A 144,179-nucleotide genomic window follows, 5' to 3' on the forward strand; every position below is an offset into this window, starting at 1 on the left:
TACGAACATTGAGAACCTATTGCAAACAACTCTTATATCGAGGCAGAATCAGTTCAGTGAATTGGAATTGGAAAAGGAAGAAAAATATGGAGAGGTTCGTCCCGACTTAGTCAGAACTGGCTACTCCAAATATAATACAATTCAGTGCATAGGTTTTCTGTTAGATGTGTCGAAGTTCCGGCTTTCCGGCTTTCAGTGTGTCCCAGTAACTTCCTCTACTATAATGTAAGCCGTAATGTAATATGAGATATTGGAAACGAAGAACTAGAATACGCAAGACATCACGGGACGCATCGTGTATATAGTGCTGTTTGCTATTGCCAATGTACATCGTCTAATCACTCCAGCTTTCTACGCTAACTAAGAGGACGCTCTCCAGCAAACAAGATGAGCTTTCAATGAGTTTGTTTGTTTGTTCCCTACGCATTTTTTGTTTTTCGGAACACAGCTTACCTACAATAAATGAGTGCTGAATATTGACGCACAGCAGAAAACCGGCAAAATAACCGCTGTCCTTCTTCTCTTTCTAAGCAACTTTGTTGCGAAGATGCATTCGTTCACCTAACTGACTCCCGCACTTCAAAAAGCGCCTCAAGGACGCTGGTTGTTAACATCTGCCGTAAGAGCCCAGTGAGAATTCTCCCATCCACCAATGCACCCTTTAATTCGTCGCCCCTAAACCTCAAAATGTATCACGCCAATGATGAGGACAATGCTCCGAACAAGAACAGACTCTGTTCGAAATATCGGCGTCCTCGTGCTGACCCAAGGAACACAACATCGCGGCCAAACATTGGCTGGACATTGGACCAGTATTGCCGATACTCACCCAATATTTGGCCAATATATTACGCTACCTTTTATTTAAAAAAAACGGACCGTGTATTTCGAGTAGTATTTTTTTTATTTTCTTTTACAGGGTTCCTTCATCAAACTGAAGATGTGATGGTCAGCTCAGTCCTGGTTAAAAAGTGGGGTAGGAGAACTGACGTCATTGTTGGTATGCTGAACGGTGATGTGTTAATCAACCTTGCTGACGCGGACACATGAGCAAGTTGGACTCGGATCAATCTCACTTGGGACACAGGTACCCCTAGTAAATCCCACGGCCGTGCAAACTTCGTGACAGTGCTTGTCGCCAAGAGTTCCTAAGTCACAACTGTACTTGGATCCGTCGAATGCTTCCGCTCCTGGTGTGACATGTTGAGATATAAGCAATGGAGGATTAGCACAGTAAAACACACCTCTCTCAGGTTGTTCTCAAAGAAGAAGTGACGCCCTCCTCGATAATTTATTCCTTTATTGGCTCGTTGCGTATTGCGTTGGGTGTATTGCACAACAAACAGCACGTGCTCTTGCACAAGAACGGCTCTGATAGCTGACCTGTAGCGAACGCGAGAGGGCTTCGATGTGCGCACCCTTTAGAGACCCCCGACGTTCTCAGACAGCCCGAGCGGTGCTGACTTCGGCCCACGACGTGGAGAATATCACACGCAGCAAGCGAATGCTCGGTGAGAAATAAGGCCTCGCGGCTGCTCCCACCACTAGTGCTATATAGTGCTATTTATTACAACGACCTGATTGCGTCACGCCAGGACATCGGGTCGGGTCCTCAAGGTGGTGCCGCATCGCTTAGGGTTGTTTTCTCTAGGCATTTTCCTAAATTTATTTGCGCGAGTGATAAGATATAGTGCAGCGAAAATATTGTACATGCTGCCTACCACAAAAGGTCGGTTCCGAGCAGTGCTAGACGTGACTTCCTTGCTGGTGTAGGGAACCCCAAGCATTGTTTGTTCTTTTGTTCTTTTGATTTCCCTGTGGGCCACACCAGTTAGTACGCATGGCCGAGCAAAGCGCTGTGATCAAAATGGAGATCTAGGTCGACTTGCCTGCCCATCCCGTATCTGCCTGCAGCTGTCTACTTCAGTTGAGGCACAGGCATTCACCTGCACGATTGTATTCTAAAACGATCCTCCACTCGACGCCTCCCTCCGCCTTGAGAGTCGTGAGCGGCGGAGGAGCCATTTAATGGAAGGGAACACCAGCACCGCCGTGTAATACTCAACGAAAGCGCGGAAGGGGTTCCTTTGATCGGGCGTGGGCTTCAATCGGCTCTAGGTCGACGTATGAAGTGCCAGCGCCGGCGCCAGGTACCGGCGTCGGGGCAGCAGATCCAGTCAACGGTCATTTAAAAATCGCCAGTTAGTGTACTGCACTGTTTCAACCTCGCGTAGCCAACTGTAGCCAACCGGTTCGCGTAGTGATAGAGCTGTCTTTGCTGGCAATCCTCATCATTTTTAGACAACTCCAAAGGACGGTGTACGTAGGTGATGGTACATCGTTATATCGTTTGACATGCCCTTACCAGGTTTTACATTATGTTGGGACTACATTATCTAAGCGAAACTTATGTATTCCACTATATTGACATCACCACCTCAGCTGACACTCAGGCTTATGCATGCTATCCCCCGACGCCCTAATTTTTCGCAATCGTTATTGATTCTCTCAGAAACACCCAAATTGAATAATTCTCTTCACGGCGTGCAATGTTGAGTCATGGCTGCAATGTGGCTACAATTTTATGACGTATTCGGATCAAGCATAGTACTTCACAGTCCCAGATCATTAAAAAAAAACGGTTTTGGGTATAATGGGCGTAAACTAAGGGCACGCAACGCCGACAGACATCAGCGATTATCAGGAGGACACTTTGACATTGCCTAGAATGTGCGCGTTATATCCGAAGCTTAGCGCCTACCGGGCAATAACATCAACTAGAAACTCACCTGTCGCTGCTACCAAAGCTGAAAAACAAAATGAAAACCTAATATACCTATATTAGAAGAACGCTGTACCTAACGCCTTGTTTTCATAGCAACTCAGGAATCGTTAATCATAATTAATTCAGTAATCTAAAAAATGTGTTGAAGCGTGAAAAACGTGCCTACTTACCTACGACGGAAACCAAAAGCATCATATTCCTTCTCATTGTCGTTAATTACGCCGAGTAAGGAACCCCTGCCAGGAAGTGGAGGAAGCGAACGCCACATTATGCTATTTATGCGCTGGAATGCATAATCGATGTTTACAGACCGTAGGTCTCTGACAGCCATAACGCCTTTGAAAGTGTCGCGTGCGACAACGACAGGCGGCTGTCGCGTGATGTGACATTCTCAGAATTTGTGTCCCCATATATTATGCGCTACATTGTTTGCAGGGTGAGCTTTAAGCAGCTTGATGTCGTATCCACACAGGCACCACGCAAATGTAATACAGTCGAACCTCGTTAATATGACACTGGTTAATGCGACATTCCGTCGCTTTATGGCCGTTTTTCTCGGGAACCGTTTCCTCTTAATGACCCCCGCATGTAACATTTCTTCGTTAATACAACACTCCCTAATACGGCATCCCTGCTTTATGACCGTTTTTCTCTGGAACCGTTTCCTCCCAGTGGTCCCCACATGTAACACTTGTTCGTTAATACGACATCCTCGCTTTATGACCGTTCTTCTCAGGAACCGTTTCCTCCCAATCGTCCCCACATGTAACACTTGTTCGTTAATACGAAATTTCGTTTCTACAACAATGACCGGTATTTTCCGCACATCTAGGGCTGTACTTTACCCTCGGTACTACGACCGTTGGTCACTGAACCGGTGGGTCTCCTGACCTATAGTGGCCAAAACGCGGACCCGCTTTCAGTGTAACTCACGATGGCCCTGTCTGACGTGCTTAAAAGAGCAGTGTCCTTGATCATATGGTCATAGTGACCTGCTGTAGTCGAACGACATTCGACCATTACCTTGGGAGTACCTTGGGAGTCTTCGACCATTTCCTTGGGAAGGAGCGCAGACGAACAGAGCTGACTGCCGGAAGGAAGAAGCGTGTATGCGTCAGCTTCAATGGGCGACCAAGCATACATACATTAAATCCATACATTATTTTAAACAATGCTTCATTATTCGTATTCTGTTACCAGCTGAAGCAATTTTCTACCTTTCGAAGCTTACGTAAACGCTATAGTGCGACCCGTATAACACGTGCATGGTGTTCGTTAATATTGTAATTCGCTTTATGATAAAAAAATCCTCGGGAACGGCCGTGGTCATATTAACGAGTTTCCTCTGCATATATGTATTTATTTTGTGTCGGTTGTAACCATATTCTATACCCCTAATAAAACCACAGTATACGCCAATTAAGTAATAATAATAGTAATAATAACATTTTTTATTACATGCCCAAAAACGACCTCGAGGGCCTTGTCGTGGGCGCACGCTCAAAAAATTGTACATAGTGCTGAAAACGACAGAGGAGATATACGAGTACATTACACGCACAGTTTTCATAATACGCACATAATCCACGGAGCCGATATACAATAATATCGTTGGATAGATTGCTTATATCTAACATTCTATGCACGACTCGCATAACGTATTGCACATTACAGATACGTGAAACTGTAGGAGTAACTATATGAGTAAAAGAGAGCAGAAATTATATGCAATACATCGGAGACACTTCGGAATATAAAATAAAAAAAAATGGCACAATGAAAATGGATGAAATTCACAAATGGAAAACTTTCGATACGACCTCTTTGCGTAAAACGGGAATAGATTAAAAAAAATCACATGACAGCGAGTTTATGACTGTCTTGCCTCGCGAGGTAGGGTTTCCTTTACATACATTTCGGTAAAAAAATGTGGGGTGCTTTCGTAAGAACACACCAGGAACAGCAAAATGCAGAGATCCTAGTAACTTTGGGCAGTCAATTTGAGAATAAATGCATTTGTACAAGAAAATGGCATCAGTAATGTCGCTAACATGGTGGAGTAGATGTCCGTAATTGTACGACTGGAGTCCCGGGGACTGACCGAAATACAGACAGTGCAAGTTCTTGGGCAGCTTCTAGGCGGTGAGACTTAGTGTTACTTAGACAGTTCCATATTAATGATACGTAGACGAGACGAGGCTGAACATAGACCTGATGTAGGCTAGCAAAAACATCACGATTTGGGAACATCTTGCACTTGTATGTGAGCAATCCTAGAGTGCGCAATGCGGAAGAGTGTACAAGAGCATACATGTTCACTGAAGCATAATCTCGAATCGAATGTGGCACCGAGATACTATTATCACGTGGAGTATGCTACGTCGGGCAAATTGCGCGATGTGTTCTGGAGCGCTTTAGAGAACATTCCTTAGCTGTTAAGAATTGTGATAGAACGTCGGAAAACGTCAGGCATGTGCGAGGGCTTCGAAATTGTGCTCTCTTGTTCAACGAAACTGAGTGCGTATATCAGATAAAAGATACACGTGTCATCATGGAAGCGGCATACTTGGCCCGCATACTGGAAAGCGCTACTAACCCCTCTACCGATCTAAAACCTTCTCACCTTAAGGTTCTTTCCCTTTGATGCGCTTGTATTGCGAAAATTAAAGCTTCGTTGCTGGTTCTGAGTTAGTGGAGTTACGGCTGTCCCTTTGGTCCTCCTCAAACTCGAGGTAAGATCCCTCAGTCCCTGTCATACCAGATAGCTTGCCTCATTCTCCTTTCAACTCTATAATTTTATGACAAAAGCGCACGAACATAACAATGAGGAATGGCGGAAAGCTGTCCTCCTATTTTCTAGGACCGTAGCGCTCTCAAGCATAGAGGGAAGCAACGGTCTCGAGGATCTAGATGTTTTGCAACTGAGACAACATTTTTGTTCCTTCCACAAGAAGAATGGCCCTGTGTTGTCAATTGTGTTGCCCACTAGGCCAACTTAGTCGCTTGGTGCTTTCGTTGCCTATCCACGCCGGCTCGAGCACACTGCCGCGCCGGGGACCGCTTCCAGTAGGCACGGACTGCTCAAGACAGAAGCGACACTTCCGCCATTTGCCTTAAGTAACTGCTCACCCCAGATAAGTAAACCACACTGAGTCTCCCGTCGCTGCTTTCGTCATCGGAATGAGGCATTCTACAGTTGTGCACAAAGTTGCAAAGCGGTTCAGGAAAGTGCAGACAGGTTCACCTTTCGTGCCTAACATGGACACTTGCTGGTGAACCCATTGTTTTGAAATATCTAACAGAAGCAAAAAGGCACGCCAATGCGTTCTGCCACGAAGCCAATAGGGCGAAAATAAGTCTCCCAGAAAAGAAAAAAAGTGAAAAAGAAAGCGCATCGATTCTACTTGTACACAATCAAGAGACTTCTTATACAGCCCTACTGAAAAATCCTATATGTAGATCCTCATATGATGTTATTGGATATAGGACCTATAAGTGGTGTAGGTTCCACAGGAGTTATAGGTTTTATAGGAGCAATATAGGTATTATAGGAGATGTAGGACCTGCGTCTCCTATATGATCTGTACACTGCGTGTATGGGGACACGGTATGAAATTTGGCTGTGGCGATACATGCATACACATGCAATGAACAAAAATAATAAGAGAGGAGTACAATAAAATACCATCTACTTCCCTTTATTTATTAATACCATTCACAATTTTTTACATTCAAGGACACAGCTGTAAAAGCTTGCACTGCCGTGGAGCAGATGACGGAGTTGCATGGGTGAGGCGTATGCCTCATCTGTTTCACAGTAAACACAAATCAGTGAAGAGCTCTGCAACGTACTTTGACGCGACTTACTTGATGTCTTTCAACATTTCCGTGACGTATCTGTTCATTTTCCCACGTCGTGTGTGTGCTGGCTCATCTGCGTTGTTCACGAAAATCGATCCGTGAAAAACATCTGAAATTCACAAATTCGTCGTAAGTAGCGGGGCCACTGGAGCATCACATGTGACATCTTAACCCTGATAAGCGTTGGAGGTTTACCAATAGGGACACTGAGCTAACAGATAGAAATAAGGTAATAGGAATCACAAGGGTAATATTCACACTGAGAGCATAAAGTAGGAGGAACCCACATGCTGCAAAGGATACCGAACAAAAAGCACGAAACATGACACTACTGGCACGCAACTAACCTTTACTTCACCAAATCGAAGGGCTTCTGGACGTATCTTCCAACACGCACACAAGAAAGCACGTCCAGGCATCACCTGTAGAGCAGAATAACACATCCACAGCAGTTCGGTGCACCAGATGGGCCCAGAGCCACAACGAAACGCGAAAATCCGGATGCGAGAACAAACGCGTCCGACCTCAACGAACTTTGCAAGCGAAATGAACGCCAGAGCGCCAGAGCCCCGCCTGGTGGCGGCGGTGGAAGGGAAGGAAGATGCACGCTGTTCAGGCGCTCCTCGCACTATGGCAAGAGAACGGAAAGTCGCGCGAGGACGGGACTAATACTATCGGAAAGAGGACGCTTTCCCCGTCAAAAAGAGACCTCAATCGCGTTTCTACGCCTACAAAAACCCGATATCGAGAAAAATGCCCCGGTCCTATGTATAAGAGGGCCGCCGTTGCCACGGTGTCCTAACTCGGGAACGGAGAGAGATAGAAAGGTGCCGCAAGTTTCTACGCGTTGCCTATATCGAGTGCGTTTATCCATTAAAAGGAAATTCGCATCCGCCGCGGGATTGAAACCTGAAAACGGAGACAAAGTCAGGAAATGGTGGTCGGTGTCAGGAATTTCGAGAATGACGCCTTAACCGCTGGAAATGGACGGATGGTTTGAATGAGAAAGTTGTAGATCAGAGAACAGAGCACATGCTCACAAAATTTCAACTGAATCGGACGTCGGGTATGCGAGTTAAGACTCCGAACAGTGGGAAGCGTTTCAGAGTTGCGTTAGCCAGACTGGTCGCCTCGTCATACTCTCAAGCCGATATCGCGAGAACGGAACGTCGCGCGTCTACGGGATCAACGCTGTTCGAAAGAGCACATCGAGACTGTCACAACGAAGGGAAACACGACAATGTCGCAACAAGGGGAACGTTTTGGGGGGGAAAAGCCGTCGGTCCCATGTACTGGGAGGCCAGTAAACGCGGAAACCTGTAACTCGAGAACCGCTAAAGTTGGAAAAGTGTGGTAAATTTTACCACGTGCACCGCGTCGATAACAGTATGCTCTCCAAAGATACATCATGTCCGACTCGAGCTTATTTCCGAAAAAGGGCCCCGAAGTTCGAAAAAACGGCGTTTCTAACGCGTCTCCTCGTACAACTTCTAAACCACGAGATCAGCTGCTAGTGTGATTTGAGCGATCGTAGAACTATTCCAGACCTGTTCGGACCTAAATTTTGGTCTCGATCCGATAAACGGGGCGAGAGGTACGGGACTTTGGAGGTGTCGGAAGCACTGGCGGCGGCCTTGAATTTCCAAATATCTCGGCAACTGTCAGGATTTCTCACAAGCCACGAGCATGCAAGCGAAGGGGGAAGAAACGGGAATTCGTCACAAAAAACCGCGTCCCGATATGACAGCTGCAGGCCGAGATATTAGACCCGGAAACCCATCGAGCGACAAAGCAATATCGCTGGATGGGGTTCAACAACCACTGGACGGTTGAAAAACGCCAAGTACTGTAATGTGCCAAATGTGTGCATGGAACGCACGCATCATTTTATGTTTGATCTTTGGTCGATCAGTAATTGACTTGTATGTATGTTCCAAAAATGAATCGAACACATCATGAAATGAAACACATATCAGCCCTCCTAAAATCAATATAAAATTTTTACATGTAAATATTTTATATTGATTTTAGGAGGGCTGGTATGTGTTCCTGCACGTTCTTACTTGTTTCAGGGTTTCAGGGACTTATAACTGGCCGGCAAAGAATGACTCCTATGTGGCCGTATGTGACCCTGTATGACTCCTGCATGGTCTACATATAGGACCCGTGTAACTCCTACATCCTCAGTGTAGGAACTTATGGGTCCTGCATGGTCCTACATGACTCCTGCATGGGCTCGTTTAGGATCCCATAATGGCCTACACAGGAGTTATATAGGACCTTATGGCTCCTACATGACTCCGGCATGGACTCGTACAGGATCCCATAATGACCTACACAGGAGTTATATAGGTTCCTAAATAACCCATAAGGATCCTGTAGCATCCTATATAATTTTACACAGGACCTATATGAATTACTTATGGGTTTTTTCAATAGGGAGGGTGTCCCAGAACTTGTCATTGACTTATAATAAAAAAACTACGCCACCTAGAATCATGCGGTCAACGGCATTTGTTCTTATTAGGTTTTTGCCACCTTGTAAAGTTAATGTCATGTACCCCAAGTTTAATGATGCAAATACTTGCGAACTGAACTCAGAAATTTGCCAAGGGAAGGTCACTTTTTTACCTCACCAATATGAAGAGCGTGCCGAATTCACTCAAATTTATGATAATTGACAGTGATATTCATGAGCTATCCCATCGGAAAAAATCGCCTAATATCATGCTTTTCGGAGCACCGGACCATAACGCGCGATGTCTTTCTGATTGCAATCGCTCGCAGTCTGACGAAAGGAGGTTCCGAAGCCAGCCCACAGAGTGATAGTAGAAAAAAGTAACAGTTCCTAAAATTGGGAGAGGGAAACCATTATCCCAGCGAAAGTCGGACGTGATAAGCAATGCCTGCGTTATCTCTTTCTGTGATGCAGAGGTGGGCTGGGTTTCCAACCTCCTTTCGTCGGACTGACACAGATTGTGCTGGAAAATTCATCGTGCGCTATTCTGTGCGACCTCCGTAGAGCACGATGTTCGGCTATTTTTTTCCGATGGGATAGCTCCTGAATATCCCTGTCAATTATCATTAATTTGAGTAAATTATACACGCTCTTCACATTGGTGGGGTAAAAAAGTGACCTTTGCTAGGCAAATTTCCGACTTAAGCTCGCAAAAATTTACATAATTAAACTTACGTTACACGACATTCACATGAGGAGGTGGCAAAAACCCAGTAAGAACAAATACCGTTGACCCCATGACTCTAGGTGGTGTGGTTTTTTTATTATAATTCAATGACACGTTTTCTGAGACACCCTGTATACACACTTAAGTGTGTAAGCTTCTTTCTAAAGCTCGAGGTCAACGGATATTCTAACAAAACCTTGTGGGCTGCATTGCTTCGCTTCAGGCCGGCGAGGAGGTGGTGTCCCAGGATGGGCATTAATATGTTTTTTGAGTATTTAAATATAAATGCGAAATACTTTGTTGAAAGAGGTATTTAAAGGGACTCTGACCAGAAGTTCGACAAATCTTTCGTTTGCATCTATTACGAAGGTATAATATGCCTCCAAGCCACACGCGAAATATTTTGGCTGTGCGCGGAGGCAAAGTTTGCCAAACGGGGAGCTGAAAACCGGCTTCGCTTTTCCCCCTCAACTCGCGCAATCGGAGCCGAAATCTAGCCTCTTTGCAGTGGACATCCGCCAATTTCCGTGTGCGTGACGAAATCACGAGGGCCACGTTTCATTGGGCGCCCGGACCGGAAGTTCTGTTGTTAGTGAGTTTGTGAGAGCGCCGGCATCCGTCCGGAGAGCGATCTTCAATATGGACGTCGAAGGAAGAAATGCGGAGACTTAGAGCCCGGAACTTGTTCCTGATCTTTCTGCGATTCCAGAAGAAAATTCTGCGTGCTGAACAGCTCGGTAGGCTTTCGAAACGTCGCCGATGCCGCGAATGCGAGACGAAGTTAGAGCTCTACGAACATCAGTCACAGATGAAGCAAACCGCATGAGTCGCCTGTCTTCAGGTAAGCGATGAGCTTTTTAACGCACACTGTGATCGAACATGTAAACGTTCTCAGAAATTTCGTGTTCTGATATCTAATGCGCACTTGCTGTTCATGGTGCCGGTGTGGCTGGTGTGTCATAATGCCGAAGGAGGTCGAATGCTTGTGCTGCAAGGAGCTCGAAAACACTGCCGAATGACTGCAGTATGAGTGCATTACAACCCACAAAGATTTCCAACTTCTATTCTTCAATATGACTGTCCTGAAGGTCGCATATTGAACTCCGTGGGCAGCGCTAACCTATGAGCGACTATATTCACAAGTAAGTCACATGTGTCCTTGTCGAACGATGTTAAAATTTGGGCGCCCAAAACTGGTTTGGTCCTGCAATAAAGTCGTTAAAAACTCCAGTACAGGGCGCAGCACATAAAAGGCTATACAGTACACGACTCTGAACTGGAGAAAACCAATATAGGCAATTTTGTAATTGTCAGTGTGCTGTGTCCTGAGTCACGTTTTTATGTATTGCCCTGTGCATAAGGTTTTAGCGTAGGTTTTTAGCGATATTGAGTGTTCTTGATTGTCGATTCGGTGAAAAGTAAAACAATGCTGGGTTCTAAAAGAACACAACATGTGTAGTAATGTACAAGGTGTGGGCATGTAAACTGCAGTTGCTCTCAGGTACATGTAGAAACGACATTGCACACACACTGTACTGTAACCGGTTACCTATTTGCCTAAACTATATTTTATGTACATCTGTGTAGACGATGCAGTGCGTATCGCCAGTTTCCAAGGTGAGTATGGCACAAGCTTGGGAAAAACAAGATCATGGTCATCCCAGCCTGTGCAGTGAAGAGGGTCTGGCAAGCCTTTCCCACAGAAAATGCCACAAGCTTCAAGTACCCAAGATCCTAACTGGGGGTACCTCTTCGCACAGCTCGTCCATCACATTTAAGATAATTCAGCATCTGTATTTAGGATGATCTATAGCTCTCAGGATGATGCATGGTTCATGAGTTCAACATGTTGTGTTGAAACACAACACTAGTCCTTTTTAATGAGTCTTGCGGGATGATAGATGAGCACTCCTTTCGTGACATTGTGTACCATTGCTACAGTGAACAATTTCTTCACCAAGACTGATGAACGAACAAAAAATAGAGTCTTGTCTTCCAAAAATGTATGTTCCTTGTAACTTCCGTATTTGTTAAGTGACCCATGTTGATGTCCCCCCTCATGTAATGCCTGCAGTGGTCTTTGAGATATATTCATAAATAAATAAATTTCAAAACCGGAAAAAGATGTAACACGTATCCTCTCTTTGTGTGAATGATACATAAACATTCTCAGAAGATTTGTACATAGTCACACTTTGCCTCATTTTGCATAAAGCCTAGTTCCACCTCTTACATCATCTCCACGTCTTCAATCTCCAAAGCAGTACAAGGCTAAAGTAATCAGCTACTACATAAAAAGAAGGGGGGGAGGAAAACAAACGCTGGCACAGAAGAAACCCTGGTACTTTCACAGGGCTACTCACGGCTCAGTGCTGGATCAGATCCCGATGGAAAACAGCTCCAGTGATAGATTCCATTGATTGCACTGACTGTGAGGCACAACTCATTGGCTTGGTGGCAAGTGGGCTTGCGTCTGATAGTAAGATTTGGAAGAAAGGGAGCAAGGAACATCTCTCTTTGGTCTTAAGAAGGATATCAACATTACCTGTCAAGGTACAGAATTTCATGTTGCTTTCAGTAGGTACAACACTCCTCATAGCAGTTACCATTCGTGTTGGGAAAGCATGCTGAAGTTAGCTCGGGCAGTGCATCCAGAACTGTGAATTGGGTTCATAGAGAGCACCTGGTGAGAGGGACAGCAACAGTGTCCAGTAAAGACTCTCCAGGAATTTTGTGCAGGTTTGGGGGACACAGCTTTTAATAGTGTTGATGGAAAGCAGGGTGTCTGAAACACTGACTTCTGGTAGATGAATTCTTGTTATTTATAACCAGGTACCCATGTTCTAGTAATCTAAAAAAAGCCTTGGCTCTCTTGGAGGAAATTGCTAATGAATCTGAGTGTCTTTTGTGGAAACAGGTTGTAACTGCCTTTTCTATCCACCCTTCTTAGTTGCCCTAGCAAAAGCAAATATGTAATGCTGTACACCATATCTGATGCTAGCACACTAATTGCTTTGAGTGTTCTCAGGCTTCTGAAATGGAGCTACCCCGTACATACGCTGTGCCATGTCGGCAAGAACATAAATCAGACTGCCTTTACTTTTTAAATTGGCCCTGCAGTGCTTCATGTGACTGCAAGAATGGCACCCCCAAAACAATAGGCAACAAGAATGATTTCTGCAATGTATTGAGCTTTGTAAAACAACAACTTTATTTGAAAATATATTCCAAAAGCCGGGTGACAACCTGATAATGTAGCGTCCTTTACTGCAAACACCGCTCAACACAACGAATAAAAACAGAGCGTAAACGTTTTGTCGCCTATCCGGGTGGCATCATCAGTACAACAGAGGCCAAAGATGAGCACATCAGCCTATCTAAGAGGGAATCTTACACATCCGATAGGGGGTCACGGTATGTATTACAGGCTGAAGCATCACACCTGATAAAGCAGGATTCTAAGAACTTTCTAGGGCCCCATCGCTAATCATGAGCAAAGGTTACTGCACCATCAAAATATATGTCCCTTAGGACAGCAGTGGTAGACTGATTCGGTCCTGTTTAGTTAAGCTAAGCATTAGTAGCCCTGGCAACTGGCTCTTTTAGTCTTGTCCCACGTCTTTTGTCTACCTCGCCAATGTAGGTTGCATCACATTCTATGCACTCAACTTGATATGCACAGTCAAAATGCCTGATGGGCACAGTGCCGCCCAAATAGCGTATGAAATAGGTTGGATGAAAGGAATGCGGACCACCGATTTGACTCCTTTGATGTTGTTTTTGATTGTTCTCTGTTGGAGGGATGATGCCACCTGGATAGGCAATGAAACGTTTACCCTCTTTATTCTTAATTGTTGTGTTAAGCCGGTGTTCTGAGTAAAGGATTTTACATTATGAACTTTGTTTGAATGATGATTAGTGGCGAGCTCATATACCCTGGGCCACTACTCTAACAACTGCTTGTGGTAGTGTGGTGAAATGGAATAACGAGCCTTGTAAGACAATTTACTTGGCAATATATTTATTTATCTCTCATAGGTTGAAGAACCCAGTGTGGTGTTACATAACGGAGGGGCATGTAATCATACAAGACCGATCACCAAAAGGCCTTGCTTTTGACTAGATTAAAATTTGAAGCGATTGTAACATAAGAAATGCTGCATGGTGGCGATACGATAGGTGCTCCTCACGAGTTGTCGCCACAGTTACGGTTAGTTGAGAAACTGCATATCCAGGTAGCAGGATCAAATTTTAATTAGGCTACTTTAGCCAACACGCGAGCATAGAGCACAGTGTCAAAAGCCCTTACAAAAGAAAAAGAATACTACATCTATGTGGACCCAGAAATCAAGACAGTTTGAAAGGCTGTGAACGAATTCCACTACGTTAGTTTTGCCTGAATACCCTTTTCTAAAGCCATGCTGGAATTTAAAAAAAGAAATCGACAGACTCAACTTGGTTGACAACGTGGTAGTACATGATGTGCTCCATTAGTTTACAGGGAACCCTAAAAAGTGGAGCTGGTTAATAGATAGAAGGAGCATAGTTGTCACCTCTTCTGAAGACAGGAATAAGCTTGAGACCTATGTCCTCGACTCGCATACATACTAAGAACCTTTGACACAGATTAACGTATCTTCATTCCAGCTCTTTCAGTTTCAGATGTTTATCTCTGTTGAGTGGTCTGTCATTCTTGTAATACAGATTGGAATTGAAATGCAGGTGCATAAGGGATGCTCTGAAAGAAAAGTGTTTGGTTTTAGTCCTCTTAATGTTTCTGAAAACGAAAACAAACTTCACGGTGACTATTCTTCTGAAATGAGCAATTCCAGGATGACAGCAAAAAAATATATCTCGCCATATCATTATATCCACCTGGCACATCAATTGAATAATGGCAGTTGAGGATGATTCAATTTAATGACACATAAGCAACTCGGGCTATAGTGCGCCAAAACCATGGTAAAACTGTGACTTGTTAAATATCAGACGATTATACTAAAATAATATACTTTGTTGGTTGGTAAATTGAGATATAGACAAAAACATGATATGATAAAAATAAGCAATTGAAGAAAAAGCAATTGTTGGCTTTGTGTGACTGATGTCGAGTTTGCCACACTACGTGTTGAATAATAATGTATGCTGATACGCTGTAGCATATAAAGTACAATCATACACACGCTCAATATGTGGTGGATATGTGAAACCAATATACACATACTTACATTTTAAACTTTCTTGAAAAAGGCAGTCCAAGTCTGTCGGATTTGCCAGACTCTATACAAAGCCAGTAAGCACAGTGTGGAATGACTGATTCATTTTTCGAAGGCAGAGGTGCAGCTACCACGACGCTTCGTCATCCCAATGCTTCGGAGCCGCATAGCCTAGTAAGAAGCCATCAGAAGGGTCTCATAAAGATAACTTGGTTGAAAAAGTGGAGGGTTCTGTGGGATATGTAAGAAAGCATACGCGTTACACAACAGCTACGAGAATGATCGACTGCACCTGCATGGTTTTCAGTACGTAGACTTGGAACTGAAAAATAAGTGTGCTAACCTTGTTGATACTACTTTTCCGTCAGGACCACACGAGAGCACATTTGGTTTCTTTAGTTGAAGGTATCATCAGGTCCCCATGCTCCTTTGAGATGCAGCAGAGAGAAGTTCGCTGAGGCGAGTGACTGCCGTTGCGGTTCGTCGCTTCGCAGCAGATCAAGAACAGTACACCGCAACGATAGGTGAAACGTTCAGAATATGGTGACCAACTCCAACACCAACCCAATGACCCGAACAAAGAGGATGAACCGGGAGTCACACAAGTTCGCAGTTCGCAAGCTCGGCATACGGCATCCATTACAGCTGACCGGATACGGAAGCATATATCGAACGCCGTGTACAGATTGAAAAGAAAATCGTAGAAACTGTTGCAGGTGATAAATGCAGGGTATATTTTTCTTTTTGAGGCTCTGTAACAAAAACATATTAACGTAGAAATGCCATTTCATGAAGGAAATTGACAGATATTGCGTGACCACGTGACGCGTTTGAGCCAATTGTGGAAGTTGCGAGTGGCCCCCGTGTTGACGTCATCTTGATGGTGGGCCGGGGTGGATATTCTATATAAACGTATGTTTTCTCGGTTTGACGCTAGGCGTGCTGCACTCGGATGAAGTCGAATGTTTAAAATTCGAATTTAGAGAAACCGTGGGGTTTTAATGCGTGAATTTTCGCATGGAGAGTCCTTGTTGGGTGCTTTATCGACTACAAGTACGAAAGAGCTCCCACAGTTTCTGGTCAGAGTCCCTTTAAATACTCTACATAAATACTTTTCAATATGATCATTTAAATACAAAGTAAAACACCCACATCTTCTGGATTTCCATCGTATAAATACAGTAGTTAAATATCATAACCACTACCATAAATACTATGAGGAAGATGTCATCTGGAATCGCAAAAATAATAAAGATCATAGCAACATATTAGCAAGGAAGAATAGCATTCATTCGTTACTTATCATGGCGATTTCTTTAGAAGTTTCTAGAAGACTGCGTCTTCTATATATATATTCTGTTCGGCCCTAGAATCACATTCACAAGTACGAATGTCGACACAGTTCCCCCTGAAGTCGGCCCAGGACACATACTAACCTCCTGTACCCCGCTCCTTCCTGTTGTCCTCTCTCCATCTGTCGACGTCTGTACGCCGCTCATAGCCATAGTTGCTTCGCGTCGCTAACACACACACAAAAAGACATTCGCAGGGGAAAACACCTGTCAACAGGTGCCGATGTAGAAAGGCTCGTATTAAATTTGGCGAAGATGGTTCGTACAACAATGTAGTCGGGTAGTCCAGACCGTTGTCCGCAGCAACAGTGAAAAACTGGCCGTAATGGTTTGTCGCATGTGCGTGCTTGCGAGAACACGTTATAAGCCTGTAACTGGGTGGCTCTCCAAAGTCTGCTGAGCTCTTCTTGCCGGAAGGTCAGATGCAAGTTAACTAAGATATGACTCAGTATCTTACGTATTTAGAAGTATTTAAAAGAATTTACAAAAATAAATATCGAAAAACAGGTATTTAAATGTAATTAAGAATACATATTTTAAGTCTGTATTTAAATACAAAATATCAATAGACATATTTATATTTTAAATACTATTTCAGTTACAATGTATTTAAATACTGCCCATCCCTGAGAGTGTCCCGCAATTCGGAATTGAATTTGATCAGCATACCTAATACTGTCGCCTCCTTAATTGTATTGTTTATGATGAGAACCTTCGAAGGTACTTACTGTATTTGACATGCTCGAGTACAATACAGCCATAGTTGCTTCGCGGCGCAAACGGGGAATTAAAAAAAAAACACCTACAATACATCCTCATAATGTGTTCTCGTCATTTCAAGTGACAAAGTTCGCGAACGCTTAAGTGAATTTTGCGCGAGTGTAATTTTATCGGCATTTGGATATCGCCACCTGGTGGCCTTCAATATTGACGAAAGCTGGTACAATTAGTTCGCGAGTGTGTTTCAATGCGTTCCATGTTGTGAGACAGACTCGGCCTTGGGTACGGTCTGTTCGTTCAGCAATATTTGCAGCGTTATTTTCCAAGTCTTATCAGCATCAATATTTCGGGATAGCGGTAATTTATCTCTCTATTCTATGGAGGGGTATAATTTCGAACGTTCCATTTTGTTCGACGGCACGAATGGATTTCATAATGGCAGCCCCACAAATATTTTCAACGTTGAATGCGCCTTAGCATGTTTATGATTCCAACCATGCAGCGTTCGAGCAACTGCGCACTTTAACCGTCGCAGAATGGAAAATGGCTGATGTACACCCTCAGACAAAGATATCACCACCTTCTGTCATTGTTCTCGCAAGTGAAAGTTCTGGAATACAAGACAGCAGTTACATAGCGCACAGCCTACGTGGCGAATCACTTTCAGTTTGAATCAGTTTGAAGTCAGGGCAAGCGACGTTGTTTAACTACAGAAAATCATGTCGTACCCTGTAACCAACACAAAAGAGCTCACCTACAAACAGATGGAAACGGTGACCAAGGCTCGCAACGAGAGCGGAATCCACATCATGTTCACAGTAAGTATTTAATTCTTGGAAGCTTTCTTTATGTGTTGTACATTATACGGGTGAGCATAGGGTTGCTCGTAGTCGACGATAATATTTTTGTAGGTCTGTGCGAACGTTCATCTTAAAGCCTTAGGTCAGATTTTCTCTTCAGGAGGTAAGAAAGCTTTGATTGGCTTCGAAATGGGATGATCAGTGATGGAACCAAAATAACAAGAAAAGTGAACTAACTGTCTCAGACGCCTTTGGTCGCGCGTTCGCTTACCCTGACTGACTGATAGAGTACTCTCCTCATCCAGAAAGATAAAAATGTGCCGTGCTCGAATCATACTTGTACGTATCTTGAGTACGTACTCAAAATACAGTATTTTAAATACTTTTTCCGGTATTTTGGTACTCTACTCAATACTTTTTGTGAGAAGTATTTTTAATGTATTTAAAATACTTTTTTCGGTATTTGCTACTCAGTACTCAAAATACTTCCCTTTCTCGTCAAGCCATATCCAGCACGCTTCCCGCCGTGCCGAGATTTTCAGCTCACTGGAATTTAACCCCCTTTTTCTTCTTTTTCTTTTTTTCGGGAATTCGCGAATCTGTCATTTATCCTCTTGTACAATAGGCTGGTCCCAAGCCTGGCCCTGCTTGTCAATAGCCAACTTCGTCCGAAACCCGTTCCTATTCATATTGCCAGGTGAATCACCAGGGGATTAGGTACAAGATAATCCCGGCATTTATTTCCTTGGTCATCAAAGCAATAAACACGTGCCAGAGGTTGAAAGACCCGAGCCGACATACAGGAGGGATTACGAAGTTTTGGGTCAGAACATATCAACAAAGTTTACTTGGGTTCACCAAAGTTCACCAAGCATTACTTGACACCATGACGTTGCAAATGAAAGATATGCATGACTGATGAAGTTAATTCCTTTCATTTGTAAGCCCACGTTCAGAATACGCGTTTCACTTACTGCTAATACTAAAGTACTTTAAAGAGTATCTTAAATACTTCTTAGAGTATTTAGTACTCTACTCAAATTACTTTCAGTTTTGAGTATTTTGTACTCTATTTTAAATACTTTTTCTGTGGAGTATTTAGTATCTTATTTTAAATACTTTTGCGCAGTATTTTGTACAAGTCTGGCTCGAATGACTAAAAGCATTCCAATTAAGGACGAGTCCTTTTCCAGCATGTGTCCACAGCGAGGTTTCTCCGATTATTAGCGAGTGTTAGTAGCAGTGCAGCTGATTTCCTGTGAAGGCAAATAGGCACATTCACTTATCTCCAGCTCAGCTCCAGCTCAGCTTCGACCTTCATCAGGAACAACAAAACCGTATTCATTTCGCGCGTGCTTGCTTTGAATCCCACATCCCACATCATCATAATTCATTCATCTATGTTGTTGTTGTTGCTTTGAATCATACTACGCACTGAGACCGCACACGGGTGCTTTAGGTGTAAAATCAGGTCGCGACACAGGTTCTGGATGTGGGTCGTACGACCCACATATAGAAAAGTTGGTTCTGCATGCACGGAAGTATACAGGGTGTCCCAGAAAACGTGTCATTGAATTATAATAAAAAACTACACCACCTAGAATCGTGCGGTCAACAGCATTTGTTCTTATTAGGTTTTTGCCACCTCCTAATGTGATGTCTTGTACTCCAAGTCGAATTATGTAGATATTTGCGAACTGAACTCGGAAATTTGCCAAGTAAATGTCACTTTTTTACCCCACCAATATGAAGAGCATGCCGAATTCACTCAAACTCATGATAATTCACAGTGATATTCACGAGCTATCCCATCGAAAAAAAAAAAAAAAAATAGCCGAATATCATGCTTTTCGGAGCACCGGACCATAGCGCGCGATGACTTTTTGAGCGCAATCGCTCTCAGTGCGACGAAAGGAGGTTCCGAAGCCAGCCCACAGAGTGATAGCAGAAAAAGTAACAGTTCCTAAAATTGGGGGAGGGAAAGCATTATCCCAGCGAAAGTCGGACGTGATAAGCCGTGCCTGTTTTATATCTTTTTGTGATGTCGGGGAGGGCTGGGTTTCCAACCTCCTTTCGTCGGGCTGACAAAGATTGCGCCGAAAAATTCATCGTGCACTATTCTGTGCGACCTCCGTAGAGCATGATGTTCGGCTATTTTTTCCGATGGGATAACTCCTGAATATCCCTGTCAATTATCATTAATTTGACTAAATTATACACGCTCTTCACATTGGTGGGGTAAAAAAGTGACCTTTGCTAGGCAAATTTCCGACTTAAGCTCGCAAAAATTTACATAATTAAACTTACGTTACACGACATTCACATAAGGAGGTGGCAAAAACCCAGGAAGAACAAACGTCATTGACCGCATGACTCTAGGCGGTGCAGTTTTTTTTAATTATAATTCAATGACACGCTTTCTGGGACACCCTGTATATCAGTTTCGAACAGGGTAATCGTCCTGTGAGCAGTGATACACAACCTAGGCACTTAGCCACCAGCATACAGGGTGGTCCACCAACCGTGATACAAACTCATAGTAAAAAACGTAAGCCCTGGAGAGACATGTGGTCAAGGGATTTTTTCTGCCAATAACTTTTGCCATATATTGGTGAGATTTTTAATTCATTTCAGTTGACGGAAAGTTAATTTCTTGAATTGAGCTCCGAAATTTTCCAAGGCAACCCACCGTTTTTGCGCAAATGGGCTCCCCGTGGTCATTTTACTCAGTACAGCACATAGTGCCACCCGTAATGCAATGGCAATTGCCGAAACAAATTCGTGGAAAATCCAAGGTATATACACGGTGTTTCAAAAAACGTGTCGTTCGGACTTTATAAAAAAAAAAAAAAAAAAACGGGGCGACGGAAAAATACGGGGTAAACGGCACTTGTGTGGCAACCGAATTTGCCATCTTGCAAAAATATTTTCATTTCATTTTAATTAAAAGAAGTTGAATTTCTTTAATTGAACTTCAAAATTTCCCAAGTCAGCCTCACGTTTTTTTTTACAGAATTAGAGAGCCTGTAGCGAACTTAGTCAGATCCACCAAGGAATCCGCTCGATATTGCAAAACGAACTGCCCAAAAAAAGTCCCGAAGTTGAGGCTTCAGAGTTTCGGGTATTCAACAGCGCACCAAATCAGTCGCAAAGATGCGCGGAGGGCAGGACATGCTCCTGCCCCCATGAAGCTAGAACAGTTTATCGCCGGACCGGCGTGCAGCACAAGACGCGCCGGTAACAAGGCGGGTGACATTCCACCATACGTTGATAAGCGGCAAACAAAAATGATTCCGCCTCTTTTTTTCCGCCCTGTTTTTTTTTTTTTTCGACCTTCTATCTTTCATGGGGGCAGGAGCATGTCTTCGTCTCCACTAATCTTTGCGCCTGATTTGGTGCGCCGTTGAATACCCGAAACTTTGAAGCCTCAATTTCGGGACTTTTTTTGGGCAGTTCCATTTGCAATATCGAGCGGATTCCTTGGTGGATCTGACTAAGTTCTCTACGGGCTCTCTAATTCTGTAAAGAAAACGTTAGGTTGACTTGGGAAATTTTAGGGTTCAATTAAAGAAATTCAATTTATTTTAATTAAAATCAAAGGAAAACATTTTTGCAAGATGGCAAATTCAGTTGCCACACAAGTGCCGTTAACCCCGTATTTTTCCGTCGCCCCGTTTTTTTATAAAGTCCGAACGACACGTTTTTTGAAACACCCTGTATAAACAGGTAGCGAAACTTCCATACGGCCCAGCGTCTTCCGATGGCGCCATGATAGAGACTGTCAGCGCCATCCATCCGTTGCGCGGACTACTACTCTTGTAAATAAATGACGCCACATATGACGTCAGCAGCATGAATAATAAGTAGTGCATAATTTGCATAATGGCACGTTTGCATTCGCGTACTTCGTTTGCGTTGTATGCTCATCCCCTTTTCCTTACTAGTCACCCAGGACAGCAATACCAGACGAGAACAGAGAAGAATAAATCACATCAGGTTCAATGACACATATCAGTTCGAAATACATAGAGTTATCACAGGTTTTGACGAAGGGCACGTGATAACCACAAATAAACCGGAAGTTTCACTTAATGTCCATTCCTAACCTAGACCTACACGTACACGTAGTGATTAGCTATTTGTATTTCTTCAACGAGTGGTCATTATGGGTCCGTTGCAAAAAACATGGCATCGTTCGTGCACAGCTGATACGCTAACACTCACGCTATCATTGCCGGTCCTGCCATGACGAAACCTTTTTTCGCGCGGCCAGCAACACGGGATGCATAGCACTCTGTTCTCACGGCCTACGTCTTTGCCTACAGCTTCGAAGTGTGAACGTCGCTTCCTATTTAGTCCAAAAAGTGTACGAACTCCGCATTAGAATGCACGGGTACACGGCGCGGATAAAATAATGCAAGGACAAACGAGCGTACTGCTACACATGCGCAGTGAAGCAGGATACGGAAACGTACTCAGGTGGTAGATGATTACGTACATGTGTACTACTGGTGCAGAGAGCTTTTCCTATACTTGAATTATGAATAAACTAGTAGTTTATACAAGATCCATGCGCGCGTCCTAAATATTCTTTGTTTACGACCGTACTTGTGCTACCAACACCCTGGATCGCTCGAGTAACGGAGATGACAGCGTTGCCGGGTCAGATTCGGTTTTTTCCCTCGCTTTCGCTACCTGGGTAAATTTACCTTGGAAAATCCGTGGAAATGAGCCCTCGGCTTCGCCTCTTTCTTGGCGGCTCGTAGTTTACGTTTATGTACGGTGGTAGTCGCGGGGGAATGATCTTAAGAAGATGATACCAAGGCTAGAGAGTTTTTTAGTGGCTGTCCCATTATAAGAGACGATTGGACGTCCGGGGTTCCCCGGTTTATGAATCTTTGGGAACATGTAGAATCTACCTGGCTTTGAGTTACGGGGAAGGAAGTATTCATATAACGCCGAATCGATCTTCATTGCGGACTTGAATGCCTTTAGATTTTTTGTGATATCTGAAACAATCTGTTCCGTGGGATCAGCATCTAAAGTTCTGTAAAACGTAGTACAAGCCAATGGACCATTTCCGACAACGCGTATGCGCATGCCCAGCCTTTGAGTCCCCCATCTTTGAGTGGAAGACATCGCTATGGACCCACATGCGGGAGACTGTCATGTTCATTGTAGGGAGATAATTGGTTTCAAGGTTAGGCGGACGTTTGACGTCTGGTATTGAGTACAATGCGCTTTCACTCTTACCGCATTCTTTTTCCAATCTTCTGTTGCAACTTTCCCACGCAACGTGCCAGTCCGAAAAGCGCGTCACCATTATTGGGGGGAAAGACACGACGTTCGACATTCCGTCGCCAGGGGCGACGCGAATATGGAAATGGTCCATTATCGCTGTCCCTGATAGATATAATCTTGCATATTCTTTACGACTATGGCACCACCTTTATCTGCCCTGTTGATAATTTGGTTTTTCGATTCTATAAAATGCGACAGGCTACTCGGCTTTTTGTTTTGCGGGAACAGGAATTGTATGATGTAATTATATCTCTATGTGACGGTTTGAGGATTTGCTTCTGGGAGAAGTGAAATGGCTTTCCCGAGGGAGGCAACTGTAACACGATACGACCCGCCTTGCGTTGCCAAGGGGGCCATGAGGACTCGTCCGGCAAACGTTCGGCCACATGTTTTCGGGTGTTCCCGGTGTCCGGTTTCAACACAGCGTCCACGAAGAGTGTCTGAAAATAAGGAGCAAAAAGAAAAGCCCGCGAAAACGAAGCGAGGAGGTAGTGGGCGGTTGGTTCGGACACGGAAAGGAAGCATAGAAAACGCTGCGACTGATCGCCAGAACCGAGGTTCAGCGGCCAGTAAGTTGCTGTGGTTTCCTCCTGCACCGGCCACCGCCCTATAATTCGAAAGACGTCACAACCCAGGACTGAGAATTCTTGGAGAAGCATCCCATTTTTTGTCGAGGCCGGGATCCTCGCTTCAGCTAGTCATCGGCCCCTACGCTTCGGACAGGAATCTCGCACCGAATCAAGGATTCATCGCTGTGTGACGAGAGACGACGCACTCGGTGACAGCACTGACTTTGTCACCGTGCCGGGGTCCTCTTTAGGTTAGGGAACGCAACAGTACATCTGTCTGAGCATTTCCATCGTCTACATCGTGTATCGCATTTGCCACATTAAATGTTTGTTGTTTCTTTTGTGCTGAGTCTCTCTGCCTCTGCGGGTGCCCACGTTAGCGTTTCCCATCCCATTGGGCCCCGTCTGCTCCAAACCCGGGAGGCGTCACATCTATCTATCTATCTATATATATATATATATATATTATATCTTATGTAATTTTATCTTTGTATATATATATATATACATACATATACGAGGGGCGTTCAAGTCAAACCGGGACTTTTAATTTTTCGCAAAAGTAAAATGAACTTACAGGCGAGAAATTAGTTTTATTTTTCAACGTAATCTCCAGCTGCACTAATGCACTTGTCCCAGCGTTTCACGAGGGCTTGGATGCCAGTAGCGTAGAAATCCTTACCGACGCGTAGCAGCCATGATCGGACCCCATTCTTGACATCGTCGTCGCAGCTAAAGTGGCGGCCCCCAAGGAACGCCTTCAGTGGCCCGAAGAGATGGAAATCGCTGGGGGCGAGGTCTGAACTGAAAGGGGGATGTGGCAGCAACTCCCAGCCAAGTTCCTGTAAGGTACGTGTCGTGAGACGCGCTCCGTCTAAGGTCCGTCTTTCGAGCCAGTTCGAGACATGTTATCCGTCGGTCCTTGAGGATCAGGCCCTCCAAAAGTTGGATGTTCTCAGGAACTCTGGCACTGGGCTCTGAGCCGCCCCGACCGGGATCGTCCTGCACTGATGTACGGCCGTCTCGGAGCCCTTTGCACTACACAAAACGCTTTGCTGCGGCTAAGTGCATCGTGGCCATACTGGGCCCGAAGTCTTCTGTGAATTTCAGATGACTTTACGCCTTCATTCACGAGAAACTTCGTGACAATTCAGTGTTCGATGTGCGCGCTCACCTCGTTGTCGGCCATCTTGTCTAGCACGTGTGTTCTGTTTTGCACAAACTTTGGACCACTACGTGGTGAACGCGGAGGCCTGTCGCGTGTGAAAATGATGAAAAAGAAGCAGCGCGAGTCATTTGTACACTCAGGAGACAGAAAATCCCGGTTTGACTTGAACGCCCCTCGTATATATATTATTGTCTGTTAAGGGAAAATTTATTATGAACGAAATACACAAGCGGTCCTCAGCACACAGTAATTTGATGGCTACACTAAAGGACTATCGGCACGCAAAACACAGGCAATATGTGCACACTATGCAACTATATAACTAGTATACAACTATGCACACTATATACATCTAAATTTCATCAGTTATACAGTCTGTAGGCTATAGCATGTCACAGTGTGAAAGTACAAAGAGAAAATTATACGACGTACACTATGTACAGTCAAGGTGGGGCTCCCACGATGAATACGTGGCCGTCCTGTGCACAAACTGAGGGGTGTACTCCCCATAGCCTGTCGAAACGTTCACGTCCGAGCACGAGTAGTTCCTGTTGCAGAAAGTTCGTCACATTCACGCGCAAGCGTCGCAGCAACAAGAACAATGGGGCGCGATTCCGACGTTGTGCCACTGCCTTACAGCGAGCTGTCCACAATACGTCGGCGCCACAAGCAGTCACGAGAATACTAAGGCGGTGAGACGGACGGCGACAGTCGAATGACACAGGGCAAACGACATCTGTGTGACGGCGAACAAAACACCAAAAGATCCTCGCCATGTGGCATTCGTAGAGCACATGACTGTTCGTCTCGACGTGTGCACAATAAGGACAAGTGTTTGTCGACACCAGGTTCCACAAGAGGAGATGGTCGCGTGCGGGCAGGATGTCCCAGGCAAACCACCACATCACATCACGCAGGGTTCCAGGGAGCCACGAGCCGACCAACACCGACCACGACATGCTTCTTGGGCGTCGCCCGCTATCGGACCCATTGCTGTCCTCTTCATGGCAAACCACTGCTTCCGACAGCACGCTAGGAGAAGAAGCCAGTAAATGACTTGGTAGAACAGAGATGGGCTTGCGGTGATAGGAGTGCACGGCTGTATGAAACTGTGGAGGTGACGCAGCCGATGGAGCCACTTGGTCATAGCCATGCGCAACAAGGTCCCGTCCGAGGCGGCCCATGCAGTAGAGCAATAAAATTTGAGTTGGCGACGGCTCGCTATTTAGAACACGAAGCACAGTTCTCATAGCGATTTCTCTGTTCATAAGGCCAATGTCAGGAAGTGACACCCCTCCACGCGAAGCAGGGAGAGACAGCAAGATCCGTACAATTGGCCTGCGACGCTCCCTCCAGAAGAACGAGAGCATCGCGGAGTGCAGCCTCGTTATTATCTGGTGTGGTGCGATTAACAAGTGGCTCAGGTGCCATACTCGCCCACAGAAAACAGTTCGCACTAAGTAGGCGCGCTCAAGGTACGAGAGGTCGAAGGGTTCCGCGGCTTGACACTTGGACTGGAACTCCTGGAGAGCCTGAAGCCAGTTGTCGTGCATGGGGCCGTTTCGGTCGAATAAAACGCCAAGAATCTTGAGAGATGTGGCACCACGCAGGGGCAGGCTTACATTAGAAGGGCTGCCGCCAAGCTGCATTAATTTTGTTTTATCTTGATTCAACATTCCGCCGGACAGTGTAGCATACTCATCATACACGTGTAGAGCCTCTGCTACTGACGCTATGTCACTGAGGAGCACGGTAACGTCATCCGCGTAGGCCGTTACTTTCCAAGCGCCGGACGCTGGAAGGGGTAAACCACGAACGCGAACGTTGTTCGTGGTGTCAATGTTCCACAATCGTGGGTCGATCGCCAAGACAAACAAGATTGGGGATAGAGGGCACCCCTGTCGGACGCCCCTGGCTACTGGGAACTGACGAGAAAACCTTTGCAGGAGATAGAGACAGCTGCGATGGTTGCTATAGAGGCGTCCGATGATGCAGAGTATCCCATCCGGAAACCCATACGCCCGAAGTACAAAAATGAGGTAAGAATGAGCGACCCTCTCAAACGCTTTTGCTTGGTCCCGTGATAACAGGTATCCACCTGGATGAGTAGATGACACAAAGCGGAGGATATCCCGTAGGCCGGACAACGTGTCGTACATGCTTCTACCTGGTACACTGGACGACTGCGAGGGATGAATGATTGACGGGAGCACATTCTGGATCTTTTGGCCCAGAGCAGACGTCAGGATTTTGTAGTCGGCGTTCAGAAGGGTGATTGGGCGCCAGTTTTCTGGTTCCGCAGGATCCCCGTTCTTTTTGGGAAGCAGCACGATATGTCCCAGGCCAAACGATTCGGGGAAAGCATTGCCGCTTATACATGCTTGCAAAACTTGAAAGAAGCAATGACGAATGACAGGCCAGAATGTCGCTAAAATTCGGGAGGAAGACAGTCTGGGCCGGGACTAGTGCCCGAAGCTGCTCTGCGCACAGCGCAGTCAAGCTCACGTATTGTTAACGGCCTGTCGAGGAATGCTTGATCGCCCTCAGACAGAACCGGCAATCCTGTGAAAAAATCACTTCCATGAGCACTGTTGACTGGAGTACATGCGTAAAGCCTGCGAAAGAAGTTCTCAAATCCGTTGACGACCTCATTTGGATCTTCTGTAGTAGAGGAATTCGGGAGACGGAAAGAGTGGGGTGTTTGTTGAGAGTTCTGGTTATGATGCACAGAGTGCAGAAAACTTGCAACACCATGGCCTGCAACTGACTGATCTCGGGTGTACTCTTTTCGAGCAGCACCGTGCGGCAAGTGTAGAAGTGTGCGGTGCCGGTCTTGTAGCCTTTCAAGGTACTCTTGCATAAGCGGCGTTAGCGGAGCGCCTCGTAGTACAATTCGTATTTTCGCCGCAAGCCGATTAAGCAAGGAGCTCGGGCACACTTACGGCCCAAGTTCTGGAAAAGGGATCGAGCCCAAACCTTGAAGTTTTCCCACTGTTCAGGCGATGGAGAACGACCATTGAGGTATTCTGCTATTTTAGTCCTGGCCTCTGCTACAACATCATCATCATAGAGCAGTGAAGTATCTAGCTTCCATCGCGTAGCCTGGCCAGTCAGAAACTGGCTGACGTCCAAGGTGAGCAAGACTGCGCAGTGATCGCTCACATGGACGGCAAGCTGATCAGTGGCGACAACTCTGCACGCCGAGAGTTGTGATGAGAGGTTCGCAGGAAGATAAAAACGGTCGAGCCGGCTGGATGAATCCGCACGCGACCAGGTAGCACAGTACAGATTCCCGTGTAATGCAGGCCAAGCGTCTACGAGGTTATGTTTTGCAACCAGGCGTCTAAGTTCCCAGCCATTCCATGTAGGCCTGCCACGACCGGGACCACACACGTCTCTATCAGAGTCCAACACAGAATTAAAGTCACCACTCAGTACTACATTGGATTGCAGCATAAGGCTTCTCATTAGGTTAGTGAAAAACGCGTTGGTCTCGCTGGCTGTTGCCGGAGCGTAGACGTTAACAAGCCGAAGTTCCTTTGCCCAACGAAGAAGTCGAAGCACACCACACGTCCGTCGGGATTATAGCGCGCAAAACTGTGTCGTAGCAAAAAACAACTCCTTCACCGCCCTGACGAGCGGAGCCGAAGCTAAAATATCCTCGAACGTTGTGTGTCTCTGAAAATCTTGCGACGTCCGCGTAGCGAGTGAAATGAGCCTCTTGCAGCAAAAGTACGTCGCAACTAAATCTCCGTGCGAGGCCGACCACTTCCAGTTGCTTAGCAGGTAAACGGAAGCCTTGCACGTTGAGTGTCATTATGCGTAAAGCCATTATCGAGAGAAGAAGTGCCGTAGTACGTGGGTTCACAGCCATTAGTGGTCCATCGGGTGAGAGACGTCTTGCGTACCGGAAGCAGTTCTTCTGGGCTCTTTCCGAGAAGGGCTCCTCCTGCTATGTGGACGGTCGCTGTCACGAGACGATGTCTGGTGGACATGCTTTCCGATATCCTCGAGACCGGTGTCACCGGACTCTGAACCTTGAAGAGAGTACAATGAGGTTGATGATTCACCTGAGGAAGTTGACATACTGCGATGCAACCTTATTTCACTTGATGATTGATATTTGCACCGACTACTTCCAGCCTCGTCATCGTCCACCACTTGACGAAGAGGGAAGACTGGGTTACTTTCTGACAAGTTACGGTCACATAAGTCCCCGTTTCCACTCTCCTTCTCTTGGGGAGCGACTACGCCGCCTGCAGAATGTCGAGCTTGAGAATGTAAAATGACTGACGCCACCGCCGAAGGAGACAAAGTATCCTCGTCGACATCACCGGGAGGGGCGGTCGCAGAACTGTCCGTGCCGGGCACATCACTTAGTTACATCGTTCCTGGGCCGAATGACATTTGGCACCATCGACACTGCTGGGGACAGGAAGCGCAGGAAATTCTGGGCCCGCTAGCGTGGAGGGGGCAGCAGTAGGCCCCAGTCCAGGTGCAGTAGTGGTTAGCAAGGCCTTCGTACTAGATTGTTCGCCTTTGGCCGCAGAAGAGTACGAGCGTCGCATGACGCAGTCGACTGTGGCATGATGGGAGCCACACCGAAGACAAGAGGCTTGGCATCCTTCAGTATGGTGACCGAACACGGCGCATCGCTCACAGCGAGGGGCTTTGCAATCGCTCCGAATGTGACCTTCAGAGCCGCATCTGCCGCAAACTTTTTTAATTCCCTTGTAATCGATCAAAGCTCTGTCGATGCCAACAGTGGGGAAAAATTCGGCACTGGTTTTTTCATTTCGAACTTGACGAGGCGAATGCCATTACGAATTGTTGGGCGATCCTTATAAACAGGAAAGGAGAATCCTTTCACATTTCCATACGGCGCAAGGGCGCGTACAAGCGCATCATCAAAGACGTACTCAGTGAGGCGCTTCACTGTGAAGTACAATGTTCTCGCAATGGAGACTGGTTCTAGGGGAACCTCGACGTCATGAAGTGACGCCTTGCCAGCCTCAAGAACTGAGTCTCGGGCACGTTGATTCTTCACTGTTACTTGGAAGGACAAACCACCCTGGTGTTGAATGGAATGTACATGGTCATAACCGACCAACTCACAGACGGCATCCAGGACGCTGTCTACGGAAACCCCGTCAGGGACAGTAAAGTTGAAGACGTGATCTTTAGGTGTCCTTACAGTGAGGAGCGATGTAGGCGGTGTGGCCGACATGGTGCAGAGCCCTGGGGCAGACCACACGATGGCAAGTCGAACCCCGGGAAAACTTCAGGCTTAAAAGAGCAGAAGAACACAGGTCCGTTCAGGAGCGCTTCGTCGTCTCCTTGTTTTCTTCTTCTTCTTCGTGTTTGTAAAATCGTGCACTCCCTGCCGAGGACAGCTGTTTCGCTCTACTTAGAGCTCTTCAGCCCGGCGTAGGGAAGTGATACGATCTTGGGTCGGCGCTGACAGTGTGCCTCGGCGAGGCATCTTCTCCTCCCACCAGGAGCGTGTTAGCCTCCTTCACAGCTTGGCTTGCTCAAGGGTCAACAGTGTGTGTCCTGTATTCATACGCGCATCGTCGTCATCATTTAGAAATCCAAAGTTGTTATTTGAAGAAATGTAATTGACAACAGTACAAACATGACAACAACAACCATAAATGATGACGATGAGAAGGGGTGTTTCACAGCGGTGATGCGGTACCCTACCCCTATAAACATGAGTTAGAAACATCATAATAGCATGTTCCGCCGAAAAAGACATCGTGTCGCCCATAAACTATCATACGGAACTGTCCCAGCGGGCAGATGGGCGTGGCCTCACGCGAGGACGGTGCCGGTAGAACTGGTTGCCAGGCGCAGTGGCGCGCGGCAGCAGAGGCACGTCGTGGTCATCGTCGAACATTACATACCTAAGCCTAACCATGATTTATTTTAACAGCGTTTATTTTAGAGCGTGTGTTTTCAGGGGATTTATTTCAGAAAATGTGTTTTAAGGGTGGAATTTCAAGCGTGAATTTTTAATGATTTATTTTAAAATATTAATTTCGGCGTACAGCCGAAATACTTCGGTGCCGGTGAGTTTCTCTCCCACTTCGTTGGATTGTATTTCACTGAGGCCTTGTTCTCTCTTCTTTGTGCATGCTTTCTTTCGTTGAAATGCCCAGCAGCCATGTGAGCGCTCGATCTGTCTGTGTTTCCTTTTCTTTTTTTCTCGTGCGTCTTTTTTTCTCGTGTTTAAGCTGTGCCATTCTTGTCCTGACCGGCCCAGACCTGTCGTCACCCGCTTTGGCATAGCCTTAGGAATTAGTTGAGTCTTTGTGCGTACGTTCCTTCGTTGACTTGTCTAGGTTATGTCGCGATAAGTGGTATTAATGTCCGCGATTTGAAGTGGTTAGGCCTTTTGTGATGCGCAGTGTTCATATCCATGGTTAGCAGCAGAAGTTCAGAAGTGTACGTGCACGATAAGCAGTGTGTGGTCATGTTGAAATTCCTGTGCATGCATGTTTCTCATTGGCGGGTGTTTTGCCCCCGCTAGCACATTTTTTTCGGTACTCCACGGAAGCCGCCATGATGACCAGGGGGCTGCCACTTGGTGTGTTGCATGATTTTTAATTTCTTCTCTACGGAACCGTAAGCCAAAAAAAAAAAAAAAAAAACGTCAGAAAAATGGCTATCAGTGTGCGAAGTTGGGAGCCCGATAAGCAGAGTCTTCAATTTCTACGATTCGATCGAATCGTGTGACGACTACTAGACTAACCCTGTACGAACCGTTCAGAGTGTAGTGTCGGATGATAAAAGCTACACCATTAAAGCTGCATGCAAGGCCTTGCAAGAAAAATGTCTCAGGAGGAGTATAGACGCTAAGACTATGAGACCTGAGATTGATATTGGCGCGAAAAGTGGTAAGTGCTCTTTTTCTCGACTGCCACTCTGTAACGTCGTATCATCGGCCCAATAACGAGGCCCTCTTTCTTTTTGCCGTCGTGCATGTATTTAGCGATGCCACGTCGACTGTCTGACACGGAGCAGTCCACAGGTAGCCTTGCTTCCGTTCCTAGCAGGTGCTTCTCGACAGCCAGTAAAAGTGGTGCGATGAACTGACACCACAACACGTCTGCACGAACTGGGAGGGTTCGCGACCGCTGCGCACACACTTGAAAAACATTTTTCTCTTGGAATACGCGCTCCCCAATGAAAATATTTTGTGTGACAGTTCTCCGATCGCAAGGATGTTTAAACAAGACAACAAAAAATAGTTGAGGCATACTCCACACCCTTTTAACGAACAGAAAGTTATTTAAAAAAGCGATGATAAATAGCATTTTAAACATACAAAAGCTACACTTTCGTGCGGTACGCCCCACTTCTTCGCAGCGGACTGCACGAAAGTCTAGTTTTTTTTTTAAAGTCTTAAATAGATGCTCTCAACACTCTTGTTTTTGTTTTTCTCTTCTGAAAGATTTGCTTTCGCATTTAAAAGTACCCATATGATCGCTATTTTTTTTCGATTAACACACCCGCCACTCTCTACATTATGATGCAAATGATCGTGTTTCCGCTCCTGCCCCTTTTTTTCAGAGCCCCTTCATATCTCAGCGGGGTAACGGAGAGGTCACTGTGTGCAAAGTAACCCGCACCATCACGGAAGGGACAAAAATAACAGTCGTTGCAAGCTGTCCTGAGCTAAACGATTCGTAAGTCAATTCGAAACACTACCTGTCGTATTTTATTTCAGTTCTCAAATGAACACGCTCTGAGAGCCCACTCGATGCCCTCATAAACACCATCTAAAAGTCTTGCAGCAGTCGCGTCGTCAGCTGCAATGAACCCGTCTGCTGCAGCAATGGTAATACAACATGCTTATCGCAGTGCTGGAGTCTCATATGAGCTTCTTCGAACCCTTCAGGGAGCAGGAGTTTAGTCCAGACCAACTTGACACAACGTGCACTGCAGCACGTGATGAGGTATAGCCAAACGTACCGATAAAAGCAGAATCGGTTTCGGTCCATCATCAAGAACCATATTATTTTCCTTGTCATTCGGTCCAATTCAATAATCAACAGCGGTATCCAAACGTACAGATAAACGACGAATCGCTTTTTGTCCATCATCGAGAGCCATATGTTAATTTGCGATTCCAGCCAATACAAGTATCAACAGCGGCATCCAAACGTAGAGATCAACGTACGACGGGCGTTCATGTTAAACCGGGACTTTTCATTTTTCGCAAAAGTAAAATGACCTTACGGGCGAGAAATTAGTTTTATTTTTCAACGTAAAGCACTGCACTAATGCACTTGTCCCAGCGTTTCACGAGAGCTTGGATGTCAGCAGCGTAGAAATCCTTACCGGCACGTAGCAGCCATGATAGGACCGCATTCTTGACCTCATCGTCGCAGCTGAAGTGGCGGCCCCCAAGGAACGCCTTCAGTGTCCCGAAGAGATGGAAATCGCTGGGGGCGAGTTCTGGACTGTAAGGGGGATGTGGCAGCAACTCCCAGCAATGTTCCTGTAAGGTGCGTGTCGTGAGATGAGCGGTATGCAGGCGTGCATTGTCCTGTAGGAGGAGGACTGCTTTGGTGATGAGGCCCGGCGGCTTTTGCTTCAGCGCCTTATGCGCATCCCTGAGAACCTGGCAGTAATATGCACTATTGATGGTGGTACCACTGGGCAGAAAATCAGGAACAACGCCAGCCTGGTCCCAGAAAACCGTGGCCATGACCTTACGCGTAGACGGGGTGCTTCGGAACTTCTTGGGAGCTGGCGAGCCCAGATGCTTCCGCTGTTTTGATGCGCGTTTAGACTCAGGAGTGAAATGGTGCACCCACGTTTCATCGCACGCGATGATCCAGTCCAGGAACGGCTGTCCTTCAGTGTCGAAACGGTACCTTAGCTCTTCGGAGATTTCCAGTCTTCTCTGCCGATCAAACACTGAGAGCTGCCTCGGGACCCAAAGGGCACTAACATTCCGAAACTGGAGGTGTTCATGAATGATAGTGTTCAACGTTGCCACAGAAAGGTCCGTCTTCCGAGCCAGTTCGAGATATGTTATTCGTTGGTCCTTGAGGATCAGGCGCTACACCAGTTGGATGTTCTCAGAAACTCTGACACTGGGCTCTGAGCAGCTCCGGCCGGGATCGTCCTGCACTGATGTACGGCCGTCTCGGAACCGTTTCCACCACTCAAACCCTTTGCTGCGGCTACGTGTATCGTGGCCATACTGAGCCTGAAGTCTTCTGTGAATTTCACGTGACTTTACGCCTTCATTCACGAGAAACTTCATGACAATTCGCTGTTCGATGTGCGCGCTCACCTCGTCGTCGGCCATCTTGTCCAGCATGTGTCTTCTGTTTTGCACAAACTTTGGACCACCACGTGGTGAACGCGGAGGCCTGTCGCGTGTGAAAATGTCGAAAAAGAAGTAGCGCGAGTCATTTGTGCAGTCAGGAAACAGGAAGTCCCGGTCTGACTTGAACACCCCTCGTAGAATCGATTTCGGTACATCAGGAGCCATACTGTTTCCATTTGCGGCTTAGTCCAATTCAAGCATCAACAGCGTTATGCAGACATACAGATTAACGTAGAATCACTTTTGGTCAATCATCACGAGCCATACTATTTTCATTTGCGGCTTAGCCCAATTCAAGTATCAACAGCGCCATACAAACATATAGACAAACGTAGAATCGCTTTTGCTTCATCAAGATGAGCCATATTATTTGCATTTGCGGCTTAGTCCAATTCAAGCAATAACAGCGACGTCCAAACGTACAGATAAACGTAGAACCGCTTTCGGTCCATAATCACGAGCCATACTATTTGCATTTACGGCTTAGTGCAATTCATGCATCAACAGCGATATGCAAACGTACTGCCGATAAACGTAGTATCGCTTTCAATCGATCATCACGAGCTATACTATTTTCATTTGCGGCTTAGTCCAATTCAAGCAATAACAGCGACGTCCAAACGTACAGATAAACGTAGAACCGCTTTCGGTCCATAATCACGAGCCATACTATTTGCATTTACGGCTTAGTGCAATTCATGCATCAACAGCGATATGCAAACGTACTGCCGATAAACGTAGTATCGCTTTCAATCGATCATCACGAGCCATACTATTTTCATTTGCGGCTTAGTGCAATTCATGCAATAACAGCGACGTCCAAACGTACAGATAAACGTAGAACCGCTTTCGGTCCATAATCACGAGCCATACTATTTGATTTACGGCTTAGTGCAATTCATGCATCAACAGCGATATGCAAACGTACTGCCGATAAACGTAGTATCGCTTTCAATCGATCATCACGAGCCATACTATTTTCATTTGCGGCTTAGTGCAATTCAAGCAATAACAGCGACGTCCAAACGTACAGATAAACGTAGAACCGCTTTCGGTCCATAATCACGAGCCATACTATTTGCATTTACGGCTTAGTGCAATTCATGCATCAACAGCGATATGCAAACGTACTGCCGATAAACGTAGTATCGCTTTCAATCGATCATCACGAGCCATACTATTTTCATTTGCGGCTTAGTGCAATTCAAGCAATAACAGCGACGTCCAAACGTACAGATAAACGTAGAACCGCTTTCGATCCATAATCACGAGCCATATATTTGCATTTACGGCTTAGTGCAATTCATGCATCAACAGCGATATGCAAACGTACTGCCGATAAACGTAGTATCGCTTTCAATCGATCATCACGAGCCATACTATTTTCATTTGCGGCTTAGTGCAATTCAAGCAATAACAGCGACGTCCAAACGTACAGATAAACGTAGAACCGCTTTCGGTCCATAATCACGAGCCATACTATTTGCATTTACGGCTTAGTGCAATTCATGCATCAACAGCGATATGCAAACGTACTGCCGATAAACGTAGTATCGCTTTCAATCGATCATCACGAGCCATACTATTTTCATTTGCGGCTTAGTGCAATTCAAGCAATAACAGCGACGTCCAAACGTACAGATAAACGTAGAACCGCTTTCGATCCATAATCACGAGCCATATATTTGCATTTACGGCTTAGTGCAATTCATGCATCAACAGCGATATGCAAACGTACTGCCGATAAACGTAGTATCGCTTTCAATCGATCATCACGAGCCATACTATTTTCATTTGCGGCTTAGTGCAATTCAAGCAATAACAGCGACGTCCAAACGTACAGATAAACGTAGAACCGCTTTCGGTCCATAATCACGAGCCATACTATTTGCATTTACGGCTTAGTGCAATTCATGCATCAACAGCGATATGCAAACGTACTGCCGATAAACGTAGTATCGCTTTCAATCGATCATCACGAGCCATACTATTTTCATTTGCGGCTTAGTGCAATTCAAGCAATAACAGCGACGTCCAAACGTACAGATAAACGTAGAACCGCTTTCGGTCCATAATCACGAGCCATACTATTTGCATTTACGGCTTAGTGCAATTCATGCATCAACAGCGATATGCAAACGTACTGCCGATAAACGTAGTATCGCTTTCAATCGATCATCACGAGCCATACTATTTTCATTTGCGGCTTAGTGCAATTCAAGCAATAACAGCGACGTCCAAACGTACAGATAAACGTAGAACCGCTTTCGGTCCATAATCACGAGCCATACTATTTGCATTTACGGCTTAGTGCAATTCATGCATCAACAGCGATATGCAAACGTACTGTCGATAAACGTAGTATCGCTTTCAATCGATCATCACGAGCCATACTATTTTCATTTGCGGCTTAGTGCAATTCAAGCAATAACAGCGACGTCCAAACGTACAGATCAACGTAGAACCGCTTTCGGTCCATAATCACGAGCCATACTATTTGCATTTACGGCTTAGTGCAATTCATGCATCAACAGCGATATGCAAACGTACTGCCGATAAACGTAGTATCGCTTTCAATCGATCATCACGAGCCATACTATTTTCATTTGCGGCTTAGTGCAATTCAAGCAATAACAGCGACGTCCAAACGTACAGATAAACGTAGAACCGCTTTCGGTCCATAATCACGAGCCATACTATTTGCATTTACGGCTTAGTGCAATTCATGCATCAACAGCGATATGCAAACGTACTGCCGATAAACGTAGTATCGCTTTCAATCGATCATCACGAGCCATACTATTTTCATTTGCGGCTTAGTGCAATTCAAGCAATAACAGCGACGTCCAAACGTACAGATCAACGTAGAACCGCTTTCGGTCCATAATCACGAGCCATACTATTTGCATTTACGGCTTAGTGCAATTCATGCATCAACAGCGATATGCAAACGTACTGCCGATAAACGTAGTATCGCTTTCAATCGATCATCACGAGCCATACTATTTTCATTTGCGGCTTAGTGCAATTCAAGCAATAACAGCGACGTCCAAACGTACAGATAAACGTAGAACCGCTTTCGGTCCATAATCACGAGCCATACTATTTGCATTTACGGCTTAGTGCAATTCATGCATCAACAGCGATATGCAAACGTACTGCCGATAAACGTAGTATCGCTTTCAATCGATCATCACGAGCCATACTATTTTCATTTGCGGCTTAGTGCAATTCAAGCAATAACAGCGACGTCCAAACGTACAGATCAACGTAGAACCGCTTTCGGTCCATAATCACGAGCCATACTATTTGCATTTACGGCTTAGTGCAATTCATGCATCAACAGCGATATGCAAACGTACTGCCGATAAACGTAGTATCGCTTTCAATCGATCATCACGAGCCATACTATTTTCATTTGCGGCTTAGTGCAATTCAAGCAATAACAGCGACGTCCAAACGTACAGATAAACGTAGAACCGCTTTCGGTCCATAATCACGAGCCATACTATTTGCATTTACGGCTTAGTGCAATTCATGCATCAACAGCGATATGCAAACGTACTGCCGATAAACGTAGTATCGCTTTCAATCGATCATCACGAGCCATACTATTTTCATTTGCGGCTTAGTGCAATTCAAGCAATAACAGCGACGTCCAAACGTACAGATAAACGTAGAACCGCTTTCGGTCCATAATCACGAGCCATACTATTTGCATTTACGGCTTAGTGCAATTCATGCATCAACAGCGATATGCAAACGTACTGCCGATAAACGTAGTATCGCTTTCAATCGATCATCACGAGCCATACTATTTTCATTTGCGGCTTAGTGCAATTCAAGCAATAACAGCGACGTCCAAACGTACAGATAAACGTAGAACCGCTTTCGGTCCATAATCACGAGCCATACTATTTGCATTTACGGCTTAGTGCAATTCATGCATCAACAGCGATATGCAAACGTACTGCCGATAAACGTAGTATCGCTTTCAATCGATCATCACGAGCCATACTATTTTCATTTGCGGCTTAGTGCAATTCAAGCAATAACAGCGACGTCCAAACGTACAGATAAACGTAGAACCGCTTTCGGTCCATAATCACGAGCCATACTATTTGCATTTACGGCTTAGTGCAATTCATGCATCAACAGCGATATGCAAACGTACTGCCGATAAACGTAGTATCGCTTTCAATCGATCATCACGAGCCATACTATTTTCATTTGCGGCTTAGTGCAATTCAAGCATCAACAGCGTTATACAAACGTACAGATAAACGTAGAATCGCTTTCGGTGCATCATCATGAGCCATGTTGCTCATGCGTTCACGAACCATGCATGCTCATTGTCATCTATACAGGGTATGTGACGTAAGACAGACTAAGTTTTGTTAAATCCGCGATTGACTTTTTTCCCGCAAAAGTCGTTGAATATATCTATTCCCGACGGGATCTACTCAATGGTGGTGGTGTATCAGTAAATAGCGCAGCCGTGAATTACTTTTCGTAATTAACCTTTATAATCAGTGAAAATACGTTGACTGCGTAATTGCAAAGATGTAGAGTACAACCCTGGAGGGCCTATCCGAAATACAAAATAATTGAGCACTGTGCGGGTTTTGCGGCCAATTTCACCTCTCCCTGTCTCGGTGTCACCCCTTTTCAGCTGACATCAGCTTGTTCCTGAAATCATGGAACAGCCCGCTTTGTCCCCAGAGGTAAGCGTGAGTGGAATTAATGACGGGAGAACTGATGTTCTGGGGGGTGGAACAACTTAGAAAGGACAAATAGATACAAGGCCTCAAATTGCTTAAGAAATTAACTATGAAAGATGGAAGTCACTGAAAAGGTTAGCCAGCTGTAGGACTCGATGCAGAAGACGTGGGCTCGAGTCCTACAGCTGGCTGACCCTTTCAGTGACTTCCATCTTTCATCGTTAATTAGTGACGCCGTTTCTCAGTCTACGTTACCATAAAACACGCCTATTTACTTTCCGTCATTATCTCGTTTGATCAGCTCAACACCTCCAAACGCAGTTCGCGATTTGACGTGCTACATGTCACGCAATAAAATAACCAATGTATTACCTCGAATATAACAAAAACAACGTCTCCATTTTTTTCTTTCAAAATCAATCAATCAATCAACAAAAACATAATCGCCTGGAAAAAGCGGCCGCAGAACTCGCGCAACACTCGACGATAGTGCATTTTCGCATATTTTTTAAAGGCACACTGTGTGCCTTTAAGGCGAAAAAGTGCTACTGTTTCGATTCCTGCTGACTAGACTTCTCAGGTGTGTGCTCTACAAATCTGGAATTGCGCGTTCAAATTGTTTTCAGGAATTCAGGAGGATTCAGTATAAAAGTAATCAACGGTTGCACTAATTAGTGATACGCCAACACCATTGAGTATAGGCCCCGTCTGGAATAGATATTTTCAACGACATTTTGGAAAGAAAACCAAACCGCGAATTTAATAAAATTCTGGTCAGTCTCAAGTGGCGCCCCCGGTACATATATACTAGTATAATACTCAATCTAGTTTCAGACATCGCAATACAGATCGTCATTTTTAGCTCGAAGCGCTGCGGATTACATACACCATATGAACAGATTATTACATGATTCATATATTTCAATCGTTTCGAGAATTGCACGACACACCCTCCTTAAGTTGACTTGACCGGTGTACACGCGCTGCCCCTCATTGAAGCTATGCATTTCATCTGGAATATACGTTGGCCCTGAACTTTAGAAAGACGTGTCAACCTTATGTAAACAACGAGATTTGGCCGAGGCAGACCACAATTATGGACGACACAAACAATTGCTTGGTTGAACCTTATGTACGTCTATGAGATGTCCCACGATTTTGTACAACTGTAATTGAAGCGCAAATGCGTCCATCTTTTCCTTTTTTTTTTTTTTTTTTTTTGCTGTGGTACTAATTTTCGCCGTTTCAAATGCATCGGCGTGCCTTTGTGCTTGTATTTCGAGATTTTTTTTTGCCCAGAAAGTGTCGTCCTCTTCGAAAGTGTTCACTTCAGGCATCAAAGGCTCACCTATCTTCTACGGTTCTTTTCGTGGAACTGTAGTATGCCCAAATTTTTATTTGTTTTTCTTCTTCTTCTGTTTATTTATTTATTTATTTTTTACATGACGACAGAAGCAACGGCTGCTGAGTGTGCGTTCCAAAATGTTCCGTCTTGATCCCTCCCGATCACAACATTCTGGGCTGGTTGTTGAGTGATGCAGATGTCGATTCTAGCTTTCATGTTCCCTCCCAAGCAGAACAATGTACTGAAAGTCGAGTGCAATAGGGGTGGGTGGTAGCTTCACGAGTCTGTTCAAGGCCTTCCACCTATACCCGCCCACCCCTAATGCACTCGACTTTTAGTACATTGTGCTGTTTGGGCTGGTTCGATCTGAGGGTCATGCCTTTCCTCTTTTTTATGAAGAGAGATTTGAGATTACGGCAAGGCAAGAGCGCCACAATTTTCTTCCTGGATGGCCTATTATTATGCACTATGACATAACACGGTTAGTATGTGAAAGGTAGACCAGTTTTCATTGCATCCGAACGTACGGCAACGTTATAGGAAGTCCCCGCTTTGCAGAATGCCAAGGTGTTAACATTGCAGAGCAACAGCAGAGAGGTCATCTTTAACCTCCATCTTGACAACAGCAAGGCGCGTGGGGTCAAAATTCCTGTTTTTCTTTTTAAATTTTATTTGTTCATCCTTAACAATGTGCTCTTGTTCGCACTCACAAGGCTTCCCATGGATTTTAATCAAACTGACATATCAAGTCATGGACGTCCCGAGACAGCGGATTAAGCATTACAGTGCTTCCGACGGGTCTTGTACTTGCATCCGTGTTTTTCTTTACCGCTTCTCGCATATTACAAAGTGTCTTCATATGGGACTGCGAAGACTGTCCAAGGACTGTCCCTGCTTGCTACTTGAAGTCTCCTATTTCACGTTATCAATGGCAAGCGCATAAAAGCAGTTTTAGCAGACCTTTTGTAAGGTTATCATGCTTGTCGGTGCCAATTTGCAGTTATGTAAGACTCACAATCGTATCCACTGATTGGTTCAGGCAAGCCACGTTATGAACGGTTTGCTTAAAATTTTCTATTAGCCCCATTTCACCTAAAGCAAATTAAACGCCCGGAAAATTACAGAAGAAATCTGCAGGAAACATCACGGACGTTTGCGCTCACCATATTTGCGCAGCTCTACACTTGGTGCGATGAAAGGAAACTTTGCTATGGCGCCCGTTGCTCCCTGCCATCTTATCACCACAGTTTGCGATTGCACCCTTCTTCCCTTTTCTCGGTTTCTCGGACTTCTTTGAGCAGTGTTTACCCAACACCTCCAAGAAAGGGAGAAGGCGCCGCGCCCTGCGTCACACAGGAAGGCCCGCTGTTACTATTGTGGATGCTGCGATGAAGTAAATGAGACAGCGAACGAGAAGAAAGTTTGAAGCAGATCGCAAAGCAGGACAGGCCTCCATAGGTGACGTAAGCACGCAGGCCCGACGCTATCTAGGGGGTGTTGGTTTACCAACCACTTTTTTTGTCGAACGTGACTCTGCTGCCACCTATAGATGTTCTGAAAATAAGCACTCTTCCGCTTGTTTTTATTTTTATTTTTTGAGGGGAGAGTGTCAGTAACCTACCAACCTTCTTGATGATGTCGGGAAGAGACTAACACACCAAATTTGGAATTCAGCGTTGAAATGTCCTCATGATAAGGCCAAGAACAAACCGAAGTGTACGACACAGTGATAGCGGAGTAACAAGGTGCAAGTAACAAAGTGGAGTGCAGTTACTGAATTTGTCTTGGTAGCTTATATAGTATATTTTTTCATCATAATGACGGGTAATTTCTTTGGTTTTGCTACGACGCTGTCACACATACACCGGCACAGTTCCCTTAGGAGTCGCCTCAGGACGCCCATTTCTCATCGTCGCCGGCATCCCCATTCCCCACCGAGAGAACCAAACAGGATATTGATCAGCCTTATGGGTTCCAGTCATCCCGTTCCGCAAGCTACGAGTAGCAACCCAGAACTAGCAGAATGCCCAGAATTAGCAGAATTAGCAGACGTTTCCTCACTTTCTGAACAGCGGTACAGCAAAGAAAAGTTTGGCAAAAGTTATCAGAGCTGATTCATCACGCTTTCATTCTGCCTTAGGCAATTGCTACTGAGAGCTAGGTTCCGCGCGCGATATCTGATGTACAAATTTCCTTTCTCCTTTCTATTTTACCAACCACCACCACCACCACCTTTCTCGTCTTCCCACGCCTCTTTCCATCTTCCTTCCTCCTCACCTGATACTTTTCTTTCAAGTTGGCTTTCTTACATGTTATTCTGCTATCAGGCAGAACCTGCACCAGAGGAGGTGTGCCTGAATTCTGGACATGTTATTTTTTTTTTAATTGAACTTTGAAAATTTGCAAGCGAACCTCACTTTTTTTACAAAAATATGAAGTCCTCCACCGATAACCACAGACCCAACAAAACTATGCACAGTATCGCAGCAGTCGAAAAAAAATTAGTGAAAATTACGTTTTAGTCCCGCCTGCTTAATTTTCGGAAAAACGTGCGCGCGACAAGTGCGCACAGAGGAGGCATTGTCCCCGCCTTCATTTGTTTTTCCTTCCTTGTGATGAGACGGATATTTTGTTTTCTTTGTGATACGTCGGTAGTCACCAGCATCAACGAAGGTCAGAGCGGGGGAACGAAAGTTAAAACAAGAGGCGGGGACACTTCCTCCTCTCCACGCACCTACAGCGCGCCCCTCTTTGCGAAAATCAAGCAGGCGGGGCTAAAAATGTAATTTTCACTATTTTTTTTCGACTATTTATCTTACGATACTGTGCATCGTTTTTGTTGGGTCTGTGGCAGACTTGTACACGTTACCGAAAAAAAGGAACTAAATACCGTTACTCGTTACCACGAAAAAAAAGGAACTAAATACGTTACCCGTTACCAAAGTAACAAAAGGAACGCGTTCCCGTTACTCGACAGTAACGAGTTACTTTTACGTTACCATGCTATTACAGAGCCACAACCATGTCAAAATTGACACGTGCTTTATTTGGTCCGACAATTTCCATGGAATTCACTTTGAAGAATAGTTGGTACGCGAAATGGCCATCGGTTATTTTTGGTGCGTTTGCTCGAGAGAGCCTGTGTGGCAAGACTGAAAAATTGCTGTGGAAATGCATGGTTGCATCAAATACAGCCACATTTGTTTGATGCATGTGTTGGATGCGCCTGACTAGTAGCGAGGCTGACTTTCCTTCTTTTGTTGTTCTGTGAATTCAAGGTCAACAGCTGCTTTTATTCCCTTATTTTGGCACCACGGTTAGGAGGCTACACGACGTCAGCGCGATATTGTGCGTTTATGATCAGATAAATATGTGATATATACGATATGTTCTGATAAAACTGATAAATGCTACAGCAACGTCTACAAGCCGTTGTATAAGCTGGTACTTTGCATGGCTAACCTTTCCTTTCGTTCAGTAACAACACCCCCCCCCCCCCTCCCTCCCGTTGTTAGCCACCAAATCAACAAAGGTTCTCTGGCCTCACAACACGGCATTGGCTCCACGAGGTATTCGATTGATTCATGGAAAGCAGTGCCTTTAACGTGTAATCCTCGATACGGTAACTGCTACAGCTAACTAAAATATTCAAGACGCTTACCTGAGCACGCTCCTCCAAATTCGAATACGACGAGTGGGATGCACTCGGCCATTTTAGTTTGGGAAGGCAAAGAAGACACTAAAATACTACATTCCCGTCACCTTTTGCCGCCTTCACCCTGAACGTCTCGTCCAACCCAGGCCACACTCACGTGATTATCGTCTGTGCCATCTTATAATCCAACGAGTGATCCTCAGTGGAGCCCACAAGTGTGGAGGTGGGAGCGAAAATACGGGGACTAAGGTTTCTTCCCGGGTTACGCTGCTAGGTCAATGACGCGCGTAAGCTGCATATCATAAATCCGGGATTTTGTGGTCCACGTCCGGTGGACCCACTTTACAACAACACGGCGAATTAGCAGAGATTGACAATGCCATCTCAGGATCCGAGTTTCGGCCAGCTTAGTTACTCTAGTATATCCATTGGCAGCTGCTTGGAGATAACACCCACACGCCACACCCACAAACAAATCCAGGGTATTTTTCCAAGAATGCTTTCATTGTCAATGACACGACCCGGAAGTGTTGCTGCATTCGTCATGCCGGTCACCTCAGGACTCAACAAAAGAATGACTGTCGACCAGAGGCTCCCAGGAGCTGAACATCCAGGTCAGGTCACCTCGTGTTAGAAGCGTAGAGATTTCGGGAATTTCCACATACTAACTGACCATGTCGTCCATGTTGAAGCCGAGCATAAACGAAGGAAAGGAACGAGTAACGTGAGTAACGAGTTACCGATTTTTGTAACTGAATACGTTATTAGTTACAATTTTCAGAAAAGTAACTAGGTCGTTACTTCGTTACCGAAAAAAGCAACTGGTTACTGGGTAACGAGTTACTTGTAACGAGTTACGTACAACTCTGGGACTCTGTGGTTATCCGTGGAGGACTTCATATTTCTGAAAAAAAAAATGAAAAAAAAAGAGGTTCGCTTGGCAATTTTCAAAGTTCAACTTAAGAAAACAAATTTCCCTCAATTAAAAAATATCCAAAGTCTTCCTAAATGGTGGCAAAAGTTTCTAGACGGTAATTGCCGAAAGTCGCACAATCCTCCGGCGAGTATGTCGCCAGTTAGAATTTTTTATCACCTTAGGTGAAACACCCTGTATATACATCTTTAGAGCAGCTCTGCGGCGTCGCCTGCAATCGATCGCGGCGGCCGCGCCATTTACATTGGCAACCATCCTCGTCCCTTGGTTCATCGTCGTTACGGTCGTTACAAGCTAACGAGTGGCGGGAAATTCAAAAAGGCGGGCGGGAAATTTAAAAAGGTGGGCACGTGATAAAACACGTGCACGGCGCTCTTCGCGCCATACGTGAAGGCCGTGGTACACGTCACGCGCAATGTGTCACGTGTCCACCTTTTTGAATTTCCCGCCACTCGTTAGCTTGTAACGACTGTAACGACGATGAAGCGATTAAGCCCCCAGATCTACCATCGTCAAGCTGTTGAGCACTTCCAGATTTTTCTCCGCGACACCGATCTCCTCTTTACCCTATGCTATGATGTGTGTGTGTGTGTGTGTGCGCGTGTGTGCGTGCGTGCGTGAGTGGTGCGTGCGTGCGTGCGTGCGTGTGTGTGTGCTCCACTAACTATCGACCCCTACTCAGCGTCGTTCATAATCTCACCAGCAGGACACATTTTATCCTCTCCATTGTGGATTGGGGTAGTGGGCCGCACCTCATGTGGCGCATTTCACCATTCATCACCATTAATTTATCTGTTGTTGTTGTTTTTTTTTGGGGGGGGGGGCTGTTCTATGTGCCACTACTCTTCTCATCACAACATAATGTCATGAGTCTCATACCCTTTTAGGTCATGGAGGACACGAATTCTTACCAACATGTTTCTCCGCAGGGCCAAGTACCGCATTCGCCATGACGAAAGCCATCAGGGAAATATGAGTGGAATGTACATGGAGTTTTTGATAAAGGGATCATCGACCCAGTTCTACCAGCATACCACTAATGAAGGCGATCAACCCATTGACATGCGTTGCGAAACCAACAACAAGAAGGGGGCCTACGTGCTTCAGTTGCATGTGCAGAACAATGGATCCATTAAGGTGAGCTTGCCGTTTCGCAAAGGCTGCGATACGTTCGTGATTATCTCAATGTCACGTGCAACAGAAACTACCATGCAATGCCCTCGACTTTCTCTGCAACATTGGGAATTCCACTAGTTCCCGTTACACGCGGAAGAGCTTGTCTCGAACTCTACCCCATCCCCTGAGCTGAGACAAGCTGTCGCAGCGTATACCGTTACGCTACACTCTTAAAACTGGGACTTCTTTTGTGGCATCTAGAGTGTTGCGGCGGCTTCTCTATGAGTGGTCAAGGACGGCTTTCCAGATGTCATTGTTGGAAGCGATAGGAGAAGGACAAAACTATCACAAAAAACGCCAAACGCTACGAAATGCGACAGCATTGCAGCAGACGACCCATGGTCCCTGCGCTGTCACCGTCGATGATATCCGTGGGGCGCAATGGCAAACCGGACCATAGTCTGGTATGGGGTTCGTGCGCAAACACGGGTTTCGCCGCAAACGCATTCATTTCTTGTTGACATCACTTACTCTTTGGTGCGCATTTCTAAACCTCTGGCCGATCGTAATGGCTGCACGCTTTGTCGCACGCCGCTTCAAAGAAACATAATAGGTAAAAAGAATGACGCTCAACAGGTTAGGAGCATGAATAATTTAATTACGAGACTCTCGTGCAGCTGTCTGCACTTCTTCAGGTAGCAAAGTACATGGTACAGCGAGACAAAGAGAGAGAAGGAGAAAGTGGGCAAGGCTTATACAAAAACGTCAGATGGCAGACGGTTTAAAATGTGCACAAAAATTTCGAGAAGCAGCTTAGCATGGCAAGGCCAAGTAGAACGTCCAAAGGGATAATGCAACAAGTTACAGGAAGAGACACTCGATAAGAAACGAGAACACACCCAATGACAAAACGTGGCACTCGCCCATTGGGTCACAGGCCCAGGTTCCAGACATCGTGTCGCCGCGGATAATGGCACGCAAAGTTTATGAAAACGTAGGTATGACGAGCAGAAAAAATCATCACAATTCACAATGTGAAAGGGTGTCGGTTGTCACAAGGAGGAGTTACAGCTTTAACCAAGCTGGCGGACCGCTATGGACATTGAGACCGTTAGGCTTAAGGGTGTTGAATTTAGAAATAAAATATGATTCTTGGTTTTTCGCTTGGAAACATTATCGTAACCTGACTTAAAGTGATAGTCGCTTTTGTTAGGGCTGTATTCGGAGCAAATTTGCGAAGCGGAGTAGTTTGTAGTGAGCGAGCACCCTCCAACAGGAAGAGACAGGGACACGAACACGCACAACAAGACAATCTGCTTTACTATAGCAACTAAGTAAAAGGTTACTAGAAGAAGGTGCTCACAGTTTTTCCAGAAGAGATCACAGATTTTCCCGATCTTGCGCATGTGTTCTGAGATTTTTCTTCAAGTAAATGTCTTTGTTGTATTCTGTCACGCAGTTGCTATAGTGAAGTAAATAGTCTTGTTGTGCACGTTTGTGTCCCTGTCTTTTGCTGCTTGAAGATGATCGCCCGTGTTCGTAGGACATGGAAATTATGTGAGCATGCATGTGTTCGCACACTTATTAAATTTTATGCCGGTTTCTTTCACAAAAATTGATGCTCTTTGCATCCTCTTGCTCCACCGCAACCCCGTGTTGTAAACTAACAAGCTGCAAGTAAATCTTTCTGATCGGTCCAGTTGTTACTCATGTCATGCAGCATAACATTGAGACCTGTCTCATTCCAGCTGCCCATGTCTCGAAGCGGCACACAATATTGGGACCATATTGGCTGGTCATTGGCGATACGGGACCAATATGGGGCCCGTTTCGCCAAGATTTCCCCCATACTGGCTGGAACTGTGCAATATGGGCCCCATATTGCACAGTTCCAGCCAGTATGGCGAATATCTTGGCAATATGAACCCCATATTGCCCGTGTATACCCCGTATAGACTGAAAATACAGAAAATGGTGCGTACCAGTGCTGCACAAATGCCCAAGCAGCACGGCAAGACTAGACGTTGAAGCATAGGCGCCGACTGCGGGGGGGGGGGGGGGGGGCCTTGCCCCCCCGGAACATGAACTAGGGGGGGGCGCCGCCTCCCCCGGGAAGTCCCGCTAAGAGACTGACACCAACCTTTGGGGCTCGGCGCGCCAGGGTCAAAAGACCCTGGCTTTTTGTTTTGTTTTTTCTGTTCTTCCTTCTGCTTATTTCTATACCAGTTCTGCATACATCATAGGATCCCGCCGGAGTGTGTGATTCTTCAACATTAGTTTTGTGTTCATTTTTCTTTTCCTTTTCTTTCCTTCTTTTTGTCTTCTTTTGCTTTCTTCGTTTCTTTGACTTTTTCTTCCCCCTTTCACTTTTTTGTTGGAATAACAAGCCGACATCCATCTGGCTTTCTTTTCCTTTCTTTTTTTTTCTTAATAAACATACACCCCCCCCCCCCCCGCCGCCAGAGTACGTACTTCGCGGTGCGCCCTTGCCCCCCCCGGGAAAATGAAAACTCTCCGCCTCTGCGTTGAAGTGTGTGAAATGCCCTATTCAGTATACGTCGTTACATCCAACAACTTCCCGCAGAGGATGAACATTGTTCGAAACAGTCAACATACGTGGCAATCCCATTGTAACTTCCACTAGAACTCGACAACTCAATTTTCCATGTTCCGGCAGCAGCCGCCATCTTGTTTCGCGATGCCAATGCCAATCGGTTGAGCCGACTGAGAGCGAGCGTGGTCGTTTGAGCGAAATCACGCGTCCTACAACTAATGCGCATGCGCGACAGCCGTATCGGACGTTCCATACGGGCTAAAATGTCTCTGGTTCCTGTAATGATAACGGAATTGCGGCAGGCCAAGTAAAAAAACAGAATGTTTGATACGAAGGGATGGCTCTTCTGTAAGTTAGGTGCTTTCAAGTTGCTGCAAGCAGTGTGAGTTGCTCTGGCGTATGCCCGTCACCGTCACGAAAGTGTTTTGCTCCTTTGTACTTTGTACGAGAGTACAAAGGATGTGCTAGGATAGTGATGGGCAATCCAGTTCGCTTTGGTGAACTCGTTCATCTTCCGCCTCAATGCCAATACACACTCGTTCATGCAGTTGGCAATACAAAACTCGTTCATGCAGTTCAGTCTGGTTCACCGAACCGTTCAAAAGATTCGTCCTTTCCTTTATCTGTCAGTGGCGTCATAACGTCATGTGACCGATTCCAACGGCGAGGTCGGCGGCTAGCTTGCTGCAGTCATGTGAGATTTCTCCAGAGCGTCATGCCGGCGGCTTTCGCAATACGGCGTCCCCGATTGTGCATGTCTTCTGGAATTTTATTGTAGCGGCAGCTACGGTCATTCAGACTATCATTAGCGTTGGAACAGAACGGCAGCAGTTACTTATGTGTAGGATCGTAGACAGTAACTGAGTAAGGGTTGTCAATTTGTGTGTTGGAGCCTCAGAACTGAAGGGCGAGTGTGTTCCATGACGTGTTCGTTCAATGGAGTACCGCGCTAAATCTGACAGTCACATGCCGGTGATATTGGTCGTATGTTGCGATAAGCGAATACATGTTTATGGCACCGTCTCTCACTGTCTGAAGAAAAGAAGAAAAAAACAATTCATTCTGCGCACTGTAATTCTCTCGTAGTTCGCATTTTCTTGAGTCAACTTTCCGCTTGCTTCCACTTCTCAGCAGGCCTTCCTTTGGTCACGCAAAATCTCCTTCATGGTTCCTTTTTGGTGCCCTTCATGGTAGGTACATTCTTTTCGCCTGCATCCTCTTTTCGCCATGGACATCGTATGTATTTAAGTACTGGTGAAGAACCGGTGCAGCATTTTTCTTTCGAAAAGAATGAACTTCGTCTACTTTTACATAGAATTGAGAATGCACAGCAAGGCTCTACACTGTTTACCAAGTCAGAGTACTTTTCTTTGCAACAAAAAACTATAGAGGGTTCACACTCTCCTCAGCATTGCAGATACCTATGGTGCATGTTAATCACTTCGCTGTGTCATACAGGGTGCTGCACTCAAGCGTGCCACATTTCCGCACGTCATAAGAAAAACAAGAAAAGAAAAAGCGAAACCGAAACTCTTTGAGCAAGAGGAAGGTAGTCTGCAAGGCAGTTTATTCTGAGTTTGCCCTAACACAGGCTTGTCGAGTATGGCCTCGTTGCGCCACGTGTGTGTGATGTGGCGAAACTCGTTGTGAAACGCGGTTCGCCAATGAAGTGTCCTCAAGATAACGGGAATAGGCCACAGAAAACGCATGGGGTCAAAAGTTCGAACAATTTTTATCTCCTGTGTGCGCGAACAAACGACGTCCGCAAGGAGTGTTAAAAACCTTCTCAGCGTGCAAAATTTCAGGCGAGTTGGACATTATCTGCTTTTCTTATGAAGCGACGGAAATGTGTCACACTTGAGTGCCACTCTGTTAAGGATAGAGGAGGCTGACCCGACCGTATTCTACTGGAGAACGGTTTATTTTCTATTGCTCGTGCGAACCCGCTCGCTCGCTCATCTCCTGAATATCCTCCCGCGACCGCGTTTAACGAGTCAGCTTCCAGCAGGTACAAACGTTGGGGAGGACGCCGGAGCTGTTGACCATTCGGGAGAAGTACTTTGAAACAGCGCTCGACACCATCTCTTCCTGGGAAGGAACCAACTATGCGTCCGAGTTTCCAAACCAGAGGTGGCAGTGCATTGTCCTCCACTATCACGACGTCGCCGACGCGGATTCGTGGATGTGCCCTCGGTTGACTGTGGTGTGCAGAACGCAGAAGCAGGAGATAGTCCTTCTTCCAACGAGTCCATAACTGCACAAGAAGAGCCTGTCTATGTAGAACTCTGCGACGAAGACCTGCAGGAGTGGAACTGGGCACCTCTAACCCCCTCTAATCCTCAGGTGGATTGGCCTACAGATCTCTGCCTAGTCAAAAGCACGATGACTTGCGCACTGGACTCACCTCTGCCTGTCAGAGCTTAAGCTTGCCGACTTCTCCTGATTTGCACGATCCACTCCTTAGGATTAAGGATTACGGACGCCTTACTAAGGTTCTAAGAGTCACTGCTTGGATCAAAAGGTTTCTTCGTAATGCGTCACTCCACACCACGTCCTCCTCCGGACCGCTAACAGCCGCGGAGTTATGTGAGGCAGAGTTGTACTGGATACGATTTGTTCAGCGCTCTGCGTTTCCTTCAGAAGTCGCTACGTTAGAGGTCGGACAATCTGTCGAGTCTGCTTCCACTATTCTGACTTTACAGCCCTTCCTTGACAAGAAAGGTTTGCTTCGTGTGGGTGGTCGCCTGCAGGCCCTTGATGCGTCGGAGGAGTTGAAGCATCCTATGATACTACCTTGCAACGACCTTCACTGAGCTTCTGGTTGAAGCAGCACATATCCGCCTTCTTCATGGCATACTCACCACACTCCCTGTAGACATGCCGCGATGGCTGGCGCACGGTTAGCGCCATGGAGGAAGGAAACACAGGAGCTGCCCTTCCAACGTTTTTCCATTGGGACGTGCGTGCCAACCTTCGCGTTGCATTGTGGGATGTTCCTGTCTATCACGTGACCACTCACGTGATCCCAAAAACATGCGCACGCCAGCTGCCGAAGCAGACGACCGGAGTTCGTCATAACAGTGATATCCTCTTTGTGATGAACGCTCCCGTGCATCGTGCATTTTTATTTTTGTGTGTTCGGAGGTTTACACTCGGTTTTATTACAATACCAGATATGGTCTGCAGGACAAGCACGGACGTCTAGAAACATCACTTGTGGCAGCGACGTTTGTTTGACGACGTGGCCACGTTTCGTGTGATGAAGCGTGGTGTTTCATCGGGTGATGGAGCATGGTTCCCGACGCGAAAGCTTGTATTCGTTAAAATTCGAAAGCGTCAGTGTCGTTTTGTGAGTTATCTACATTCCATAATTCTCCAAATATCGGCATCGGCTGCGCTATAAAATCTCACAATGGACAACGTTTGATGGTTACTAATCATTGCGATATAACCTAGTCGGATTGCTCAATAGTACAACCGGACTCCTTTGCTTTTCAAAAACTGAATTGTTAAATAATTACCTTAGTCTGCAGTAGTCGTCGAATGTTTAGATGTAACCTAGATTTTTGTGTTCCATCGGGATCCTTTTTTGTTTTTTTGTTTCTATCATTACGTTTGTAATTATATTAGTTGTCCTGCAGTGTAATTCTTGTGATGACGCCTATGACGCCTATCTTCAGTTCCTTTCTTTTCTGCGATTCGATGTGTCCACATGACTATGATAGTCATTCTTGTGTTACTTTTGCGTTTTTTTTTTCTTGTGTTTTTCTCACTTTCTTTCTTTTGTGTGTGTGTGTGTGCGTGTGGATTCGGCTGTTTGGTTTGGTATAGCTAGTTTTACGTGGTTGACGCTATTGTGGTCGACGTATGCATATACGCGGCTGCGGGGAGTTGGGTGCGTCAAGTCCCCAAATCCTGACTTTCCGTCCCCACTCCCGCTCACGAAAGTCAAGTGACAAATAAACATTTACATTGATATTATTATTAGTATAATTAACATCCTCTCGCACTCTCGAATGATAATATCCATTCTGACAGGTATACCTACACGGGGTACTGCAACCAGCACGATGGACCTAAGAAAAAACTTCAGCTCTCATTAATTATGACAAAATAGCGGTCTATCTTATCTTGTATAGGCTATGGTTTGATTTCCTTCTCGTTTGTTGGTAACATTACTGCTGTGTAATTAATCTAGGTATTATCTGCGTACTTTTCCTTTTAATGCTTGGAGTGGTATTGTTTGTCATTTGTCTGGCAGTCCCAGCCCACAAGCCTTCTAGGCATAGGCGAACCAGTTTTGTTCTGTATGCTTAGTTTGCAATAAATTGCATTGAATTATTATTATTATAAACACCTTCTTGCACTCCTGAGTAATATTATTCATTTTGACAGGTCTACTGCAATGGAGAATTCATGGGCAACGCAAAGCTGAATCTCGCTAAGTTCGGGTTTGACTTGGTCTATCACAGAATTGACCAAGGGTACGATCCTATCGCGGTCTTGGAGATCCACTACGCTTACACATACAGCAGAACAACTGTCTTCAACACGGTACTGTACTTTCGTTGAATTTTGCGGCTCCAAGGAACACCGCGTCCAATAAACGAACGCATAGTCTAGTGGGGGGCCGTCTTTGCATTCTCTTCAACGTGGAGGTTACCAACTGGATGCTACTGGAAAAATACGCCTAAGGGTACTTGAGAAGTCAGTTTTTAGTGAAACAGCGTGAGTGCGTCACATAGAAAAACCATTCCTGGTAAATTGTTTGGCAGTGGAGCTGGAACCATATAACATCGTGCTTGCCACAGTTACAGTCGACAGAAGCCATCTTAAGGGGACTATGAAACGTCACGAACGCCCTGTGAAACTTTTCCTGAAGACTGTTCTTCATGTCGAGTAACTCGTGCCTCTGAGTTTCTTAAAAGGAAGTGCACCATTTTTTAACCACGCACAGGTCATATTGCCTCCGAACCCCTCATCCACCCCTCTCCCTTCCTGAGAAACACCTAGTGTTTGCACGTTGCCAACGCCAACTAGATACAGAGCTGTCTCCTCTCCCTTCTTCGATTAAGAGTCATGACTCGTCTGCTACCGCGATTCATCGTTCTGCGAATTCAAGAACAAACAAATGATTGCAGTTCACCTGGAACCTGGAGACATAAATATTTAGACAACACACACACACATAGATTGGATGATGATGGGGTGGGCGATTCACCGCTGTTGAGGCGGTACACTGCCCTATTGCGCGTCGGGAAATGATGAGGGGATGACGATGGGGGTTTTCAGAGAGCCGTCACCAGACCGGTGGAGCCCAAGTACTCCGCAAGAAGACGAAGGCCTTACATCTGGTTAGCAGCGTTCCACCACGGTCCGAGGATCTTCGCGAGGTTGAACGGCAGCTTGTCAATGCGTTGCATAGAGAGTTACATTAGTGCACATTCGTGGTGATATTGCCCAGAGGCTAGCGTGACGTGGCAGAGGTCGCCGTGCATTCCACGAGTGGGGCAGAGGGAAGACGAGGTGGAGCCGAGACGGTGTTGAAAGGCAGGTGTAAAGGCAACGTTGAGCCTCATGCGGTAGAAGAGAGCCGGCCGGTTTCACGTCAGTTCAGGCAGGGAGATCCCATCGACCTCTTGGATTGTCATTATTTTTTTATTTAGAAGCTCATAATACATGATGACCAACAGCGGTAAAATGCATAATTTATACGGAAAAGCTTTCGCGCAAAAAAAAATCGAGAAAATTCGGCCATGAATTGGGGTGTTTCAGTTTTGCCGTGTTTGCACACGTATATCTCCCGAGTCTTAAAAGATACTGCAGTGAAATCCTTTTATGATTTAGTATGCCTACAGGCCAGCAGTCCGAACGCCGATTTTGGCGCGCAGTAGCAACGATCTGTGATATAAAAAGTGGCGAACATGCTCTCTCGCGCAGTTTTGTTTCAACTTCGACGCGTGATTTCTCTGGCTGTAGATATTCCTCACTACCATATTTGGGATCACTTCACTCAGCTTTTAATGCTCTTTCATTTGATATATATATATATAGGGTGTTCCAGGTAACTGCAAACATATTTAAAAAATATATATAACACTTTTTCCAAGATGAAATCAATTTCAATATAGCATATGCTGAAGGGCACTCCCTAGGAGGACATTAGCAAAGTCCAAAGGCAATGTCTTAATTAACTTTCATTAATTAACTTTTTAATTATAAAAGCTACAAAGTTATCCCAATGAGAACATCTGTTCCTTTCGGTCACCTGATATCGTAGCCGTTTTCAGAAGAAAAATCCGTTCGATTGATCGCCCGCAAAAAATTCGTGAAGGAACGCCATTTTTTTCCTTATTTTGTTCATTACGCATCTTCGCAGACGCGTATCTCCTTCATCCCCAACGTGAGAGGGGAAAGGAGTACAGTGCCGCCTCATGCGTCGAAGATGAGCTTTAACTTGCGGAAACAAAACAAAAACAAATGTATCGGCTGACTCTATCGGAACTGGCCTTATCTTGGGTTCCATTTTCTGTTTCCTTTTAATCTTATTCCAGGACGCGAGAGGCGATAGTGTGCTCGTTCTTCCTCTCACATTGGGGGTGATGAAAAGACGCGTCTTCTAAGAAACGCAATGAACAAAATAAAGAAAAAAAAAGGCTTTCCTTCACGAATTTTTTGCGGGCGATCTATCGAACGGATTTTTGTTCTGAAAACGGCTACGATATCAGGTTACCGAAAGGAACCGATGTTCTCATTGGGACAACTTTGTAGCTTTTATAATTAAAAAGTTAATTAATGAAAGTTAATTAAGACATTGCCTTTGAACTTTGCTAATGCCCTCGTAGGGAGTGCCCTTCAGCATATGCTATATTGCAATTGATTTCATCTCGGAAAAAGTGTTATATATATTTAAAAAATATATGTTTGCCGTTAGCTGGGACACCCTGTATATATCGCGCGTAGACCACCTGCAGGTATCTGTTGAAACAGCCAAATGTTAAGGTATATTTCGAAAAAACAAGGATTTTGAGCGTCCGTTTCTCGAAGAGGCCCCTCTTCATATCTTTTATATTTTGCCAGGGCATGACCCTTTTTTAATCAATCAATTAATCCTATCCTCAACCAATTCGTGACCACCATATTGATGTTATAGGAAAATTTAATGAGACAGGTATGAGACAGGTATGGTCACATGTTCAGGGGCTGCAGGATGACGCAACGATTATGTACAACGGTTATTTACAACATGGTGATCGATGAAATGATATGATATAGTTCACGGCGGCGTGCCCTTGATCGTAACGCAGCCACCTCGGGCTGAAAGCGACGGATGGAAGCGCCATCGACGAAGAAACCTGTCATCTCCAATAGCGAACAGTTCCCGCTGCAACTCAGTAGTGAGCAGTATGCGCGCTCTCCGCACCAAGCAAAAAATGGGCACATCTCGACGACGTTGCGCGACTGCCTTACAACGAGCCTCCCAAAGCACAACCGCGCCGCAAGCTGTGAGAAGTACACTAAGGCGGTGTGGGTGACGTTGGTTAAAGCGCACTGGGCATACTATGTTCGTGCTTCGTCGGACAAGGTTCCAAAAGACGCGAGCAATGCGGCAGGCAAACAACACGTGCATGTTTGTCTCGCGTTCACTGCAGTAAGGGCACAAATCTGTCGCTGTTACGTGCCACGAGTACAGGCGGTCCCGTGTGGGTTGCACGCCCCACGCGAAAGACCACATGGTGTCCCGCAGAAATCCAGGGAGCCATGTAAACACCGTCCATGCTATGTTTGACGCCTGCTCAACACGCACTCGAAGGCTCTCGCTCGCTGACACGGAGTCCAGCAACAGCGCACCAGCCATCGAAGAGGGGGAAGCCGCAACGAGGCTGCCATCAGGAACAAGGGGCGAGAGCTGTTGGTAGTACGTATGAACCGCGGCGTGAAACCCCAATGGTGCTACCGCCCGTGAACCACTGACAGGGTTTGGCCCGAGGAGTTCCACCCAGTAGGTGAGCAGCACTTTCGCCGGCGAGTCTTCCTCAGCGTGCACAATTCGCAACGTGGTGCTGAGAGCGATGCCCCGATTCATAAGCCCGATATCTGGAAGGCTCATCCCGCCCTTAGAATTCGTAAATGCCAGCATGGTCCGTAGGACAGGGCCTCTCCGCTTTCTCCAGAACAATGACAAGAGGCAAGAGTGCACCCGAACGACGACTGCACGTGGGGCAATAGAAACGTGACTAAGATGCCACAAGCGTCCCGGTAAGACAGTACGTGCGAGGAACGATCGTTCACAATACGACAGGTCAAATGCCTGTGTCGCATCACACTTCGTCTGGAGCTCCTCCAGCGCCCTGAACCAGTTATCGACCTTTGGGCCGCGACAGTCGAACACAATGCCCAGTATTTTTAGTGACGCGCTGAACTGGAAAGGCAGTGATGAATACGGAGAAAAGCTCCCGAGTGGCATCAACTTGGTCTTGGCGAAGTTGAGCATCCCACCGGAAAGTGCAGCATAGGACTCGTAGACTCGAAGGACCTCAGACGCAGAGCTTGCATCCCGCAGAAGAACCGTGATGTCATCAGCGTACGCACTGACCTTCCATTCCCCGGATCTGGGAAGCGGAAAACCGCGAATGCACGGGTTGGTCTCAATGTTCCATAACAGGGGATCAATTGCCAAGGTGAACAGAGCTGGAGAGAGTGGGCAGCCCTGCCGTACGCCCCTAGAGACTGGGAACTCCCTAGACAACTGCTGCATCATGTACAGGCTGCTGCGATGATTGCGGTACAGCTTGGCGATGGCACTGATGAGCCATCCAGGGAACCCGTACTCTCTGAGGACAGCGAACATGTAACTATGCACCACACGGTCGAATGCTTTCTTCTGGTCAAGTGAAAGTAAGCAACCATCCGGTACACGTGGAGTGGCGTAGCTCAGTGCGTCTCTCAGCCCTGACAGCGCGGTGTACATCGTGCGGCCTGGCACTGAACAAGTCTGAGAATGGTGGATTACTGCCGGGAGAGCATTTTGGATTCTATTGGTCAATACGGAAGTCACTATCTTGTAATCGCTGTTCAGCAGCGTTATTGGCCTCCAGTGTTCGGGACTACCAAGGTCGCCGCTTGTCTTCGGGAGCAAGACTATATGTCCATAACCAAACGACTCCGGGAAGTCGGCACCTTCGAAAGCCCTTCGAACAACGTCGAAGAGGAACTCCCGAATGCAAGGCCAAAACGTAGCATAGAATTCGGAAGAAAGCCCATCAGGTCCTGGACTCTTGCCAACTGCCGCACATCGGACCGCCATGTCCAGCTCTTCCAAACGCAGAGGATGTTCTAAAGCGTCGTGGTCGATCCGGGGAAGGACCGGAAGGCCCTCGAAGAATGAGCTTCGCGAACTGCTGACAGACTCGTCAGTGTACAAGTTCCGAAAAAAGTTTTCAAAGCCGGCGAGCACCTCCCCGGGGTCTTCAGTCACACTGCCGTCTGGTCTTCGGAAACGAGGAAGCTCACGCTGTTCGGTGCGGCGCACGGAATCCAGGTACCGGACCACGCCAGGGCCAGCAAGCGCCTGAGACCTGAAGTAATTTTGTCGCGCCCGTCCAGAAGAATCTTGAAGCAGTAGACGGTAGCGGTGCTGCAGCGTCGCGAGATACTCCTCCATCATGGGTGTCAACGGCGCTCCTCTGCTCACAATACGTATTTTGGCAGCTAAACGCGCAAGCATGGCTGTTCGCGCCCGCGCTTTCCGGCGTCCCCACGTCTGAAAGAGGTCGCGCACCCAGACTTTGAACTCATCCCACTCTGCTGGAGTTGGCGACCGACTTGCTAGGTACTCTGCGATTTTACCCTTGATCTCCGAAACAACATAGTCGTCATGGAGAAGCGAAGAGTCGAGACGCCAACGCACTGCATGCCCAGTGCTGCCGGGAAGCTGTGAAACATCTAGAATCAAGATCACAGCATGATGATCACTAACATGAGCGCCGAGCTGGGCAGTGCTGATTACGCTGCAGCCAGTAACGTACGGCTGAAGGTCCCCAGGTATGTAGAAACGGTCCAGACGGGACGCAGAGCCTGCACGTGACCACGTTGCCACGAATGTATCCCCATGCACCATCGTCCAGGCGTCGCGCAGACGGTGCTCTTGCAGCAACCGACGGAGCTCACGCGCGTTCCAAGTTGGGCGTCCGCGCCCGGGGCCACGAACGTCACAGTCAGAATCCACCACACAGTTAAAGTCACCACACAGGACGGCACCACTAGGTGGTATGAAACTCGTACGGAGGTGATAAAAGAAGGTGTTGGTGTCACTTGTGCGGGATGGAGCATACACGGTGATGAACGATAGCTTCTTCCCCTGGATAATGAAGTCGAAGCGCAGGGCGCGACCTTCCGCATCATGCCTCGCAAAGCAATGAGATTCTAGGCTCGGGTTGAGAACCACAACGCCCACACCACTCCGATGTACAGTCCCGAAGCTGAAAAACGCGCGGACGTTGCACCTCGCAGTAAAGCCAAAGACGTCAGCATACCTTGTGAAGTGCGTTTCTTGCAAGAAAAGTAGATCGCAGCTCAGGCTGCGAGCGAACTGAATAACGGAGACCTGTTTGGCGGGCGACCGGAACCCTTGGACATTTAAGGACATGACGCGGAGAGCCATAACAGTGAGGATGAAAGAGCTGGATACACTCATCATGATTCGCCGTCAGACGCAGGCGGCATGTGGACGCTAGGCGGGGAGCCCGTACGTGACTTCGTCCGACCACACTTCTTACGCTTCGGCATGGGAGCAGCAGCCGCGTCCCCAGACGAAGACAAATGCTGATGTTTTGCGGCTCGAGGCTCAGAGGAGTTCTCATCGACGTCCGAACTCGCGATGGAGTAGAGGGACGTTGAAGAATCATCCATCCCGTCATCATCAAGCACTGGCCAGGCCTCTGGGCCCAACAGATTGCAGTTTTCTACCGTGCCTGCTTCAGAGCCACTGAGCTGGGGAAGACCGCCAGCCGCAATTACTGGCACTGTGATGTCGGGCAGCTTGTGAGTGCATGACGTGTCCAAGCCCACAGAATCAGGTACCGACTTAGGAGAAACAGCATTGTCCGTCACCCCAGCCGCCGATGCCAAAGCCGGGAAGTCGGAAACGCTATCCACAAAAGTAGGGGTAGCTGTAGCAGCAGTATCGTGGGCATGATCTCCGGTATCAGGCACTGCCGGTTCCAAAACTGGGAAGCCAGCAACACTGTCCACAACAAGAGCACGGGCACGACCTCTATCATCGGGAGACGGGGTCTTGGGCCTTGAGTGTTCCCCTTTCGCTGCTGAGGAATAGGACCGACGCAGGACGCAGTCGACTGTGGCATGGCTCTGACCACATCGAAGACAGGGGGCTCGGCAGCCCACAGTTGGATGACCAAAGACTCCGCATCTCTCACAGCGTGATACCTTACAGTCGCCTCGGAAGTGGCCTTCCGAGCCACACCTACCGCACACTTTCTTTAACCCTTTGTAGTCTACCATAGCACGGTCCAACCCAACCAGAAGGAAGTTTGGGACTGGCTTCCTCATATCGAACTTGACTACTCGGATTCCGTTGCGTATAGTTGGGCGGTCTTTGTAGACCGGGAACGAAAGATCCTTCACTATTCCATACGGTGCAAGGGCCCGCACAAGTGCGTCATCCGACACGTATTCTGGTAACCTTTTGACTGTCAAATACGTGATCCTTGAGCTTGAAACTGGGTCAAGAGGGACTTCCTTGTCTTCATACACCACCTTTGCGGCTTCGAGAAGAGTATCACGGGCTCGCCTATTTTTGGCAAGAACTTGGAAAGACAGACCACCCTGGTGTTGAATGGAGTGTACATTGTCGTGACCTACCAGGTCACAGACGGCATCCATGACGCCATCTACGGAAGCCTCGTCGGGCACGGTGAAGTTGAAAGCATGGTCCTTTGGGGGCCTTACGGTGCTTAGCGTGCAGGACAGTGCGGCGGACATCGTGAAGAACCCTGGGGTGGACTACGAGAAGTCAAACCCCAGGCAAGCGAAGTTAGGCTTAGTATAGCAGCAGGAGCAGAATGAGCGAACGTCTGTACAGATCAACGTCGTCGTCTTCTTCCATATTGATGCAAACTGCATGGTCATCAACGGCGGTATAACGACCTCAGGAAATAAAACAAACTCACGAAAAAGAAGAGGATAGGAATTGATTGGCTGTGACACGCGATACGCGATACCTACGTTCAATACTCAAGCCGGCTGTGCTGTCTGTGGTTTTTCCTGGGTTTTCCTCAGACGCTTTCAGACATATGTCGGCACAGTTCCCCTAGAAGTCGGCCCAGGACGCACATTTCCCCAGGGCGTCAGTCGTGACGTTGCCCACATACGTGAGGCCGACAACGGCAAGCCCTTTCACCATCACCACCACCACCATCAATACTCAAGTCGTTACGTTCTTTCACTGAGCTTCCAGAAGTGCAAGCGTTACTCACGCTGGTACCAACAATCGTGCCCCTCGGATAACAGCGATGGCCACTAGCTCTTCCAGGACTTGGATTTTTCAGTGGAACTGTAGTGTGCTTCAAAACAAGTTAATCGACTTTCGAAACTTCGTCTGTCGTGACCAATTTCCTCTCATGGCTCTTTGTGAAGCCCGAGTGCCGACTTCTTTCAGACTTTCAAATTATGTTATATACAGCTTTGAGAGACGCACAGGACTTAGTCGGGCGATGCTTTGAGTCAGAAAAGACATTCCAAGTGTACTCGTTGGTGGACCATCGGATGGTGATTTTGAATATGCCGTGTGCAACGTGCGTGTGCGCTCTAGACGCATGACTGTTGCTAGCGTGTACATACCTCCGTCGGTACGCAATGAAGATCACCTGTTCACGGATTTTTTTTCGGCTTCTCCATAATCATTTCATCTTGTGTGGTGATTTCAACGCCCATGGTACTGCATGGGGAAGCTTGCATGATGATGTACGGGGCCGGCTATTACAGCGATGCTTGGAGGATTTTGACGCCAGCGTTTTAAATGATGGCTCTCCGACTTTTTTTGTGGACCCTTGAACTCCAGCTGTATTGATCACCTTGAGATCACATCTCTTGATCACCTCTCATGAGAAGACTGTTTTTTTTTTCCCTATCACTCGCCGTCATTTGAAGAACTTTCGGCTTCATATAGGTGGTAATGTCGTGCGGCGTGTTGCACACCATAAGTTTCTTGGTGTGATTCTTGATCGCTGTCATTCCGCTGACCGCTGTCTGACCGCTGATGGAGAGCGGAGGTTCGTTGTCTGAGAGGTAGATCTGAGTCTCGGCTGAGTGTCCCGCGATACCTCTTTGGTGCCCGCTGGGGGCTTTCTACAAGGGCATTGCTTGGTCTACACCGGTCGCTCATACGACAAATGTTGATGTACCATCTTTCAGTGTTGCATAACCTTTGTCCTTCGCCCGAACAAGTGTTAGAAACCGTCCTTGCAAAGAGCCTGAAACATTGCCTTGGTATCCGCAAGTCAACGCCAACTGCTGTCATGGCCGAAGCCAAGGAGCCTTCGCTGGTCTTCATGCGGACGGCAGAATCTCTTGGGCACTACATGAGGCTCTCCACTCGCCACTACCGTCACACATTAGTGCGCGACATTCTTCGGTGACCAGCATCCGGATACTGCCAAGCTGTTTTACCTCACCGCAGCCTCATTCCAAAGCATCAAAAACTGACTCTACTATGTGCACGACACTACCACAAGTGGAGGGAGTCGGACGAACAAGATAAGCGAGGCGTGAAACCAACGAATAGAAACAGTCATTAGGCTCAAGCACCTTAACATCTGAAGGCTAGTTGAAGTGCTGTGCAAGCGAAGATTGCAAGATGGGAAGCATGTGTTCCACCTGCAAGGTGAGTCCGACCTGCGTCAGTACGGCTTCAGTAGGCTACGGGTGGCGAAAATTTTCGTGCCTGCTCAGGATCTAGATGTTATTGGCATTTTCAGTTTTTCGTTTCGTTTCTCAGGTTCGACAGCCTTTCTACGTTTCAATTTATGCCTCATATCCACCATGCATTTCCAAAGGAAATATGCACCGCGAGTGCATCATTGCACAACGTTAAACAGGCTACAATTCGTGTTTGTTTCAAGCTCGTGTGTTTTTGTTTATCTTGCGCGCTGAGCGTGACGCACGAGCTTGACCACTTCTTTCCGCGCATCTGCAATGGACTAGGGTATTAAATAAGCTGCGTGTGTCTGTATAGTAACTTTAGTGACTGTACAGTGGACTCCTTCAGTTTATCTTGTCGAACGTGAACCCACGCACAGCCAAGTGCACCAAGTTATGCTCTCGGTATAGTCGGTACACGCGATCACGTGAGAAATGGACGCCTTCGTAGCCACCTGTCGGTAGCCCCGAATCCAATCTTCGCTCAGACTACCATAATGTCAGTCTAGAATGTTCTAGACTGAAAGATACTGCTAGAAAAGACAGCGCATCCTCGTTAGGGATCGATGTTTCACTGTACTTGCTTGACACGCGCCAGCCAATGATAAGCAACCCAACAACAAAAACAATAAATGATGACGATGGGATGGGCAGTGGCGTATCTAGAGCTACCTGCGCCCATGGCAACATGGTTAACATGATGTCCTTGGGGATGCGTTTTCGTGTTGTCCGCACTAGGTTTCACACTATAACCTCTCTAATGGCGGGTGCTTTAGATCATTTATGAATGTGCCAGGTTGAGTACCCGACCTGGCACATTCACATCCGACCACATAATAGCGCCCCTGTTCACCTGGCGCCCATGGCACCTGTCCACACCTGCCACACCCTAGATACGCCACTGGGGATGGGGTGTTTCACTGTGGTGGCGCGGTAACCTACCCCATTGCACGGGAACATTATGTGAAGGTGAAGGAATGATGAAAACACAAGAAAGAACTAAAGCGTCTGAAGCAGTCCAGTGGACAACAGGAAGTCCATGAACAGGTGAAGAACCCGACGATGGAGCCCAGGACCTTCATAGGGGCCAATGGGTGCAGCTAAGGTGAGCGGCCTCTTGCTGATGCGGGCCAGCTCACCACACAATGTCCGCCTTTGCGGGGAGTAGAGTGAACATTCCATAAGAATGTGCTGGGCGGTCACCACGACATTGCAGGTGGAACAGAGGCCCATGTCACAGCATCGGATCATACACTTGAATTCCGGGGTGAAAGCAACATTGAGGCGGAGTCTACGCAGGAGGGAGGTAAAACGGCGTAGGAGACAGGCAGGGAAAGAAAACGGCAGATTTGGGTCTACCGAATGCATTGGAGATTGAGCCGTGATGTCCAGGCGCCATTGCGGCAGAGCCAGGGGTTGAAACCATGCAGTTAGTAAAGCCCTTCCGTCGCCTCTTGAGGGCACGATGGGCACGGCTTTCGGGGACTCGTGGGCAGCCGTTGCTACTCTGTCAGCCTCCTCACTGCCTGTTAGACCGCAGTGACCTGGAATCCACTGCAGGGATATATGATGACCTTCATCATGTAGGCGCCGAACTTGATGGAGAATGTCTACCACGATGAGGGCCAGAGACCCACGAAGGCCCATGGTTGCCACACATTGCAGAGCCGCTCGCGAATCGGTGTATACCACCCAGGCACGGGGAGGGAGTTGGGAGATCTGCTGTAGAAACAGTAGAATGCCATACAGCTCTGCCGATGTTGCTGACGTAGGATACGACAGACAATATCCATGTGAGACTGCATGTGATGTGACAACAAAAGCACACGACGAACCATCCCGTGTGGAAGATCCATCAGTGATGACGGCAGTGTGGTCAGGATATTTAAAGTGCATCATGTCCGCTGCCAACTGCTGGAGAACTAAAGGTGGCACTTGATGCTTTGGAACTTTGAGGCCAGGGACCGATACGGAGAGGGTGATGGGAGCGGAAGCGACCACGGAGGGGTCGTGGGAACTGTTGGGTGGATTATGAACAGCTTGGACCTCACTTGCATTAGGCGCTTCAAGACAGCACTTTTGGCTTCGCCGATAAATTTTTGCTAGAAGGGGATGACGACGGTGGTGCGTTCTGAGGCGCAGGTAATGGCGAATTGTTTCCATCTGCCGTAGGATTTCTATCGGTAGCTCACGGGCTTCGGCTATCACCATTCGAGTTTCCGCGGCTCTCGGCACACCAAGAGATATCCTCAGGCTTCGCGCAAAACAAACAACTTTATTTTCTACCTTGGAGAGTGGGAAGTTTCATCGCCACAGGCGATACTCTACCCCATTGCTGGTTGGAATGGGGGGAATAAAATAACGAGCCCCTTCACAATAACGATCGAAGTCCGATGGTGTCCAGAAATGTCAGAAGAGCTTTGAGCGCAGAGCGTTGCTGGGCTGGATTGGCCCAGGGACCAAGCAATTTCGATAGGGAGAAAGGGCGAGAGTCCAGCTGACGAAGAGACTCGGAGAGTGTGGTCCGGGAAGGTTCGTAGTGAGGGCAATGAAGAAGAATATGCTCCAGATCCTGTAGAGCACCACAGTGGCAGCAGGAGGGAGAGTCAAGATGTCTCAAGCGGTAACGCCACTGAGCTGTAAAGGCCACATCGAGGCGCATTCGGTGTATTAATGCAGCATCTTGACGAGAGGTGTTTCGTGGCATGCGGAAAGCGAGCGTTGGATCAACTCTGCTCAACATAGAGGGCGGAAGAATGTCGGTTGTCCGTTGGCGGGAAGCCAGGGGTGTCACTAGGCGTCGCAGAATTGAACGGCGGTCTCCTCTCAGCATAACAATACGGGTCCGTTTCTGATACGAGAGTGCTGCTTCTGCGGCGCTGTCGGCGCGCTCGTTCCCCACGACACCACAACGGGCTGGAACCCACTGGAGAACTAGTCTGTGGCCTGCGGCGTAGATAGTGTGGTAAGCCATTAAAGGGACCGAAAAGTGAATATAAACCTATCGAAACTTTATGTTCAGCGAAAAGCTTGAACCTTCAAAAGTTCAAATATCAAAGAACTCCGCCGAAATCGCTGTAGTTTTTCTGTAATCGAATTTTCCATAATTGCATGTCCAGGGACCTTGTAGGAAACCGAGCAGTCTGTCAACAATTGCATGACCCCGCGCCATCTGTCGAGGACGCATGTAAGAGGCTATGGCGAACCTTCTACCAGAAGTCGAGCATAGCCCACTCTGACTCAAAAGGGATAGGACATGACTACTATTACTACTACTATACGCGCACTTCCGGGCGCTTCCGGCGAAAACGAAAATGGCAGTGAGCATTTGTGACCACTGGCTACGTCGAGAATGTCGAGCCTCTTGAACATGAGTGCGCTGGAATTCCGCATTCGAGAACTGTCGCTCACACAGAACTGTTGTTCATGCGTTAGCGTGCTGGAAAGTGTGTTCTTCGCAGCAGCAGATTCCTCGTCCAGAGATTAATCCGAGTCGCATTCGTCCTCAGCAGTAGCTCACTGTGCCGTGAACATGGACTGCTTTGTGAAATTTCCATGTATCAAGGAGAAGCACTTGTGTAAGCCGAAACAAGCGCTGTTTCTTCGTCGCGCAGGTGTTCATGTGTGAAATGCAAACCGACGGATACTACGGATGGATACTACGGTTTTTGCTACCGAGAGGTAGAGAATGCGTGTGAGAAGCAGACAGACGATAGCATCAGAACTAACGAATATTTCGAAATACTCTGCCTTGACACCGAAGTACTACAAGTGTCTTTTACATACATCCGAGAAACCGAAGAGCATGGCAACGTACACGGCAGCGCCGTGTGGTCTTTACGCGCTACTTGAACGACACACTGGACGGAAAACCCTTATTTCTGCAGGAAATTCCGTTATACCACCTGTCGGCCATTCATAAGAATGTGGGGTGCTCCGAGAATAGAAAATACTCCACTGGATCTCGATCTGCGTCATGCATGCTATTAGGGATGCTTTCCCGTCAGTGCGCTGACCTGTAGAAATGTTGTCATCATATTTTCATTTCGTGTTTGCTGCAAATTTTTCTCATTGCTTTTTCTTTGCTGTCACAGCATATTATAATTACTAGTTTGCTCCTGGAGGGTTAAGTAACCTATGGGCGTAAATGTATTTGTAGGTTATACTCATGTCTCACTTGTGTATGTGAGGAGTAAGACAATTTTCATCAGTGTCATTCAGCTGAACTGTGTTCATAACCTTTTAGTATACTTCTTAGTGACCACGTTTCCAAATGTCAACTAATAATTGAACCAAGATTGGGATTTAACACTTAAATTACTTCTGTTTTGCTAAACGGAGTACTTGTAACTGATTCATTATCACGTCGCCAACTAACACTTGTAAAGAAGGACTTGAGGGCTGACCTCAGCTATTATTAACCCTTGATCTGGGTTCAAAGTTAACCATGCACCATTGGTGTGCATAGTACTCCAAAATGGCTAAATAATTTATAGCATAAGTTCTCTGTTACTGTAATTGAGATGTACTTTTGTAAAGTACTTTTGACAGCCCTGCAAATTGAAACTGGCTTCAGTGTACACTACAAATGCATCATAACATTTAATTGAAATATAATATAAGAGCAGAAGCAACATTATGTCACAATTCAAACTATATCTTTCTTTTTTACTGTCCATGGATTTAGGAAATAGAGTAGGACTTCCTGCCCTCTGATGTTTTGACGTACTTGATAGAGTTGTAAAACCTGCAACAAAATAAACAAGAGAAGTATAAACAGTTTCGTCTTTCCCTTTTGAATTTAACAAGCTAGTTATATTTTACCATTTGTTCACTTTTGTATTCTCTGTTGGTGAAAAGATTATAGGAAAAATGATGCTGCAGATCAAACAATGACCTGTCATCTTGATGAAGATCAGAACATTTCTTCAGGCATGCTAAGTGAGACAAAAGAAATGTACAATGAAGGTTGTACAAAAACAGCAAATCTCCGTCGGCTAAAACTTTATATATGTGGATGTTACCACATCGTGTAGTTTCCATCCAAAAGTAGGACTAGGCAAGGTTGTTTGGTAGGTCGTTGGGATGTTGATGTGCTATACCGTTGGATCACATCAATATAGATGAGGGGCAAACACAGTAGACAGCGTAATGGCTGCAAACTCAAGTGAAGATTTATTCAACAGAACAAGAAACCGAAAACATGAGTAGAGAAAGGCAGTGCCCATGCAGTGTATGGTGAACCATATTAATCTCTGAGAAGGTAGGATCGGAACAGCAATAAAAAGAAATGACAGTTGCGTCCGAGATAGGGGAACTCAATGTAGGACCAATATGATGTGGTAACCTTGCATGGCTCACTGCAGCTCTGACACACATTGAACAATTCCAGTAGTTGTGGCTTCAAACACAATGAACGTTTGCTGTTGCACTGGGTATTCAAGTGTAGAGGATGCATCTCTAGAAACTTAATTAGCGCTCCTTAGTCATAAAGTCATAACTCCATCTCAACAGGAAGTATTCTCGTACCCTTCAAACAAGCTAGTAGTTCTCATCGGTTTCTTCTCCTCTTGTTGACGTCATACTAATGTTCTGCACCTGTCCAAAGACTCAAAAAAATGTCACAAAGTCTGCAACACGTAACAAATCTAGTGCTTCCATCTGTGGACTTCGCATACCTGCTTTCAGCTATTTCTGTCATGTCAACTTGAGTGCCTGGATCACACATACGAAGCAGTTTTGCGCCACTTCAACACTGGAAGACCCCTAAAATTAAATTTGTTGATGTTGACAATGTTGAGTACGGGACAAGTAGGATAACATAAATGAAATACGTCACCGCTATATTATAATTTATACATGTGTGACGCCTGTACATACCTAAGACGTTGTGTTGAACTCGTCACCTCGGTGAAGCAAAATCACTGGGTACTGAACATCAGTGTGCTTCGGACGTCTTCGCAATTCGCCTTCTACGGCATCTTCGTAGTCATCGGCAGCAAAATGAGCTCAGCACATACCACACGACTGCTACATCTAATAACTGAGTGTTTTGAACCACATTCGTTTTCGCGCACTCTCCTGTTGAATCTTGTGGTAGAAACGCCTGCAGCCGATGGTGGACGAACATGATTTTTGCATCCCCGAACACCAAAACTACACCAGGCATATGTAGGTCCCTCGAATAATTGACACAACAACCACGAACATGTCATTCACTTCTCTTCGCGCGACCAACACGACCGCCCACTACGTAAACAATAAACGCGATAACACAGACAGCCTTGCAGATGGCGCGGCGGATCGTAGCTCGTAGCGGCGAAGTAGCTGGATGCTTTATTAACGTAAAAGCTATGGAAGTGAGCGTCATTTTTAAAATAGTGTTTAGCTGTACGATAATGTGCGTCAGCTTTGTTCTCTACAAAATTAACTCTCACGTGGTAAGGGTTGACCAATCCCTGGGAGCCCTGGACCTGAAACCCAAGTTGCTCTTTTTCGCCGTTCGCTGGCAGCACCGTCCATCTTCCGGCAATCTTCAAAATATTTATACGTAAAAAATATGCCGAATTGAGAAGTAATGCTTTCTGTGTCTTATCAAACAATGATTTTGTGCACGACAGTGGGCAAAAATATGGGGATTATTTTTCAATTTTCGGTCCCTTTAACACATCTGTGAGTAGGGGTGCGGATGGGCCTGGTATGCCAGAATTTTCAATTGCTTGAAGTGCAGATTTGGAGTCTGTAAAGACTGCCCATTCCCGGGGTGTAAAATCAGCGATGTGTTGTAGAAAGAAAAGTATGGCATAGAGTTCCGCAGCTGTGGAGGAGGTTGGATGTGAAAGGCGTCTTCCGTGCACAACGCCTTCGGATGGAATGACGAATGCTGAGGCGGACTTGTTGTTTCGGGATGCGCCATCGGTATATGCTGCCGTAAACGTAGACTACTTCTCGTCTACCAGAGCATGAAATAGGGCTCGGAGGACTTGAGGGGGGACCTGATCTCTTCTTTCCAGAAGGTTTGGGAGGCGTACAAATGTGAGTGGTACCGGTAAAGACCAGGGGGCTTCCGGCGGTATAGTGTCCTTAGTTATGAAGCCAGTGAGAGTCTGGCGTGTCCTCTGCGCTACTCGATAGAAGTCGCTTTCTGGGCGGTATCGAATTTTCCTGAGGAGCGGGTGGCGGGGAATGTGAGCACGCAAACGGAAGTAGTGCCGAGCCGTTTCCCGTTCACTTCTCACGAGAACTTCAATCGGGAGCTCATCAGCTTCAGCCAGTACTTGCCGTGTTTCAGCCATTCTTGGATCTCCGAAGCAGCGACGAAGGCTTCGAGCAAACAGGGACCGAAGTGTATTTAATGAAGTTGTTGATATCCTGTGCAGAATAGGAAGGCTGTAAAGCACAGTTGCCCTTACCAATGCCGCGTGAACCGCGAGCAGGGAACACTGATCACAGCCCCATCCTGAGCCAGAAAGATGTTGAATTGCGGGGAGCCATCGCTGCACTTTAGTTTCAAGGTGTGTAATTTGCCGAGCCCAGCGCAAGTCCGAGTCGATTACCATGCCAAGGAAGCGGTGAAAGCGTACCGGTTCAAGCTTCTTTGTACCAAGCCGAAGAGGGAAATTGGCCATAGCTTTACGCGTGAAAGGGAGCTCGACACACTTTTCGGGTGAAAGGTCCATCCCGAGGTGCGTGAGGTACGTATGGATATTGTTTAAAACGAGCTGCAGGCGGCGCTGGAGAGCCGGGCGTGATTTTCCTACTGTCCAAAAGGCGACGTCATCTGCATACACGGAGAACGACACTTTGCGAGGAATTACTGATTGTAGGCCGGCCATCACCACGTTAAAGAGTGTCGGGCTGAGAATGCTTCCTTGGGAGACTCCTTGAGGAACAGGATGCTGAGGGCTTTGGCCTTGGGACGTACGGACAGCAACAGTTCGGTCCGTAAGGAAGTCTTGGAGCCAGATGAAGAGCACACCGGATACTCCAAACGAGCGCAAGGCGTGCAGCACACAAAATGTGCGAGACGGTATCATATGCGCGCTTGATGTCGAGGAAAACCGATCGGACGATCCGTCGATGGGCACGAGCATGTTGAACTGTAGAGACTAGGTCGAGAACTGGATCCATGGAGCTTCGGTGGCGACGGTGGCCTTTAACAAGCGCCGCCACCACCACCCAGTATATGGTACAACGAAGAGGCTTCGCGCAAGTATACACCGAAGTCGCTGTTCCTGAGTCTGGGAGACGCCATGCAGGACCGGGAGGCCGTACAGATAAACAACTCATTATTTATCGTGGTATGAGCTGGTATGAGTTGTCTTGGTATGAGCTGGTTGGTCACCGCCACAGCGACAGAGAACAATATAGAGTGGCGTCGCCGGCTTTGAAGTCTGAAGTGGTAACCGCATACGACGAATTCTCGACGGAAAAACGGTCAGCTTTTTCACAGGCACGATCGACAACTCGACGGAGAAACGGCGGGACGTACCTCATGCACAGGTTTCTACAGGCGCGGAAGGTGTTTCTAATATAATCTAATGCTTCTAATAATTAGTGCCTCTGTAGGGACACACGTATCGCGCTTTCTCAGTTTGCAAAGATACGCCAATACTGCAGAGGTCATTTTCTAGCTTGCTTAGGCAGTTGTCACACAGCAGATATCCATATCCATCATGGTCCGTCCTTCATAACGTCCTTTAAGCGCCAACCGCATGAGACGTTTTGCGAGCGGCAGGGCGTCGCGCTTTTCTCAGCGACAAACAACGCTGGCAAAAACGCTCGGAGCTCACCGCATGCACCGTTTCTACAACGGCGGATGGACGGCGTCTCACGCGAACGTTTCCGTAATCTCTCAGGGAAAGCAACTCTACGTAGCTTGATAAACACTTTATTACAAGTGAAGAATCTCAAACACAGGTGCTTTTGAGTGATAACACGCAGTAACGAAAAAGATAGTGCAGCAATGCGCGCTCACGAAGCCATGTTGTGAATCCCGGTCCCGCTATTCACAAGGTACCCGCTTCGTGTATTTAGACGGAGCTAACTCAGCATTCCGGTTGACATCTTCATCAAGCTGTTGCACACTTCTCCTTGTGTTTTGTATGTTGGACACTCACACAAGAATTGCGTTCTTAACATCGGCAACAAACTTCTGTTCTTCTGCCGAACACCGTGGCCGAACAGCCGTCTGAGCGATTCCGCGTGCCGCCATCTATGGGGGCTCCCGAAAATTGGCGCGACCGGATGAACCTATCCCGAGGTTAATCCCTGATTGGCCACTTGCGCGCGTCGTCTCCGCCTCCTCCGTCGCCAACCCTGAATTATCTATTCGCCTAGGACTTCGAGCGGAGCGTCCCGCGCCTATTGTTCCCGACGCCTTGGCTTGACGCTCGCCAAACGCCGCAAAATGACGCTCGATAAACGCTGGAGAAACGCCTCATGCGGTTGGCACTTTAAATAACGTACGCTCAAGCAGGATTTCTTCTTCAACCTGCGACATGCCAAAGCCGCGAAACACAACGGGGAATATACGTGCGCGAAACTACAACTCCCGTTGTCACGGTAACAAAAGAAAGAAAGGAGACGACGCTTGTGTTATGGTGGGCTGGAACGACTGGTGTGCCGTTCGCCGGTTGTCACATGTACCCGCCGATGTTCCTGCCAATAGATGGCGCCAAGCGCATCTCGGCGCCAGAGCCGTATATTGAGAGAGTTTTGCCATCTTTTGATCTTTTGCCGCCTTATGGGCGAAGCCTGTTTCGACGTCTGAGTCGCTGTTGCACCGCCCAAAAAGCATGAATCCAAGCGAAATTTGCTTATCAGCCAGCAGCTAGGCGCCGTTCTGATGCAGTTAACTTGGTGGACGACAGGTGCTTTTATCACGCTCAGTGTAATCTACCAGGGTCGCCGGCTTATGACCCACAGGCGCCTGTGAAATGGGGCGCTTTGTTACCAAACTGAAGTGATTGAAGGACGAAGGGGTCTTGAAGGACGCTGTACGCACATGTCTCCCCCCTTGCATCGTGAGCAATGTTTTGCATCAACATGGCGTCGGCAACCGGTTGATGATGGACAACAATAGAGCGCGGCGAGGGAGGTCGTTCAACCATGACGTCGCATGACGTGGTTCAAGTTAGGCTCCTCCCAACGGTCTAACTCTCTCTATAAACGGCTCTGCTCGGCGCTATGCGATCTAATCGCCCCTTGCGGCTGATTTCAGTGCTACCTGTCACGTGATTACTCACCTGCACCTACGAGCGTGCCTTTCTGTTGCTCCGCATGCAAAATGCCCCTTAAGTGTCATCTGCAGCAGGTGGTGGTGGTTCACCGTTGTCGGCCTCACAGACGTGGACAACGTCACGACTGACACCCTGGGCCGACATCTAAGGGAACTGTGCCGACATATGGCTGAAAGCGTCTGAGGAAAACCCAGGAAAAGCCCCAGACAGCACAGCCGGCACCGGGATTTGAACACGGGTACCTCCCAGACTCGACGTAACATGGCCAGCACGCTAACCACTCAGCCACGCGAGATGCTACACACTGCAGCAGCAACCGAATCGCGCACCTAGATATCAGTCCTGATATTCGTCAGCGGCTCCCAGTCAGCCTCAGATCTGGGACATACAGGGTGTCCCAGAAAACGTGTCACTGAATTATAATAAAAAAGCTATACCACCTAGAATCATGCGGTCAATGGCATTTGTTCTTACTGGGTTTTTGCCACCTCCTGACGTGAATGTCGTGCGACGTAAGTCTAATTATGCAAATTTTTGCGAGCTTAAGTCGCAAATTTGCCAAGTCACTTTTTTACCCCACCACTGTGAAGAGCGTGTCTAATTTACTCAAATTAATGATAATTGACAGGGATATTCAGGAGTTATCCCATCGGAAAAAAAAGGCCGAACATCATGCTCTACGGAGATCCGACAGGATAGCGCGCGATGAACATTCCAGCGCTATCTTTGTCACTCCAACGAAAGGGGGTTCGAAACCCAGCCCACCCCACCCCGGCATCGCAGAAAGAGATAACAGAGGCACGGCTTATCGCGTCTGACTTTTGCTGGGAAAAAATGCTTTCCCTCTCCCAATTTTAGGAACTGTTACTTTTTCTACTATCACTCTGTTGGGCTGGCTTTGGACCCAAGCAGCACAATGTACTGAAAGTCGAGTGCAATGGGGGTGGACGGGTAGGTAGAAGGCCTTGAACAGACCACAGAAACTAAAGAACATTCCCAAGCAGCACAATGTTCTGAAAGTCGAGTGCAATAGGGGTGGACGGTGTGTGTCTTATCAATGTTTTTAGTTTCACCAGTTCAAGGCCTTCCACCTACCCGTCCACCCCTATTGCACTCGACTTTCAGTACATTTTGCTGTTTGGGGTGAGCTCACTTTATCCTGCAGAGGCGAACTCTTTATCTCGTTTTTCGCCCACTCTGTCATCACCCAACGAAGATAAGACATCCGGCCAGCGCTTCGCAACCTTCCGATATATTTCGCTTGCAGGGATCGTCGGCTAGGCGGACGTGACAGTAGCAAACGTCACGTGGTTTCGTTACAAAGAACTGCGGATGCTAGTAAGCCTTCAGTACGCAAACCAACGTAGTGCTGGTCCAAATCTATTCACTAGAAAAATAGTCAAGCATACATACACCGTCACACACGGGACATGTTGGACTAGTTCAGAACCCGCTTGGTTCGCAGCGAGCACATGGCGCCAGATTCAAACAGGCGCGACAGGAAAACAGGGGCGTCACGCATTCCATGTACGGTAAGCACGCCAGTCTTACTTGTGTCTCGGCGTTTACGTTCTCTCCCACGCCCTCTGCTGCTCCTGGTCTCCTCACCCTCCGGAAGCGGTCTCCGGAAACATCTCATGTGGTTGGGTATTGCGAGCCCAAGAAGGTGTTCTGCGTGAAAAGGTTTTCGCAGTGTTGCCGTTATGAAACTGTGCGTCTTCCATCTAGGGGCACCGAATCAGCGCATAAAAGGTAGACTGGCTCCACAGAGGTTCAACACAACTGCAGTGCCATTGCTGACGACAGACCGATTCCTTGTTTCTATATTTTAATACCCATTCGTCGTGTTTTGTTTTATTGTACGTTCCTCCCGCAGGTCGGGGACTTCATGATGCCGGAACTTCCGCTCTCTCCTGGAGCATATCTCGTCTGGGAGGGCAATGCATCGGGAACGTAAGTCGTTCGCAGTTATTTAGACCACGTTCTCGCCCTATACCTGTGCTACACGGGTAGGATAAATGACATAGTCGTCAAATGTCATTGATGTCGTGAATGCCATTATCCACGAAGGTCAAGCCACACGTCACTTTGTAAAGGCATTAAAGGCACTGTAGAACGGAGCAATCTCAGAAAATTTATCTGTTTGATAGCCCGAGCCCCCAGTACTCTTGAGTCGCAATTTTCGTCCCAATCGCTGTCATGGCCTTTTTTTTTGTTACAAAATGGCTTTTCTCCAGAAATGCGCCCGGACTTCCGACACTTGGACGGAGCATCTTTCCGTCGCGTGAAAAGAGCGCTGCATCGCAGTGCCCTTTCATGTCCACTTGACGAACAAGGAGATATGCGATCCATTTCACCTACGCTCTTATCTATCACCCTTGCAGGGTGCCGTATCTGCTAGACGATCAGAGGGCACAGTCCCAAGCAGCACAATGTACTCAAAGTCGAGTGCAATAGGGGTGGACGGGTAGGTGGAAGGCCTTCAACAGACTCGTGAAACTAAAGAACATTGATAAGACACATACCGTCCACCCCTATTGCACTCGACTTTCAGTACATTGTGCTGCTTGGGGTGACGATGACAACGCGGCGCTTTGGCTTTTTATTGCTTTTTTTATTTCCTCCTCTTTTTTTTTCTTTCGCTGTGAAGCAACTGAAAGCACGCGACAGGGAAGGTTATCTTTCAACGGAAGCACCTTGAACCACGTACATGTGTTCAAAAATATAAAAATGAGAAGCAAAGTTTACGTATTTACTCATTTACGGCCACTCTTTGTAGAATGGTTTGTGGTACAAGCAATGCTTTATTCTAGCGAAGAGCCAGCGGGTATGACTCTTCCCCTAAGTGCCTTACACGGAAACAGAAAAGCGCAAGATAAAAGTAACTGCCTCTTTTTGGTGTAACTTATTTTAAGGACAACTTATTTTAAGATAGAACAAAGAGTCTGCATTTCGTACCTGTATTCCGACATAACAGAAACAATATTATGGACATTCAGAGCAGGTGCTCGAAGAGGTCGCCGTCCGTCATCACACAAAAATCGGCATCTCCTGATTCTGTTCTCGGTCGCCCTCCGCAACATGCCCTCGGGGTTTCACGGCAAACTTGAGTGATCTTCGCTTTGAGGGCATCAGGTGTTGTCGTGTCCTCGACGTACATGCGGTCCTTCGTAGAAGAAATCCCGAGGCGCCACTCTGACTGCTGGCCTCGCGGATGCTGGCTATAGAGGGTGTGCCTCAAAGAACGCCAGGACGCTGGTTCGAACGTCGTCCGAAGGTGTCGATGACCTACAACGCTTTCGGGAAAACTTGCCAAATTCTTTTAGCGTCTCGTACTGACGACAATCGTCGCAGGGCCTGGCCTCCTGCTGGGATGCCACATCTGAAAAATCTTCGCTACCTATTTCTTATTGCTCTGTGCAGCACCTAGGGCGAGCATCATGTCAGCTCTTTCTTCTTTGGAATAGGGCATTATTTGAGCCGCAGAGCACCCAACAAGGAGTGCGTGTACGGAGACGAAAGTGAACAAAGAATCAAGGTGCTTCGGTTGAAAGATCACATTCCTTGTCCCGTAGTTTCAGTTGCATCACGGCGAAAGAAGAAAAAACTGTAGGGAATCAAACAAACAATAAAAAACAAAGCGCCACGTTGTCATCCTCACTGCGCCCTCTGATCGTCTAGCAGATACGGCACCATGCAAGCACTTTGGGCCACCAGTAATACTATGCAGTTGGTTTCGTTCTGATGCAATGAGCCGTTATTTTTGTAAGGTGGGGTTCGAGTTAAATGAAACTCCCTACATATATATATAGCGTGTTTCCTTTTATCAGCAACAAATTTTCATAAACAGGGGAGTTGTCCTGGGGCGGTTTTACTTTTTACATTCGATTGTTCGACGGGGCTGCTACTATGAGACCTTTTTTTCCCCTCTCAATTAGGGAACTAGTTAAAAGATATATTTTAATCGACTTTTTCATTATTGACTTTATGGAGCAAATTGCAACTGCAATATTAAAGCCTGATCACCGCATGATACGCCCGAACCACTGATGAAGCACTAAAGTAATCTCAGCGCGTTCTATAGACCCAAGTATTTCACCTCGGCCCTCCGCCGGAAACAGAAAGTGATCGCCAAAAGAGCGACGGCGCTTTGTACGTAGTGGTGAAGCGGAAAGGTCATTGCAAGAAAAAGAAAAACAAAGCAAAACAAGTTTCGTGAAACATTACGTTTTTCTGTGATACTAGGGGCACGTTTGTTTTATTACACCCGAGTCACTCCCGAGTTTGGTGTGACGTAGCATCACGTTACCCTGGAGTTGCCACCCTTCGCCAGGAATTTTGGAACGGTCGGAGTCATTCTGCGCTCAGGATGGCGGACGTTGAAGTTTCGATTTGCGCCAAATTGTAATGTGTATTCAGAAAGAGGAATGATGAGGACAATATACGAGGGGTGTTCAAGTCAAACCGAGACTTTCTGCCTCCTGAGTGCACAAATGGCTCGCGCTACTTCTTTTTCATCATTTTCGCGCGGGACAGGCCTCCGCGCTCACCACGTGGTGGTCCAAAGTTTGTGCAAAACAGAAGACACGAGCTGGACAAGATGGTCGACAACGAGGTGAGCGCGCACATCGAGCAGCGAATTGTAAATGAAGCCGTAAAGTCATCTGAAATTCACAGAAGACTTCAGGCTCAGTATTGCCATTATACACTTACCCGCAGCACAGCGTTTGAGTGGTGCAAACGGTTCCGAGACGGCCGGACATCTGTGCAGGACTATCCCGGCCGGGGCGGCTCAGAGCCCAGAGTCAGGGTTCCTGAGAACATCTAACTTGTGGAGCGCCTGATCCTCTAGAACCGACGGATAACATGTCTCGAACTGGCTCGAAGGACGGACCTTTCTGTGGGAACGTTGAACACTATCATTCATGAACAGCTCCAGTTTCGGGAAGTTAGTGCCCGTTCGGTCCCGAGACTGTTACCCTTGTTTGACCGGCAGAGAAGACTGTAAATCTCCGAAGAGCTAAGGTACGGTTTCGACACTGAAGGACAGCCGTTCCTGGATCTGATCATCACGTGCGATGAAATGTGGGTGCACCATTCCATTCTTGTGTCTAGACGAGCATCAAAACACTGGAACAATCCGGGCTCGCCAGCTCCCAAGAAGTTCCGAAGCACCCCGTCTGCGGGTAAGGTCATGGCCACGGTTTTCTGGGACAAGGCTGGCGTTGTTCATGTTGATTTTCTGCCCAGTGGTACCATCATCAATAGTACATATTACTGCCAAGTTCTCAGGGATGTGCATAAGGCGCTGAAGCAAAAGCGGCCGGGGCCTCATCAGCAAATGAGTACGCACGCCCGCATACCGCGCATCTCACGACACCCACTTTACAGGTACTTGGCTGGGAGTTGTTGCCACATCCCTCTTACAGTCCAGGCCTCGCCCCCAGCGATTTCCATCTCTTCTCACCACTGAAGGCGTTCCTTGGAGGCCGACGAGGTCAAGAATGCGGTCCGATCATGGCTGCTACTCGCCAGTAAGGATTTCTTCGCTGCTGGCATCCAGGCCCTCGTGAAACGCTGGGACAAGTGCACTATCGCCAGCTGGAGATTAAGTTGAAAAATAAAACTAATTTCTCGCCTTGAAGTTCATTTTACTGTTGTGGAAAATGAAAAGTCCAGGTTTGACTTGAACACCCCTTGTAATGTCTCTCTTCGCTCTAACTCGGGATAAAATCGGGTGCTATTAGGACTTGTTTCTTGCTGCTGATACTCTTGTTATTTGCTTAGGTGTTCGCTTCTTGCTGTGCGGCAAGGAATCCTCAGTAAAAGTTGCATGTACCTGATGGTCAAGCCTGCATCCCTCGAGAATTCCTCGAGGGTGTAGCTCCATATGGAGACCACGGGGTTTTAAAAATCAGTGAAAAAATTTGAAAGCTAAATACCGCATATGCGAGTGAAAGAGATTCATATACGGAAACTAGTCTAGAACCTATTTATGTGCTTTCGAATAATACAACCTGAAGCACTTCTAGAGCAGGACAACCGCGGCATTGCTGAGCCTAAAGGATTTGGAGATTGTCCTCTTGTGAATCTTTCTCTGTCTTGTTTTTATTTTTGTGTTCTGTAATTCTATAACTGTTTACCTGGTCATTTTCTTTCGCTAGAAAAACTCTGTGGTCGGTAGCTCTTTGGTGACATAAAGTGCTGGACATAAATGTTTTGTGGTCATTCGATTGCAGACTAAGCCGCCGAAAGTGCAGTTACGCCAGGGAAATTGCGAACTCAGACTAACAGGGATAAAAAATACGAACACCGAACTTGAACTAATCTGTTAATTAACTAACCAGCGTGCTGTGCCGGTGCGTCCTCCCTGCTGAGCATTCAGGTCGTTAACATGTTGCTTCCGTTCGCTAAGACAGCTTCGGCAGATATCGAATACAATATCAACAATTAATGTCCGTCTTTTAAACACGGAATGCCATCTTACGAAGCATTATTTATGTTTCGAAGCCGCGACTTTCTGTGAGATCAGGAATTTCACAGCCGGGAATACCGCGGCCCTCAAAAATAATCATACCGTGTGAACACGAACCACATGCTGTATACCTTGGCCTACAGTATTGCAGAATACTTGCAATCAAGTTGAATAAAGAAACACGCCCTTTTCAATGCAGACGCGGGTACGCTGTGCACGCTTTGAAAGTGCACTACATTTCGGATTCAACCTTCTATCTTGATAGTAATCTGTAAACTGCCGTCACTAGGTTCTAACCCTCGTGTGTAGCAGCTACGTGCTGTCCGAAGACGCGCTGAGTGTAACGGACAGGAAATCTTTCTGATATACCGGAAGCAAGATGCGCGAGTAGGCTTGTATAGAAAGCACTCCGAGACCTTGACCGTCGACGGTGGCGGCACTTCTGTTGCTCCTTATCACAGTGTGGGAGTCCTGCTCGGACGTAGACAGTCGCAAGAAGTTTAAAGCAGAACTCTTGCGACTGTCTACGTCCGAGCAGGACTCGTCGACGTCTGCGACTGTCTCCAGTTAGTATCCCACTTGGAGCTCTTGCGCTCTTCACATCTACGTCTCAGAAAGAGGTGACCAGAGACTTCTGCCGTGTCATTACGAAGGGAGCCAATGTGACCAGCACCGACGAGTACCTGACCCATACAGGCCATGTGAGATCTATTCTCGAGCATGCTAAGCCATCAGCAGTCCCGGCCTTGGATATGGACCTCTCCGTGGCAGAACTTTCGTCGGCCATTTCAGCTTCATACAAGAAGTCGTCTCCAGGCCCGGACGCCATTACATACATGGTGATTCGAAACCTTGACGCTACTTCCCTTCAGGCCCTGCTGAACATCTGCAATCACTCGTGGAGGCACGGACAGGGTCCAGGCAGTGCAAAGTCGGCCAAGTGGTACCGTTGCTAAAACCAGGAAAGCACCCATCCCAATTGGCATCATTCTGCCCGGTAACTTTGACCAGCTGCTTGGTGAAAGTTGTGGAAAGAATGGTCTTGGGTAGAATTGAGTGGTGGCTCGAAAGTCGTGCCTTCTTCCCTCAATAGCAAGCTGGGTTTCGACGGCACCGCAGTTCGATAGATTCTGTCCTCGACTTGGTCACGTCGGTGGAACAGGCACGACGAGGCGGGAAGATCTCGGCCGCGGTATTTGTTGACGTTAACAGAACTTATCACACCGTCAGTCATCCATCAATCATGAATCTTACATGCTTTATACAGCGCTGCGCTCTCACGTACAACGTTGCTTTGGACGGCTGATTTCCTCAGTCAACGATGTATTTTCGTCCGGACAAGACAAGGCGACACAGAGCAATTCCCCATCTCTCAGGGGGTGCCACAAGGAAGCGTCCTAAGTCCGCTTCTCTTTAGCGCCGGTATGGCGGGCATTGGAACCTGCATTCAGCGGGAAGTCAACTTGTCCCTGTATGCCGACGACATCTGTATTTGGACTACAGGCACTTCCCGTCCAGCACTCCGTCGGTGTCTTCAGGGCACGTTAGATGCCATTCGCCTCTATTTACTCTAAGCAGGAATGGAGATATCGGTAGAGAAAAGCGGCAGTTCTAGCCTTCACGCGCAAAGACATGCATAGATGTCGCCTGTATATTGGTGGAAGCCCACTGGAGCCGGTGACACATCACAAGTTTCTCGGCATAACTCTATCATGGAATTTGTCGTGGAAGCGCCACATAGACGTTCTTGAAAAGAAAGTCCAACGCTGGGTCAACGTCATTCGTCACTCCACAGGTATAAGATGGGGTTGTGAGCGCGGCTAAGAAAGATAGGCGAGGAGCATAGCGGAATGCAGATGTTCATTGGACGGTGGCCGCAGATGGAATGAACTCCGGGTGGAGAGCGTGGGCGGGAGCACGCGCTTCTTCATCGTCGGCGAAGGCCGTTACAACCCCCCCCCCCCCCCCCCCCCCGCTGAACAAGAGGTCGCCGCGGAACAGTGCGGACCGATGGTGGACCAGACACCCAGCTGACGCGGCGGGCAGGAGAACAGGGAGGAGGCGTGCTCAGGCAGCGCGAATGTGGCGACGGAGGGTTCATCGAGTCGTCAGGAAGGAGGAAAGCCGGCTTGACGCGGTCGACTGAAACAACGTCCAGGCAGTTGGGCAGGCGGGTGGTTAACATCTTGCCCTGGCGGGAGTGGACGAGGAAGGGGCCGTCGTAAGGGGGCTGCAGCGGCTTACGCGTGTCGTCATGGCGCAAGAAAACATGAGTCGCTGTGGTTAGTTGAGGGTTGACAATAACTTGTCGAGACGAAGGACAGGTTGGAGGCGGCCATATGCCCGTGCAATAAGCCTGCAAACGGATAGCGAAGTTGAGAGGATCGGGAGCTGGCTGCTGGAGGCATGCTGCATCGAAGAATTGCCCTTGCAAACGCAGTGGGGCACCGAAGACCAGGTCGGCAGGGGAGACTGGGAAGTCAGACCGGGTGGCGGACCGTATGCCCAGCCTTATGAGGGGCAATCCCTCTACCCACTGGTCAGAAGGATTGGCTTGGAGGACGCTCTTCAGGGTTCGGTGGAGGCGCTCTACGATCCCATTGGCGCAAGGATGGTAGGCCGTGGTTTGATGGTGGCGAGCTCCCAGAAAACGGCAGACATCAGCAAAAAGTCGCGAAGTAAACTGGCGCCCTCGGTCCGTAGTAATGAATGACAGCTGGAGAACCAAAACGGGCCACCCAACTGTGCGGAAAGGCGCAGACGACAATGCTGGCAGTCATGTCGCGATGGGCGATGGACGTTGCCATCGCCCCTTGTCACTGTCTCCATACCCGGCCTCAAGAGCAACACAAAGAGCTATCCTGATGTTGTCCTTAGGCAACTTACCCTTGACTTCATCGAGCCTCAATACTGCAACGTACCGCTGTATACACGGATGAATCGTCGACCAGGGGCACTTCATCTTCAGCTTTTGCCATTCCATCAGAGTCCGTTACACGTGGGTGTCGCCTGTCTCACCGCACCTCATCGACATCCGCTGAACTTGATGCTATCTTGTTATTCTTGACATATGCGGAAGACTGTGAACCACAGCAATGGGTAATTTATACCGGCTCCAAAGCAGCTCGCCTGTTCAATAAAAACATGGGCATCCGCGATTCCCTTTCCTCAGTGGTGATAGATATCCTGTGCGCCCTGAAGTCCCTACGAGATCGCTTCCACTCCGTCGCCTTTCAGTGGGTTCCAGGGCATTGCGGAATAACTGGAAACCACGAAGTTGACTCTGCCGCTGCCACTGCACATCAACAACGGCCTTCTATGCACATTATACTCTCGAGAGGAGACATTAGATCCCTCCTCAGGCATTTGTCCGACTCCTGGTCTACCCTACAGTGGCTACGCGCTCCACACGCGACGTCTGAATGTGGCCTTCACTCCGTTGCATCGCTACCAGCTAGGCTGTGAGGCTAGCCCTATGTGCAACGAGTGTGGTGTACTTGCCAACGTAGAACACATACTCCTCCGCTGTCGGACCTATATCAATGAGAGGCGTACACTGCAGTCACAGCTTGCCGCCCTTGGCTGCCGCCCCTTCCACTTGTCGAGCATCCTCGGCCCTTGGGACGCCGCGGCCCACTGCAGGGCGGCCTTACTTCATGTAGTTGGCTTTTTTGAGCTGACAGGCCTAAAGGACTGATTCTAACCCCAACAGTGTCCTCGGACATTCCCACCATCACGATCAGGATCGCCCATCGCCGCTCCAATCATTCCCGTCATCTCTCATCGTCATCGCTCATCGTTGTCACCACTCATATTAGACCCCCTAGCTATGAGGTAGCGTTCCAGTCCTAGAGTGGAAAACCTGCCCTTTTCATCATCAGAATATATCTGTTGTCGTTGTTGATAGTAACCCAAGCAGCACGATGTACTAAAAGTCGAGTGCAATAGGGGTGGTCGGTATGTGTCTTATCAGAGTACTTCAGTTTTACGAGTCTATTCAAGGGCTTCCACCTACTCGTCCACCCCTATTGCACTCGAATTTCAGTACATTTTGCTGCTTGGGAATCTTCCAGTAGGTGACAGAGGTAACACTGGAAAATTTTCCTAAACGAAATGCTTTCAAGACTCAGTCATAGCCAAGCAAAAGCGGGCCAACTGTCGTGTGTAGCAGACGACAGGGCCCCACGCGCGTGTGTCTGACGTCATAACCTCAGATGGTATGACCCCAGAGGCTCTCTCGCAAGCAATTAGCCGCGGTATTCAGGACGCGGTGGTCATGTCTAAAAGGGTAACAGGACCTGTCAGTCATTCTCCAGCAATTAATCACCTTAAGGCATTATGTTGGCTCAGCTAGAATAATCACGGACACAACCGTTCTGGTTGGCAGCCAGAGCCAACTGCCTGAGCTGACGTTTAATATCGCGCGCCGCGATTCCGGGTGCGCTATCGATGGCGGTAGTGGTGCCGCTACAGCTGCCCCCTCCTAGGGAGTCGCCGTAAAGCGACGACGGGTGACTAGGCGCTTGGACCAGGTTACATGTGGACGGGAACGACTCGAAGGGGCTGGCGACGGGTCCCCAGGCTGGATGGTGGGAAGCGGGGCGGAGCGGCCAAGCGATGCAACGGCCGGTAAGATGGAAGAGTTGATGGAGGCAGGTTTTAGACGGTGGAGGGAAACTGTCTTCCTTGCCGTTGACGAGGAGCGTGAAGTAGGCTGGGGTCCTCCGTACGACGGGATAGGGCCCGGAATAGGGTGGCTGTAACGGTTTCTTTCACACCGTCGCAGCGGACGAAGACATGCGAGCAGCGGTCGAGGTCGGGGTGTTGGAAGGAGTTTGAGACGCGACTGGAACGGGGAGGGGTGGGGCGGAGTGCGTCCATGGTGTGCCGGAGCCGGGAGAAGTAGTCAGCTGGAGTCAGGAACGGGAGGCCAGGCGGGGCTTCAAGGAGGTCAGCGGGAAGGCGTAGGGTGGTACCAAAGACAAGATCTGCAGTGGTGCAGCCAGGGTCGGGCTTGAAAGATGTTCGGATGCCCAGGAGGACGAGGGGCAGAGCTTCTGGCCAGGGGTTGTGCTGTGCGGCGCGGAGGGCGACCTTCAGCTGCCGATGGAGTCGCTCAACGAGTCCGTTGGATGTGGGGTGATAAGCAGTTGTGCAGGAACGCTTCGTACCGAGAGTCCGCATGAGGTTGGTAAAGAGGGCTGGTACGAACCGAGGGCCTCTGTCGGAGGGTACTCCGAAACGTGATATCCACGCACTGATGAGCGCTTGGGCGATGGTGGGGGCGGTAGCATCAGTGATGGGGACGGCTTCCGGCCAGCGCGTGTATCGGTCGACGATTGTAAGAATGTAACGTAAACCGTTGGTCAATGGTATGGGGACAGCAAGGTCTATATGTATGTGGTCGAAGCGGCTCGACGGGAGTGGCAAAGCGGAAGGAGCCAGGCGAGTGTGACGATGGACCTTGTTGGCCCCCCTCGTCACCAGTCACCACTGGCCCTGGTCACCAGATGTTGGCTCAGCTACAATAATCCCGGACACAACGGTTCTGGTTGGTAGCAAGAGCCGAACTGCCTGAGCTGCCGTTTAATATCGTTTAACGTCGAGACTGGGAGGTACCCGGGTTCGAATCCCGGTGCCGGCTGTGCTGTCTGGGGTTTTTCCTGGGTTTTCCTCAGACGCTTTCAGACATATGTCGGCACAGTTCCCTTCGAAGTCGGTCCAGGACGCACATTCCCCCAGGGCGTGAGTCGTGACGTTGCCCACATACGTGAGGCCGACAACGGCAAGCCCTATCACCACCACCACCACCACCACGCCGTTTAATATCGCGTTCCGCGTGCCGCGATTCGGGGTTCGCTGTCGATGACGGTACTGGTGCCGCTACAATTACGTCACCGAGCTGAAAGAACGGCTCGTCGGACAGGGCAACTTACGGACATTGTGGAATACCGCCGGATGAAAGCTAAAGTAAAACGAGGGCTTAAGAAAGAGGACAGAAAGCGTTGGCGTAAGTTTTGTCACCATCTTTCACCCTTTGACCAGGCCACTAAGATCTGGCGGACAATCCGATCTCTGAAGGAGGCGCCCTCTCAAAATAATCCTCTCGCAACCTTGGCTATCGTTAAGGGTGTAGACGAAAACACGCTAGCGACGGACTTCTGTGTGGTACTAACGACACCGGCGGCTGCCTCGACGACACCGCTATACCGCAGTTTTATCCACAGTTTGACGGCTGAACTTCATCAAGACTGGCCCCGTCCACCAGAAGTTATGGGCCGCAATTTCACAGTAATCGAGCTAAAGGCAGCGTTGAAGCTTGTGAACACCGGCTCGTCCCCGGGACCCGATAAAATCACCTATGCTGCACTGCGACGACCTTGACGGGCGGCCACTCGAAGCTCTCCTTCGTCTTGGCAACAATGATCTTTACCACCTACCTGGAAGGAAGCATTAGTTGTTCCCATGTTGAAACCAGGCAAGCCTCTAATGGCCCCTCCTCCTTTCGCCCTGTGAGCCTGACAAGCTGTATGGGAAAACTGAAGGAGAGAATGGTTTTGCATCCCCTCGACTGGTGGCTCAAAAAACAACGTGTGTTCCCTCAAGAAATGGCTGGATTTCGTCGCCATCGAAGCTCCATGGACCGATTTCTCGACCTAGTCTCTACAGTCCAATAGGAGAGTAAATTAGCGTCTTCTTTCATTTATAAATCAAGACCGATGCTAGGGATGAACCACGTTTCACTTCTTTCATTTCGCGAAGACAACTTTTTGCACGTTTGTGTCCCTTTAGAATATTACAATAATGTAATTACGGTATTGTCTTGGACGTAAGAACGATGACCCACTTGCACACAACACGCCTCTTTATCGTCTCTTACATCACTGTATGTACGGGGACAAGTCAGGATGCCCCTTCAGTCAGTCCCGACCACGACCATCTCTATAATGCACGGCCATAACACTCGCCCGTTCGCTTATGGGGCTTCCGTCCGCGGCTCGAGGAGCGGAAGTGACGTATTTACGCGCGGAGCGCTAGGGGCGCCACTTGCGGTGCCCAGAAGAGCGCCTGTTGTAGCTCAGGTGTGTGCAATATGAGTGGTCCTTGTGGTTAATTCTTCGTGCGTACATGTTTGTCTATTGTCGCAGGTTCTCTGCGCATGTAGTGCTAAGAGTTATGAAACTAAAATACTCAGAAATGGGCTCTGCTCTGAAGCGTAAGATGGCATGTAAAACTGTAAAACTCGTGCCGTACGTACATCGTATATACAGGGTTCCCATCTGAAAAAGGGTCAGGGGCTAAAGAAAAAAACGGAGTGCCCTACACAAATGAACTAACTGTACGTGCTTGGCAGTTGTGTGGTCTATCCAAAAATATTTTTCATCGACCCTTGTCAATTAATTAGCGGTAATTAATTTTCTAACTTTTTAATTATCGCTTTTAGCTCTCAGATGTCAATAAGGAAGTTGTAGTACATGTCGAAAAAGACACAACTGAAGTGGTTCGAGGTCGCTATGGCTTGTGGTTTATTTTTTTCCTTGGTTTAAAAGTTTGTTTCAGATGCCGGGCGGACCGCAGATCGTTGCCCACAGTCCGGCACCCGCGCGCGACTATTCCAGCGCCCTTCGGCGTACATTGACCTTGAGATTAGCGCTTGGAGACAATCCTTGGGCCACGTTACACAAGAGGAATATATTTCACCTGTTTCACGGCACACTTATCAGATTGCACTGCAATCGTCGCGCGCGGGCGCGAATTATGGGGAGCGCTGTGTGGTGCGCGCGGCTTCTGAAAACAATTTTTAAACCAAGGAAAAAAACGAAACCACAAGCCGTAGCAACCTCGAACCACTTCAGTTGCGTCTTTTTCGACATGTAGTACAGCTTCCTCATTGACATCTGGGAGCTAGAACTGGTAATTAAAACGTTAGAAAATTAATTACCGCAAATTAATTGACAAGGGGCGATGAAAAAAATATTTTGGGTAGACCACACAACTGCCAAGCACGTACAGTTGGTTCCATTTGTGTAGAGCACTCCGTTTTTTCTTTAGCCCCTGGCCCTTTTTCGGTGGGACACCCTGTATAAACTTGGCAGCAGCATTTTGTGTGTTGGGCCAGGTACCATAGGTTTATGATTGCTAGACGCAAGCGCGTTCAGAGTTTACGTTTCGCGTGAAAGGCGTTCCGTGTTAAGACACAGGGCAGTTACAGAAAATGGGTGAATGCGACTGTAAGAATGAACCGTGTTCCTGGCAAAGAGATGGCTGACACCAGTTACGACTTCCAAAAAAGTTCGTTCTATGAGCAAGTACTTCAGTTTTGAATCAGCAGTTGCTTCTTTTGATTTCCTACTTATTGGTCCCTTTCCATTTTACTTTTTTTTTATTTTTTGCGGTCTGCCATTACAATGCTGCTAATCTTTATTATGCTGTTTGGATAGAAGCCTTTTTGAGAACTTTTCTTGATGATGGCTTTTCTGCGACGCTACCTTGTGGTGTCTTTTTTGTGTTCCTTTTGCAGTGGTGGGAGATGCAAGGCCCCGTAAACTTCGTGATCACTAAACTTAGGTAGAGTAGCCACGGTGCCACGTCTGACAATTCGCGCGTTGTGCCGATGCTAAAGTCTTCAGCCTTGGTATGCCGATAAAACGCTGTCGAGTAGTCTGTCCGAGGCATTGGATGAGCAGTATTTAAATACATTGTAATTAAAGTACTATTTAAAATACAAATATACCTAATTATATTTTGTATTTAAATGCAGGGTAGAAAAATGTATTTATAATTGTTTTGGGGTATTTATTCTTGAAAATACTTGATAAATGCTCTTAAAAATATACTGATACATGTCTTAAATCTGCCGTACATTTGACCTTTTGGGAAGAAGGGCCAGTTTAGGGCGCAGTGTTTGCGCTACAATACAGGCGAAAAACGATTTTAGATGGCGAGTTTTTCGCTGTTGTTGCAGACAATGGTCGCGGCTGATTACCGTGTTGTAGCAAACACCTTCATCAAATTTAATGCAAGCCGTTATTCGTCCGCACCTTTGGAGGTGCTGTTCTTTTTTGCGAATCTGATTGTACGGCCGAACAGAAGACGCCTAAGTGATGTAGTCTTCAAAAAACTTTAATATTAAAATTAACAATGGTAATCTAACAAATAAACGATATTTTTCCTTGCTGATTTGTTGTTATGATCATCGTCATTTCTGTAATTCCATATGTCATCTTCCTCAGAGTATTTATGGTAGTAGTTTAGTTTAAAGTTTATGGTAGGTGGTAGTATTTAAATACTGTACTATTATGCTGTATTTAAATACTCATATCAAAAAGTATTTATGCAGAGAACATAAATACGCCTTTCAAAAAAGTATTTTGTATAAAATTTATATGCTAAAAAAATGTATTTATTCCAGTCCCTGATAGGTGGCCGTGGTTCATTATTCGTTGTTTCAGAGAGGGATGCGTAAAAGGTACTCAGCTATTAGATAAAAATATTTATGATACACACTGTCATCCGTAAAGTACACCGTATATAAAATGAAACGATCCCAATGAAGTCACTTGTCTCAGGACCCCGCGATATATTTCCAGCCACATCTCTCGTGAGGCAGTGTTTGAGCGGAACTCGTGGAAGGAAATACCTGGGTCCGACACGGCTTTCTTCGGCTTGCAAGGCGGAACGCTGCAGCACACCATCAAGTCTCACGTCTGACAAGCCATGCACTGGAGACAAACACCGCACACCGTGTGAAAAAAGTTGCACACCGGCTTGACGCAACAAATAACAATTTAATGCTGACGTTTCGTCTCCCATGCGGGGGACATCATTAGTGAAAGCAGCATGAGAGGCGACCGCAACGGGTATTACACACTGAAGGTTCTCCTCGCACGTGCCACGACTCAAGCAGTTTTCTGGGACCCCACCTTTGTTCTCTCGCTAAGGTCACAGCGTTCGCGTAGTCAAAAGAGTGATCTGTTTTCCAACAATGCTGGGTGAGCTATGTCTTCAATCGCATTGCGTTTGTTGAGTAGCGAACATCACGTTCATGCTCTTTTAGTCTTGTACTGCGCTTGCGGCCCGTCTCTCCAATGTAGGAATCCTCTGCAACCGAGACACTGTACTTTATACACAACATCCGTCTGAAGCTCAGGGAGAATATGGTCTTTTGGCTTAGAAATCAGTGAACGAAGTTTCAGGCAGGGCTATCATGACTTCTCCTGGCTTCTGGAATATTTTTGCATCGCGAGGCATGCGTCATCTTGCCGAGGGGCCCGTATTCGGCGCCACAAACGTGCGGCGGGCGCTTGGCGAAACTAAATCAGCGACGCTGGGGATATGTGCGAGTGTCGTGCCGTGCGCGTGGTGTCGTGCGAGTATCGGGACGTGTATTATAGAGATGGTCGTGGTCGCAACAGACTATTTGAAACCCACGCTTTTTCTATGGATACTAGTGCTACTCATGTGGCTCGTCATAGCTGCGGTCATAGCTGATTGGTCGACTCTTATTTTGGGGAACCTACGTGACGTCGACTAGCGCTCAAACCTTATTTACTCTAGGTGGCGTCGGACTAATTGACCTGTCAGTAGCGTTCACAAGATATCTTTTTCACAGCATGGGTTCTGGAATGGATTTACCGAATGCTGAGAATGCGAGTGAGGTCCGCGTCACAGCGACACAAATGCATGTGGTTTGGGACGTGACATTAGCCGTCTGCTCCAGAACACCTGAAGCGCATATGCATGTGTTCATGGAGCGATTTTTCAGTAGCGAATGAAATCCTCTGTCGATTTCGGAGAAGCAAAATCGGATCGCGCCTACCTTCTTTACTGTTTTTACCTTTCCGAGATGTTTCTCTAAATTCAATTGCGGTGTGATAGGTCACGATTAGCCAAAATACTTTGCGGGAATCGCTGCTTGATTAATTTTTGCACGATACTGAGCAATCTCTAATGTCATTTACTCGTTGCTTTCCTGGCTTCCTAACACTCTAGATTCACGGTCAAGTACAAGGGCACTCAGATCTACAGTGCCTCGAAGCGCGGATCGGGTCTGAGACTAGTGATGGAGATGTTCATCAATAGCATCCTGATAGGACTGGACGGCGAACAATCTACGTGCGTAGTTAACCCCAAGACTACGGGGGCGGCGACTAACACCAAGCACCCGCTTGTCCTGTCAAGTGGATTCACGCCGACCAACTTCGTCGTGGTAAGGAGGAGTCGAAGAACCAGTGTGGCTCTTGTGTTGAAAGCGCTTCTACGAAGGTAACAAAATACGGGTTAAACAACGGCGAAGGCATGCAGGACCAAATGTGTGTCCCCGTCTGACATGTCGCGTACTTCGTCACGTTTAGCTGCGGCGCTCTCAATAAATTCTGCTTCTTTCTAACAACAAACATTCCAAGCATGTACGAATACAGAAACACGGACACATTTCTAAACGTAAGCGTGAAAATCTCCAACTGTACAAACCGTAGGCGGTGAGTTTTCAGATAGTCAAGGGGCGGGGGGGGGGGGGGGGTGCTCGTAAGCTCCACCAGTAGAACTTTCAAGGTCTCCATTTTAAGCCGAAAGCTACGGCAACGTCTCTGGAATCGCCTCTTGCATTTGCCTTGCCTTTTACATATTGTTTACAAGGTACCCATGTTATCTGGAGCGTACATGCAAGTACCGTTGATTATGATTACACAGTATCGCTGCGTTTGCTACCATGTTCTGCTATCCCACGCGTGACTGGAGATGCAACTGTGGCTCGCCCCAACCCCGACAAGTGTTTATTGAACGCGCAAGCGGTGTGCTTTGTCTTGAGTGCAACGCCCAAGCAGGTTCGTTCAGTCGAGTTCACAGGCGCGGCCGTGGAGTTCTGCAGCGCTAGATGCGAAGCACACCGCGGCTGTTATCAATGAAGCGATGGTGCAAAATCGCTGTGTGTCGCTAACAGCGCACTCGTCCTCACCTCTGAACGATTGGAAAGCCCGCTCACCGCTGTAGGGCGTACCTGTACATCGCCTTGAAACCCATGAAAACCCTTGAATCTGAAAATCCGTATTTCGAGTCCTTGCAAGCCCTTTCATTATGTGAAATCCTGCTCTTTTTTTAGTCCATGCTGCATGTAATACCGAAGAGCCCTTTCACCCCGTCATCTGTACACCTTTAGAGAGACTATGAAATAATTTTTTCTTTCGTTTTCATCAGAAAGAAGACATCTTTCTGAGTCTAGAACCAAAATTTTACTTTTCTCTTGCGAAGAGTATTCTCAGGAGCGAATTTGAACTGAGCGACGAAGTGAGTACAGCTGGCGCCGCGCCGTGGCGGACTGCCGTGCGGAGACACAGCGAGCAACTTGACGGAACCACAGCCGGTTCCGCGACACGTCATCGTGACGTGTCGTGGTCCTGCCAAAAACATGCGCCGCATGATCCCGCGTATGCGACTACCGGGAGTGGAAATCTCCATGACGCTTCCGCGCGATGGTCGCAGTCAATCGCAATCGCATCCTGTAGTTTTCGCCGACACACCGAGATGATGTGGGATGGTGGTTTGCCCTAATTCACGTCAGTACTCGCCGGGCATTCAATATGCCATATGCTTCTCGGTGACGAGACGGACAGCTTTTGATACCACGAAGCAATCGGAGCGCCGAAATGGAAAGAGTGTGCGGTACCATCGACTGCTCGTGTTTATAGTGAACATTTCCAGGAATGGGATTACGAAGGGGACGCTGAAGCTCTTCAACGTACCGGGTACCGAGCTCAGTGTCTTTGAATCAAGGTGTAGTGCCATCACAATACCTGTCCACACCGGGGAAAGAACATCAATCATGCAAACATCAAACAAACCATCAAAAGTGAGTACTTTTCGTTATTGGGGCTAAAAAAGATGTCTCAGTACGTGTGGTCCTAATGCTATCACAGATTCCAGGATTGCGTAAATTGGTTAATTCTCATCTGCATGACTTGGAAGCTTGCAGCCCCTTTCGGCACACATGAGGGAGAGAGCGGGAGAGTAAAAAAAGACAAAATAGAAGTTACCGAATCTCGTCACTAAACTCACGTGATGCACTGTTGATAAAAAATTACTACGTTTAGCATGACCTTAGAAACCATACTTAAATGGAATATTTGTGTAATATGTTGAACATATATGTATCCGTTCTTTTCTCTTCACTCATCTGCTTTCATGCTTACGAACAATTTCCTCAGCAGAGCCTGAAACCCCTGAGGTGACACAGCATGATCACTGCTTCAGAGTAGGCAAATGCTGTGCAGCTCCCTTCCAGATTCCTGTTTGCAGCATTGTCTTGCCTACTATTCTAGCTCGGTATACTGTTGACACGCTTTTTTTTTGTTATTTGATTTCAGTTTACTTTATCATGTTTGCAAATATTATATTGAGGGGGACATTTTCTTGCTGACACCTGAGTAAGCTATGATGTTTTTAAGAGGTGGAGACATTTGTTCCTTGCCTTATAATCATTACTTAGGTGGATTACATCCATTTGCATTCGCCGAAACTGGGGTTGTATACTGTGTTATTTCCTTATCTCAAACCAGGGCGGCCCATGTGTATGGCAGCTAAAGTCTTTCACCAGGGTAACATGTCAGAAGAACTCAAGCGCGATTTCCGACCTTCACAGTCCAAGAGTACATAGAAGGCTCCATGCAGTGTTATGACTGCCAACGATTTGGCCATATTACACGAAAGTGCCGAGGTTCTACACGGTGTGGCATATGCGCCGGGCCTCAGCAGAGATCAGACTGCAACAATAAAAGAGAGCCAAAGTGTGCTAACTGCAAATCCAGCCATCGCGCATCATTTTCTTGATGTCCTGTGAAGACCGCCGCCACCAAAACGCACCAATATCGGACACCACGACTTCCGTCTGACGCTTCTAGGGGTGCTAGTGCCAAACTCCCGTCTGCTACAAACGCACAAGCCTTTGCTGCACTACCCCCTCGATCTGCACGAGGTGACCGAGGGTCACTGAACACAATCGCGGCTAAGCCCATCACAAGCAGCCACCCACCGCCTCGTCGTCCATCAAGGCAGACTACACACAGTTAAGCCAGTGTGACGGAACCAGCAGGCACGAGGAGACAGTTACCCTCATCAGCCCCTGAAGATGTGCCTTCCCTGGGACTCTTCTCAGCGGTACTCGCTGCCCTTCAGGCGATTGTCTCTGCTTTTCCTGGTTCGTCGCAACCGCCCGGGGTCCAAGTGCTTCTGGCACTGGAAGCATTATCTTTGCATCAGCAGGACGACATTGTATAGAAAGGCCATGGCGATGCAGTGGAATCCTCGAAGCCTGCGTAATGAGCTCCCGGATTTTAAATTACATCTACAACAGTACAAGATCCCTGTAATAGCTGTATGCGAACACGGCATGGATTCTAGACATCGCGTTAATGGATACACAATATATCGATCTAATCAATCCTCTGAGAGCAGAACAGCGCTACACGTTCATAATGACCTCGTTGCTGCGCAGATAGGGTGAGTTTGTCATCGCTCTTATGATTATGTCACCCGAAGGATCCACCTTGGCCCCATGCTGTTAACGGTCGTCAGTATCTATATATGCCCCGCGGTACAGGTCCCGTGGAGTGACCCCGAACGCTTATACTTGGTTCTCCGGAAGCCTCGGCGCTGGTGCTCGGTGACTTCATTGCTCATCAATCGGCCTGGGGAAGCCGAAGGACGGACGGTAGGGGAAGGAGGTCGTTGGAGGCAATGGAGGATAATAAGATGTGCCTGCTGAACAATCGAGAGCCAACTGACATGCGATCCCCAACGTCAGTCGATGTATTGGACCTCTCATGGTGCTCAACCGACATCATTCGCCACTTGTCGTGCTCTACGGACGTCGACACTAGAGGCAGCGATCATTTTCCTCTATATATTTCGCACGACAGACTGCCCCTCTCGGAAACTACGGGACTGATTTCTTTCACAAACTGGACACTTTTTCGTGAGGGCCTCAGAACATCTGTGCGCACCGGTATATCCCCAGAGGCTCTCTCGCAAGCAATTAGTCGCGGTATTCAGGATGCGGCGGTCATGTCTAAAAGGGTAACAGGACATGTAGGTCATTCTCCAGCAATTATTCACCTTAGGGCATTATGTTGGCTCAGCTAGAATAATCACGGACGCAACCGTTCTGGTTGGTAGCCAGAGCCGAACTGCATGAGCTGACGTTTAATATCGCGCGCTGCGATTTCGGGTGCGCTGTCGATGGCGGTAGTGGAGCCGCTACAGCTGCCTCCTCCTAGGGAGTCGCCGTGAAGCGACGACTGGTGACTAGGCGCTTGGACCAGGTTACATGTGGACGGGAAGGGCTCGAAGGGGCTGGCGACGGGTCCCCAGGCTGGCTGGCGGGAAGCAGGGCGGAGGGCCCAAGCGATGCAACGGCTGGTAAGGTGGAAGCGTCGATGGAGGCAGGTTTTAAACGGTGGAGGGAAACCCTGTCTTCCTTGCCGTTGACGAGGAGCGTGAAGTAGGCTGGGGTCCTCCGTACAACGGGATAGGGCCTGGAGTAGGGTGGCTGTAACTTTTTTTTTCACACCGTCGCAGCGGACGAAGACATGCGAGCAGCGGTCGAGGTCGGGGTGTTGGAAGAAGTTTGAGACGCGACTGGAACGGGAACGGGTAGGGCGGAGAGCGTCCATAGTGTGCCGGTGCCGGGACAAGTAGTCAGCTAGAGACAGGAGCGGCAGGCTAGGCGAGGCTTCAAGGAGGTCAACGGGAAGGCGTAGGGTGGTACCATAGACAAGGTCTGCAGTGGTGCAGCCAAGGCCGGGCTTGAAAGATGTTCGGATGCCCAGGAGGACGAGGGGCAGAGCTTCTGGCTAGGGGGTGTGCTGGCCGGCGTGGAGGGCGACCTTCAGCTGCCGATGGAGTCGCTCAACGAGTCCGCTGGATGCGCGGTGATAAGCAGTTGTGCGGGAAAGCTTCGTACCTAGAGTCCGCATGAGGTTGCTAAAGAGGGCTGACACGAACTGAGGTCCTCTGTCAGTGGCGATGACAGAGGGTACTCTGAAACGTGGTATCCACGCACTGATGAGCGCTTGGGCATGGTGGGGGCGGTAGCATCAGTGATGGGGACGGCTTCCGGCCAGCGCGTGTACCGGTCGACGATTGTAAGAATGTAACGGAAACCGTTGGTCAATGGTAGGGGGCCAACAAGGTCTATGTACGTGGTCGAAGCGGCTCGACGGGAGTGGGAAAGCGGAAGGAGCCAGGCGAGTGTGACGATGGACCTTGTTGGCCCCCCTGGTGACCAGTCACCACTGGCCCTGGTCACCAGATGCTGGCTCAGCTAGAATAATCCCGGACACAATGGTTCTGGTTGGTAGCAAGAGCCGAACTGAATGAGCTGACGTTTAATATCGCGCCCCGCGTGCCGCTACAATTACGTCGCCGAGCTGAAAGAACGGCTCGTCGGACAGGACAGCTTACGGACATTGCCGAATACCGCCGGATGAAAGCTAAAGTAAAACGAGGGCTTAAGAAAGAGGACAGGAAACGTTGGCGTAAGTTTTGTCGCCATCTTTCACAATTGGACCCGGCCACTAAGATCTGAACTTCACCAAGACTGGCCCCGTCCTCCAAAAGTTATGGACAACGACTTCACACTAATCGAGCTAAAGGCAGCGTTGAAGCTTGTGAACGCCAGCCCGTCCCTGGGACCCGATAAAATCACCTATGCCGCACTGCGAAACCTTGACGGGCGGTCACTCCAAGCTCTCCTTCATGTGCATAATACGTCTTGGCAACAATGATCTTTACCACCTACCTGGAAGGAAGCATTGGCTGTTGCCATGTTGAAACCAGGGAAGCCCCAAAATGCCCTCTCCTCCTTTCGTCCTGTGAGCCTGACAAGCTGTATGGGACAACTGAAGGAGAGAATGGTTTTGCATCCCCCGACTTGTGGCTCGAAAAACAACTCCCTCAAGAAATGGCTGGATTTCGTCCCCACCGAAGCTCCATGGACCGATTTCTCGACCTAGTCTCTACAGTCCAACATGCTCGTGCCCATCGGCGTATCGTCCTATCGGTTTTCCTCGACATCAAGCGCGCATACGATACCGTCTGGCATATTTGTGTGCTGCACGCCTTGCGCTCGTTTGGGGTATCCGGTCGGCTCTTCATCTGGCTCCAAGGCCTCCTTACTGACCGAACTGTCGCTGTCCGTACATCCCAAGGCCAAAGCCCTCAGCGTCCTGTTCATCAAGGAGTCCCCCAAGGAAGTATTCTCAGCTCAACACTCTTTAATGTGGTGATTGCCGCCATACAATCAGTAACTCCTCGCAAAGTGTCGTTTTCCATGTATGCAGATGACGTCGCCTTTTGGACAGTAGGAAAATCACGCCCAGTCATACAGCGCCGCCTGCAGCTCGCTTTAAATAATATACATACGTACGTCACGCACCTTGGGATGAACCTTTCACCCGAAAAGTGCGTCGAGCTCCCTTTCACGCGCAAAGCTATGACCAATTTCCCTCTTTGGGTTGGTGCCAAGAAGTTTGAGCCGGTACGCTTCCACCGCTTCCTTGGCGTGGTAATCGACTCGGACTTGCGCTGGGCTCGCCACATTAAACACCTTGAAACTAAAGTGCAGCGATGGCTCCCCGCAGTTCAACATCTTTCTGGCTCAGGATGGGGCTGTGATCAGCGTTCCCAGCTCGCAGTTCACGCGGCCTTGGTGAGGGCGACTGAGCTTTACAGCCTTGCTGTTATGCACAGGATGTCAACAACATCATTAAATACCCTTCGGTCCCTGTTTGCTCGAAGCCTTCGTCGCTGCTTCGGAGTTCCAAGAATGGCTGAAACACGGCAAGACTAGCTGAAGATGGTGAACTCCCGGTGGAGGTTCTAGGTGAATGTGAAACGGCTCGGCGCTTCCTACACAGTAAATTCAAAAACACCCTTTTGGGTATAAACCGCTTGCACCTTTTTGTCCTATGGCTGGCACCCTTTTTTACACCGCATCAACTGTAACAGCCTTTCAAAAAGGTGTATTGTGCAAAAAACACCTGTTTAAACACCCTTTTAGGAGGGTGTTTAACACTCTTACACCCTTTCGAAAGGGTGTAAGCTCCCGCGGCAGCATGCCGAGCCATGCAGTCCGACGTTTTTGCTTGTATGGCAACAACCGCCCTAGCGACGGCACAGTTCCAGCCGTGGTTCCACAGCAGAACCTAAACTGGAGCGCAGTGCGTCACTGGCAACCCTCATCGTCCTAGCAACACTGTGAGTGAGCAAAAAAAAATCACAATTCAAATAAAATGAAAACAAAACAGTTGGACATATGTAAGAGAAGAGGTGAAGATCGCAACATCGTAACGCCGTCCGTGCTCGTGAAATGAGCGGCGTTACGATGCTGTCATCTTCAGACGATGCCTGTAATGAGCCCGAGCACTCTCGGTAGCCTAAATTGGCGTACCAGATTGATCATATACTGAAATGCAGTTCGTTGGAGTATATTCGCTAAGCTTAGTGCGGTAAAACTCGTCTGTAACGGTGTCGAACATGTGTCTTTGCAATTAACACGTACGCCTGTAACGAGTCAAGATATCAGCGAGCTTCCTGACATCCCTCCCTGTCAAATATTGTGTTTTCAACTCAAGCTATCGTCTATAATGTGATTACCTAATGAGCGGAGCTGTCAAGCCAATGTAATTTTTCTCTCACGAATGAAAACACCGTTTTCAACACCAGTGTAGAAAGGGTGTCTATAACGTAAACACCTTTTTCGACACCAGTGTTACTTGAAGAGTGTAAAGGCAGGTATAAACGCATAAAAACACCCTTTTTGATACAACACTTGGTGTAATAAAGAGTGTATTTTCTCATACACCTTTTTTAGCACCATTCTTGCGGCCTTTGGTTATCTTTGTGGAATTAAAAAAGGTGTATTTGCTTAAAAACACCTTTTTTTACCCAGAAAGGGTGTTTTTGAATTTACTGTGTACGTTTGTGTGCTCACATTCCCCATCACCCGCTCCTCATGATTATTCGATACCGCCCTGAAAGCGACTTCCGGTAGCGCAGAGGACACGCCCGACTCTCACTGGCTTCATAGCTAAGGGCGTTATACCGCCGGTAGCCCCCTGGTCTCTGCCTGTACCGCCAACTTTCGTTAGCCCTCCGAACCTTCTGGAAAGAAGTGATCAGGTCCCTCCTCAAGTCCTCCGAGCCCATTTTCATGCTGTGGTAGATGAGAAGTTTTCTACGTTTACAGCAGCAGATGGCGCATCCCGCAACAACAAGTCCGCTTCAGCATTCATCATACCATCCGGAGGCGTAGTGCAAGGACGATGCCTTTCACATCCAACCTCCTCAACAGCTGCGGAACTCTATGCCATCCTTTTCTTCGTACAACACATCGCTTATTTTGCCCAGCGGGAATGGGTAGTCTTAACAGACTCCAAATCTGCACTTCAAGCTATTGCAATTTCTGGCATAGGAGGCCCATCCGCACCCCTAGTTACAGATGTGTTAATAATTACAACACTGTCTACGCAGCAGGCCACAGGCTAGTTCTTCAGTGGGTTCCAGCCCATTGTGGTATCGTAGGGAACGATACAGCAGGCCGACAGCGCCGCAGAAGCAGCAATTTCGTATCGGACACGGACCAGTATTGCTCTGTTGAGAGGAGACCGCCGTTCCATTCTGCGACGCCTCGTGACACCCCTGGCTTCCCGCCAATAGACAACCGACATTCTCCCCCTTCCATGTTGAGCAGAATTGATTCAACGCTCGCTTTCCGCCTGCCACGAAACACCTCTCGTCAAGATGCTGCATTAATCTACCGAATACGCTTCCATGTGGCTTTTACAACTCAGTGGCGTTACCGCTAGAGACAATTTGACTCTCCCACCTGCTGCAACTGTGGTGCTCTTGAGGATCTGGAGTACATTCTTCTTCATTGCTCGCACTACCAACCACCTGAACCGCACTCTCCGAGTATCTTAGTCAGCTGGACCCTCGCCCCTTCTCCCTATCGAAATTGCTTGGTCGCTGGCCCAGTCCAGCCCAGCAACGATCTGCGCTCAAAGCTCTTTTGACATATCTGGACACCATCGGACTTCGATCGTTATTGTGAAGGGGCTTGTAGAGCGAGAAATGAGGCGACCAGGCTCTACTGAGGTTGATGGGTTTAATGACGGTTAATGGCGATGAACCGAAAACGAAAGCTCGGGTCACGCGCAGTGCTGCGCGTAACCGATGGCGGTGCTGGTGATGATTATGACGCTGCTGCTACAGGGCTCCCCCCCGTGGCGGATGACAAGGCTGGCGAGGAGGGCCGAGGTTGGCGGAAAGGTCGGGCGCCGAAGCCAAGGAGCGCAGGAGCCGGACCCGAGGCGGCGGGCGGCTCGTAGTGTGCGAGCTGCGGCGCCCAATGCACTCGACGTGGAGGGGGAGGAATGCTGGAGACAGGAGCTGAGCACGGACGTAGGGAGGGCGGGTCGGGCGATACCAGAGGTGCAGACTCCAGGAATGCGGGCTTAAGCCTGTCGATGGCCACAGTGTCAGGTCCCCGTGGAAGATCGAGGCGGAAAAACTTCGCGGCTCGCGAGATGACCCTGTAGGGGCCGTCATAGGGAGGCTGCAAGCTGGAGCGCACAGAGTCCCGGCGGACGAAGACGTGGGTGGCTTGATTAAGGTCGGGGCTCACGAACACGCGTGTTGCGGGAGCGGAGCGGGTAGGCGTGGGCTTGAGGTCCCGGAAGAGCTGGCGGAGACGGTCGATGTAGGAGGAAGGGTCGTGCACGAGCGGGGCCGATGGGGTAAAGAATGATCCGGGAAGGCGGAGCGGGCAGCCGTAGACCATGTGGGCCGCGCTGCAGTCATCCTGGCGGATCGCGGCGCGAAGGCCAAGCAGGACGAAGGGTAGACGCTCGGGCCAGGTTGTGTCGCCGTGGTCAGTGGCGCGGAGGGAAGCCTTGAGCTGCCGATGAAGGCGCTCGACCAGGCCGTTGGCAGCCGGATGGTAGGCCGTGGTTCGGATGTGATGGGTTCCGAGGGCGCTGCACAGGTGACGGAAGAGGGCCGATTCAAACTGGCGTCCTCTGTCCGTGGTTACAGTGGACGGGACGCCGAATCGGGAAACCCAGGAGAAGAGGAATGCGTGGGCCACCGTCTCTGCCGTGATGTCAGGAATCGGCGTTACCTCCGGCCAGCGGGTAAAGCGGTCGATGCACGAGAGCAGGTAGCGGTAGCCTTTGGCCAGAGGAAGCGGGCCGACCAAGTCGATGTGGACCTGGTCGAAACGTGCATCTGGCGGAAGGAACCGCGATGGAGGCGAGATGGTGTGGCGGTAGATTTTGGACCGCTGGCAGGCCAGGCAGGCCCGCGCCCAGTCACGGACGTCGGCATTCATGCGAGGCCATATGTAGCGCTCTGCGACGATCTTTTGCGTGCCGCGCACGCCAGGGTGGGACAGCGAGTGCAGGGCGTTGAAAACATGCCGGCGGAAGGCCAGGGGAACGAAAGGGCGCGGGGTACCAGTAGAGGTGTCGCACCATAGACTTGCCGTCGAACCGGGGAGCGAGATCTCCCGAAAAGTGGTGGATGAGGCGGGGGATGAACGAAGGGCGGCGAGCTCTTCATCAGCCTGTTGCGCCTGGGCGATGCCGTCCAAATCGACCGCGGGGGGCGGATGGAGAGCATTGACGTCCGGCCGCGAGAGTGCGTCGGCAGCGGCATTGTCTTCGCCTGCGACGTGTCGCACATCGGTCGTGAACTCCAAGAGGTAGCACATGTGGCGGGTTTCACGAGGCGAGTGGTTGAGGGAGGCCGATCGCAGGGCGAACATGAGAGGCTTGTGGTCGGTGTACAGCACAAACGGGCGGCCCTCGAGAAAATGGCGGTAGTGTCTGCATGCCAGGTAGGCGGCGAGGAGCTCACGCCCGAAGGTGCTGTAGCGTGTTTCGGCTGGCGAGAGACGTTGGGAAAAGAAACCGAGAGGTTTCCAGTGGCCATCCTGACGCTGCTGCAAGACTGCGCCGACAGCAGCAGTGGAGGCGTCGACGAACAACGCTGTCTCGGCGTCAGGACGAGGATGGTGGAGCAGCACAGCATCTGCCAGGGCCTGCTTGACCTCTTCGAACGCGCGTTCTGCTGCCGGTGTCCACTCCAGAGGGGCAGCACGGGCCTCTTTCGGATGGTCAGCGCCGAGAGCTGCGTAGAGAGGCTGGAGCAAGGCAGCACAGCGAGGCACAAAACGTCGGTAGAAAGTCACGAGGCCGAGGAATGAACGAAGTCCTTTGCGAGAAGTGGGGGCAGGAAAGTCTCGGATGGCCTGGACCTTGGATGCGAGTGGCCGGATGCCTTGCGGGGTGATGGTGTGTCCCAGGAAGGTAAGGGTGGTAACGCCAAACTCGCACTTCGCGGCATTGATGGAGACTCCGTAGTCCTCCAGGCGCGAGAACAGGGCGCGCAGGTGGGCGCGATGAGCCTCCGGAGAAGGACTTGCGACGAGGATGTCATCCATGTATGCGAATGCGAAGTCCAGGCCGCGGAGCACTTCGTTGATGAATCGTTGGAATGTCTGCGCAGCATTACGCAGGCCAAAGGGCATCCGCACGTATTCAAAGAGGCCAAAAGGGGTGGTTATAGCAGTCTTCGGGCTGTCAGGGGGATGGACGGGAATTTGGTGATAGGCTTTGATGAGGTCTATCTTGGAGAAGATGGTCGCTCCGTCAAGATTCGCGGTGAAGTCCTGAATATGGGGAAGCGGGTATCTGTCCGGTACCGTGACGATGTTGAGTGCACGGTAGTCCCCACATGGGCGCCAATCACCAGGTGTTGCTTTGGGCACCATGTGGAGAGCGGAAGACCACGGGCTGGAGGAAGGCCGAATGATCCCCAGTTCGAGCATGTGCTCAAATTCCCTCTTGGCAATGACGAGGCGCTCCGGAGCCAGCCGTCTGGGGCGAGCGAAGACAGGGGGGCCCCGTGTCACGATGTGGTGAGTGACGCTGTGGCGAGGTGGGCAAGAGGCGTGCGATTGGCGCAGGACAGCGGGGAACTCCGTGACAATGTCGGCGAAAGCAGTGGGCAACGGTAGCCGTATGGTGGGACTAATGGCGGCTATATGCGCTGGAGCTCCATAAACGTGCAAAGAAGTAGTATTGTCGACGAGGCGCTGGCGTCTAATATCCACAAGAAGGTCGAAATGGTGGAGGAAGTCGGCGCCAAGGATTGCGAAGGGGAGGTCGGCGATGGTAAAAACCCAACGAAATACTCTGCGCAGGCCGAGGTCAAGGGTGACGGAGCGTTGACCGTAAGTTGAGATGGTGGACTTGTTGACAGCCTGCAAAGCCAAGTCTGGTTGTCGGTGTCGTTTTTCTGCGGGGGTTGGTGGAACGACGCTCACGTCAGCCCCGGTATCCACCAGGAAGCGACAGCCGGACACGCGGTCCGTGATCCGGAAGAGCCGGCTGTTGTCGCCCCCAGCCATGCCAGCCGTTAATGGTTGGGGGGAGCGTTTCCCGGCCACGAGCAAGGGGCCTGGCAGTTCCTTGCGGCATCGCCGAATTTTCGATGATACCAGCAGAAGTGGTGCTGAGAGGGCGAAGGAGACCGTTGACGGGATGGCGAGCAGCGACGGCAAAACGGGCGCCGAGGGGAACGTGGTCGCTGCGGGGGAATGGCGTCCACCCGGTTCACAAGGGCCGCCACCGTAGTCTGGAGTTGCTGGAGCGGCGTGCTGATGGCATTGATTGCAACGTCCGTCGGTGGAGGGGAGGTGCGGGGGGCCAGGGCGGCAACGGCTCCTGGTGATGGAAGGCCAGCAAAATCCAGAATACGGTCCGCGGCGGAGAAAGGCGGCAGGCGGAGCGGTGCCACAGAAGCCTCAAGCGGTGGCGGTGGCCGGCTGGGAGGCGAAGAGCTGGTGGAGTGCTGGTCACCGTTCATGATGGTGGAACGTTAAAACATCACGTTCGGGTCACCAGTTGTAGAGCGAGAAATGAGGCGACCAGGCTCTACTGAGGTTGATGGGTTTAATGACGGTTAATGGCGATGAACCGAAAACGAAAGCTCGGGTCACGCGCAGTGCTGCGCGTAACCGATGGCGGTGCTGGTGATGATTATGACGCTGCTGCTACAGGCTCATTATTTTATTCCCCACATCCCCACCAGCAATGGGGTAGGGCATCGCCTCTGGCGATGAACCTCCCCACTCTTCCTCTCAAAATAAAGTTGTTGTTGTTGTCAACTCAAGCAAGTACTCTGCGGTTCACCTCCAAATTAAAGAAACCTACGTTTGATGCAGTGTGTCCTCAGGAGCTTTTAATCCTGCTACAACTTTGCGTTTTGTTTTACATTACCAAAAATAACATTACCAACTATTACCATATCAGTGGTGTACTGCTGTGTTCAACCACTTCAACTTGCTCTGGGCATCCTGTAAAGCCTGTGCAGCTACTTCATCCCTTATTTGCTGGTAGCATTGGTGCAATGCAGTTGTTAGATGAGCCGTGTGACAGAATACATCCTGTGTTTGCATATGCATAAAAATTATGCATGTGTAGCATATAATACGTATAAATGCTTGATACCGTATTGTTTCTGCAACATGCGGACATTTCACCTGTTTGAGCCTGGTGCCCTCTCCTCGACACACATACAAGTGGGGCCACATCCTCGATGGAGCCTGCAGAGCTGAGGATTCTCTGTCCAGGTGGCAAATTGAACAGTTCTTTTACGAAGGGGGTGGATTTCTGCCAGAAGACCAAAAAGCGGTTAATTTGAAATAGTACGAATTACTTCTCTTTTTTTATTGCAAAATCTAGGCCATGGTACGTGACTAATGGGACTTTTTGCTTCTTTCCAGGTACCTCAACTGGTGACTTCAACCTTGTGTAACACAATAGTATAAGGTGGCAATAAAGCAGGCGAGCAGGTCTCGTTAGTTTGTGTCCGTCAGTCTCGGGGTTACGGATGTATTACATAGCACAAGAAACCTGGTTGAACAATAAATGTGTTAAACAACAAGCACTTATAAGAAATAAACACGTTGTACAGAATAGTCTTACAGAATATGCTGCAGCTGAGTTGTAATAGGAAAATTTATTAACGGTAACAACAACACACACCCAAACACCCGAAGCACAACATACAACAAACAGTTACAAGAATAGAGGCAATATTATGTACATTCGCTTCACAAAATATTTACACACAACAACTTGAGTCAACTTCCCGTGAGGCAGTGACAATAATTACAATATGTACAAGTTATATCTACAGTCTATGTACACTCATTCCGGTGAGTATTTACATACGAAAGAAAGATGAAGAAACATGACAATGGTGGCAGTGCGACAAATGAAATTCATGGAGGGAAGCCAATGATGCTCACAGCCCCTCGCCTCACAATAAGGGAAGGATGATGTCGCCACTTGCGTGTGAACTCAGCCTCTCCAATAGCGAAAAGTTCTCGTTGGAGTTCGCTCGTCAGAAGTACACGCACGGTCCTCACCAATACAAAAAGGGGGGGTGCTGCGTTGACGGCGAGCTACAGCTCTGCAACGAGCCTGCCAGAGCACGACCGTCCCACATGCTGTTAACAGTACACTCAGACAGTGTGCGCGCCTTTGGTGAAACTGCACTGGGCAACATATATTTGTCGAACGCCTGACCAGATGCCAGAACGTACGCGCAACGTGACAATCAAAGAGAACGTGCATGTTAGACTCACGCTGGTTGCAGTAAGGACACGTGTCGGTAGAGGTGATGCCCCACGAACTGAGGCGATCACGCGTAGGCTGGGTGCCCCAAGCAAATGACCACAGAACATCACGGAGTGGTCGTGGTAGCCAAACACGTACAGTTGTCGTCCACGAGACGGCCGACGCCTGATCAACCCGCCTTCGGTAGCTGTCACCAGTTGCACTCTGCAGAAGCACTTTCGCCATCATAGAAGGCGAATAGGATGCGAGGGAGGAGGCAGAAACAAGAGCTGTCAGTCGCCGGTGATATGCGTGAACAGCTGCATGGAAACACCGGGGAGTTGTTGGCCACCGGCGCATGGAAGCCACAGCAGGGCGGCTCACAAGGGGGTCAGTCCAATATTGCAATAAAATTTTCGCCGGTGTGTCTTCTTCGCAACTGAATGTCCGCAACAAGGCGCTGAGGGCGATGCCGCGGTTCATGAGGCCGAAATCCGGCAGGTTAACCCCGCCTTGGGACTCAGGCAAAGCGAGCACCGCGCGAGAAACAGGGCCCCTCCGCTTCCTCCAGAAGAAGGACAGGATACAGGTTTGTATCCTGGCCACAACTAAATGGGGAGCAATGCAGACATGGCTGAGATGCCACAGGCGCCCTGACAGGACACTACGGACAAGATATGCCCGCTCGCGATATGAAAGATCATAAGACTTCGCGTGATCACACTTCGCTGTCAGTTCGGCAAGAGCTCTCGTCCAGTTCTCAGCTGTTGGACCACGGCTATCAAATAGTACACCTAAGATCTTCAGCGATGCAGTGCACTGCAGAGGGAAATGCATGTATGGCGCCAGGCTCCCAAGAGGCATGAGCATAGACTTTTGGTAGTTTAGTTGCCCACCAGATAACGCCGCGTAAGACTCATAGACGCGCAGTACTTCGGCGACCGAACTCCCATCACGCAAAAGAACAGCCACATCATCTGCATAAGCAGCAACCTTCCACTCACCGGAACGAGGAAGGGGGAGTCCTCGTATACGAGCACTAGTGTCTATATTCCAGAGGAACGGATGGATGACTAGAACAAACAGCGCTGGCGAGAGAGGACAACCTTGACGCACACCCCTGGTCACACGAAACGGCCGTGAGAAGCGTTGCATGACGTACAAGCTGCTGCGATGATTGCGATATAGCTTTTCAACAGCACTGCGGAACCATTCCGGGAAGCCATACACCTCAAGCACAGTAAACATATATGAATGGGCAACGCGGTCAAATGCTTTCCTCTGATCCAGCGAGAGCACGGAGCCATCTGAAACGGATGAGCTCACATAGTACAATACATCCCTTAGACCTGACAATGTATCATACATCGTACGCCCGGGCACGGAACATGTCTGAGAGTGGTGGATCACCGACGGCAGCACACATCGCATTCTGCTGGCTAACGCAGACGTCACAATCTTATAATCACAGTTCAGGAGAGTTATTGGCCTCCAATTTTCGGGGCTAGCCAGGTCACCAGAGCTCTTGGGGAGCAAAATAATGTGCCCATACCCAAACGAATCCGGGAACTGCCCACCGTTCAGGCTAGAGCAAACGACGTCACAGAAAAGCCGTCGAACAGAGACCCAAAACGTTCGGTAAAACTCAGAGGGAAGGCCATCCAGACCGGCACTCTTCCCAGAGGATGCTCGACGCACAGCTCCATCAAGCTCCTCAATACAGAAGGGGCGTTCCAAGATTCTTCGGTCAACCTCTGGAAGCATTGGTAGACCATGTAGAAATGTAGCAGGCTCCGAGCTGACAGGCGAGTGCGCATACAAATTCCGAAAGAACTCCTCAAAGGCATTTAACACCTCATTAGGCTCCTCAGTGAGACTGCCATCTTGTCTGCGAAAGCTATTGAGCGGACGATCAACGGTGTTGCGAGCGGAGTGAAAATAATGCGCCACGCCAGGACCCGCCACTCCCTGGGCTCTGATGTGGGTAAGGCGTGCCCTTCCCGAAGTGCATTGTAGAAGTAGTCTGTAGCGTTCCTGTAACGCCGCCAGGTATTCATGCATGAATGCCGTCAATGGATCCCCTCTTTTGACAATACGTATCTTCGCGGTTAACCGCTTTAGAAGGGCCGTCCGTTCATGAGTACGTTGACGCCCCCACGACACAAATAGCCCCCACACCCAGCACTTGAAAGAGCCCCACTTTGCCGCAGATGGCGAGCGCTCCGAAAGGTACACTTGAATTTTTTCCTTGATATCAGCAACAACCTCGTCATCATGGAGTAGCGACGTATCCAACCTCCACCGGGCATCAAGATCGCCTTCAAACTGAGACACGTTCAGGCATAAGACAACAGCGGCATGGTCGCTCACGTGGAACCCGATGTGCCCCACAGCAACAATTCTGCAGTCAATAACATGCGGTTGAAGAGCATCGGGAACATAAAACCGATCCAGACGACTCGAAGACTGATCCCTTGACCACGTAGCCGCGAAAGATGTGCCGTGCAAAAGTATCCAAGTATCTGCTAAACGGCGTCTATCCAATATTGGACGAAGCTCACGCGCATTCCACGTTGGCCGCCCACGCCCAGGACCACGGACATCTCGGTCAGAATCTATAACACAATTAAAGTCGCCACACAGCACGACATCACTCTGCGGAAGAAAGCCCGCATGAAGATTACGGAAGAAAGTGTTGGTCTATGGCGGGCTAGAATGGGTCCGCCATAGTTGGTCTCACCAGCGCGGGCCGGGGCATAAACAATCACAAATGTCAGTTTCTTCCGGCCGACAAAGAAGTCGAAGCGCAACGCTCGCCCCTCCGTGTCATACCGCGCGAAACTGTGAGGCAATAGGGTCCTATTGAGAACCACAACTCCGACACCACCATGACGAACAGTACCAAAGCTGAAGAATGCACGAACATTGCATCTCTGCGTAAAGCCAACCACATCGGCGTACCGCGTGAAATGAGTTTCTTGAAGAAAAAGTAAATCGCAGCCAACAGAACGGGCAAACTGCACAACTGCCACCTGCTTGCTTGAAGACCGGAATCCTTGGACATTGAGAGTCATGACGTGAAGAGCCGTAAGCCATGAAGAGATAAAACCACGGACACTTAACTTCATGAGTCTTCAGCAGACGAGCCCCTGGGAGATGTCGCAGGAGAATCCACGCGGAACTTTTTCCGGGAGCGCCTCGGCTGCCCGTGGGGTACTTCAGCACCACCCGATGACGAGCCACGAAGATGCTTTTCCGAACAAACTCCAGGAGGCGCTCCATCAGAGCTCGAGTGTGGCGGAGAGTAAATCGACGATGAGTTTATGTAGGCATGTTTGTCAGTGCCAACTGTTCAGATTTACGACGTGCTCAACATTGAGTACCTTATAAATACACACATTCTTGCGTGAAACACATTCTTAGGCGAACAATAAGTCTCTGGACCAAAGGAAATGAAGCCGGCCCGTCGCCACTGTAAACCACGAAAGGAAGAGTATATCGGAATCGCTTGAAAGCGCGAAGCTGCTTTGATAATGATAGTAATGATACTCAAGAACACGAGTTAAAGTGAAACAAAACATTAGACAGCGCAGTTTTTTACGATAATTCGTGCAAACAACTCGAGCAACAAAGAGGGACAGCTTCCAAATATCACAGTCGCACTTCACAACGCACTTGCATTGGTGCCAGATTGCAAACACGTAAATATAACGGCAACTGACGTCAATATAATTGCAACAACAGGCAATAACCAGACACTTTCCATATTGTGACGGCGATACAACCAATTCAACGTTGCGGTGAATCGCTAGAGGCCGACGTAACTCGTCAGCGAAAACCTCATAGCCACGGAGAAGGGTGTTTGGGTTCCTTGTTGTGAACAGCCGCCGAGCAAAAGACGATTACATTCATAAAAAAAGTACAACTCAGATGTCATACCTACCAGCGCAAATGTAGCAAACGATTCACGCAGAAAAAGTTGTTCATTATCGCGTGTTATCCGAACGCCTGCATCAAAGAGAAACGTAATACTTCTGCTTCAGTCCTCAGACGCGACCGGAGACCTTGAGACCTTGAAGGTACGATTACCAGGCGCCAACGCCAATGGGCTCACATGGCGAGCATTGCTTGGCTTTACGCAAGTCCGGTGACGTAACGGGGGACAGTAGGACAGCCCGTACAGTTACCCATTCTGCAGGAGAATGCGCGCGGGAGAGGGGTAATGCGGAAGAGACACTTGAAGCGCGCGCTTCTCACAGAGTGAAGCCATTTCGTCCGGAAAAATGTCTGGCACATTAGTTTCTGGGCGGGAAGAACAGTTTCCAGGAAGAAATAATTTCGGAGGTTCGGAAAATTCCACACTTCCTTTAAATACCATGCCAATGATGAGGACAGCGCCCAGTAGGTCTCTACAGCGGTAGACAAGCGGCTCTCATCCTGGGGGTATTGTCTTAACATTTCCTAAGTAGTACCACGGTCCGTGGTAATAGAAGACGGCCCATTTAAAAGTGTACGATTCGAGTGCCCTTCGCTAAAAACAGTATAGTGGGAATTGAGAGGACCAAGAACCCACAGAGACTAAATAAATAATGAATTAAAATAAAGCTAAAGCAATAGGACCATCCGCACGTCTTCCCGGTGAAAGTCTCTGATTGGACTCTAGAACATTGGGGACAAGATCCATAGGTATTGAAGAGGCGTACTCCAAAAGAAAAAGGGGACAACGTCTGGACCAGAGCAATGACAACTGTTTTGACACGTTATCGTTTATCGCATCTTTTTCGGACAAGCGGATTTTTTGCAGAAGTTAATAACACACGTTAGGTGAAACATCCTGTATATCTCCTCTTCCTGACAATAAAGTTAGCTTACATGCCACGTAAAGTTTAAAGACTACATGGCATGAACGTTGTTACCAGCCACTCACTCACAAGTCACTGACAAGTCAGTTCCCCCACTAATGGTGACGCTTTACGAACTGGCAGGTACGTTGCGTGGGAAAGTAGCCAAAGAAGATTGGAAGAAGAACGCGGAAAGAGTGAAAGCGCATTGTACTCATTACCAGACCTGAAACGTCCGCGTAACCTTGAAAGCGATTATCTCCCCGCAATGAACACGACATTCGCCCGCAGATGCGTCCATAGCGATGTTTTCCGCTCAAAAATGGCGGACTCAAGGGCTGGGCATTCGTATACGCGTTGTCGGAAATGGTCCATTGGAGTGGCGTAATCACGGTACCAAGAGATGCTGTTGCACAGCCTGTCCGTGACACGATAAGTTTACGAAGAGAACGCTTTGCCGTGAGCATGATACCTAATACGCTATGCCAGTATGTCGCAGCAGTCAGTACATGTGCTCAGTTTCGGCATCCCCACGTGGTGCGACCTTATTGGTCCCTCCCTCATATAACGGGGGGGGGGGCTAACATTTCGACGTTGAGGCACACATGGATCTTACTGTGGATCCGTGCCGGCCAATGAGTGCTCCTATACTGCTCACTCGTGCTGACTCGCAAGTCTGCCCCCTCCTGTGCCCAGAGACCAACTGTCGTTGCGTTCGTTTATTCAAGTCGTTCGACACGCGAGTCGCAATTGTGATGGTTCTGACGCATGAGAGCCATCCTACTTCACCCGCTCCAGCGACCCACATCTAGTGGAGAGTCGCTGGTAGTCGACTCCCCAGCACCTCCAGTGTTGAACAGGAGACACTGCAATGGGGATTACGTTACAAGAGCCGCGCTGCGGCATTTTCGCCCACCGAGAGGCGACTCTTTTGACCAGAGCTACTACTCCTCCAGCGCGCGAATAACGTTGCCAAGTGCTCATGCAGCGGCAGCTGAGTGTTGATCCAGTGTGCATGTTCAACAAGTGAAACGTCTTACAACAGTGTAGTGAAATGCGAGAGGATTAATAGTGATTCGTTTTGTTTGTACGCAGCAAACCGGCAGCCGATCCCCAAAGGAGTGAACGAGAACACACGAGCGCTGAAGCACAGCCAGCGACCGTGACCTGGAGTCGTCGTATATTCTGTACCGTCTGGACACGTGCCACAGCTCCCACGAGGTCACTTACACTTCTTTCCTTATCAGACTCTTTCTCTCTCTCAATTTTGTTAACGACCCTTTGTCCGCGCGCTTATCTTAAGGGTGACCGGGAAGAGGAGAGAAAAGGGGGGCGGGATGCTGATAAAGGAATCTATAACAAAGAGTGACCTCTTGGTACGTCTGACACGTGTATGTGTGCTTGGTGTGTGCTTTAAAATAAAACAACTTCGTCAAACCAGCCGTGATGTGACGCGTGTTTTGCCTCTTTCACTTGAGCGATTCGAAACAGCTAGGACTGCATGCTCATAAAAGTTGAGCGGCCACGTATAAGACCAGGAATTATCCCGGTTATTATTAAGAGGTGCTGGCACAGCTCTGGTCAACCTTAATAATAACACTGGAACAAATTCGGTCTCCTTTCCCAGCGCGATAACAGCCACCTAGGGGCACTGGGGGAACGTTAAGGGAACAAAATCTTTGCGTTACACTAACAGAATAATTTTCTTCAATTAAGATTTCATCATGGCCCCAAGGGTTGCTGTAATCGCGCTCGGAAACGAGACCATAATTTTTCCGGTGTTATTATTAAGGTTGACGGGAGCTGTACCATGTGTGCCGAAGACATACATCTCACAAATGCCGATCCAGGGGTCGCACCCTTTCTTTTTTCTGGTTTCCCTTTCTAGAATTTCTAAGTGTTCTTACACCTGGAAAGATTAAAAAAAAAAACTTAAGAATTTTATAATTTATTTATAATCGAAACCCAAGGGCATAAGGCATTATAAGAAGTATCTGTTCGAAATATCGGCGGCTCTGTGTCCTGAGGAACTTCGCTTCATAATAGATGGGCACAGATTGCTACACAGCACAAAAGATCCCGTACTTGGGTTGCAGGATGCATATGAGTATGCCAACGCGGGGGAATATACACGCAACATTATCCGGGTACTGATCCAAGCAGCATTACCCAGGATATTCCAGCGGAAGATGTGCAAAGCGCCATATCTTTCTGTTGTCACTTGACTGTGACGTCATGCCCCTTCAAGGTTAATCGGTAATGGGGGATATCCTACTGCTGGGCCACAAGATATTCTGACGGCGTGTGGATGCTCAACGTCCCAGCAAACCATAAACGTCCGGTAGATATCCAAAATAAGTCGCAATGTCTCAGACATCTCAACGTCCACCAGATATATGTGTGCTATGTCTCTAACATCCCAGACATTGTAACGTGCTTTCAACATCCACTGGACATCCCAAGTTCATGTAATCACGAAACACATTTTGGTGCGCTGTACAGATCTAGAAACTGCTTTTGGAGAATAGTACGAGATCAGTGCATGGCGGATGAAGCTGTGACGGCTTTGCATAGCTAAGCTTTCTTCTGCAGCATGTTTTTATGTGCTCCAATGACGCGTGCTTTTTAACAACTGTCAGCAGTTGTCACATATTTAAATAACATTATGTTGAAGGTGCAATCCTTATTTGTCACTGAGAACCTTTGCTGTTGCGAATCACAAACAGCTGAAAAAAAATGCAGCAAGGCAATACAAGCAAATACAATGAAAGCTCGTACATCACTGTAATTTCATTTATTATACATTATATGACCAATAACTGATGCTGCATATCGTCCTCTAATGCCTTATGTCAGGGCTCGACTACACAAGTTTATATTTAGCATAAATTGTGGGGTAAATTTCACACTTAACGTGGTTATGTGTGTCGACGTAGTGCCCATAGTACGCAGGTACCCGTAGTACCCGCGTCATGAATAGAGCATGAAGTTTTGGAGTATTAATTAGTAATTAGTTTTGAGCATTAATTTGATGTTTGGAGTACTAATTCCTGGAGTACAATCAGCCACTGTCCAGGGATGACCCGCCGTGGCGCACTACACAGCATCACCAGGAGCGCGAAGCTGTAGTAGAAATGTATTGTAGCGGACAACTCAAGTGACCTCCGGAGCTGCACCCATGACTGAGGACTAGCCACCCTCTTTCTGCTTTTCTTTTTGATTATGTCGCCAATGACGTAAATGACGTGTCGCCCGTTGCTCTCTCACTACTTTCCTCCTCTCTGCTCTGCTTAATTCCCGTCTTCCTTTTGTTGTTCCATTTCCTTTCGCTGTTTTTTGGTTCGGGTTTGTCCGAATGCAGTGGGAGTTACAGGAAAACGATGGAGCCCTGGCTGTTTTTGTCACATTAAGTATTTTATTGTGCGACATACGAAAACAACATGGCATTAATAATGCTCCGGACTGCCTCTGGCAAGGACTGCCACTGGGTACTGGAGCTCGGTGGCTGCAGGATGAAAATTAGTATCAGATGTACAGCTATGCATACGAAATTTACAATGTAAACAGAAAGAATAAAGGTGCTATTGAATGCGAAAAATAAGAACGATTATGGTAGGGTTGTGAGAAGCTCGCAGCCATGGGGGGTGATGACCGACCTTAGTACAAGAAATATCTTCCATTGCGCAAGCCGAATAGCCTGACAAACTAGGCTTTTGAGCTACGTACAGATAACAGCTACTAAGTCAACGTCGAACGAAACTTGTCGAGCGAAATCACCGAGAATCAGACATACAGTAGCGTCATGCCTTTAGCAGTTTGGATATCCACTGGAGTTTGCCACAGATCCGCCTTACATCCATGCGATATCCCAGCGACTAGCATTTCTACCCTCCTTGTACATCCACTGAAAGTCCCTCTGAAGTCTGTCACGGATATTGGGATATATACGGGAGATTACGAACATCGTACATATTTTGCTTTTAAAAATTTCGTGCATTAGATATTTAGTATTTGTAGAGTGCGTAGAGACCACTGCAACTGTGTACCGGCAAAGAATATTTATTCTGTGTTTTAACCTCCTTACAATGTGAACTTTTTGGTACCTTGTACTTCACGGGTTATTGTACAGCCTACGTACAGAAACTCGAGAATCCTCCAAGATAATATATACGTATATGCAAGGTTCACCACGACTATATATTACAGACAGACATGTATTAGCAATGTTGTCTAAATTTATACGTATTTCATACCCAAATTTTGGCACTAGTTGCCCATGTATTGGTTCGTCCAGGTATATGTCCCTCACATGCACATGCACGTATGTGTGGTTCATACACAGTATGTCTTACAAAGGCAGCATGGATGTTGGTACAATATTTATTTCTATGAGCATACTGGACAAACACTGACTTCCAAACATATGGACAAGTTAGCAGACATCGTGAGCACTTCCCGTCAATGCACAATCACATACCAACAAATATTGGTACTCTTCCAAAGTCATGCACACAAATCGCAGCACTTGTACGATGTCATTCAAAATGATGGTTGGACAACAGGCGAAGTAACTGCCGTTCCGCTAATGGCCTTAGGTTTGAAGTATCGCTAGGGTACAAGAGGGATTGTCGCAAAGCAAGAACTATGCCTAAGAACAAAGCAAGAAAATAGTGATCGCAGCCAGGTAGTAGTCATTGTGGTTATGGTAATCGCTTTCCACGCGGAGACTGAGAGGTGACACGGGTTCGAATCCTGTCACACGCTGTGCTGTCTGAGGTTTTCCCACGGGTTTTCCGAAGACTTTCCGGACGAATGTCGGCACAGTTTCCCCTGAAGTCGGCCCAAGACGCATACTAACCCCCATGTCGCCTACTCCTTCCTGCTGTCCTCTCTCTATCTGTCCACGTCTGTACGCCTCTCATAGCCACTGTTGTTCCGCGGCGCTAACACAGAGTAAAAAAAAATGTGACAAAATGTGGAGAGCTAGAATGCTAGGAATAGCTTTATCTAGTTCTATATCAATGTGATACTATATCTACTTACGTGAAGTTCGTATCAAAGCCACTGAAAGAAGATAAGGCACATGCGTATATAGGCTCCGTGCGCTAGTGTTTCGAGGAGGCGACGATAGCGCCCCAAGGCACCCAAGCGGCGAGGAGGTGCGAAACAGCACTGAAGGCGAATCCGCGCTCTCCTTCCTTCCGTATATGCAGCTACCGTTGATTTTTTCGACTCTCGCAATGACCAGCACGTTTCGGGTACCTCAAATCCACATGGCATCATATTGCTGCGTCTTGGCAGCTCCGAGAACCGATGTATGTATGATGTTTTATCGTTTCCCTGCCTGGCTGTACAAGCGCGGCCGCAAGCAACGCTGGATGCAAGTTACTTGGCGCGACAACGAATCATTATCTATCCTGCAAGTTCTACTCACGTGATACGCGTCCTGTTTTACAATATATGTGAACATCTTCATTTCTGCAATCTGCATGTCATTTATTTTACTACGTTGCATCAAAAGCATCGAGCTAAAACTTCTGTACACACGTCATACGCTGTGCATTATGTTTGCACTACCGTTTCGTCGTAGCAGAAAATAACTGGCGTTGAAAAAAAAATCAGGCTTCTCTTAGTCTTCCCTTCCTTTCGAAATTGGGATTTATCCCCGCCACTGTGGCAAATCGGTGACAGCCGCGAATTCGTGCCGACTGAAGAATATCGCCAGTGCAGCGCAGCGTTTACATTTCCCGGCCGCTCTCGCTTTACACTCGCAGTGCCCCTTCATGGGTTTGTGGTTTCCGGCATTTATTTTCAAGCGAATTCAGGGTGTGTTTATCGATATTCGACACTTATATGGTTTACTAAAAATCGGGTTCTTTCTGCAGCTATGTTCCGTCGAGACGGACGGGATGTTCGAATGCGAGCGTCGATTTAATTGCACGCGAAGCAATGCCTATCTCGTGAGTGAGGGAAACAACCAAACAGCCAATGTGAAATACTAAATGAACAATGCCGTTTATTGTACAAAACAGGCAAACGAGGAAAGCCTGTCTTTTGTTGTAATAAATGCAAGTGTATTTGACCATACACTCTAAGAAAAAAAGGAGTAAAACGGGGAGTAATTGCAGCTTCTACTCCCCTAGTTTGCAATTACTCCCCATTTTAGTCCCCTAACCCGACATTTAGTCCCGACATTTGCTCCCCAGGACTGCAAATTGTCACTGAACTTCGCGAATGGTCTCCTGAATGTAACAGTCTATGTAAATATGTGCCCTCGGTCAATTTGATGGCATAAGGCTGTATAACTCAGCCAACGTAGCAATTTTCCAGCCACACAGAGTAAGAAACAGTTAGCGCATCTTTCTTCGCAAATTGTGCCCTATGTATGGCGCAAGGTTTTATATCACTCGATATATCACGGTTGACGGTTTGCTTCAAAGTATTTTCATGCATGCGCACGAATTATGTGCTTGAGACTCTTATAACAGCGCGTGAAATGCAGTCTCCACTCTGTGACATTCAGTTACTCCCGTGCATTTACTCCCGAAAGGGACTATTTTTTGTGGCAATGCATTTAGTCCCCAAAAGGAGTAAAAGTACTCCTTTTTTTCTTAGAGTGTACTCACATCCGCACAGCGGTCCGCTTTTTCGGAATATGCCGAACTTGAAAAAAAAAAATTCATTCTGGGGTGTTTTTCGACATTTTTCCGAAAATGTCGAAAACCACAAAACCTACTTCTGAGATATGCATGAAGCTGAAACGGGAAGACTAGTTGAGAAAAGGCATGTTGCTATCACCGCACTGTCACCTAGCGGGTGTTCGAAGACATCTTGCACTTCAGAAACGTGTCCGGACTCCTAAACCCTTCCTTGGTCTACGTCAAAAAAGTTACGTCAAAGTTGTACGTCAAAAAAAGGAAAACCCTGCTTCTTTAGGGAGTCGCAAGCCGCATCCGAGTTTGATGCTAGCTGCTGCGTTCTGTGCAACACACGACAGCAGCCAGCACTCAGTCCAGTCATACCGATTTTCTGCACAAGTGGCGCCCGTGTCAAATTTTCGCCGCGCCCTCTGGTTAGCGCACGGAGCCTATAGATACACATGTGCCTAGTTCGTCAGTTAGTGTCACATCACAGTTTCTCATCCACGCAAGGTGAACACCTATTTGTATTAACAATGAACGACGTCTTGAGCGTGAATTTCCCCACATGATCACCCGGTGCGGTTGTTTAATCAACTCAGCAGTCCCAGTCGTCTGCGTGAGACGCTAAATCGCGTTGTTCTCCCTGGCCGCCGCGTTATTTGGTTAGGCCTATGTCATAGTCACCGGCAGCCTGCAACTTTGTTGTTTTGATATGTCGTTTTTCCTATCTCACTAGCCGGAGCAAACTCGCAGGCGTTATAGCTCGTAGGGAAATTACCGAAGCGTCTGGTGTGTCTGTTACTTGTCTTCCATCACCCCCGTATGTGAACCAGACACTCGAACACGCATTTGAAACGAAGTAAACAATGAGAAATCTCCCGAGGCAGGCTACAAACATGGGGGAAGCGCTTTTTCAGGAGTTGCTTGACGCGCATTTGGAAGCCGGATACATGAGCGAAAGTGCGCGGTCGTACGCTACAACGAGCACGAAACCAATTGTGTGTGTTTTTTTTTATCGCTAAATATGGTCACGGGTTTTTCTACTAGAATATTTTTCGTTCAAGGTTCCGGCCGGTAAGACAGAGGTGCCGAAAGTTCCCGATATAAAACTTTAAAAAGCTAGGATTTTATGTAATTATTGAACCTCTTCCAATGAGCCGCAGACTGTTCCCTTGATGTGAGAAAGACGTTTCCTAAAAGAACATCATTCGATAGCGTGAGTACTTTCTAACACCCGGAAGATGCTCGTAAACTCACCTATTGTACAGGCCTGAACTACGATAGATATCCCATGCTTTGAGAAGAATGCCTGATGTGGTTCAAAGTACAACGGTGTCGAATACACGTAGTCACACAAGACGTCTCCTTATAGTAACCTTCTAAGACTTCAGATGTCTTTTCTGAGGTTTCCTATTTTCATAAATCTATGACATGACAGGACAGTCAAGTGGTATATAAGTTCACGTGTTATGACGAAAAGCACAGCTTTGGTGCAAGCCATAAACCCGTCAGCAAATGAGAAGACCTATAGCAGACAGCAATCACATGCTGCACAAATGTCAATATGACGACAGCCGGCTTTAGGAGTACTGTGAAATGAGTTTGAAATGTTAGTCTGTGCCTTCCAGGCGTAAATAAGTCTACATTGATGCGTGACAGCGCTGGGAAATTATGCTCCAATGTCCCGCAATGTCCCAATGAAAGAAATGCCCATCTAGTTCAACAGACGCGTATATCCACGGTGCAGACGTCGACCTCGTCTACAGCGTGTTCGCTGTATAGACGCTGTTCGTATTCGACTTTTGTAAAGCATTCAACATAAAAGTTTTTTTTCGCGAAAGATCGTTCGACTTTGCGAATCGTCAGTGTGGCTAATGAAGGTCGGAGAAGGGAAGGTAGATAACCAAACGTACATATAAAGTTTCCTGAAGCCTCAGCAAAAACGGGAAGGACAAGGCAGAACGAGTTTTGCAGACATATAAATAACAGCATTGCGAAGTACAAACGAACAGGAACGAGGTACACGGCGAACAAGTCTACGTGTGGAAAAACACGCGCAGCAGCATTTAACATAAGCAGTGGGAGGTTGCTTCGCAACCCGCTCTAGGAGGTTTGATGCTTATGCTTCAAAGGGGTCCAGTAATTCTTACACGCTTCTTTTTTGCTTATACTTCTCTCTTACTTACGCGTTACGGCGTGTCACTGGGTGATCGCATTTCACACCAGTGATACATATCATGATGACGTTAAATTTTTTGTTTAAATACTTCCTCACTGAATGAACTTCACTTACTTCGGGGTCTACAGGTGGTGCGTCCCATTTATGTTTCTAGCTTACCTTTGTCCGCGTCTTTTGCTGCAGTCAAGCTGATACGACCATATATCATATAGAACATGCGAACATTCACAACAAACACATCCACCACACAGACGTGACACAGGTGGTGCTCGTTTCATAAATGTTTACGAGTCTCAATACGGCATCGTGTTGCGGGCCAAACACAAAGGCGCTGCGAACAAGTGATTAACGCGCAATGGCTGAATGAAGCAAGCCACGCACGGGAATAAGTGTGAGGAAATGATGCTTTCGATATTCTTGTTCCTGTCTTCTGTGTCCACACCTACCAACGTTCCATAGCAAGACTTTTAGTAGCTAATGCGCCAGAAAAACCAAAATCAAACCGTAGCAGGACTTTATTGCCTTAGCGACCAAATACAGCAAGCGAGTCATGCCGACGCTAAGGACATTTACCAGTGTTCGCATACACAGTAGTCAACTCCACAAACTCCTCCCACGGCTTCTTCGGGAAATGTTTCATTGCACCATATTGCGCAATAACCGTCATCCGTAGGGTTCTTATAATTGCAGTGACACAGGTCCCAGTACGTGCTACTGCACATGCTGCTGACTTCTTCCGGTAGGTCTCGTGCGGACGCTTTGGTACCGTTGTTGGTGTGTGGCCTGATTTTCGGGACTGGTGGTATACCTTGTTGATACGAAGAAATATTATTCGAAAAGGAAACATCTGACTTATTAACGTGATAATTTAAAAAATCTTGGTTGTTGCAAGACCAGAAACTCGACTATATAGTAAGCAATGGGCTGGAAGTGCGCGTGCAACGACAAATACGTATGCGAATATGGAAACAGAATGATCGGTTTTCTCACCGTCATGAGTGACGCCAACGACAACTTTATTGCGAGATGATGAATGCGTAGTTTCATCGGTAGGGCCGAAGCATATCGTCATGCATCATTTTCATATATATATCCTAATAACGTGCTTACATTGGCACACACGCAGTTACAGCGAAGAAATTGCTAGCTCTCGAAAAACGTTTGCCGCCAGACTTTGCAGAATGCGTGTTCTGCTGATTGACATACTCGCATTTGGTTGTCTCGCTAAGCAAGTCACTCTGCGACAGCAGGCTGTCGAACCGGGACGTTTTTCGTTCCGGTTCTTGTTTCGGTTCAAAGAAAACGGTTCAGTTCCGGTTTCACAAGATGTAAGGAGAACTGACTGCTGCCAGAATAGCCCCGTCTATTCTCTCCAACTTGCATCTTGACGCATGATGGAGCAGACGAAGTAGCTTGGTAGCTTGGATACACGATGGAGCAGACGAAGTAAACGAGCTTTACCACGAAGCGGAAAGTTCGAGGAAGACGGAGACAACGCAGAGCGAGACTAGCAATGATGACTTATTTATAGAAAAACCGTCATAATATTTTAAACGGGCAAGAACCTGGTCCTGTATACACGAAGCTTTTGGGTTTTTGGTTTTCCCTCCGTTCAGGCTCGCCCAGAACAGGCTTTTTGTTTTCTGGTTCTGGCTTTAGTTTATCTCCTAAAGCTCGGAGCCAACGCAGGACTGTCGTTACTTCTGAACCTTGTGTAGACGAGCGACCGTAACCGTTAAACTGACTGACTGAATTTGTATGTAGACAACGACTGCAGTCAGGATCTTGTCAGAAGACAATTGCACAGCGTTGTTACATAACGCGTGTGATTGTGGCGGCGGCAGCCCATCAACGTTCTAAAAGTTCACGAGCGTGACTAATCTTGTACATAACTTTTATCTTTGTTTAGACTTCCCCATACTTATTGCACTTGGCGGAACAGTGCAAGTTGTTTAGATAATGCCAGCTTCAGCGGGGGACGTTAAATACAATGTGTGCTGAAGTTCTAAGGTATACGTTAAACATTCAGATAAAATTCATTCACAGACATGCCGCTCTAACGTTGCTGAAGAAATAATAAGGTGCGCAGAAAGCTGGACTACTTGCCCTTCAGTGTTTCCAGGACTGAAAGGAACAGTGAATACCGGTTAAGCATTTATGTGTCACCAAAGCCACATCCAGGTCGCTTCTACGCGAAAGCACTACAAATAAGCTGTCAACATGAGAAGACAACATACGAAATGACATACCGATCAGCACCAGTACTACCACATACAAGATAACAAAGCGTTTCATGCTTGTGCACAGACAGCTGACCAGCACAGGTGTCTACGCGATGATCTTGAAATGACCGTTGCTGTTTAGGTAATCTGACGGAGATATAAACAGCGAACTGAGGCTGCTGTGAAAGGAGAAGGTAAGTGCGACAACAGCTGCTCCATAAAAGGGCGTCTCAAGCTAACAAGCATTCTAGAAAAGTGCATTTTACAGCAGTACTGAAACAGGTTAACATTTGATACGCTATACTCCTGGCCACGATCAATCTGTGAGAGAGATCGTGAAGCTTCATCGAGGCAGAGGTAAAAGTGGAGATGTAAAGGGTAGATAAGAGGGAGATAAGATATATAATACCACACATATCAAGAAGTGAGGAGGGGGCTCGGGCATGGCCCATCCCCGGGATCCGTAATTTCTCTCTCAATCTGCATTTTTTACTAGGGACACGATTGCACTCTCCATGGCGAGCACCTTCTGTATGCCCTTACGCTGCTCAAAGAATCGTACAACCGTCCTAAGGGCTTCACTGGGATAACTCTCTCTTGACCCAGATGGCGAGGCCGGCGGTGGATCCCTAGTCGCTCACTGAATCTGACGCATATCCGCGTCTTCATTCCGGCAGTCAGCTCTTCTCGTTTTTATAGCTCTTGCGAACCGCCGGTTCAGTAACCAACAGTCATATAAACCGAAGGTAAAGTTGTTATGTGGAAAATACCGGTTATTGTCATGTACACGAAATGTTATTAACCAGCAAGGGTTGCATGCGGAGGCCATTGGGAGGTAATGGTTCCCGAGAAAAAGGGCTATAAAGCGGAAATGTTGTATTAACGAGCGTCATATTAACGAGTCTTGACTGTACAGTGAACCCTCGTTATCATGACCATGGTCGTTCCCGAATATTTTCGTCGTAATGCGGTATTGTCATGTTAACGGGGGGATCTGCAGAGGTTTCACTGCATTGTTCCCCAAGAGTATGGTCGTAAAGCGCGTATGTCAGATTATCGGGGGTCATATTAACGAGGGTTCGCTATATTTCCAGATTTCCCTCCCTCGTATTCGCTCCCCCATTCAGAATCATGTTGTAGGTCTTTTAAGTTTTCGTTTTATTCTCCTCGAGATAGATCCGTCATTCAGGCGGCTGTGCTGATGGTTGTGGCAGATTTGTGGCCTATTATTCTTCCCGGGCCACGCATAAGCAAGCACCACCAGGTCCCTCTGGAAGAGGTACAGCTACGCACGATGCGGTTGGGCCAGTGTCTGGCACACTAGCGCACCACTCAACGCAGACTTGAGTGGAACCAGCGTCGTTAGGGTCGCAGGGCAGAGGTGTGGTGACAGTCAATCCGCTGATTGGCGGTTCGGTCTGTTGTTTTCCTGCAACGAAAAGGGTGTAAAGTGGAATAAGTTTTTGGTTATGCGCTGGGGACTCTATCTCGAAGGACGTTCGCTTCTCAGGGTCTATAATAACGACGATGGGTTTGAATGATGACTAGCTCCAATAGACGATTTTACAAAGATGCGCGCACCACCTAGCGCGCGAGGAAAAGCAGCATGGGAAGCAGGATTTGAGGACTCCGTCGTCTGCTTGAGTTGCGGTTTTCCCCTTCTGGACGCTGTTGCTGCGCACACCGGGAATGCTGTTGTCTTCTACCTCCGCCTCTGGCAGTCTCGTACCCCAAGAACATTCGCGATCCTCAGGACGCCCTCAAAGTGTCGTCCCGACCTCGACCGTGGCGCGATATCCGGAGGAAGTCCAGAGAGGGTCATTATGAGATCGTCCAGTGATGGTCATGCGCGTACGTCCTGCGGTCGTCAACCGGAGGACGCGGCCCAAGCAGCACGCCAATATTGGTCCAATATTGGACCCATATGGGCTGCCAAGATTGCCAATATTGGCCCAATATGGGCTACCAATATTGGACCAATATGGGGAGTGCAACCAGGCTCCATATTGGACCAATATGGGCTGCCCATATTGGCGAACCCATTTTGCGCCAATATTGCCAATATTTCTGTGATAACACCTACGGGGAGCCCGTGTAATAATAAAGCATTATGCTGTATAATATTCACTACTTTTGTATGATTTTTGCTTTTTTATTTCTGCGGATCTAATTGATCCACGTTCACATCACTTCAAAAAAAAAAAAGAACGAAAAAAAAGGAAAGAAACACGGCATTCCCCAAACACACAAAAAAAAAACGAAGAACAGGTGCTACGCCCGCGCTGAAGATCACAAGCAGTCCCACAGAACTGCCAATACCTAAGATCCCTCAGAAGCCTTCTTTGGGATCGCAATATTCTGTGGACTAACAATTTCCACACCCGCTCCGAGAATACAAAGCAGCGAAACACTTTCGTGGCGGTGACGGACACACGCCAGAGCAATTTACACTGCTTGCAGCAACTTGAAATCACCTAACTTTACAGAATAGCCATCCCTTCTTATCAAACATTGTGTTTTTTACTTGACCTGCCGCAATTTCGTTACCATTACAGCACCCAGCGACATTTTAGCCCTATGAAACGTCCGTTCGGGTTGTCGCGCATGCGCATTAGTTGAAGGACGCGTGATTACGCTCAAACCACTCGCTTGCTCACAGTCGGCTCGACCGATTGGCATTGGCATCGCGAAGGAAGATGGCGGCGACTTTCAAGACGTGGAATGTTGAGGTGTCGAACTCTAGCGAACTTTACGTTGGGAATGCCAAGTACGTTGACTGTTTCTAACAATGTGTATCATCTGCGGGAAGTTGTTGAATGTAACGATGTAGTGAATAGGGTATTTCACACGCTTCAACGTTCAATCTTGCCGTGCTGCTTGGGCATTTGTGCAACACGGCTACGTACCCTGTTCAGTCAATATGGGGTGTACGCGTGCAATAAGGGGCCCATATTCCCAAGATTTTCCCAATATTGGCTCAAAGTGGGCAATATGGGGCCCATATTGCCAGGATTTTCCCCATATTGGCTGAAACTGGGCAATATGGGGCCCATATTGCCCATTTTCAGCCAATATGGGGAAAATCTTGGCGAAACCGGTCCCATATTGGACCCGTATCGCCAATGACCAGCCAATATGGGTCCAATATTATGTGCTGCTTGGGGGTAGTGTGCTCTTTCACCCTCTCACATTGTAGGTGAAGGAGAGTCGCGCCTTCGAAGATGCACAATGAACAAAATAAAGAAAAAAAGAGGGCTCCTTCACGAATTTTTTGCGGACGATCTATCGAACGGATTTTTGTTCTGGAATCGGCTCCGGTATCAGGTGACCGAAGGGACCAGGCGTTCTCATTGGGACAATTTTGTAGCTTTCATATTTAAAAAGTTAATTATTGAAGTTAATTAAGACATTGCCTTAGGAGTTTGCTAATGTCCTCCTAGGGAGTGCCCTTCAGAATATGCTCTATTGGAACTGATTTCATCTCGGAAAAAGTGATGTATATATATATATTTTTAAATATGCTCGGATTTAGCTGGGACACCCTGTATATTTGCAGTACACAGTTGTGGCTGGCAATAAAGTAAGTAAAACATAGTGGCCATGTAGAACACAACAGTGTCGATAGATGAAAAAGGGAATAGAATAGTAGGAGGGAAAAGGTCTGGGCGTATTTTATATGTGAAGTGTTTCTAGTGTGCTTTGGGATTTGTTAGATGTTTGAGACTCCCCAGCCATCATCTCGCAATAAAATTGTCGTTGTGAACTCTTAACAAATCACGAGGCACCCTAGAAACACTTCACGCTTCTCCGTTAAAGGAACCCGAAGGAACTGCGAAAGAAGGAAGTCACTGAAAAGGTTATAGCCAGCCGTAGGGCTCGAATTCCGCATATTCTAGGTTGCCGGTACAGGGTAATCCAGACGATGCGGATTCGACTCCTACAGCTAGCTAACCTTTTTCAGTGGCTACCTTCTTTCATTGTTATTAGGCAGTTGAGGCTTGTGTGTTGTGCTGTCCTTTCTAGTGTCACTAAGTAGGGGTACAGAGTATCGCATTCCTTTTCCGCGCCGGAGCCGCCGTTCGGTGTCCGCGATTGGACCGATCGTGTCACGTGGTTTCTCGTTCCAAGAACGCGCCGTCCATGTTGAGTCCCCTCCATCCCAAACCGGTTACCTGCGTTGCGAGTTGGCTCGACTGCGCCCTGTTCTCCGGCGGAGAAGGGGGAGATTGACGTCCCGTTGCTAGGCGACGCCGCCGCGCCGGACCCAAGATGATGGACATGGTGGATCGCCGGTGTGGCTCATTGTCGCTACTCTGCTCCCTATTGAGTGACTCTAGTGCATGCTTCTGTGTTCCAGCCTTAGAATATCAATCTTCCACCACGCATGTAGGAAGTCATTGAGGCATCGCTACTTACCTTGCGGATATATCCCATTTGGAAATTTATCTTTCGGAAATTTGATGACTGGAAGAGAAAGATATGCCATAGAATCAGCATCAAATCACTGCAAGGAGTAAGGGGCTAATATTGACGGGAGCATGAAACGATTTAAAACTTACCGTCAGCAGTCGCAACTGACGCCAACGTGACCATCAGAAGGAGCTTCATGACCGTCGTGTCAGGGAGAAATGTTTGTGGTCGTACCCGTGAAGTTGCACGTGTTATGTAGTGAAAAAAAAAATATATATATATATATATATATATATATGGAGTGTTTTACGTGTAAAGTCATCCTGCTGGCTTGATGACATGCTCTACACAAAGATACGAAGTGATACAGGGAAGACTCTTCTATGTGCACTTTTATGCATTGATATTTCACGACCTGTCATATTTCACGCATGCTATGGCCACACAACCTTACAAAAGATGTGGGATGTTTGCATGTCAAAAGTGATTCCAGAAGGAGAATGAAAGTGGTCTTTGCAACAGTCTTGTCAATGGGTTCTACCTCTTGCCGTCAACATGCTTCAGTGACTTCTGCGTCGATCCCATTTATCTATAGTCACATACGTGAAGAGCTCTTTTTCTACCTGTGACAGTATATATGTCTTTCGCATGTGATATGTAAACGGTACTCAAAATAGTGCTATACTACAAGACCGGTCATACCAGAATATCCGATAAGAGACGTGGAGTAGTAATACCCTATCTGCTCAAGGACGATGTCCCATTCGCTTCGAGTATTATACTGTCTGTGTATATTCCTTTATGAAAATGGCGGCGGTTAGGATCGCAAGGAAAAACAAGCGGCTACATGTCTCTTGGAATTGAGTTGAGTTGATAGTAAAAAAAATTCAGAACGACGCACTCATTACGAGAGCCGGCTACTCCATATCACTTAGGAACAAAAAAAATACAAATAGAAAAACGCTATCTACAATAAAAACAACGAATGACAAAGACAGTCTGTCAATCCATTACACACACTGTCAGTCACACCGTGTCCACCAACTTGGGGTCCGCGTAATATCGCACAAATGCGTGCATCACTAGTTACTCAGGTCAGTCACCATATCAATGTATGTTACTAAAAAAATCAATTTATAATTAAAAATGTAACTAATAAGGTAATGATGTCGAACTGTTACTTCGTGGGACCTCAACATCCAGTGCGCAAAGCGAAACAAGACTACATGTTTTCCCAACCATTTTAATTAATGCGCCATTTAAATTAATTCGAATGCGATCTCATTTAATCCAGGTGTCATCGAACTTAATCCCGTGCCATCCGAGTTGATCCATAGTGCTTTTAAGCCCCCTAAAAGTAGTTAAGACCACATTATTAAATCTATCCACTGATGAGGTGTTGTTGATGAGGACAGGTGAACTCAGAAACAAAGGCCAAATGAAAGCTGGATATTTTGCAGAGGTAGGCCATGACTATTCAGTCATTGCTAATTCCTGATGATTGCTAGCTTGTTTGTGACTGTAGTGCCTGATAAATGGGGCGAAGTGCTGAGGCCCATGTAAATCGGAGTTGACAAGTTGATGGGAGTTGTCCACTTGATTGTGGTTAGTGAAGACAAGCTACCGACTGATAAGGATTGATAATTAGCCACTAAGAAAACCAATATTACCATTACGACTCATTTGACCATTTTCCACTGACAGGGGTCGCTGGCGTTACAGATAAGGCAATGAGAACGCATCTACTGTTGCGGAATCACTGATAAGGGCTACTAGTCAAAGATGTGCTCACACAGGGGCTTGTTACAGCTGCTGCGATGAAACTCGCCATTCCTCATCTTAAAAATAAAGTAGTTGTACAGCTGCAGCTGCCGGTTGAACTGGGCATAAAGGTTCACTCAATGATAACAAGTGATAGAGGCTGGCGGAGTGATAACTTTATTTCCTGATAAGCTGATGATACAGGGCCCTACATGACTCCTACAAAACATATGTATCTCGCGTTAATAAGTACAGTACTTGCTATCAAACAAACACGAAAAGCGTGAACCTGAAAATGACATTACCAAATGCTTTATTCTCTCGCAGGAACAACTGCTTTTCAACATTACTATCGATAACCTGCTAGCTCTCCCTTTTCTCTCTCTCTCTCTTTACACAGTTTAGCCCCAATACTGAACGGACGTTCTACGGATGCGAACGAATGCTCTACGGAAACGACACGTTTCCTGTCGCTTTTCTCCTTATCGTTGCTTGAACCCAATCTAGAGTTATTCCTATTTCACGTGCCTTCTCTCGCAACGGCTTTCGACGCAAGTCTTCTGTCCTGTCTGAAACGGGTATCAATGGTTTACCCTCATATCCCTCAGGACAGCACATCGCCTCAAGCATGTTCCCAGACCCGAGACTCTGCACGCTACCCCTTACCCCAAGCGGTCCTGGATGCTCGAATATCCCTCACGCAAAGCGCATTACCACAGGCATGGCCGAGCTCTCGTTGGTAGTAGCCAAGGTCGTGCTGAAGAAGACAGGGAGGTTGTGGGTTCGAATCCTACCACCGGTTGTGCTGACTGAGGTTTTCCCTGCGTTTTCCGGATACTTTCCAGACGAATGTACGCACTGTTCCACAAGAAATCGGCCTATAGGACGCATACTAACCCCAAACCCCTGTCTTCCCACACCTCCCTGCTGTCCTCTCTCCATCTGTCATCTGTACGCCGCTCATAGCCACAGTTGCTTCGCGGCGCTAACACACACACACAAACAACAGCGGGTTTCGACTGCGAGCTTGATGTTGGCGAAAAGTTCGCTACGTCACAAGTTATAAGTCCTTCTCTTTTAATGCGTTAGCATTAGGAGTGTCAAAATGGAAAAAGCTGTATGTGCGTGTATGTTCGTGTGTGAGATGGTGTAGCCTCACTGAGACAGAGGTATAAGTGGAGATGTAAAGGGGAGATAAAAGGGTAAATGCAAGTGAAGGTAAGTGACGACAAATTGAAGTAGTTCAAGGTGATTAAGAGTAAGGGTAACAGTAATTAAACGTGGTTAGAGTTAATTAAAGGAAGAAAGTTTACTTCAATGGTAATGAATGTAAGGTGTAAGTAAGAGATGGATTAAATGAAATTAAGAATTACTCGGGGTAACCGCTGGTTACCGGAGGTAATTAAATGTAATTAAAGGTAATAAACGTAATTAAAGGGAAAAGGGGAGTAATTAAAGCAAGTAGGCGTCTCTCGCATTTACCGCGAAATCACCACTGAACTTATCTCTTGTTTGTCTGTTTTCTTCCACTAGAATGTTCCGTAGGGACGACTGGAGACGCGCACTGTATTGCAAGTCGTGACAGGATAGATGTGCTGGTCGATATACATTCCTACAGGATGTACAGTCGGCAGCCTTTAGGAGAAAAAAAAATCCCGATCCCGTCCCAGGATCCACTTTTAGGAATCTCGAAATCCTGTGACTATAAAAACGGCTCTGGATTCCGGACACTAATTTACAGTGCTAAAATACACCATGGGTTGATTCGGATGGCAACAGGACTAAATCAGATGGCACACGAATTAATTCAGGTGGCACTTGGATTAAAATGGGCAGGAAAACGTGTATTTGTCTTATCTATATAACTCTTCCCATTTGTTTGTGAGGATTGCATTATTGGATCAAAGTTAAAAATAATATGAAGATCGTACCAGGCTGCTCCAGCTCACCTATTCCACTTAGCGCCACTGAAAGAGACGGGCCACCGAAAACCGGATGTACGCTCCAAAGTCTGGTGGACCAAAGTTTGATGTGGTTAACGATGGTGTAATAAAAACGTCAAGAAAGAAAACAAGAGCGGTCACAAAAAAATTAAAGGGGGCCATTAAAGTTTATTCATGATGTCATGACGGCAAATGAGCCCCTCTCTTCTTACGATCTCGAGGCCGTTTACCGGTGTGTACAAACGCAGTTCGCGTTGTCGTTGTTTGTCCCGCCGCACGCGCCCCACACTGCGTTTCTATTAAAACGCCATACGCAAAATACTTCGCAAAAGTTATCAGCTTCTGGGTCGTCGAGTCTGCATCGACAGATATCCGGGTAATTGATTCCACACTTCTCCGGCAAATCATCGAGGAAGTCCCGTCCCGCTGGTCTACGGACCTCGTTGGGCTCCCAAATGTAGCCTGATCCACCTGGAGGGAGAAGGAAGTGTTATTGCGATAGCGCTTGGGTGTAGTGTTGGGGCATCACGGAACTGACCCGAAAGCTAAGCTATATGCACTGTTCCATCACGCTAGTAACGAAACCGTCGATGGTATGCTGCACAGGCCCGTGATGTTTCTTTTCTTTGTATTTTCTGCTCTTTCCCGCCTTGATCCCTGTCGGTGCCATTATTGTAGGTTATTATCGCTTCTATCACTGCCTCTATTTTTTATTCCGCGAAGCAACTGCGGCTATATCGGTGGCGTATAGACGTGGACAGATGGAGGGAGGGCAGTAGGAAGCACTGGTGGACAGGGGAGTTACTGTGCGCCTTCAGCCGATTTCAGGAACAATTGTGTCGACATTCGTCTAGAAAGCCTGCTGGAACGCCCATGGAAAACACCCAAGCACAGCAAGGTGCTGGGATTCGAACGCACCACTTATCAGTTTTCAGCACGACATTCGCTACCAGCAACGCGATGATGCTTTTAAACACCCGGCCATTTCTATCTAGACACGCGCGCTGCCGCGCCACGCCGCCGCTACCAGTAATTTTCACACCGGTAATTTTCAGCCCACTGACTCCGTCGCCGTTTCCAAACCGGCGCGCTGAGGGCCTTTTCGTGCCTGTTTTCGGTCGCGAAAACGCTGATTTCATCCCTGTTGCGAAGACGAATTTTCTTCCCTTGATGCCGATGGCGGTAGGTTGCGTCTGTTTGTTTTACTTGTATTTGTTCGCGCCGCTGACGCGGCCGCCAGTCAAAGTTCTATCGGCGCACGCGTCCACTTCTATCTACATGGATACAGTGCAGCCCTACTTCGGCCTTGGCCGGTAGTGGAAGAAATACATACAGTAGATTCACTGACTAGTCACTGTGCAGTTGGGTATCCGAATAGTAGAGTGCTCCGCAGGTCACAATTGTTTCCTCCGCTTGTGATCAGCACCCGCAGGTGCGAGACCTCCACCCTATCCGCAACTCGAATTCCATTACAAAATGACTCACATATCCGCCAGCTTCCCGCACATTGTTTTCTTGGTTTTTAAGATCATCTTTGCAGCTGGCCCACCGCCCGCGACGCGAAGAAACATAGGCTTGAGCTTTGGGTTGTCCGCAAGGCTTTCCCAATGGGCTGTGTGCACTGACGTGCATGGAAGCATTAACTTTTGTTGCACCCGTTTGTACCCTGTTGTCCGTTTGCACCCTTATATAGTGCTGTAGGTGTTTTGTTGCACCCGTCCTCCGCGTGATTACCACGTCACGAAAGTACGCAACTTGGGCGACTTCTTCCGAACTTGACACCCGCACCGGGCTCGCATATCGGGTATCGCAAATCGGGACGTGCACCCGCAGGAAAGTGCGGGATACCGGCGGTTCACGCAGGAGTTTACCGATCAGAAAAAAAAAAAGAAGGAGAAGGAGCGGCATATATAGCCGAGACGTTACCGCATCCGCCGATGACTCTTATACCCCTGAGCTACACGGGTAGTCCTCCACCACTTCATTGATTGGCAGCAACGACCGTGAACATGCGCGTAGAGACACCCATGTCCGCTTCTCAAACATCATTAGATCCAATACGCCTTCACACGGTCACACGTTTTGCACGCTTGGCGAATTGGATTGGATTGGAGTGATCATTGAGGACTGCCCGGGTGATGCCATTTACAGAAGGGTACACAACTTCCATTGTCTACAAAGAGACAATAGGAGACCGTTGGACGGCTGGATCAGAACGCCTTACGCGGCGATGTCACGCAAATACGAACCTTCGTGACTTGCAACACTAAAAAGGTTGCCTAATGATCCCATTTTCACGTCCTAATTTCACGTCATGGACGGCAGGATTACTTGAGTGCTGGCCTCTTTCAATCAACAACATCAAAAAAATATTCAGGTGTACGATACAGCAACAGGGATAATGTAATATCGGTACTTACCGAGCAAAAAGTTCCAACCTGTAACATAAACAAATATTGACAATACAGTATAAGTACTATACTGTGATGTACAGTAAGCAGACAGCTCCGTCAAGAATATATCGTATTTCAAATGTACCTTTAGCAGTAGCAGTGATTGCAAACAGGATCACGAGGAGTGACTTCATGTCTTGTCCTTCAAAGTGCTGGAGTAGTGCTTCGAATGAGCCTATTAGCGTCCGCCTTATATAGTGAACGTACTGTTCAATTCGAAAGAGACAGCCGAATATTTTATTGCATACCTTCTCCATAAAATATAGAGGACGGTCTCATATGACTAAATGGAACAGAACCATGCAGATTTCACCTGTGAGCCGATGTTATTACCTTAGGAGCCTTTTGGTACCCCTTAGCAGACTGGAACATGATTGAAGATCGTGGAGAACGTAAAATACTTTTCGCCCTTTCTATCCGAAACGTACTAAATAGATCTAGAGCCAGTAAATAGTATAGCGTTCTCGGTGAATTTTATGGTTGCTTCATATTGCGTCTAAGGTATGGGCAGAAAATGGTTCTGAATGCGGAGAGTCGTGATTTCATTTTCCTGGATGTATTACAACGACAAAGGGCCTCAGTTTGTTGACGTCTGCCACCTGGTGGTCGGTTATCAATTGGTCTGTAGCAATCTCATTGGTAATTCCTCTCCCGCGCCTAAACTCAAGCTACACGCGACCAGCGTGAGGGTCATCTGTTCTGCTCTGGCTTTCGGACCGCTTGGTCATATTAAAATGCTATGTCTTCCCCGAACTGGTTTGTCGCCTCAGCCACAACAACTGATGACCCGGACGTGATCTGGACGACTTCTCATCTAATGTCGTTCAAATAAAGCACGATCCTCGTCGCAGTGATGCTCAAATCCAAAATCAAAATCGTGTCCTGCACTGGATATAATCGCCTAGGCCTCCAGGTGGCGGGTGGATGATTTAAGACGTTGCCCTACTCATTCGGAGCAATCAATGTTTTGAAGGATATGCAAGGCACCCGTATGCTCCAACACGGAATCACACCACTGAACGATACGAGATCGAAAGAAAATCGCTGCAGATTTGGCCATGTACACTCTAGTGTAAAGTTTGCAAGGAAGACGCCAGGGCACAGTGTGCGCCCAAGCATCCCTTGATGATAACATCGCACATATGCTCAGCGGCGTCGGTGGGCGGAGCAAAGGGGCCGTCCGCAGTTTTGGCTCCTACACTCTTAAAAATGAGGGGGGGGGGGGGGGTGTCGAGGTAGCTTGCCGTTGTTGGCCGCACTCAAGTGGGCATCGTCACGACTATAGCCAAAAAAAAAAGGAAAAGAAGGTGGGAGAAAGGGGAGTTGAGGACTTCAAAGTGATGTAGAAGCAGGATGACCGGTACTGATGGGACGGAAGCACACTGTAGATGAGAGGTGCACTAGAGTGGTCTCTCCGCTAGGCCCGTTGCTTGGAGAAAGCGCACGAGGCCGCGAGTTTTTGAAAGTCGTTCCGCACAAGAACCTTCGGGGAAGAGGACATCCGTCAGTATACCAGGCCTGGCGTGGGGAAGATGGGTTTCCCGCATGGCATGGTATGCACGGCATTCTGTCAGGATATGCGCAATTGTCTCCGGATGATTACAGTGTCCGCAACTGGAATCCTCCCTGGAGCCGATCTTGCACAGTTGCCGTGCATAATGGGCATAAAATAAGCTCCTCCTCCCGTTTTCAACAAATCTAGGGCGGGAACGTTGTCATTCGGGATGATAGTTGGCTAGGAGCGTGTTATGTGGTGAAGTTCATTTTTAAGAGTGTATGATTCCGCCCCGCTGAAGTTCCACTACAAGGATCTCGCCATCAAACCTTCCATACGTAACTGTCGTCCGAAGCGAATTCGCTTTGAGCTCTCTTACTTCAGAGTGAAAACGAACACCGATTTAAAAGGTAGAAGGTCGAAATTCACTACTAGGTTAATCCACCGCCTCCCCCCCCCCCCCTTTCCTGCCGTAAAGGGACTTAAGACGCCCCTGCATATACTGGAAGGAACAGTAGACAAACATGAACCATAAAAACGTTTGGGCTTCGTAGGGGGCAAGACTCTTTTCTCTGAGAACCCTGCTGTCATGTTTCATCTGCAGTACTGTTCCATGAAAGAGTTTCAGAAGGTGAAGAGCGTGTTGGTTCATTCACACTGGGCATAGTGCCGACGTAGAGACAGAAGGGGCGGACACGAAGAGCCGTCGATCGCCATCCGTGTCTGTCCCTTGTTTCTCTGCGTTCTCGCCGAGTCCAGTTTGAGCAAGCGTGGCTTCGTATCACACACACTACCTGGCGATTGCGTTTTCTTTCTTTATTTTTGCGCAGCCATACACCCTGGTTAAGGAAATAACTCACCCCACCGTCATGCATGCGGCTGTGTTGTTGTTGATGGTACGGTACTATGGGGCTGAGTCTGGATAATCCTCGTGAGAGAGTTCTCGGCTGGCCTCCAAGATCGCTATTGGGAACGATGGATCATGATCGGACTTATTTATTATTATTAATATTTATTATTTTATTATTTATTATTATTATTATTACTATTATTATTATTATTATTATACGTGTAAGTTAATATCAGTAGAACAATGTGGTACTGTCCTATAAACCCACGTGCGAGTGCTGATGGAACTTACAAGACGGCTTATGTGCTCCGCAGAGAAACACCAGACTATAGTTCACCATAACCAGACGAAATGTGCCGCCATCAAAATTTCCACTTACCTCTACTGAGCCTCCTCGCTGACAAGAATAAAATGAGATAAGACACACAATAACATGAAGAATTTATGTTTCTGCGCGTAGCACGCCTAACGTTTACAGAGATACAAGCAGCTCAAAGCGCGCAGTCCTACAACATGGCAGTGAAGTTGAACTGAAACACACAGAAACACTGCAAACACTGAAACTGCACAGACTAACTTGAAATGAAACAGCTCGTTGACGTATAGCATTACTAAACTTGTACTTGATCAGTGTCGTTCTTTCTGTTAGCTGTGTTTATACGGATTGCCCGTGCACTGCTGAAGTGGTGCCCCCCTCCGGATTTTGTCTCTTTTGCGCCTAGCTTATCTCTTCCCAAAATGAAGTGAAATGCAAATAATAACTAGAAATCAATAAACAGTTGTATGGGATATGCAATCCTCTCTCGAAGGCACCATGTTTTTTTGTTTCTACTTCTTTCAAAATTCTACAGTGTAGTTGTGCATGCAATCCACACATAGTGATGCACGACCGGTAACTATCTAAACCATAAGTATGTGAAACAAATAAAAAATTGCAACTGGTGTTCTTAAGCATATCGGGTACACAATCACACTCTCCGCTATGTATTGATGATCTGGGTGGCAGTATATAGTGACTCAGCCTGTGATGTTCCATGGTGCAGAAGGAAAAAAAAAATGTGGCAAATCACAGGAGGGAGAACACTGGCCACAGAATTCAATCATAATTTATTGGCGGCGGATTTAGTAGAAATGGTTATCAGGTTGATTTGGAGCATCATAGGAAATCGTGGAGCACCAATACTCAGCGTTGGCTCGGGAATGGACTGTCGCTTTACTACCAGAAAAGACGGGTTCAAACCAAGAACGAAACAGAAAGAACTGAATACAGGGTGTAAGTATAATGATGCACACCGCAAATATGACAGCTTCAACGGTGTACCTCTGAAGTTATGCTTCCAAGAACAAGTTCGGAATAAGATGGGTAGAAATCCAGCGAACCGGAAGAGATGTAGGAAGGGAGTTGCCTCAGGACAGAAGCCGCCGATATTTCGAACAGAGACTGTTCTTCTCTGAACAGTCTCGAACCGGTAGAGATGTAGGAAGGGAGTTGCCTCAGGACAGAAGCCGCCGATATTCTTCTCTGAACAGTCTCTGTTCGAAATATCGGCGGCTTCTGTCCTGAGGCAACTCCCTTCCTAAGTTCGGAATAAGTTATGCATCGTTAAGGCGGACTCATGCGGTCCAGTTAATGTTCGTTTCGGGAGAGAGTTGGCCGCACCACCACAAAATTGTTTTCTTCGCTTTGTTTTCCCCCCCCCCGCTCTTTAAGGAAGTAATGTAATCGCCGACAGACTGCAGAACATGATGGCAAACAACAAAGCCATTGTTTTAATTCGCAGGGATCTGGAAAACTGCAGTAAACTTGTCGATTTTGTTGATTGCAATCTATTCCCCGACTATTTGAATGACATCATTTTGGCCCAAATATCCCGGGCGCGCGGGCCGAAAGAAGCGATTTTGTTGCATCTCCCATAGACTCCCAAGTATTGAAAATATGGCAAGCTTTATTTCGCCAAAAATCAGTGGATCGCGTCAAGCCTTCAAAGAATATGTCATTCCCCACATAATCTCGAGGGAAACACGCCTGTACATGTCCCGTGTAGAAATTTAGCCAGGTTTACGAGAACCCTGCGAACAAAAATTCACCATGGACTTCTTAAGAAGTCTAGTAGTGAAGTATCTCCACGATGTCACGTAATGGCACGTGTTAGTTTGGTCATATTGACAGTTTCCTATCCGCCACGTGTTGGGAATACTACACAAGCACTCGAAGTGAATTTCACTGCAATTGGAGCCGTCTGGCTGCTCATCGCCTCACAGCTTCGCCTGTAAAAAGAAATAATTCGTTGTTAGTACTTTTCAAAATGTAATATGTACAGAGATAACATCAACCAGGGCCGAATGAAGGAAGGTAACGATGTGATGTGTCAAGCAGACTTAAAATATCCAGAGGGTTAAGGACTTTAATGGTGGTGGCCTGGTGACAGGTAAAGAAGTTGCGGACGACATGCGCTACATGTTTCACAAATTCTGGTTTGTGTATGTATTGGTTTAAAAATTCAATACGGTCTTCTCAATGCCGGTTTCGTTAGCGACACATTTGTTCCTTATTACATCTAGGAAACCTGCTGGTGTCATTAGACTCAACGTTAGAATGACAAAATAAATTCATGAGCTATACGTCTTGAACCAGTAAGCGCAGTGTAAGCTCCTTGTGTTTACTGTGTAAACGGCATCTGTGTGGGCCTTCAGTGTCACGCATATAACCCTGCTGACTTGCGTGATGTTATGCAGAAGAAGAAAGGAGGGAGTAGAACACTACTGAGAAGGGTGCAGACAGTGCTGTCCAACGGGATATCCCGAAATCCCGGGAGCACGGAATTCGTCGAAAAAAAAATCCCGATATCCAGGGACTGAAAAAAATAATAATAAAGAAATAAAACCTAGGGATTTCTAACACTCGCTGCAGAAGGCTACACGCCTGGTACGACGATTTTCATGAAGGTGAACTGATGATGCCCACAGATGATGCTCATATGTGCTAATCCTAAGGTACGAATACTAATCCTAATCCTAATGTACAATGTTTTCCACGCGCGCAGAACGGCCAGCGCTATCCCCTACGTACGCAAAGGCTGGAGCGTACGATGCGCTAAAACTCTCTATTGTCAATACCTTACTCTGTGATTTTCATGAGATGCCGGAAATATGTGGGATATTGAATTTATCTCTGCATGGCACAGCTAAGTATTGCAACAAACTCTAGTCTGCTACGAAACTGCGCGAGTGTGCATCGAACCCTAGCAAGCGTAGGAAGTGTTAAGATGGCTTCAGAGGGCTTAGACGGACAATTCCTGCACAAACGTATTGGGACATAGAATACACGTTTCAAGACGTAGTTACGCTTCAAACGCCACTTTCTATTCACTTCATCATCAATACAGCGACCGTACTTTAACAACCATGTACAACGTCCACTTATATATTGCTGCTGAGCGCTATAAAGACGAGGACATAACAAGGAACACAGCACATGCGCTAACTTCCAACACTTTAATGAAACTCTTCGTATCAGCTGCTTTAACGCACCTGGCCACTTGCCGAGTCTTTCTACTTTTACTACTTTTTTCTGCTTTTAGCAGCTGATACGACAAGTTTCATTAAAGCGTTAGAAGTTAGCGCATGTGTCGTGTTCCTTCTTATGTCCTCGTCTCTATATGCTCAGCAGCAATATGGTCTCGTTACCAACAAGCCCAAATTTCGTCACTGTTCCACTTACTTCCACGTGGATGGCTATCATGGGATCCTCCCATTTGTTGTCAACTGTAATGTCCGCGTGTCCATGAGAGTCCACGAGTACTTGTCGTCCCGTGCACGTGCGTCCACTTTTGCTTCCGGAAATGACGTCACAATAGGTTCCACTTGGCATTCCAGTATCGAAGATTCTGCTGATGACGAAGTCTTCGTGGTTGATAACAATGTACGCCCGACTTCGCCGCCCGAAAGCGATTGCCTGGTAGCCGTTGTCCCACCAGTGTGAGACCGGTTCGAGAGCTGACACGTTCCGGAATTTAACCATGTTGTAAATTTGTCGCCACCTGGAAAGATATTTAATGGGAGAATACAACTTAAATTATCAATCGATTTTTTCGTCACTTTGTCATCGACATGAGCAATTTCCATGTTCCACCGTACTTACGAATATACAGGGTGTCCACGCTAAGTGTGAACAGATTTTTTAAAAATATATCAATCACTTTTTCCGAGATGAAATCAATTGCAATATAGCATATGCTGAAGGGCACTCCCTAGGGGGGCATTAACAGACTCCTAAGGCAATTTCTTAATTAACTTTCAATAATTAACTTTTTAATTATAAAAGCTACGAAGTTGCTCCAATGAGAACATCTGATCTCTTCGGTCACCAGATACCAAAACCGTTTTCAGAACAAAAATCCGTTCGGTAGATCGTCCGCAAAAAATTCGTGAAGGAACGCCATTTTTTTCTTTATTTGGTTTATTGCGCATCTTCAAAGAAGCGGCTTTCCTTTACCCCCAGTGTGAGAGAGTGAAAGAGCACAGTGCCGCCTCATGCGTCGAAGATTAGCTTTAACTTGCGGAAACAAAACAAAAACACAAATCTATCGGGTGACTCTATCGCGACTGCCCTTATCTTGGGCTGCATTTTCTGTTTTCTTTTAATCTTTTTCTAGGACGCAAGAGGCGATAGTGTGCTTTCATCCTCTCGTATTGGGGGCGAAGGAAAGACGCGTCTCTAGAGATGCGCAATGAATAAAATAAGGAAAGAAATGGCGTTCCTTCACGAATTTTTTGCGGACGATCTATCGAACGGATTTTTGTTCTGAAAACGGCTTTGGTATCTGGTGACCGAAGAGATCAGATGTTCTCATTGGAGCAACTTCGTAGCTTTTATAATTAAAAAGTTAATTATTGAAAGTTAATTAAGACATTGCCTTAGGAGTCTGTTAATGCTCCCCTAGGGAGTGCCCTTCAGCATATGCATTGCAATTGATTTCATCTCGGAAAAAGTGATTGATATATTTTTAAAAAATCTGTTCACACTTAGCGTGGACACCCTGTATACTATTATATGATGAAAGATGAAAGTCACTGAAAAGGTTAGCCAGCTGTAGGAGTCGAACCCACATCTTCTGGATTGCCGGTCCAGGGCTCTACCAATTGAGCTAAGCTAACACGCCTTCTCAGCGATTTCCAGGGTGCGTCATCTGAAGGGACAAACCAGCCACTCTGTCTCACTCATCCTCCTTTCACTCTTACATTTTTGCTCACTCATACACACATTCATACGACGGGGTCGACGCAGGCGGCAACTGTTGAACATGTGAGAACATCCTTCCAGCTTCCAGCCTCAGAACATCAGTTCTCACATATACTATTATATATATATCGATATGTATTTGTAACTAACGCTTGCCAATAGGGTACATATGTTATTTGGAGTTTGCAGTAAAAAAAAAAGAGTGTTTTTTTTTTTTTTTCTAAGAGACAATCTCCACTGGATATTACTTGGAAAGTAGATATTCAGGCCACAAAATAGAAAAACAATACCACAACGCAACGCGTCCGCGGATTGCATGCCGGTTGTCACATTACTTTCGTGTTTATTTTGTTGGCTTTATTTGCACACAAAACAGAGCAAACTGTCACTGGAAACACCTATAGATCGAGTGCTTTTTACGGCGATTATGCATCTTATCTGTTGAAACCTCGGGCCTAAAACGTACATTTTAAAGGTTATTATACTACTCTCCTCAAATAAATCAGTAAGGCACAAAAAAACAAAAAAACAAAACAATAAGGTACGGGATAGCTTATAAGGTTCATTTGGGTCCATTTGCGTAGACAGTCCCCTCTGATGTCTTGGCGACCATGCATGCTTAGTCGCCATTTGCTCTGCACTGTAACTCACCTATGCTCGCAGATCCACCCATTGCCGCACGTGTTATTCGGGTAAGTGATCACCGACTTGATATTCTCCTCACCATCCATTGGAGGTCCTATCCAATAATTGAGGTCCTTGCCATTCACCAAGTTCCTGTGCCAGAAGTAGCTGCTCATGACCCTCGCAACGCCGTAGGGCCATGCCAGCATGAACGCAGTCGCCATTTTGTACAACCGTGGCGAGAAGAAGCTTAACACTTGAGCGTCTGCCTCGTGGCCGCGCTGGTTGTCGTGATTGTCGATGAATGCCACCGCGTCACCGCTGGGTAGCATTCCCCAGCTTTCTCCGAAACTGTCTAGATACTTCAACATCTGACCGTTCTTCCTGAGGAGCACCTCCGCTTGAAACAAAAGAGAGGAGCAGGTTGATATATGATTACCAGGAAACTTGAAACGATTTGTTGTTTCTCCCGTTTTGCTCCTGGATGAGCACTATGAGCCTTACTTTCGGCAAGCGAGCGGCTTTCTCATTAGAGTATTTAAACGGAATATCGAAGCTGTATGGCCAGCGGCATGGTCGAGCAGGTTAGGGCGGCCCGCTCGTTGGGGATAGCCAATTTCGTGCTGAAGACTAGGAGGTGGTAGGCTCGAATCCACCCACTGGCTGTGCTGTCTGAGGTTTTCCCTGGGTTTTCCGAAGACTTTCCAGACGAATGTCGGCACAGTTTCCCCTGAAGTCGGCCCAGGACGCATAGTAACCACCCTGTCCCCCACTCCTTCCTGCTGCCCTCTCTCCATCTGTCCCACGTCTGCACACCTCTCATAGCCACTCTGGCTTCGCGGCGCTAACATATGAATCTCATGCACCTGGCGGCGTGCAACAGCGACCGCTTCGCAGGAGCGTCGTGCGTCGAAACTGGACTCTGTCACTGTACCCAATTACGTCCCCCGCGAGCACAGCGCTATAGCGCCAGTCGCATGGTATGCACGTGACTTTGCGCGGCACTCCTTACTGCAGCTCGTGTGGAAACCCAATGCTAGTGTCGATTCACACGATGCAACTTTGGTTGCACCGTGTGAACGACGGAGCTCTGGTTGCGCAACTCAAGTTGCGGTAGTTCCCTGCGCCCTCTTTGTGGCGGACCATTCGCTATGAAAAGACTATGCGCTTTTTTGGAAGTAGCAAGCGAATTTCACTCTGGGTGATGATACGGAATCATCAGTGGAACCCACTGGAAATGAAGTGGACGTAGGAACATTGCACCACTACATTTCATTTCTCGCAAGAATAAGGGAAATAGTAATATCTGGAACAGCCCATCCGTGTCTCGAAGGTAGACTGGACTTTAATAACACCTCGTGCTGGTGGTAAATGTTCGACATATTTTGCCTCAAGTCATATTCGTGTAGGTTTGAAACCAGCGGCTTATCCAGAATCCCAAACACGGGGAGAGGGGAGTACTGCGAAATTGGGGGTCATTGTTACAGTTGCGTCTTATATGTCATTACAGCTGATCTAGCGCCTTCTGTAGGACAAGAAAGTTCAGGGGTGCCGCCAAATATTTGGGGGTGCGGGGGCGGGGGGTCACGGTTCGCTGTTTTAAGCCATCTGTATGAGAAGAACTGATGTACAAGCAGCCAACAGCGAAATTTATTTAACCGAATTAACTGTCATTTTTCCGCGCTCGCTTTCTATTAAGGATTACAGTCACTTACTCAACTTAGCACCATACAGGAACTCCGTGACCCTTCCGATACTATTGTAGTCCCATTTCGTGATCGGCCCTCCGTGACCCATGTCGATGACTTCCTGGTAGATGAAGGGACGGCTATGCGGAGGAAAAAACTCGGTTGACAAGTTCTGCAGTCGTCCGTATATGACACTGAGGTCCTGTGGAGACATGTGCCTCGCAGCATCAACTCGGAAGCCAGAGACGCCGTAGCTGATCAAGCGATTCAGGAAGGACAGCACCCTTTCTCGCACGTGCTCTCTGCTTTGATCCAAGTCTAGCAGACCAAGCAACTCGCAATTGCGGACCTGCAGTTCAACAGTGGTTAAAGGTAATGGGTCTGTCGCTTGTTGGGGATGTGACACATGACCACCATGAAGTTATACCGCATAACCTTGTATTCCTACGAGCGCCGTCGTCACGCAATATTCCAGAGGAAGCAAAGCAAAAATCTGCTCACAGCATGGACGTTGCGTTACGTCTTGTGTTGGGCACGCGCACAGCGTCAAAATATCGGAAGCGCCGTACTGCGCATGTAGCAGACGACACCATCGACCCTGTCGTCTGCTATGGAGTGCCTCGTGACACAAAAAGCCAATTACGTTGAGCGCTTGCGCTCACGTGGCAACGGGAAGCTACGTCGTTTTGCGCATCTTCCGCAGGAGTATTCTAGAAATGTCGGCCGTGTGAATACACGCGGAAAATGTAAAACACTGTTGTTTTAATCGATGTGAACCTGCTTTTCACGTCTTGCAGTGAAGTAGTGGTAGTCAAGTGGTGATGGATGGGCGTGTACAAGACCGGCATCGCGAATAGCGAAACTCATCCGTCAATGGCATCACTATAGTCGTCTCCGCGAGTCAGGCGGCACGGAAGAGGTCACGAGCTTATGAGAACCAATGGGAATGGCAGTAGCTGTGTGACGCTCCTCTGACGTCCCAGCTTGATGATGTGGACGTGTAGTCAAGGGTGTGCGTCACGCAAGGTGCGACACATAGACGACTTTGCGCACCGTTTTGGTGTGCGGCACAGTGCGCGCGTGATGTAAAGAATCCCTTGTACAAAAGTGTCACTACCACTTTAAAATTACGTTTAACAAGTTTATTCTAGTTTCAGTTTCCACTGAAGGACTCTTGGGCAAAACACGGAAGGTCAACTCTAAAGGGCAACCTCCATGGAGCGAATTTTTGCAACGAAGTTCGCGCGGCAGACTGCCACGCGCGTTCCGCCGCCAGTTGTTCGCCGGCACCAGCTCCATGGAGCGAAAAACCAGCGGACGGCGTCGGGAAGTCATGCTGTGATGTCACTGTTGCCAGGGTATAAGGTGAAAGCTTAGTGAAATCAATTGCTCGAAAAAGTGCATTTAATGTCACAAATTTTGCAACTAAATCCAGCATCTGTCTGAAAAGATGCACCTAGTAACGTACCGAAAGGCATATTCACTACTGCGAAAAGAAAACATGTTTCTTGGCAGAGAATGCCTCACGTTCTAACGATGCAGTTGGCGAAACAGCGAGCAGACGACAGCATCCAGTTGGAAGAAGAGGACGACGACGATGATTCACGAGAGCAGACGACCACGTAGACCACGTGCAGGCGATCTGGCGTAGATTCGTAGCGGAAGAGCACTTTGATTGGTTCATCTGCAGTTGACGCTTCCGGAATCGCGGACGCTGGGCGAAAATATCTGGCATGTGCAGATCGGTGGCGGACGCTCACATTTTTGACGCCTCGCGCAGGGCGTCCGACGCTGAGCGAAGTTCGCAACTTTTTCGCTGTACATTCGCTCCATGGAGGTTGCCCTTAATGCAAGATATATATATAAATATGAAAGGGAATGACTATGAATGCCCATAGTCATAAATGAATATGAATACCCAGGCAGTCCTATTTTCTCCCGCTGCCTCAGGGAGTGATGTCAACCTCACTTAACCTCCTGCAGTATCTCTAGGGGTTCCCTAAAGGTACATTGAAGGCCCCTAGGATCTGTTAATTCGTCAGTGTTTCTCGTGTACGATACCTGAGATGCATCATTGAAGTCATCAATCCCTCCAGACTTGCTGTGGCAGGAGGCATTGTTATGGAAATCGGACCTGTTGTAAGGGATACCGTCGTACCTAGAAGGGAAAGAAAATCGCATGTTACTGACAAGGGAACTCTGATAGTCATGCGAGATTGCCTAAACAGTTTAGTTTGTGTGCTGTCCGACCAGTGCTGCGGAGCATTCATTGCAGGTAAATAATCACTGTATCTAATCACCATCAGATTGCTTAAATACATTCAGATATCAGTTACTTCTAGCAATTGTTTCAACGAGTCGTTGTAACTGTTAGTTAACTTTGCAGTGCTGTCACTTTTCCTTGGCTTCTAGACTTTTCTAATGTTTTCTGGTGCTTTCAGTGCTAGCATTCATTTAAAACGTCATGTAATTTTTTTATGTGTTCGTGTGGAAGCTAATGGGAAATTTGAGTAAAAAATGTTAGTATGATAAAAAGTAGTTCCCTTCGTTCGCCGTAGTTGAACACACTTCCAGCTGTACCATGTTGGATCTTCAAGTTGCTGGTCATGTGGTTCAAGATCACGTCGACGTATATTCTGGAAAAGATTGATCACCATCAGTGATACACAGGGTGGAATACAAAGTATTTCATCGCTGTAATACCGTTGTGAGATGTATCCGTAAAATATTATCTGCAACTGAATCAATTGCAATCAAAATTCCTGCACAAACAGACATCCGTCAGGAATGGACGATCTCGAAACACGAGCTAAAATGCTTCGAGCGTATTTTAAAATTGCAAACGTTTTATACACGACTTTCACGTTCC

The 144,179-nt window shown here is 47.6% G+C and overlaps 2 protein-coding genes and 3 long non-coding RNA genes across 5 annotated transcripts in view; 1 reads left to right on the forward strand and 4 right to left on the reverse strand.

The window, feature by feature from the left end:
• Positions 1 to 885: 885 nt before the first annotated feature.
• LOC135393474 (uncharacterized) lies at positions 886 to 3,095 on the reverse strand. Its single transcript, XR_010422646.1, has 3 exons — positions 2,956 to 3,095; positions 2,790 to 2,807; positions 886 to 1,190 (listed from the first exon to the last, which is right to left on the reverse strand). It is a non-coding gene; the product is annotated as an uncharacterized LOC135393474 (long non-coding RNA).
• A 14,573-nt stretch (positions 3,096 to 17,668) lies between these two features.
• On the forward strand, positions 17,669 to 111,244 carry LOC135393475 (uncharacterized). The gene is made up of 7 exons (XM_064623896.1): positions 17,669 to 17,937; positions 32,533 to 32,648; positions 45,888 to 46,095; positions 53,024 to 53,182; positions 74,684 to 74,760; positions 90,275 to 90,491; positions 110,898 to 111,244. Exons 1-7 carry the CDS (start codon positions 17,839 to 17,841, stop codon positions 110,925 to 110,927), a joined length of 906 nt encoding a protein of 301 aa, XP_064479966.1. The 5' UTR covers positions 17,669 to 17,838; the 3' UTR covers positions 110,928 to 111,244.
• Positions 111,245 to 119,119: 7,875 nt separating this feature from the next.
• On the reverse strand, positions 119,120 to 121,043 carry LOC135393476 (uncharacterized). The gene is made up of 3 exons (XR_010422647.1): positions 120,872 to 121,043; positions 120,729 to 120,746; positions 119,120 to 119,430 (listed from the first exon to the last, which is right to left on the reverse strand). It is a non-coding gene; the product is annotated as an uncharacterized LOC135393476 (long non-coding RNA).
• Positions 121,044 to 129,106: 8,063 nt separating this feature from the next.
• LOC135393477 (uncharacterized) lies at positions 129,107 to 131,581 on the reverse strand. The gene is made up of 3 exons (XR_010422648.1): positions 131,497 to 131,581; positions 131,379 to 131,396; positions 129,107 to 129,429 (listed from the first exon to the last, which is right to left on the reverse strand). It is a non-coding gene; the product is annotated as an uncharacterized LOC135393477 (long non-coding RNA).
• Positions 131,582 to 134,184: 2,603 nt separating this feature from the next.
• LOC135391859 (alpha-amylase-like) overlaps positions 134,185 to 144,179 on the reverse strand; it is a gene marked incomplete at its 5' end in the record, with an annotated part of 17,475 nt that continues 7,480 nt past the window's right edge. The window contains 6 exon segments of the mRNA XM_064622366.1: positions 134,185 to 136,024; positions 137,478 to 137,796; positions 139,650 to 140,022; positions 141,338 to 141,659; positions 143,372 to 143,467; positions 143,853 to 143,946. Coding sequence (XP_064478436.1) covers positions 136,013 to 136,024; positions 137,478 to 137,796; positions 139,650 to 140,022; positions 141,338 to 141,659; positions 143,372 to 143,467; positions 143,853 to 143,946 — 1,216 coding nt within the window.

Source organism: Ornithodoros turicata, chromosome 4, assembly GCF_037126465.1.
Source record: "Ornithodoros turicata isolate Travis chromosome 4, ASM3712646v1, whole genome shotgun sequence".
Classification (NCBI taxonomy): Eukaryota; Metazoa; Arthropoda; class Arachnida; order Ixodida; family Argasidae; genus Ornithodoros; species Ornithodoros turicata.

Bases quoted from the DNA above. Each gene is read 5' to 3' on its own strand.
- LOC135393475 (XM_064623896.1), top strand. From the start codon at position 17,839: ATGTCGTACCCTGTAACCAACACAAAAGAGCTCACCTACAAACAGATG. The intron at 53,183-74,683 runs GTACTGTACTTT...TTCCTCCCGCAG, and splicing joins GAACAACTGTCTTCAACACG to GTCGGGGACTTCATGATGCC. The intron at 90,492-110,897 runs GTAAGGAGGAGT...GTTTGTACGCAG, and splicing joins CGCCGACCAACTTCGTCGTG to CAAACCGGCAGCCGATCCCC.